A 141,453-nucleotide genomic window follows, 5' to 3' on the forward strand; every position below is an offset into this window, starting at 1 on the left:
GCACAAACTAAAAATAAAAGTGTATAGCATAAATTGGTGGGTACAGAGGGAGTTGTTAATTTAACCATGTGAAATTACCTTAGGGTTTCTGAAATTAGAAATGTTATCAAATTGGTGTGTTGGTAACACATCGAATGGTTTTAATAACAGCAACAATCGCCTCCTCGCCATTTTGTGATTTTTCTCCTTACTTTTAGTGATTAATTAACCTATAAAACAGTCACTGAGAATTCTGACTCTTGGGAAGTTGTCTATTCAATGACTAACGGGTCGAACCGATTTAATTAACGGGTCATTTCAGTGTTTCACTGTTTTGCCCCGGCTAAATTCTACTTTTCCCGTCAAGTTAGCGTCTTACTATATTACCTCACTTTCTTTATCGCACCACAATCATAAACTACTCTTGTAGTTAAAAAAGTGCAAATATATCCTTTAATTTTGCGATTTAGAATACATATATTTTTGTTAAAAAAATAGTTTATATATATCCTTATCGTTATAAAATGATGCAAATATGTCCCTGCCCTTATATAAATAGTGCAAATATACGGGATTTTTTAAAAAATTATTTAGCTTATTTTTTCATTAAAAAATGTCATGTGGCTTTAAAAAAAGTCTACTCATTTTGTTCGAGTAGACATATTTTTCTGACGCCACATGGTAATTTTTTTTTGTGGGTCGGATCTGGTTAGTTTAAAAAAATATCTCCGTAGCTTTAAAAAAAATAAGTCTACCTATTTTTTTAAACGAAACCAGACCCGACCCACCAGGAAAAAAAAAATTCATGTTACTTTAGATAAATATGTCTACTAAAAAAATGGTTAGATTTTTTTTTAAAGCCACGTGGTATTTTTGTTAATTAAAAAAATAAACTAAATGATTTTTAAAAAAAAATCCGTCAGCAAAAAGAGTATATTTGCACCAATTTGTAACGGCAGGGGTATATTTATACAACTTTTATAACAATGATATATCTGCTTTAAATTGCAAAATTGAGAGATATATTTACACCTTTTCCCTTTTTATAATGTAAAATCAATTCAATTATATATTCTGTAACAAAACAAATAATGACAGATGATGTAAGTAGGACTTCAATAAAACAAAGAAGTTATATAATATACTTAATTCGGTATCAAAAACACTATAATATACTTAATTCGATATCAAAAACACAAGTAAGATGTAATTTCAACCACTCCTTTGACATATTATTTGTGTGGGACGACGATTTAAAAACACCTCGATGTATACATGGTGAAAGATTGATCATATTAGATTGTATTGGAAAATGACTTTTTGTATTTAGTGATGTTTTGATATTAAGTAAGGTAAGTTGTTGATATGATTATATATACTTATACGATAATTTTATACTTTTGTGTTCTTTGAGAATGGATTTAGCATTTCTCAATGTCTTTTTATTTTTGTAATATGTGAACATAGTTAAATTATTTTTTCCGTTTTAGGAATTAATTTTAGGACTTTCATATAACAAAATGAAAGTTCAATGACCATTCGTGAAATAAATATTATCACAATTATAAATGTCCATTTGGCGAATTGCCTCTCCAAATGGAAGGAACAAAACGAAGTCATTCAAAAAAAAAAATTGTAACCCGAGCCCTGCTAATGGTTAAATTTCATGGGTGATACCCGAAGTGCTATATGTTAAGAATTTCTTTTAAAACTTCTTTCATATTAGTAAGGGTTCAAAATTATCTACTCCTATATTCCTTTGTCAGTAAAAAGGGGATGGTCTCAAAGATATCATGTTTAAGCACCGAATGTTGAGAAGAAAATAATATATAAAATAAATTAAGAGCGTTTGGCTGTACAAATGATAAGTTCTGGATTTGGTTCAATGTGATGCACTCTCTATTTTTCTTTGAGAAGTTTTTCAAAGTTATTCTTGACCTTTTTTCATTAACAAACCAACTTTATTCGAGAGCAAATTATTTATTGCACAAAAGTACCTAACTAAACTTATAACTATAATATATCTGAACAATACCTATATTTCGTTTTCTAATAACCAAATATTTACCAATAAAAATATACCTACTAAAATAACTATTTCATCATTATTTAATCACGTATTATAACTCTGATATTATGATCCCAATATAACTTCAACAATGGAACCTTAAATTCTTTAAAGATGTGATGGTTTTGTTACGGCTTGTTTGGATGGTTGTTACCTATTGTGATGTATTGTATTGTTTTAATTTAATGCAATAATTGTTTTAATTGTGACTTAAATTTTATTGTATCGTATCGTTATGTAACGACGGGAAGTTTTATTTTATGTAACAACCAATTTGGTGTGATTGCGTAATTACCTTTTATCCTCATTTGTCTTTACTTATTATTTAATAATCATCTTTTATCATTTACCCTATCATTTTATAATAACTCGACCCACTACTCTACTTTTCTTTATTTTAGTGTAAGTTTAACCTTCAAAATGTTGATGTATGCCATTAGGTAACGATGAGAGATAATACAATCGATCCAAATGTTATATTATCAAAATAATACATTACAATACAATATGATGAAGGAGAGGGGCTTGTACAATACGATAACAAGTTCCTGTTGTCTGGAGGAAACAATGGAGAGCCAAATCAAAACCGAATCGTATGAATTGTCTTGACCTGAGATGACAATCAAAAAGATTACGAATATTTTGGTAAGGAAACAATCATTTCATTATATTGTGTCTACGTGAAATTTATTTAGACAAAAATGCAGAGTAGCCGAAAGGCTAAAATCAAAGCGTAATCGAACACATAGCCAGGCCTAGCTAGTCTCCTCACCATTCACCAATTGTTCTCTCCACACACAAATTTATAAAAAACTATTCTCATTTCCCATCATAACCAAATTGATCCTCTTTTCCATGTTTCTCGCTTCCTTTAGATTTTTGAGAGTGACATCTCCTCATCCACTTACATTTTGTGTGTCTCTGTGTGAAAACGAATATATACTGATCATACTTGTTTGTTCCAATTGACTAGTATTTTCTTGTCCTTTTTTTTTCTTACTTTAGGGTGGGGTCCAATAGTCACTAGCCAATGCAGGAAGAAAAAGTAAGAGGGACGACCTTTGCTTAGGACCTTACACACTCTCGGGAGTCAGCAATTTTAATAAGGAGGTTCTAAAAATTTAAACTTGCAACTTCAAGTAAATAAGGGGTCATTTTTTAGGTAGCTAAAATTATTTCGAGATTATAATTTCAGGACTAATTTATCCCATCTCTTGGGATTATTTTATACCATCTAAAAAGATGGTATAAAATAATCCCAGGATAAGAAGGGATATCCCATCTTTTAAGTTGGGATGCATTTTATACCTTCTACCAAATATGGTATAAAAAAATAGTGATGGGACATCCCAGCTTATACCATGCACCAAACGACCCCTGAGGGTATAGAAAACTTAACTTAGCTTCTTCCGTCTTCAATTTATATGTGGGTAATGGGCTCTAGAAGTTTAAAAGAAAAATAAATTTTTTTGAAATTTGTGATCTAAAACAAGTCATGAATTTGTACGTGTATCTATAAATTATCTCACTAATTAAGAGTACAATAATAAAATGAAAATTCACTTGTTTTTAGATAAGAAAATATGACAATCTTTTTCGAAACATGAACTAGAAAGGGAATTATGTCACATATTGGTGTGGATGGAATATTATCTACAAGAAAATTATGCATCACAATTTTCCAACGAAGGCGATTTAATTGAATCACTTTCATTGATTATGCGTGGCTCTACCATTGCTTACATCTAAGTGATTTGGGATGGAAATACTATCAGAAACCTCCCTCCAGGTTTCGCCTCGTAACACCAGTATCCCTAATAATTTATGAAATTACAGTTACCTCTTCATTTAGATATTATAACAATCTCCTTAACACATTTATTGTGAATGTAAAAGAATTATGATGTGATTAATTTTCCCTTTATAATATAATGATTTATATAATTAAAACCTTTAAGATATAATGGTTATTTTCCTAAGTCAGAATTGAAAAATAACGGCAAGTGGGGCGCTATAATTCTATACCAAGTGTTATACGCCATTTTAAACGGGTCAAATCGGAGTATAACATATTGGTGATTCCCAAATTATTTATTTTAAGGAGTCGCCACCTAATTATTTTAATGGTGAATTAGGACACCTAAGTATTAACTAAGGCAAAGCTAAACTAAACCTTCGTTAATGGTCTGCTTAATTAATGTGATTCTAGGTAAGGGTTCTTGGTTATCCTAAAGGGAAGGGGTTAGGCATCCTTTAAGATTCGCTAACTACGATTAACCGATCAAACTTAGGTTAGTTAATTAAAACTAGGAAAATACAAATATAGCCATTTTAAATATTTAAGAACATAGCTTATAAATATTATCAAGGTTACAAAAAATGGGAAATATGGAGTACTATTTAAATTAAATAAGATAATAATTTGCATCAAAGATTTTAGTTATAAGTAAACTAGAGAAAGCGCAGGATTGTGCAACGTTTTATAAATATTTGAGGAAAATAAGTTATACCAACTAACAATTTACAAAAAATCATTATAAGATTAATATTAGTAAAATTTTAAGGTTTTACGGTATTTAAAATATGAAGAAATCGTCAGAAGTCCGAGAGGATGTTAATGTCCGCTAAAAAATGATCCAAGCCTTCATTATTTAAAATATTATGAAAGCAACATAATTTGTTTGAAAAGATGTTGTTGTTATTTAACCTTTGGCGTTTTTCTGGGAAATCATTTCGTTTAGTTATAAATTTTGTAGGTGTTAACATTAATTAAACGTTTAATTACATTTTTAAAGTTTTTAAATGATCACATTTAATCTTTCAACAACTATGATTCCCACGAATTCCGCTAGGATTCATCTAAGCTAAGAAAACAAAATAAGGTAAACTGTTAGTCAAGCAATACAAATCAAATACACAAAGGAAACTAGAGTAGAAGAGACAAATATAATTAAATGGGTCTGGCCCATTTTAGGCCTGCTGCGATCTGCTTCTGCCATATGGGCTTTGGCCCAAAATCCCTTTTACTACACGGCTGATGAAGAATTGACTCGATAAGGAATATCACGTTGGGCTTTAACTCAACACCGAATGCGGGAAGAAGACGAGCCCATCGGACTCATACGAGAGGGTCATGCATAAAATGAAAGAAAAGGGATTAGTAAAATGAGGGATTTACAAGACCTGAACTTCAAATAACAAGGAAAGCAATGGCCGAAACAAATAAAAAAAAGAATCACGTAAATAGTAAACGAGAGCAGAACTTTGACATGCCAATTTGATAGAGCGGTCTCAACACTCGAGACAAACAAGTGATTTTTGTATACATTATGTATATTTAAGTATACCTCGTGTATATATGTCCAAACAGAAAATCAAATACTTAACTCAAGTGAAGACATGTTTGATTATACTTGGTGTTTTAGAGCCTCATTTTAAGGGTACCAAGACAGATTCCAAAATAAAGAAAGGAGAAGACACAATATACTTGATATACATAGGGTTAAGAATTCAGAGATATGCCAATGCAATTTTAGGGCAATAAAACATCCTAAGTCATCTTCAGCTTAAGGCGAGGGAGACACTTAAATGCCAATCTCATTTGATACCAACAAGTTATTTCATGTGTAGAAGGGATATTTTCAGGCTCATACTATTATCAAGACAAATGGCATTGCATATAGAGCAGTCCTTCAATAAAATAAGGACATTTGATCAGATGCAGAGAAAGTATACCACATTCAAGCCCAAATGATCAGCTTTCACCACATTTAAGACAACCCAGACACATGCATTAAGTTCTCATACTAAATAGTTCCAAACTCCTTCCTAAACATGCTTATTATGCCATTCTCTGGATACTTAGTCAATGAATGAGCCTTAATTTCAGTTAACTACGATGTTACAGTCATTAAACCACTTTTAAGTAAGAGACTTGCAATCAAATGTATCCCAAGTTTGCAAATAATTCATCATGCTAATCATCCATAAAAGAATCAATTTGAAGTGATATGTGTAAACTGGACAAGACTAAATAAGATTCTTGATATCATTTAGACTCAAACTAGCATGCTTTTGCAGATTCATAAATCAATATGCAACTAAGATCCAACTAGCAAAACTAGTATAAACTCTCAGGCACTCAATAATCATTTTGAAAACAAGCAGGATCCATAGACTGGACCAATAATAGGCTAATCAGACTAAATTTATTTTATTCAAATCATAGATGACATAAACTAATCAAAACTGAGCAAAACAAGTGTTAGTAGGGTTCATGAGTTATTCTAGCCTAAACAGACCTATACCAATAAGAAAAAGAAACAAAACTAGAACCCAGGTCACCATTCTTTGAACATATAAGTCTATACATCAACTAATGTGATCCAGAATTAAACATATTGCACTTAATGGACTTAAAACATGTGAATAGAAAGCAAAGCAATGTAAAGGCATGATTAGGTAAACTGTAGGTTGAATTACACATGGCTGACCAAGATTGAACAGGTATGACACAACTAAGCAGTTTAGATTTCAACTAACTTATGACTAATCAACATTGAACATACAGAACATAGTTAAACAACTAGGCTAATTGGCATATGGCTAATCAAACGTAAAACCTAAACAAACTACTTCAGGCTAACTAATCATGGGGAAATTAAACACATTAACAGATTACTCATATAAATAATCAAATAACACATAAGTAAGTAATGTAAGCCTAAGCATATAATTAACCCAAAATTGCACACGGAACTAACAATTACAGAACTAATATAAGGCAGGATTAATCTAAGATTAAACATGGATTATGCAAACGAAAACACTACAAACAAGAACTAATCATACAACTAGACAAACGAATCACATAAACAGTATAAAACACTTAAATGACTACTAAAAATAACTAAGGAAGGAGAATTAACTTTTCCGAGTGCAGCGAACTGGGCTTGATTCTCGGATATACACTCGAAACACTACAATCTCCGAGTTTGCATGCACTCAAATTCGAAATAGTAACAGGGGCAAAAGAGAATGAAAATAATTTGGTATTCCGAATGAATATCAAGAAGTATTGAGACTGATGAAGACTAATGTTTTCTAGGGGAAGTGAGGCGGCTAAAAAAAAGAACTCCCTAATACGAAACTCGAAGCAAGCATTTGTAGGAGGGTAGAACCGCTAGGGTTTCATTGGGCGGGAGTTTGAAACAAAGATTCAAAGTCGAGTCAAAAACTCGTGCTAATCTGAACGTTTTTTTTTTGTTTCTTCACGTGATTGATTCAGACTTTGCTCAAAATGATCGATTTTCTCTGGACTTTGAAGATTTTCATGCGTCTTGGAGCCAGAGCGGGAGAACCTTTCTCTTTCAACACAGAACACATGCAGGTAATCAGATGTAGAGACAAGTTTAGTGCAAAAATGGGACAGACAAATCTGTCCGTGGCTAAAGAAGGCTAGGTGTCACGACCCAACCCCGTAGGCCATGACTGGTGCCCAACCTGGACACCCGTATACATATTCTTTAGTTACATATTCATTTCTCAACAAACTCAATATGGATCTTATAACGACCAAACCATGGTCTCAGGACTGTCGCATAATTATTCATAAAAAGGCAAGCCGACAAGGCTACTACCATAACATGATAATAACTGCAAGCCGATGAGGCTGCTACAACGATATAAAGGGGGTCAGTACGGAATATGTACTGAGCATGTAAAGCATGAAATACAGTAAAAGGATCATAACTAAAATATGGAGTACAGTAAATGTGTACAATATCCAGAATACCAAAACACTTGCCTTTGAAACATAAATCGTGCATATTCGTTATCATATATCATACTCAACCTGTTTTGAGACGTAGTAACATAATTAGATAACCATCTTGTACGTATGTATATAGAACATGTCCCGGCCCTATAATGAGGGACTCGGTAAATAGAATCATATCATCATCATGCATACATATATATATATATATATATATATATATATATATATATATATATATATATATATATATATATAACGTGTCCCGGCCCTCTAGTGAGGGGCTCGGTGGATAAATTCATCATATGCCCTCCTGGCCGCCATCACCGTGTCATCATATCATCATGTCATCATATCATCATATACATATAACGTGTCCCGACCCTCTAGTGAGGGACTCGGTGAACAATGCAGTGAAGTTGTGCACGAAAACATATCCTGGCCCGGGACTCAGTGAAAGACATATTGAGGCACGCACGAGCAGAGTAGTGAGAAACCATATGCAATTTTAAAAAAAAAAATCAAGGACTCAATAGAATAGTCAACACGAGTTACCATTTGAACATCAGGACAATAGTCGTATCAAATCCCTTTCGAATATCACTCGGAACATATCAAACATCCCTCGAATGTCATTATAAGTATATCACAAAGCCTTAAAGATCATAGTCATATTAAATACCTTTCGGGTGTCCCTGTGGATTATATCAAAATGAAACTTTGAAATCATATGTACATATCAAAGCCATAATAAATCAAATTCTGAGAATCAAGAACATTAGCCATCCTAGTGGCTCTAAGAATAGGAATTCCTTTGGAATCGTATATATATATATCGTATATTCGTTTTACAACGATCATGCCAAAAAGAAAGAAGGGTTAGCTTCACATACCTTTAGTGCTTATTCGTCTCACAATATGTATACGCTGCCCAATAATATCTCAACCTATATTAAGATGCCAACAACTACGTTTAAGTTACGGGGAGAGTCAAAACGTATTCTAACGTTAATAACTCATTTCTAGATGTTTAGGCGACGTTTGCTCTTGTATCCAAACCAAGTACATATAACCAGCCCAACATCAATAATTATATGTTCAATATCAATCCGGACAGCCCACACAATATTCCAAACAGCCCACATTCACAACATGCAATAACGATTCACATACGGCTACTACATTCTCAAGTTATTTCTAATAGTTCGTAGCCTTAACGTTTGCATGTAACAACTTATAACAGCCCATCCAACATACAATACAAAGCATAATCTTAATTATCATTAATCTTCCAAGTTCAATAACAACAACGTGTCAAAACAGCCTGCACCTTACAACACTAGATAATAGTGTACATGCGATTATGACACATCCAATTTATTCTTGTTAGTTTATAGTCATATTATTTCGTCGAAACGATTCTATAACAGCCCAACCACTATGACAACATGATGTATACTCTTAACTAAAATTAGTTTTTCCAACTTGATGAAAACAACAAGTCCAAAACAGTCCATTACCACAACATATCCAAAACAGTCCAACAACATGTCCAAAACAGTCCCTAAAAAATGTTCGGAATTCTTGCAAACATTTACGAACATACTAAGAAAACCACATATGATTCTTACACATTATTTCATGTCTTCTTTTCATATAATTTCAGTAGGTTATGACCAGCAATCCACACGACAAGTACAACATCAATTCCTACGCAACTAAGCTACATCGTCATTTTTACAATTCTTACAACAACTCACAAACGACTTTAGTTTCATCTCCAACCATTAAACACCTTCATTACATCATAAAATTCATGATAATAACAATCAAAATATCATGTAAAAACAGTTCACTAACTTCCTCACAAAACAGTCCACAAACGGTTTCAACATGCTTCAACATCACTTCACATAAAATCATAGATTCAATCATTTTCATACTATCATAACTTCACCTTTAACCTTCTAATTCTTTTCATTCTTTTTACCATGATATCTATGATAGTAACAACCATATTTATTAAAGAAAATCAGTCCATTAATTCCACCAAAACAGTCCCTACGGCCAACTAACATTCCAACACCAACTTTCATGATTTTATGCATACGATTCATGTTCATCAAGTTACAACCATACTTCAACATCAACACATATAACCTCATGGTTACTATCATGTTCCAACATCATCACACCTTATTTCATACATACAACTTATATCTACTCATCTACATCACCCTTAATGCATGGAAAAGAAAGTTAGATCTTACCTTGACAACTTGACTTCTCTACTTGGCTAGAGTTGGTGACTTGAGATGAAAATGGTTCTCGTTGCTCCAAAGACTATCTTCACGTTTTAGGGACCTTCTAAAGGGTTGAAACACCTTGGAAAATAATTTTTGGATCAAGACTCAAAGGGCTAAAAAATCAGTCCCTTGGCCGAGACTTTTTCTCTCTAGAATTAGGTTTTTCTTTCTTTGTGTTGTGTAGTAGAAATGAATTGTGATGGCTGATCTCTTGGTCATTATTTGGTTCAAATCTGATTCTTACAAGTTGGTCCCATGCTCCACTTATGGCATGAGTCATTTCATTAACTTTACACTTAAATTTTTTTCCTAATTCTTTCCCTTCACTTTCGGCTAGCCTACTTCCCTTGTCTCTCCTTTCTTCATTCTTTTCAATTGTTTACAAGACAATTGTAAGTGTGGTGAATGATTCATACATCACCCTTTGTCTATTGTAATCATGCCAAGATGGATGAGCAATATTTAATGTAAAGTGATCCATCCACCATGTGATGTTTTCCTAAAATAATGTATACTTTCATAAGGTAGTAGATGCTCAAATATTCAATTGTATGCTCCAACTTTTCTCCTCCAAACTTCAGTTTTATGGCCGAATATAACTTGTATTTTCCTTCCAATTTAATTGTCCACAATATATTGAAAATGTAGTGGATGAATCAACATTTAATTGCACATTTGTATGTCTTCCATTAGCCTTATTTTAGATGACTTTGAGTCATCCTTTTTACCTTGGACGTTTGATACTATTGTTGGCTCATTATTGTCACAAATTTTTACTTAACACCACAATTAAGTAGTTCCTAATCTCCAATAACATTTTTATACTAAGTGAAATTTATAATCGATTAGTTCTAGTTTAGAATTTAAGAATCCGAGGTTTCTATCTCACGTCGATTCCTTCGCGAATAACTCGACGTATAAAATACGGGGTCTAACACTAGGGTTTAGCCAAAAATGGAGGAAGAAGAAGGAGGGGGCGCGGCTGGATTAGAATAGAGATTAGGTTTTGGCTGAATGTGTATTGTTTTTTTTTTGTTGGGTCGGGTCATTGAAAGGGTAATGGGTTGGTCTCATACGGATTGGGCTGGTCGGGTAAAAGAACATGTGGGCCGGGTTGTTGAATATTTTGGGGGTAATTAGATGGACCGAATGGCTCGAATTTTGGGGCTCTCCATTGGCCTAAAAAAATATTTTTTCATTATATTGTTTTGGGCTTTTAAATTTAAATAAAAGACCTTCTTCAATTAACGTGTGCTAAATATATTTATTACCACTCGAATAAAATTATGCGATATCGTGATAGCCGTGCGATAATAATTTAAAGTTTAACAGTAAGTAAATACTATTGTTTAATTGCATAAAAATGAATGCGACGCGTAAGATATAAAAAAAAAGCGATCATAGCGATTGCAATAGTAATAATAATAATAATAATAGTAGTAGTGGTAATAACGGTAATAAAAAAATGATAATAGCTAATGCCTATAGTAGGAAAATGAAACGATGATATTAATAAAAACTGATAATTGTAGTAAAGTATAAATAATTATTATTTAAAGTTATCAAAAATATTAGAAGTGAAAATAAATATTTTAGAAGAAAGGCGGGACAAAATTGAGTGTAAACACCGATTACAAGGCAAAAATCGAGGGAAACAATGTGTTTCACATGGAAAAGGGTCATATAAACAAGACTTGTGAGTTCCAACTTCCAAGTGAAGGATATTAATTTCAACGTTTCCAAAACAAATTCTAGTAAAGGTTTTGTCAAAGATTAGCCTCTCATCTCTGACAAAACAGTCAAAGTTAGGCGAAATAAGACTAAGAAAACTAGAAAAGTGGTAGCAGTACGCTGCATGGAGACAGAAAATGATAAAAGTTGCCTGCTTTTGTATGCAATTCTTGAATCAAAACAACAATGTACAATTAGGGGGAACCAATTTGTCGTGTAATCATATTACTGCATGACAATGGACCAAACTTCTCTTTATCGCCATTAATCATTACATTCGTGCTTGACCCATTATATATGTCCCTATTACTCATAGATTAATAGATTAATGCTTACTCTTCTTATTTCGTATTTCTTATCCTAAAAGTGAATTTAAGAAGGACTAGGCACTTGAGTACATTTTAACTAATTTTATTTTAAAATCGTGATAATGGGATCAGCTTGCATGCTTTGACTAACTCCTACTATCTCCCACCAGCTGAGGTATCAGTTAACTCTATCCACCAATATTTGAATTGATGGAAAGAAATCACCTGACTTTTTTTTTTTCCTTTGATGGGGGAGTTGAACTTGAGATGTGATTCTTACCTCTACTTGACTTATTAATAGAATATCATTTTTATAGCACTCGCATATAGAGATGGAGCTAGAGTGCAAGGAATTCATCTAAATCCTCTTCGTTGGATATTTAGACTATATGTACAAGGTCAAAATAACTTTTATGTATATATGGTAGAATTCGATAGCTTATTCATGTGTTTATTTTTTTTATTTGAATCTCTTAATAAAAATTTCGACTCGACCACTATACTTACATGCATGTGTGGACGTCAAAAATAGATCCATATACGAGTCTATAGGACCAACCAAAAAGAATAAAAGGACATGAAAACATTGATGGACAGTGTAGTCAACTATTTTAGGTGTTAATTAAATATTAACGAATCAAGTTAAAATGATTAGTTTAGCTTTAGGCTATTTAAAGATGACTGGTTTTATGTCTTTATTATATTAGTACAATGTTGCGTGTTTGGCTGTCACGTGAGGTAACTATCTTTTTTTCCCTCACTTTTTCTAAGTTGATGCCAAGTATATCATGCAAATTTTATAAAGATGGATTTGTTCTCTTGCAAAAGCCAAAAAGCACGTCTTTTTCCCTCCTTTTTGTCATCACCAACTAGCATGCTTTGAGATTCCTCATCAATTATAATACTGAAATATAGGCAATATATTCTTGTCTATACTGCGATATTATTGTAGTCTACTACTAGCTAGTACTTTTTCTTTTTTCAGTAGTCTACTATTGGTATCTTTTTGTACTCAGATTTGCACTTCCACTTTCTTATTAGTAGAAAGATTTTGAGGTCCATACGTGGTGCTCAGTCAGGAGTCGATAAAAATATCATGTACAATTCATTTGTACTAGTTCTAAGAAAGTTAGGAAAAGTGACATTCTCTCTTTTTTATTAATGTACGTTCCTCTGGCTAAAAAATGATGTATTAATGTTATTTGGAGTGTTAAACGTTTTTATTTTATCTAGGATTTTTAAGCATTTTAAAAGATAATTTTACTATAAGAAAAGTCGATTCTACAAAGTTTTATATAACTTTTAAATGTGTACCTTTTGTTTTAAAACATTGAGATTTTGGAACAAAAAAAGCACGTTATATCTTAATTTGGAAGACGGTCAAATTTGCTCATGTACTTCCCGAAATTGAGCAACTTAACTTTGCCCTTTGTTTGACTTTTGGTCTAATAGTATATCTGTAGTTAGGAGAAAGTCTCCTATTTTGCCCTTGACCCCTGACGCATCTTCAACCCACGAGCCATTTTAAATTATAGTCAAAAGGTGAGTTGAGGTGTGAGAGGTTGGCTATGGACGGTTTCAGGAGAGGTAGAGGTAGGCCGAAAAAGTATTGAGAGAGGTTATTAGATAATGACACTGTGAAGGTATAACTTACTGAGGACATGACCTTAGATAGGAGGATACAAATTAGGGTAGAAGGGTAATAGGTAGTCGTGGGTTGCCCTACTTAGTAGGTCCATAGTAATAGTCGTAGTATTACTTGTATAGTTTATTGCCCTTCGACTTCTGTTACATTCTGTTATTTCTTGTATTGCGATTAGGGTATTCATTTGAATATCGACTGTAGTTAATGCCTTTTTTCATAATGTTATATATCATGCTTTTTACCTTATTTATCTGTGGTAGCTACTGACTTTTTTTTTTTTAGGTTGCTCTATCATGACTTTTTCGCTCTTGTTATTTTCATTTTAATACTACTCCAATCCACTTGTCAGTATCTAACCTTTTCTGTCAAGCTTTCTCTTGAGCCTATTGTCTTTCGGAAACAACATCTCTACCTTTTAAGGTAGATGTAAGGTCTGCGTACACTTTAACCTCTCCAGACCCACATTGTGGGATTTCACTGGGTATGTTGTTGTTGTTGTTAATAATAAGGGAAAATACTTGGCAATTTGCTAATGACAAAGTTAGAAATGGTTCAATTCAATAGAGTACAAAATTGAGCAATTTTGGGATAATATTGAGGCGAATTTGAGCATTTTCCCCCTAATTTAAGTGGCACCTTTGCTTTACGGACAACACATTTATTTTTTTCCATTCACTGTTTCAAATCTTTGTTAAGTTTTTGACCATCCAATTATCATTTAGTGACATGTTAAATTGCAATCAAAATGACCTCTCTTTTTTTTCTTTTTTCTTTTTAATTTTTAAATTCCAAGATTACGTAAACACAGAGACAACTAGACAAGACATGCAACAGAAATGGATCCAGCTAAGGTCACAATTCAAATTTCAACGTACAGGTGCAAAATCTTATCAAATTTAATCGTACAAGTTCAAAATCCTTTTCATCCAAATGCGTACAATCCCCCCAATAGATGAACAAATCATGTCCACCATGCAATAGTAGCGATCATATCATGTTCGATAGTCGTACTTTCTATTGATTACGTTACGAGTCCTGCTACAGGAGGTAAAACACTCACAACTAAGATGTTCTCCGTTTCAAGGCTCAAAATTAAAGCAAAAAGCATAATATATAGATAAACACTTTAATTTGGCCTTAACTAACAAATAGACACTCAATTTTGAAAATGCATATCTAAATACCTTAACTTGATCTCTAAACACCGTAACTTTGAAAATGCATATCTAGAATCCACAACTTGAGAATGCACATAGGAAAAGTGTGTTTACTGGGCCAACTTAAACCAAGTCAAGGTGTCTCGACGTGCATTTTCAAAATTGGAGTGTCTAATTGTCAGTTGAAGTCAAGTTAAAGTGTCTATCTGTGTATTATATCAAAGCAAAAAATACAAACTAGTTAGAGTATCATTGGTTTGGATATTTTGTTAACAACACTAATAAAAAAGAAGAGAAAATATTAAAATGTCATGTGATCGCGAAGTCACGGATTCGGGAAAACAACATGTTACAAAAATACAGAGACTGCCGTTTTGGTCAAGCCAATTAGATTGACGAACAAGGCGCTCCCACCTGGCACATTGAAACCAAGCCCAGCCAAAAAGCCCGAAAAAAACAAATGAAAAAAGCAGGGTCGCCCATTGTCTAGCCTTGACAGTGCAAGTATTCATAAAGGGGGGGGGGGGAGATAATATTCCCATCACACCCAGAATAAAATCCCTTTTCGCGATTCTGAGTAACACTAGTATAATATTCTCCTCTCTTATATGCGCGCGCACGTACACATTTCACTCAACCAAACATTAAAAAGCTGCCTTTTCTTTTCATTTTTGCTTTTTGTCCCTTTTTCTTTTTATTATTCTCTCGACCCTTCTCTTTCTTAGCCTCAAAGCTGGCTTCTTCAGCACTGGCCACTCTACATACATATCATTAATTCTCTCTCTTTCAATTTTAGCCACATTTCAAATTTTTCAGCATCTAATTATTCATCGCTCGTCGTCGTCGCTCTGCTTTAATATCAGGTATGTTTTAATTTCTCGCTATTCGCTATCTCCTTGAAATCTGTGCGATTTATATATATGCATATCAGCATATGTAAAGCATAGGGAAAGAGGATATGCATCCAGTTGAATTGAATGATCTGGATTTGAATTTCGCGATATCGGAAAATAGCTGAAAGCCCGGTTGGACAAGCAATTTCTGTAAAGCATAGGGAAAGAGGATATGCATCCTTTGCTATTCAAATGATGTATATCCGGAATTTTCTGTTTGCATGATTTACGGATAAAGTGATGATTAATTTGTTCTGATGATTTTTTTGATGTTACTATATATAGATATCCGTTCGACATGAAATAGAAAAGATTTGCTTCGTTTAATCTAGAAGTATTAGATAGATAATAATAATAATAATAATAATAATGAATTTTTGAGGACACAATTTCAAGGTGACGTAAAAAGTGCACTGGTAGTCCTTGTGCTTGCCCACTCAAGTTGAACTTGCCAAATGCAAATACATGAAATTGGTACACTAAACGTTTTAAAACTAATTCTTCTGTTCCACTTTACGTGGCAACAGTTAGAATTTTTTAGAGTCAAATAAGTTTTTTTTTATAGGAATTTTTTTATATGTCTTCTAAATATTTTATGAGAAACCGCCTCTCTACCTTCTCAAGATAGACCTGGGCAAGGTCTGCATATACACTACCTCCCCAGATTAGTGGCGGATTCAGAATTTTCATTCAGGGTGTTCGGAAAAAAGAAGCTAAAAATACACTATAATTTTTTGTCGAGAGTGTTCAAAAGTTAATATATGCACATAAACACAGAAAATTTATCCTATATATACACTGTAATTTTTTGCCGATGGTGTTGGGGTGAACACCCTGGCCCCCAGTAGATCCGCCCCTGCCCTAGGCCACACCTTTGGGACTACACTAGGATTTAAGTTGTTAATTATTGTGATTTAGTACTTTTTACGTAGTTTTTAAATATATAAATTTTATCTCAATTTTTTTTAAAACTTCTATGTCTGAATTCTCAATCAAATTTTAAAAGTTTTAGTTTTGAAATTCTAACTGTGCCACATAAATTGGGACAGAGGAAATAGTATTTTCAGTCTTGTTATCTTATGTAGATTGTAGATTCTTTTTAAAACAAAATTTGAATCCATAATATCTGGGTATAAAAGTTTGTCCAGTTTTATGTCAAAGAAAATGCAAAAATAAAGTTTTGTATGAGAAGGTTTCTACTTCATATAGTCCACAGATGTGGAGAATTTGAAATTATGAATTTTAAGTTTACCATCAAACTAACTATAGCTTATATTAGTTGATACTTATATATATAACGATTTTTTTAACACAAATACGAAGTTTAAGCAAAATTATTGGGTTCCCGTATCTACTATTCTAACTCCACCCATGATAGTTCGTGAAATGTCACGTCTCAGTCTCTCGTGTTCCACACCCTCCACTTTATTTTCCACTAAGACTGTTGTAAAGAGAGAAATCAAAAAAGCTTGTGGATTTTTTGTTTTTGCTCCCATTGTTTGCTTTGTGGAAAAGATTCGGTTAGTTAGGAAAATTGACGTGAACACCAACCTCGTGAAGCAAAATAATGAATCCACATTGGTTCTGGTGTTATAAATACAGCACAGCACACACTCACACTTCATATTTCCTTAGAAGTCGTAGTAGGCCTTTAAGGGTTCGTTTGGTAAGGTTTATAACAATAATACTGAATAAGGTGTATTAATAATGCTGAAATTAGTAATGGTGGGATTAGTTATGCTGACATTATTCTTTATCGACCGTTTATTTTATAGTATTAAATGGATTTTGTAAATAGCACTGAATAGCATGTATTAAAATAGAAATATTACTCGTATTGTTAATGCCATCATTTACTATGTATATGAATAACAGTGAATATGGTGTATAAGTAATATTGATATTAGTTGTACATCCTTAAATTTACAACCAAACATTGTAGTATTAAAATTCAGTACTGACATTATTCTAATACACCCTACCAAACGATCCAGTAAACTTTTCCTTGATCGACAAAGAAAATAGAAGATATGCTAAGAATATTTCATATCAAACTCATTTTGTTAAGGTTTTAACTTGTACCATTCAACTATATAATGAATTTTTGCACTATGAATCATTTTAATTTGTTATAGCATGCTATTTGAGTTATTTCTATATTAGTCCCTACGTTCCTTTTTACCAGTTCTTTATATTAAAAACAATTTTTTTATTTTACTTAGAAAATCAAGAATTTTAATATTACTTAATATGAGTAATTTGATAATTACGTAAAACCAGTCAAATATAATTTACAAAGCATACTTAATATGAGTAATTTGATAAAACAATGCCTTAATAAGTAGTAATATTTTAAGAGGAGTGTCAAATTAGTAAAGGACAAGTAAAAGTAACGGTGAGAGTATCAAATTAGATTCTTATAGAAGTATTACTTATTGACTCTTGCCTTATTGCCATTTAAATATGATGGTGTAAAGGTCATACGATTTTGTAAGTTACGCTCAATTTCGATGTTGAAAAAACTAAAGCCTCAGACTATGCTGGACCCACCTTGTACAAGTTGGTGAGACCACGCTACATTAACATGGGGTCCTAAATTCTTCTAGAAGGAAAATATATTCAAGATTCCTTCTCGGATATTTTAAAAAAGGAATTGTATAACTACAAAGTAAACCCGTCAAAGACTCGATGGGAAATAATTGCACGGTTTGACCTTCAAATGAGCTGGTCTTTAGTTTTTGGCCCTTCAAATGGTTTTTGTCTTTGATTTTTATCCTTCAAAATCATGCCTAAGTAGACATAAGTCTTTAAAAAGATGCAGGACATAACTTGTGGATATTGTAAAAACAATAATAGTTTACTCTATGTGGTCTCATAAGTGGTGTCTGAAAAAAGTAAAATGTATGCAGATGTTACCTCTACTTTTATAATGCGAAAATATAAACTTTTGTCTGGCAAAATAATTATTGCATTGAGGGCAAAAATTTGCGACAAAGTGCAAATGACCCCTCCATAAAGCGGGGAAACCCCACAAGACTGCAACCGACATTGCAAAAGAGGATTGGGAAAATTATGTGCTAGATCAATATTTAATGTTCAGATTTCCAATTTTCCTGAAGTTTTTTATCCCACTATTTTTCACAAAGATGTAACACCAACTTCACACCGCTGATTATTTACTTTATTTATTAAAAATCTTACTCCAAAATAATTCTCCCTCTGTCCCAATTTATGTACCGTGATTCGAGAGTCAAATATATATTTTTTTTTATCGCATTTTATTCGTAAGCCCTTTAAATATGTTAATTACTAATTATTGTGACTTATAGTATCACTTTTTACGTAGTTTCTAAATATGTAAATTATTTTTAAAAAACCTTAAAGACTATATGTCTGAATTCACAGTCAAAATTAAAAATTTTGACTCTTAAAATTCAAATCATATCACATAAATTGAGATAGAGATAGTATTTAGCTTTTTTCCTTCTTTTTAAATACAGTTCATGAACAAAACAGAGAATAAAAAATAAAAAAATAAATAATAAAAAAAACAATCACATGTGATATAATACTTTGACAATCACCAAGAGTTACAATCTATGATAGATTAGTTAGTACTTAGTACTATTTCTGTTTGTCCTAGAGAATTTTTTTAATTAAAAAGAAGTCTAAGTAGGTGTGTCAGATTATGACTTGTTGGAAAATACATACCAAGAACGCAAAAACGCAAAAGCATATGGAAAAGAACATAAAGATGAAGGCTTCACAATATGAACAATGAACACATGATTGGAGGCTTGAAACACGTGCGAAACGCTTTTTTAAAAATAATATTTACCCCCCTCTCTTCTACGAGATTGTTATGTAATTATATGCAAATAATTTTAATGGATATGACAAACCTATGAATTTCTGCACTAAGTAAATAGTAAAGAAATTCTGTTGAAAAGCAAGAACTTGAACTTGATCTTTTTAAAATCGGAGAAGAAAGAGTATTTTGTAGAGAGAAGAAAGATTACTGCCTTTAAATAGAATAAGTGGTAACCAAATAATGAGAGGACACATCCTTATATTTAAAAGACACCTTTCTTTTAAAAACTATTTAATTTATTTCAAACCAATTTCTAAGATGACTAATACCATATTAGTTCCTGGTTATTCCCAGGATTGTGCATTCTTGCGTAAGCACTACCTTTCAGACTTTTATAAATAACGAATCTCAAAAAATAAAAATCTGTGTGTCAGCTGCATGGCTGTAAGGCTTTATGTACCTTTTAAAGCTTACACGAGGATTCTTTTGTTCTTTCACTTTCTCTCTCGCTATGATAATAATTCTTTGCCACCCCGAATCTTTATATATATTCCCTCTTTCACCTCAAAGGTAACCGAATTTGCTCTAAAATATCCACCCATCAAATGTTAATTCTTGGTTCTGATCAGTCATTATTTTGATCAAGCTTTTCTGGGTATTGAAGTTTGGATCAAATTAGGCCAGTTTTGATTTAATTTTCACGGTTTCTTGAGGTGGGTTAGTTAGGACTGGTTACCTGTCAGAGAAATATTTGTGTGTTGTGGCTTTATAGCTGACCAAAAAGGTTAGAACTCTCAATTTTACTGTAGGTGTTTCTTGTTTATTGGAACGGATTCGGGCTTTGATTTTCTGCATGCAATGTGTTTGTTAATTTGTCTCTGATTCTTCGCTTAACATACTGTTTTGGTGTAGTTACGGTTTCTTTTTCCTATTTGACCTGTTTTGTTATTGCTTTATTGTGAGCTGAAGGTCTATTGAAAACAATCTCTCTACCTGACAAGGTAGGGGTAAGGTTTGCGTACATTTTATCCTGCCAGACCCGCTTTGCGGGATTTCACTGGGTATGTTGTTGTAGTAATGCGTTTGTTAATTGTTCTGAAGCATTGGACTTGTTCTTTCTTTTATTCTGGTTTGTCTTTATATATTTACTCTTGCTGTTGGTCACTTTGTTGGATTTTTCTTGTTTCCTTGAACTGAACTTGGGATACCAAATGAATTTGTACAACGTGGTTAATTAAAAATCTTGGAAGCAAAAATCCAAGACTCTTAGTGGTAGACCCCATGTCCATTGAGAATTAATTCTGTGGATCCCATTCTCCACATTATCTCTTTCTTAGTATAAATCCCGTTATTCAACATTTTTGAATTTTGGATTTATACGGGTCTAAATGGAGCAACATGGTTAGTGAAGTTTCATATAGCCGACCCAAAGTAGCTTGGGATTGAGGCGTAGTTGTTGTATTAGATTATTCAATAAGGATGCTGATGTCCTGTTCATACATTTAGCCTTGGCTGTGCAATTGCATTTTCACTGTTTGTACTTGAGGCTATTGTCGAATTGTATAAATTCTTTTATTATTCACGCGGGAGTTTCATCTTTTATTACCTCTTAATTTGCTTAATCAAGATGAAAGACGGTTGTTTCCAGGGACAGCAGAACTCTATTAAATTCATCCTAGGAGGTCTTGTTCTAGACAGATGCCAGGGAACAAGTATAACGGAAACCAAATGGCGACCAGCACTCGAGTGGAGAGGCTATTGAGAGAAAGAGAGCTAAGGAGAAATAGCAGAGCTTCTCATTATTCAAGCGATTCTACTGATGACAACAGGGGCAATGAGCCCTCTGACCATGATTTTCGCCAAGGAGAAGCTGATAATGCAGGAGTTTCATATGTTGAACAGTACCTAGAAGGAGCTGCACGAGCATATAATGAGGGATGGGAGCGGCCTGATGGAAAGCCCATCAGACAACGACTCTTGGTTGTGGCAAATAGGTTACCTGTCTCTGCAGTAAGGAGAGGCGAGGAATCCTGGTCTCTGGAGATAAGTGGTGGAGGTCTCGTTAGTGCTCTTCTTGGTAAGCTAGCTTCCTTTCAGTCATTTCTGTTTTTACATTTTGACTTTTATTTATTTACCTGGACACTAAATTTTGGGAGTTTCATATTCATATTGTCGAAAAGAAGGTCTAATAGTTCTGGAAATGATTTATTGAAGGTGTGAAGGAGTTTGAGGCTAGATGGATTGGTTGGGCAGGTGTGAATGTGCCAGATGAGGCTGGACAGAGGGCACTTACTAAAGCACTGGCAGAAAAGGTCTAATGCATCGCCTCTTCATGTTTTTGCCACCATATTGCAGTTTACCACACTTCTATTGCCTTTTGGAATTTAGCAATTTGGAGATTGTTTTACGTTTCTTTCCTCCAAGAAGATTGCTTTACCTATATTCTGCATTTATTTACCAATTTGATACTGTTCTCTGTAGAGGTGTATCCCTGTGTTTCTGGATGAAGAAATTGTACATCAGTATTACAACGGTTATTGTAACAACATATTGTGGCCTCTTTTCCATTATCTTGGACTTCCGCAAGAAGACCGCCTTGCGACTACCAGAAGTTTCCAGTCTCAGTTTACTGCTTATAAGCAGGCGAATCAAATGTTTGCAGATGTTGTGAATGAACATTATGAAGATGGCGATGTAGTATGGTGTCATGACTACCATCTCATGTTCCTGCCAAAATGTCTCAAGGAGTACAACAGCCAAATGAAAGTCGGTTGGTTTCTCCACACACCCTTTCCATCCTCAGAAATCCACAGGACATTGCCGTCTAGATCAGAGCTGCTCGGAGCAGTTCTTGCAGCTGATTTGGTTGGGTAAACCCCTCTGAACAACTTATTCTCCTGCATTCATCTAACAGCTAAATTGTCATATTAGTTTAAACCTTCATAATTTTGGAGCTACTGCCTGGAAATAGTTGGTGGGACCCTAGAGTATGAGATCCCTGTCTGTCTGTGCTGAGAGTGAAAGTTGAAGTACTGAAATGTGAGGACCTTGAATTCTAAGGTTGTGGGTTCTAATCTGCGGGTTTTCTTTACTAGAAATAGCATGGTAGCAGTTAAAAAAGAAATACTTAATATACTACTCCCTCCAGATCAAAAAAAGAGTCCACTTAGCTATTTGCCCACCCCTTAAGAAAATACTAACTCCTAGACAAAAATAGGTAATTTGAATAAACTACCCCTAATTAAATAGACATTGGGATTTGATCATATAACACTTAATAGGGACAAATCTGGAAAATCAAGGTTAATTCTTTCTTGATTTGATAAGTGGACACTTTTTTTTGACCCAAGAAAAAAAGGCTAAGTGGACACTTTTTTTGATCTGGAGGGAGTACTGATTAGATCTGGAGGGAGTACTGATTAGATCTCTGTGAAGTCTTGAAAGATATTCTTTGGCAACCCCTAGTGTGATTGTGCAAGACACTCCGTCAATAAAGTATAATTAAAGAGAGCTGCATATTAAAGAGATTTACATCAAACCTAAATAGCAAAGAGAGCTGATTCTACTATTTTAAATGTCCATCAGTTTACCAATCATTATTGTTGAGGACAATGGGTGTCCCTTGAATATCTGCTATATGTTACATGCAGATGTTGATGATCCTTTAGTTGAATTATAATTTGCTAGGATATTTAGATTTAGTTATATCGAAATTGAGTAGCTTTCAACTTCCAGTAACTTCTCTATCTACGTGTAAAACTTGTATCTTTATGTATTCGAATACGAGCTGCCACTTTTGGTTTAGAGTGCAGTTCCAAGAACTTTCATGCATCCAATGTCTCCTATCAAAGCCTTTTTCATTTTTGGTGAGAGGTTTTCCATGTCATTCTTTCAGTTCGTTGGATTGTAAAGTTTTAGATAAAAGTTTAAGTTGATGTGCCTCTTTCCTTTTTCTAAAATATTCCTATTACTTAATACTGAGAACTTGATAGTGTTTGGGCCATATCGGTTTATTTGAAGCACATCTTGTTAATTTAGAAGTAAACAAATATGCTAATCTCTCAGGTAAACGTTTTTGAGAAGCTGTCTGTCTGATGATCATCTGCTAAATGTAGAATGATAATCCAATTGGCTTCTTATTTTGTTATGTTGATTGAATGCTAATCATAACACAAAGTGCTCATTCATGGGGTTGCCTCTGAGAATCACACGTGTAGTAATATTTTCAAAACAAACTGTTAGCCACTAACCATAATTCCATGTATAATATGGTAGGTTCTTTCAGTTCAAATTAGGCTTTAAAGTTTCATTTGAAAGTTTAAGCTGATATGCTGATGATTCTTTTGTGGATAAATACTTAGATTCCTCTAAATGAATAATGGCAAAACTGGCTAGATTTCCTTGGTACTGTCTTTTGGTTGTATCATGCAGAATAACTGACATTCACTTCATTGTACATCTTTAAAGTTTTGGTCGGTTAAGGAAATGTTGTCCACTTTTGCTCCTGTGTGATTTTTTCTCTGTTTACCTGTATGTAATGAAGTTCCTTGGCTTTGACCTATATTTGCATAGTTTGATGATCTAAAACCATTTAGTTGTTACTCAAACTAGGGATGTTCTGAATGCTTCCCTTTTTTTTTTTTGAAAAAAAAAAAAAAAAAAGCTAGGGATGTTAAATATTTTTAAGGATTTTTATTTGATCTAATGGATCTATATGCAAAATTTACTCTGCAGTTTTCATACCTATGACTATGCTAGGCATTTTGTTAGTGCCTGTACTCGTATCCTGGGACTTGAAGGAACTCCTGAAGGAGTAGAAGATCAAGGTAGACTCACCCGCGTTGCTGCGGTATGTTAAAGTTAACTTTCGACACTTACACACCACACTTCTTCCTTAAGAACTTCCTTAATCCTCATCTAGGTGTTTCGTGTACTAGCCTTGCGAAATATCTACTTGATTTCTTTCTGAACATTTTGCATTGTTCCTGTACATACAGTTCCCCATTGGTATAGATTCAGAACGATTCATTCGAGCACTTGAAGTTCCTAAAGTTCAGGGACACATTAGAGAACTAAAAGAGAGATTTGCTGGGAGAAAGGTATTTCTCTCGTGGATCCTCTCTCCATCTGACCTAGTTTTTCTTTTCGCATGATATCATTTTCATGAAGTAAGAAATATCTTGCTCCTTTGGCCAGACTTGGTCATGACCTGGATCCATCTTGGGTAATTTTACCATCATCTTCTGAAAATTATACCTCTCCAAACTGTTGTTCAACCAAAGAATGATAAAAATAATGACTCCCTTTTGTAACAGTGTAGCTTTTATAAAATGTGGACTACATAAAATAGTATGATATAGGTGCAGGCATGCACCATTGATTCAAATCCTACAGCGACCTGTCATTGCTATATTTTCATGTTTAAATCAAACAAAAAAGTTGCCAGTTCACTACGCACCAGAAGGGGTTTCTTAAAGGCGTAATAGTAATTACTTGTTTGTGTTACTTTAGTTTATATAGTTACCATTTAGAGAGTCAGATGTTTCTTACTAAAACTTCTTCTAGTAACTAACAGTAGACATTTAAATGTTGAAATTGGACAGAAATAAAATAAAAAGAAAGAAAGAAGAAGGAGAGAAAGATTTGTTTGCATTTGCCAGGAGTAATTCTGTTCCCTTGTTTTGGTCTTCAAGCGGATGTGGCCTCTTAGAATTTCCATGCGGCTTTACTAGGATTGGAGATCTTTCCCCACTTTTCTATTTATACGAAATCCATATCTCTCTTTCATTAAAAGGCGGCAGTTTATTTGCTTCTAATTCATGAATGTTTCAGTTTTCTGAAGGTGAACTGGAATTTCCTCACCCTTAGTTGCAAAATTATCAGTCTAGTGTTCTCTCTAACCATTTATTATGTTGTTTTATGTGTACCAAACTCATATCACTTTCTTCTATTTGCCTGTAGTAAGGTCGGAGGATGACACTTATATCTGCGGCACATTTTTATGCATTGGCCATGCATTAGAGATATTTACTTGCATTGGTCCTAGAAACTTTTATATTTGCTTAGTTTTGCTAAAAGAAATTTGATTACAGGTGATGTTAGGAGTTGATCGCCTTGATATGATTAAAGGAATTCCTCAAAAGATCCTAGCATTTGAGAAGTTCCTTGAAGAAAACCCGTACTGGTGTGATAAAGTGGTTTTGCTACAAATTGCTGTGCCAACAAGAACAGATGTTCCTGAATGTATAATCTTTATCAGATTCACTTTGAGTTCTTCTTTATGCCTTTAAATTTATTTATTTTTTACTTTTCTCCTATTATCATTACTGCCTTTAGGTAACATTCCACTATACTGTTTCAGTACGGTCATCAGTTATTTTGACGGCTGAATGGAGAGGTTCCTAGGGGGAGAGGTTTCTGATTCATAAGTCTATTGGTCAAAGCCTAAAAAACCTATTTTCCTAGGGGAAGTTACCAAATATAAATGCTCTAAAAATTTGACAATCCTGTTTAATGATCTTAATGATCCCGGACTTGAGGGCCCAGTAAAAGGATTTATGCCACCTGCAACCCGTCATGTATTTATTTTCCTAGGGGAAGTTACCAAATATAAATGCTCTAAAAACTTGACAATCCTGTATGTTGAATGTTGAGCGAATCATGCCTCATCTTAATGATCCCGGACTTGAGGGCCCAGTAAAAGGATTTATGCCACCTGCAACCCGTCATGTATTTATTTTCCTAGGGGAAGTTACCAAATATAAATGCTCTAAAAACTTGACAATCCTGTATGTTGAATGTTGAGCGAATCATGCCTCATTTTATTGTCCGTGCTATAGCCTTTAAGAGTTTCGTGCTGCAGCAGAAACATCAAATATCAAATTTAAATTAGAAAGTTGTACAATGGTACGCTTTGCACTAAATGATGATCTGTAGTTACATTAAAGAACTTAGCAAGAAAACTAGTTGAGTTGGTTATCTGCTTTTTTCTTTGGTTCACTTTAGAGTAAGATCAAAGTGTGTAATGCTAGGACATTGACAAAACTTAAGACATGTACTTCTCTCAACAAAGTTGAAGCAGTTCAGTACAAATTTAGAATGCTGGATGGCTAGCACTGCGTATTTATCATCCAGTCCACTCTACTTGACAGCAACATTCATGAGAGGAACAAAGATGGGATTCAAACTAAAGCTTTCTGCATTTTGATACACCTAATATCCAGTGAATTCCAACTTGAAAGCTTTCTGCATTTGCTTCCACAAATGCTTCCATGAAAAGACAGTTTTTATCTGATGATTTGCGTTGAATTAGCTCGATTACCATTCAAAAGGGAAATTTCTTGTGAGCTTTCAACTAGGACAATGCTTCCCTTTCTAAATCTTAAAAAACTTAAATATCTTGGAACTCATGAACTAGGTTGGACCTTAAAGACTGTCAAGTTTCAATGAGATTTACTTGGTCACGCAGATGTTTGTCATACTATACGTTCATGCTTAAGAATGATATTTTACATGGTTTCACCTTATATAATATTCGCAGATCAAAAACTTACCAGTCAAGTTCATGAGATTGTTGGACGCATCAATGGCCGGTTTGGATCTTTGACTGCAGTGCCTATTCATCATCTGGTTAGTTTTTTTTGTCATATTCATTGTGCCTGAATTATACCAAGGCTGAAATATTAATAATACTGGTTTTTAAATACAGGATCGTTCTCTTGACTTTCATGCCTTATGTGCACTATATGCTGTAACTGGTAATTCCTTTCATCTTGCATTTGGTTCTGCACCCTCTAGTTGTAGTATTATTATTTTGATATATACTCGTGCATAATAGTAGCGTTGTTTCTGCTCATCTATGTTTAGTAGTGCTATTTTCTTCTGGAATTCATTTGAAGGTACTAGTACGTGTTTGTGCTCACACCTCGAATGAAGTCATTTAGATTGTCACTGGAAATTGGCATAAACTATGAGAAGAGGGTGGCAGTTGATGTTTGTCATTGGATGTCCTCCTAGTTAGCATAGTTCTCTGTTAATACATATTAGAGGAAGGGTTTTACTCCCAAAACCAAGAAAACTGAAGAATAAAGATTCTTGGACTTCTAGCTGCTGGAATACTCTTGGGTGAAAGCAAGAAGTAGATGTTCTGATTTGTATATGTGCAGAATTAAATTCTGATTACTAATAAAACTTTCTCTATCCTACTTGTTTTATTCCTGCTGGTTCAAGATTCTAAAATGGTGAAATGATATAATACTGACATGCAACAACAACAACAATATAATAATGGTAAAAATATTCCAAATATATAATCATATATTATATAATGATTATTGCAAGATTTATCATTGTCATCTTCCCAAAATACCATTCTTCTTGTTGTTGATAAGGATTGTAGTTCATGTACAATTAATTGATATTTATTGGTACCTGCAGTTGCGTCTCATCATTAGCTAGATCAATGTGGTAGCTGCATGCCAGTTCCTTCTGTATTGACATGTTGCCAATGTCTTGTTCATCAGATGTAGCGCTGGTTACCTCCTTAAGGGATGGCATGAACCTCGTCAGCTATGAATTTGTGGCCTGCCAAGAGTTGAAAAAAGGGGTCCTTATTCTCAGCGAAGTAATAATCATATATCTCCTTGCAATTCTATTTCCTCTGATGCTATAATTACTAGTTTTTCATTTCAAAAGTTGTTCTATGCTTTGTTAAGAATTTTTTGGCATAAGCCACATAGCCGGACATTTTTCGTGTTTCTTTGCTAATTGATTTTGACAAGGCTAACAGTTTACAGAAAACAAAAGCAAGATTACAGTTTCCTTAACTCCCTCTTAAAATTTTGGTTTCCTCTTTTGCAGATAGAAATCTGTAACACAGGCAATTTTTTTTTTTCCTTACTGACCAGCTGATCTCCAGCTTCTTCTAGCAACTTTGCTTTTGGTAGATTTCTTTTAGTTGACAACACAGTATGTCAACCAAATGAAAAAATAAGTCCTTTTCAATCAGTTAGGTATCTTAATAATCCATTACTGACATGTTGCTTTTTCTCTTCCTAATTGTGTAACTATTTGTATCTTATATCATACATTGTCATGGAGTAAGAAAATTTGTGAAATAAAAAAAAAACGAAGCTATTCATATCAGTCCTGTAGTTACTTTTAAGGAAATATTACTGCTGTGATGTCCAAAACCTTGAAATTGTCTCAGGGTTCATAATTCTAAAAAGTAAATTTTCTAATCTCTGATCTCATGCATTTGTAGTTTGCAGGTGCTGCACAGTCCTTAGGTGCTGGAGCAATTCTGGTGAATCCATGGAATATAACAGAGGTTGCTGCGTCGATTGGGAAAGCTTTAAATATGGCACCCGAAGACAGAGAAAAACGCCACAGGCATAACTTTCTGCATGTGACTACCCATACTGCTCAAGAATGGGCTGAAACTTTTGTGAGGTAAGAGACATTAACAGTGTAAAGTAACACGGAATTTTGCTTAATCACTGCCACCTATGAGCGAACCTCTTGAATTATTCTGTTCAGACTCCTGTTAAAAAACTTTGTGGCGGCAAAAGAGTAATAATAGTACAATACCATACAAATTATTACAATACCATACAACTTACAATACAACCCCAACTGTTTTACTTTGGACATAAACACAAGGACATGCAACAAGATTTCTTGAAGAAGGAAGATAGAAGAGAAGTCACTTCTTGCTTGAGCATAAGTTCATGGCCGAAGCTCTGATGCTTCAGTGCTCATTTGCACTTTCTTTACTCAAGTTGACCGTTTTCTATCTGTATTTACTTTGGAGTTATTGATCCGTGGACTGGAGCAGGTCAGATTATATCTCACGATTTATGTATTTGTATTCTTAGGGTCATTAATTATTAAACCATGTCTACAGACTGTTTGCTGCTAGGGATCTTACATCAGAATATGCTAACTCTCATTTAGGGTATCCCTACCTTGCAAATGGTTAAAGGCACCATCTTATGTAGTTTGCATATCTGCCTTGTCGTTTCTGTGTTTAGTTGCATGGCTTCTCTTGGTATTAAACAACACTCTTTTATCAGCTGTGTTAATCTTTCATCAGCACAAATACTGTAGGCACAATTTAAGAATTGTCATGTTTGTTAACTGAGATTATACTTGAAACTTTTAATGGGGCTTCTTTTTGATAAACTTTATATCTTGATTAGCCACTTTCCTCTTCTTCGCAGTGAACTAAATGATACTGTTATTGAAGCTCAAATGAGGATAAGAAAAGTTCCGCCTCGGCTTAACATCAGTGATGCAATTGAGCGCTATATGTTTTCCAATAATCGTCTACTAATACTGGTATAACTCTCTGCTCTTTCAAAACAAATAAGCCTGAAATTCTTGCTTATCCAGAAGCTAAAGTTGACTACTTTCCTTAATGACTCTGAGATTTATAATAATTTTTTGAGCGTTGAAAAGTTCATATATAGCAGCAAGGCTCTTTAGATGATGAATCACGTTAGTGGAAAAACTCTATGCAAATTTGAATAGCATTCCAACTTTGTGTTTGAATTTGACATGTGTACTCGAGTCCAAGTGATCTTGGTGCTGCTTTGGTTTGCATATTTGGGTGAAGGGATCTAGGACACTACCATGATATAGTAGGGGCCTTGATGATTCCGGGAAGGTGTTTTGGAGGAAACATCTCCAGTTAGTGCTAGACTTTTGTGTGAAGGGGTTATACATGTGGCGAAGAATAGAACCAGCCTCCCCCTTCCCACTGCCTTTCTGAGGGAACTTAAGCTGTCTCAACGAAAGCCTAATTTTGTGGGATAATATACTTTTTTTGAATTCAATTTTTTGTTCTTTGATCAGTATATGCAGGAACTAGCTAAGTTAATGACAATTTCTTGACTTCATTACGGTGTTCCTCAAAAACAGGGTTTTAATTCTACACTGACGGAATCTGCGGATACCCCTGGAAGAAGAGGTGGAGATCAAATCAAAGAAATGGAACTGAAATTGCATCCCGAGTTGAAAGAATCATTGATCTCGATTTGTAACGACCCAAAGACAACAGTTGTCATCGTCAGTGGAAGTGATAGAAAAGTCTTAGATGATGTATTGCATTACAGCTATTAGTATTTCAATTCCTTCAACTGTAGCGACGTTTTCCCGTGTGAAATTTTTACTTTTGCAGAACTTCAGTGAGTACAACATGTGGTTAGCAGCAGAAAATGGAATGTTTTTGCGATCTACAAACGGTGTATGGATGACGACAATGCCAGAGCATCTAAGCATGGACTGGGTTGACAGTGTAAAGGTATGAGCATGTGTGGCTAGGTTCTGTTAGTGCATCTTTCAGCTCTAACTTCTCGGGTTCTCTTGGTAATATTCAGCACGTCTTCGAGTACTTCACTGAAAGGACACCTAGATCTCACTTTGAACAACGTGAAACTTCACTTGTTTGGAATTACAAGTATGCAGGTGATCTTAGTTTCATCATCCATTTTCCTTTCAAGAATACTCAGTCATGCATTTCTTGGTTTTAGCTATTCAGAGTTTAGTGCCTTGGGTGTGTCAATTATCTTCTCCTTTTTCCTGTTTTTGTCTTTTTGATTTCTTATCTTTATTGGAGGGTTCTTCCATGTCCTTTTAGATGTTGAATTTGGAAGATTGCAAGCTAGAGACATGCTTCAGCATCTCTGGACGGGTCCAATATCAAATGCATCTGTTGATGTTGTTCAAGGACTTCGCTCCGTTGAGGTTCGAGCAGTTGGTGTTACAAAGGTGACAACATTGTTTCTTATGATAAAGTTGCTCCAAGAATTCTATTTCAAGCATTTGATTAGTTTATGTGACAAATCTTTTTCCCAATCCTCATACACTCATATATATACACATGCAGGGAGCAGCAATTGACCGTATACTGGGGGAGATTGTACACAGTAAAGCCATTGCAACACCAATTGATTACGTTTTATGCATAGGGCATTTTTTAGGGAAGGTAAACTCCTTGAAGCTTTCAAAATGTCCTCACTTCAAGTTAATATTGCTACTGCTGTGAGATTTAAACTTTATAATCCAAAGTTCCCCCTGTCTGCTTAACTAGTTCCAGATTTGATGAAGTAGTCCAGCTAATCTTTCAAAAAAATATGAACTAATTGCTCCCAACAGAAAAAGAAAAAAAAAATTGAGAAATCAAAGCGCGATAGGTTGATCATTTGCAACTGTATTCTTGTTTTCGTCTGTGCATCTTGAATTCCGATGCTGTTGTTGGAAAGATCATAATGCACATTATAATTCTTCAAACTTTGTGCATTTTATAGGTCAAACTTTAAACTGTGCCAGAGGTTTTTATGAAATACAGATGCCTCTATTCTTCTGATTTCTGTCTGCTGCCTTTGTAATATAGGATGAGGATGTATATACATTTTTTGAGCCAGAGCTTCCCTCTGACTGCATTGGTATGCCAAGAAGTAAGGTCAGTGATGCACCAAAAGTGCCCGGGGAAAGGCGATCGGTTCCAAAACTCCCTTCTAGCCGAACTAGCTCAAAGTCATCTCAGAGCAGGAACAGGCCGGTTTCAAACTCAGAGAAGAAAACTTCCAACCATAACGATGGACGACGGCCCTCACCTGAAAATGTGTCCTGGAATGTGCTGGATCTGAAGAAGGAGAATTACTTCTCTTGTGCAGTTGGCAGGACTCGTACAAATGCTCGGTATCTGCTCAGTACACCTGACGATGTCGTTGCTTTTCTAAGGGAACTAGCTGAAGCATCTATTACAAATGGGTCATCATGAAAAAAAGGATAGATATTGCTGGTTGCGTCAAGCGATGAAGGATCAGTACCAAGTTTTTGATTGAGGGAGTTTTTTTATGGATGATATTGAGCAAACGCTTATACCTTGTTTGCGTTGGATATATAGATGTTTGAATTCAAAAGTCTAAGAAGTAAAGAAAATAGCCATTCTGCTAGATTATTATAAGACTTTAGAAACATACCTACTGAGCTATTCAAATCACAAGCACTTTGGTTTGGAGTCGCTCATTAAAATGAACTTCAAAAGGAGAGTTATTTTTATTGATTAATGGTGAGAAATAATGATACAAACAGTTCGAGGTAAATCTTATCCCTCGCCTGTATCTACTGGACTAGGAATATTCTTTTGTGGGCAACTCAAGTTTCTCCTTAGTGAAGCTCTGGCAAAGGCATATATTCAAAAATAGAGTAAACTTTCCATTTTATCTTAACGGTGTGCTTTTATAGCCGCATAAATCTCATGACGTCTTTACAATCACAAGGTTTTTTTTTTTTTTTTTTGTTGAAACTGGTAACTATACAATCACAAGTTCTGAAAGTATTTCGTTCATGTAACTTCGGAGTGGAGAGCGTAACGACAAAGATTGTGATCTGTATTTTAACTTTTTTGTAGACTCGAAATAAACAAAGTCATTATTAAATTTTTTAAAATCGAGATCTGATTCACTCTAAATGTGTTGACGTATTAGCAAATGTATCTCAGCTTCATGATTCTTTCCAGTACGGAGGCTGTATTTAACAAGTGATTAAGATAATAAAGTTGAGATAAATAGTTTGTGATTAGATGTAAACGTTGATTTTCGTGTATACTTAAATTAACAAAACTAAATCGACTAATGCAAACTAAACATGCCCTTGCATTGTTTCTCCTTAGTGAAGTTCTGGCAAAATGCAAAGCTACCTCCCCATCTATATGTGAAAGAAAAACAAAACACATAAATGGAGCAAGAAACAATTCATAATTCCATTTATATTAGATCCAACAAATAAACCCTTAGCATAAAGGGTTGACAACAGATACATGGGGAACTCCTACACAAACCTTCCTCATGGCACATTAAATATTATAAACTCATAGATAGTAACTGACAAGAACAACCAAGTGTAGGAATTCTAAACACTGGTAAGAATCTAAATATTAGTAAATTCTGGCTACTAATGATGAATAATGACTAAACTAGAATACAAAGTCAAGTAGCATATTGATCCAAACCACAAGTCTGCTCTCCACATCCTAGGGCTTATTATGCAGCAGTTTTTCTATTTGGTTCAAATACATTCTTGATCAATGATTCTTTAATAGACAGCAACTCAGGGAACTCTTTTTTCAACTTCGACGCATCCATTTCATTGTTACTGCGAGGTGCAATAATTACCTTAGCCTGCTCTTCCAATGTGAAGTTGGACCATTTAAATTCTGGATTTATATATTTCTTGTACATCTCCAAAATCTCGTTATGGCTCACAACACCAGGGTTTGTGAAATTCCATATGCCCTTGAGATTACGCTTTGCCATCTCGATTGAAATTGGAAGAAGCTCATCCAAAATCGTCATGCTGTTGGGAATGTTGACCACCTTATTGTAGCGACTGATCTTGGTAATGAAATTACGGGGGTTGTTGAGGTCTGAAGATATTGGCATCCGGACTCTGAGGGTGCAAACATTTGGGTACTCTTTCAACAACTCTTCAACCTGGTGGAAGAAACGAACAAAAAATATCAATATTTGTAAAAGAATACTCAAATGCAACACAGAATCTTAAGGAGTACCTACCATGGCCTTGGTCTTTGAATAGAAAGAACCAGTGAAATTGGGCGTGTCTTCCTCTTTGAATCCAATGCCAGAACCTTCTGGATGTGCAGCATCATATTCAAATATGCAACCAGTTGCAAAATTCATCATCAGTAAACCATGCTCTTTACAAACATCTGCCAAGTTTAGAGTTCCAGCAACATTTGTACGAATTGTTTCAGTTTTATGACTCTCGCACCAATCAACGTTGGGTCTACCAGTGACACCAGCAGCGTTAAATACATGTGTGGGCTTGAAAGCGTGAATGTCTGCCAAAAGTTGTGAGCGATCCTGCAGACGTCCCTTTCCATACTCATAAGGAATTCCCTGTTTCTCACAGATTTTGCCTAGCAGACCACCGATCCACCCGGTCCTACCATAAATCAAAAACTTATAAGGTGATTTACTTGGGGCGTCGCTGATCTTGGAAGCTGGAACTACCATTCCAGTCTGCTTGGAGTTTACTGAACTCTCATTTTCAGCTCCATCTGAATTTCTCTCGACCCCACCAGGCATCATCAGCATTCTAGGATGGGGAAGCAATGCTCCAGAGACATCTCCCCACCAATCAGGATTATTGATATACCATTCCATGGTTTTTTTCAGACCTTCTTCCCACGTGGTCCTCTCTGACCAACCCAAGATCTTCAACTTCTGATCATCTAGAAAATACCTCTGGTCATTAAAGGGCCTGTTCTCCACATACTGAATGCTACTGTCTGGATCCTTGTTAAAAAGCTTGGATATATCTTTAGCAACATCAATCACACGCCTCTCTTTCTTAGTCCCGATGTTGTAAACATGACCAACATCTCCTTTGTGAAGAATGACTTCGAAAGCCTCAGCAACATCCTCACAATAGAGATAACTTCTAACATTTGAACCATCTCCATGAATAGGAAGAGGCTTCCCATTCATGGCTAAAAGTATAAACTTTGGAATTAGCTTCTCAGGAAATTGATTGGGACCATACACATTGTTCCCTCTGGTGGTTATAACAGGCAATCCATATGATCTTCCATATGCCATAACAAGCATCTCAGCCCCAGCTTTCGTGGCTGAATATGGGTTTGTGGGAAGGAGTTGCGAGGCTTCATGGTTTCCTACAACAGCATCCTCATCAGTCTCTCCGTATACCTCATCAGTGCTGACATGGATAAACCTTCTGATCTGACCAGTAACTTTGCATGCCTCTAATAGCACATGCGTGCCATAAATGTTGTTCTTGGTGAACTCAAAGCTATTACCAAAGGAGTTGTCAACATGGGTCTGAGCAGCAAAGTGCATTATCGTGTCAATGTTCTCAGTGATGAGAAGGTAGTTAACAAGATCAGCACTACCAATGTCTCCCTTAACAAACTTGAAATTAGGGGAGGATCGAGAAGGGGAAAGGTTTTTCAGGTTTGAGCAATAATCAAGCTTGTCAAGAACAACAATCTTGTAGTCAGGGTAACTCCGAACAAGGCGGTTGGCTACATGAGATGCAATAAAACCCGCCGCCCCAGTAATGAGTATATTCTTAGGGGTATACGTAGACATCTTGTCGCACTCTCTTCACCTAACTAATTTCAAATAGATATTCAGAGTTTAACAGCAACTCAAACCCTGCCCAAAAAAAATAAAAAAAAATTAACTCCATCTAATCAATAACTGTCAAACCTAAAACTTAGAAAAAAGGATAAAAGCAAAACATAAAAATGTATTCTTTATTTAGATTAATAATAAGCAGGTAACATCTGAGCACTAAAGAACAATTAAACCAATGTTGAAAAAAGCAACTATAACCCGACAAAAACCTTAACCAAGCAAGAAACAAACTCCAGGAACATCAAACAATTGACAACCCTTATTCTGAGAAACCTAATGCCATAAATCTGACCATACGAGTTGATTTTTTTTTTTTTTTGTGTGTGTGTGTGTGTTGGGGGAGGGGGAGGGGGGTAAAGCAGGAAAAAAAAATGGGAGTGATTATAAATGAATTAATAAATAATTTCGCTGGATCAGGGATGAAATAAACAAGCAAAACAAATCAATCAAACCAAGTATGTCACAAATGACAAACTAATCAAAAATTCAAACACAGATCATCAGATCCAACATGGTTCAAGGCAACATTGTCATTAGTCATCATCAACATTTAAAATGTGTGCCCACAATGTAAATGCTACATGCTTAATCATCCATAATAGATCTAGATCATAAATAAAGTATATGGACATTCAAACCCAGATCTACCCACATCTTGAATTGCAAACAAGAATTAAGATCAAATAAGATGTGCTTACAGTTTTAATTTTTCAACAAGGATCCACCCCGAAAATATAGAATGAGATTAGAGTGAGAAACGGAAGAGACTTTTATTTAGAGAGAGAGAGAAACCGTGTATGTATATCATGTTATATTTCCCTTTCCCCTCTCTGTGTATTGTATATTTATAGACGCAAATTTTCATGCAAATTTATGAAATCAAATCATCCTGTCCATATTTTTTACCAGAAATAAAGAAAAATGGAAACAGAGTGATTATTATTATTATTATTTTATTTTATGATAAGAGAGTTATAGCGGGCGGGTGACAGGGTGAATTTACGGTGTTGCCCTTGGAACGGTGGGTGAATTTACACCACGCGGATTTTGTGGGCCTCGTCATTAATAGGCAACGGTGGTTGCTAAAAAACCGTTAAATTGTTTTACTGGACAAGATATATATAGGGAGAATTGTGCTTTTAGTCCCTCGAGTATTAATGAATCTTATTTTTTGTCCTTGTGATATTTAGCTGAGTATATTTAATTTTTAGTTAGTTTACGAGGGACATGACCCTAGATAGGAATATATGGAGGTTGAGGATTAGAGTAAAAGGTTAATAGGTAGTTGAGAGTTGTCTAGTTTGTTCTTCTCAATACAACAATAACATATTCAGTGTGGTTCCACAAGTGGATATGGGGAGAGTAAGATGTACACAGACCTTACTTCTACCGTTATTATTATTATTATCCTATTTTTGTGATTCTTGTTATTATTATTATTATTTGTTGTACTTTTTTTTGTTTTGGGCTTTGGTATCGTATTTTTTGTTGTTGTTACTGTTCTTTTCTGCATTATTTGCAACATGTTTTTTCACTATGGCATTTACTTTTCAAACCTGCTTTAAAATGCTTTACTTGAGTCGGAGATCTATCTACCTTCACACGATTGGGGTAAGATATGCATATAGATCACTCTCCTCAGATCTCACTTGTAGGATTACATTGCGTATGTTGTTGTGTGATTCTGGTCCTTTTATATATAAAAAAAGTACTTTATATTCGACTATGTTTAGAACTAATTATTCTTAAAATGTGGAGTAACAATACGAATTCAGGGTCAATGGACATTACAATTAATTAAATGCTAGATATGCTCAATCATATATTACAAGGATAAAAACTAGAATTTATCAATTACTTGGAACCAAAAGGGCTATTATTTAAAAATATACTCCCTTCGGCCCAAAATAATTGAGGTTTTATAAATACAAGAAAGCATTTAGTTCTCTTTCTCAAATTTGCCCTTGGCACATTCCCATATCCCCATAATAATTATGTCAATCTAAAAAGAAAGAAAATCATAATTAAGGGTATTTTAATCAAAACCCTTCTTAATTTTTAAGAGTTAGTAAATTCTTTAATCTATGCGCAAGCTTAAGACCTCAATTATTTTGGACCGGATAGAGTAATAAAATTGAGAATAAAATGGAAATTTGACTGTGAGATTTGGGAGACAATGGAATGTGCGAATGGAATATGATAGACACGTGATTGGATGATTAGCTAGTTAATTGTGGCGTGTTTTGATTGGTTTATATGTTAATTATTAGTAGTTATTATACTATTAATAATTATACAATGACATTTAGATATTGACTGTCATATCATACTCTTTATTGGGAATTTTCATATTCCTAGCTGTACAGTCATATGATAGCTGTTTCCATTTCTGTCATGTTGTGTATCTTTAATTTAAGTGTGAAACGAATTAAAATAAGTTATTTTTGACCGACAACAGAAACGGTAGTCTGCAAGATTTTTTTTTTTATTCAAACTCAATGTTACACCAATTAGGAGTAATAAATAAATAAATAAATAAATAAATACACTTTTATTAATTAATTTTAATTATACACTTACCTAATATATTACTACTATTCATTGATTACTTAATCTGATTTGATGCAAATTTGGATGTGGGCAAGGTTTGTGGCTTTTGTAAATGCACCAACCATGGGGATTTGATCAAAGTTTTTATTATAAGAAGATTGATTAAAGTGATATTATTGGAAATTAGTTAGCTATTGGTTCTAGGGAATTGATTTTTCTTTATATAGACATAGGTATGAACTGATATGACTAATTGAGTGAAATTAAAACAAGATAATTAATGAGATTAAAATAATCAAATCTAACACACTAGTCGCTCAACTTGGCCCTTTCCTAGTAATAGCATAAAACATTTTTTTTTAACTAATTACTACTCCCTATAAAGCATTGTTCTACTTTCTACTCACTTTTTGCCCTTTTTGGCATTTTTTGGGATTTGAAGAAGTGTGTATTTTACAATGTTAGCTTGTAAATCAATTATCAACGACAATATTTAATGGGTCAGCTTATCATATATCCGTAATGTGATGCTGTTATTATTATTATTACGCAAAAATACTGTTGACTGGACTAGTTGCTCTCGGTTATCAGAAGTGTTTATAATTTTTTCAGTTTATGTTTAAATTTCGAAGAATTTTTTATTTTTACGCGTATGATATTTGAAAATAAATATAAGAAAGCTCCACTCCTCGATGCAATTTGGGTTCTAATATAGCTACCTCCCTCTATTCGGATTATACACAAAACGGAAAATGGTTCACAAATACCCTTCATCCATCTATTGGTCCAAAAATACCCCTCCATCCACCTATTTGGTCCAAAAATACCCCCAACCTATTTTTTTGGCTCAAGAATACCCCTCAAACTAACACCCTAATTTTGATGGTATTTTTTCAATTTTAAAATGCCACGTGGCTTGTTTTGATTGGACACATATAATTTTTTTTTTTTTTGCATTTCGTGAATTAATCAACGAAATATGTTTTTTTTTTTGCATTTCGTGTATTAAAAAATGAAATAGGATAAAAAAAAATTAATTTCGTTCATATAAAAACGAAATTGGAAAATATATATATATTTTGCATTTTGTTGGTATATCTACGAAATAGTAATTTTTTTTTTGTATTTCGTTTATTAAAAAACTAAATATGAAAATAATTTTTTTTGTATTTCGTTTATATAAAAAAATAGGAAAATAATTTTATTTTCATTTCGTTTATATAAAAACGAAATAGGAACACACACACACACACACACACACACACACATATATATATATATATATATATATATATATATATATATATATATATATATATATATATATATTTCATATACCAATGAAATAGGATAAATATATATATATATATATATATATATATATATATATATTTCATATACCAATGAAATAGGATAAATATATATATATATATATATATATATATATTTTGTATTTCATTTATATAAAAACGAAATAGGAAAATATATTTTTTTTTTCGTTTGAGGGGTATTCTTGAGCCAAAAAAATAGGTTGGGGGTATTTTTGGACCAAATAGGTGGATGGAGGGGTATTTTTGGACCAATAGATGGATGGAGGGTATTTGTGAGTCATTTCCCATACGTTAAGGGTATTTTTGGACCTTTTCCGTACACAAAATAAACTTTGAGTTATTCTATTTTGTGTATAATAAAATTTTCTAATAATTAAAAGATTTTTTATATGTAATAAAAATACCATGAAATTTTATATTCTATAAGAGAGCATAAACAAAATATACATTCAAATATAATCATTTATTCGGTATTTACATTAAAACAATGCTATTATGATGTGTGTCTTCCGCATACTTTGTTAATTAGTACGTACTTAATTATGATTAATTAATATGCATTTTCACCACATTTATTAGATAATCAGGGGAGGAGCTCGAATACAGGTTACGGGGTAGGCCAAGTACAACCAAGAAAGCGCAATAGCATGGAAAAAAAATAACGAGACAGCAGCGGAGAGAACGAAGAAAGCGATAAAATACGAATTAAGCGCAATAACGGAGAGTAAAAGGGAAATCAAAATCGCTTTTGGATTTTATCTCTCTAAATAGAAATCAAAATTGAATTATAGGAAAGAAAGAATAAAAACAAAAAAAGAAAAAAGGAAGAAAAAAACAAGACATCCATATTCTCTTTTCTTTTTGATAAATCTTTCCCATTGCTCTTTGACTTGGTAACTTTCTTGGTAACTCTCGTTTTTTCCTGCTGTTTTTTCAAACTCGTTCATTTTTCGTGTGGAAACGTAACAATTTTTTTTTAATTGTCTTTATAATATTCATATTGGTTTTTATCGTATTTATTTTATCCATAGATTCTCAAAATTCATAAAGAAAGACAGAATGAATAAACTCAAATTATTCGAGGAGTCAAGGATTTGCTGGGAATTCCGGATCGAAGAAGAGGCAGATCCCATAACATCTATGTTAGTTTTTGGTCTGAATACAGATAAAACGAATAGCTTTGTAGATGATCCTACCCAAAATCTTATATTTATCTTGAGAACTCCAGTGAATATGTATAACTTATTGATTAGAACTCAATAACTTTAATTTAAACTATAATCTTAAATCCATAAGTAAAAATATTGAATGCAGTTATAATTTTACCATCACTGGTGCATTGGTTTGAGGTTTTAAACTATCGTCTAATCAATCGTGTCATTTGGCTACCAAACAAGTTGCTCTTGAGAAGGACTACCAAAGTTACCATTTTTGTTGTTCAGTGGTAGTAGGTTTAAAAAAAGTTACTGTGAGTATAATGTGCTTCTAACTTTTCCACAATTTCAGCACTCTCAAAGAGGTTTTGATTTCGAGTCATGGGAATAAAAAAAATCGGTTAAGAAGCGCTTCTTTTTAGCGGCCTTATTATGCAGCGCAATTTCAAAAAGATAATTGTCATGGAGTTTCAATTTTTACAGACTTCTAGAGTTTCAGATATAGAATTGGAAACTCCATTACAATGACTAATATCCAAAGGTAGGGCCGAAAAATAGCCAGCGAACAGTATTTTTACAATTTCGAAATAATCAAGATTCCGATACGATTACCGAACATTGAGTGTGAAAAAAAGTACCCAGCCTTCTATTTTTTAAGTTTCGTTTTTGGCTTCTGAGAGGACGACGTTTATTATTTTTTATAACAACATATACGGATTACTAAGCGCAACTCTTAATACAATAGTTTAATGCCAAGATTACTGGAGTATCTAATCTTATCCGTTCCCCTGATTTTTCTCTTAGTGTCAGTTTGTTTCAAGATTTTGGAACCTTCTATAATTCTTTTAGTTAGATTGATACTTTACACTATTGTTAAATTTAAGGAAACAATATTAAGCAAACAATTAATCCAATGAATTTTACTTAATACATATATGGCAAATATTGATAGTAAAACAAGATGGTATAATATTTTTCAATATCAAAGTATCGGTGATAAGCCGTGGTAGAGTTATGTATGGTAAAGGAGTTTAATTGAATCTCTTTCGTTGAAAAATTGTACTGCATATATAGATTATAAAATTATACTATAAATATATAAGAGGAAAAAAAGTTAAATATAATAATTTTGAATCTCTTTATTAAGATTTCTGATCTGCCCCGTTTAAGTCGTGTGATAAAATATTTACCGTGCCTTTCTTAATTTGTCTAATTTTGCAAACTCTTATTCTTGCCACGAACCTTACCTAACAAAAAATCTCAAAACATCGTGCTACCTAACACCTAGCAACTTTGTTTCTACATCGTTCATCGTAACAACCACTAATAAAGCCACATCCTTTTCGAAGTGGCTTCAAGGCTTGTCATTTATGGATAATAGAGGTTTCATGTAAAAGTAAGCTATGCAGAACTAGTAATGCACAGACTGTTTATGTGATGAACAATAATGAAAAACTCGTTATATGAGTAATTTTATGTTGAAATTAATTATTTTCGTATTCCAAACAAGTATTGTAGTATTATTTTACGCGGGATATGCTGAGATTAATTCTTTCTATACCGGCCAATCAAACGACCCCTTAAAGCACGCTGAATAATGTGTTAAAGCATTTATATGAGATTTCATTTGTTTTTGCTACAAAAGATATTACTAGGGACGAATTCATCTTGTTCTATTTCAAACTAAAAAATCCTATCAAGTACCAAAAGTCATTTTCTTTTTCTATTTACTCACGTTCATATTTCACCAAAAGAATATCTAAGAAAAGAACTCCGTCAAGTGCTACCGAAAAGGCAAAGCGATTAACCAAAGGTTGTTGCGGAGGGATATGATCATCTTTCAGTCTTTAATTAGAAATTTCAAATTCGAGCTTTAGAAATAAAATATATTTTGATAGAGAGCAATTTTTAAGAAATAGATTAACTTAGTAGGCGTTTGGCCATAGAAACCAAAAAAGATTTCACCTTTTTTGGAATTTTTTAAGTTGGAGTTGGAGTTGTGTTTGGCCATAGTTTTTGCAAATAATATTTGGTTGTTGAAATGTACTTTTCCTAAAAAACATAACATATGATTTATAATCCCCAATTTCTAAAAACTAGCAAAACCACCCAAAGCAACTAATAAACATAACCAGTGCGAGAAATATAACAATTATGCTTGAGATCAACTTATAGAGTGCTCAAAACTGATGGTTTGTTTCTGTCAAAAGGCTACAACTGGGAGGTTTGCAGGTGTACACAAAAAATATAGCATCTCTAGATATGGTTTTGTTGCAAAATTCCCACCTGCTTCTTTTCTTTTAGAGGTTTTTTTAGCACATGATGTTCAATGTTGTTGGAGCGGAGAGCAACTGAGCAACATAAGTTGCCAGAACCAGTGAAAAAAGTTGTATGAACTTTTAGGGTAAAAATTGAGCAACAAAAAAACTTTTGGGGTAAAAATTGAAAACAAAAAACAAAAGTAAAGGTCCAAAATAAAAAATGAAAAAAGTGAAAAACAAGGTTTTGATTGTTTTCCAAATTCCAAATACAACTTCAAATTGTATTTGAAATTTTTATGGCCAAACACCATAAAGTGAAAAAATATTTCGAAAAAAGTGAATAATTCTTGTGGCCAAACGGGTCCTTAATACAAATTTAATTAATGGAGATCCAAAATTAGAACCAAAATAGGTAAACATGTGCAGGCACATGAAGAAAGCTGCACAGAGTATCATGTACTCCCAAACTTTTATGTTCCAACGAGAAAGCCAGGTAGTTTAACGAGTTTCGAGAACCTTTTCATTATTATTCTTGTCATGTGTTCGTGTTCTATTCTTGTGTTTCAAACAACTATGATTAAACTAAAGTTTAATCATCAGTCACTCTTTTTCCTCAAGTATAGCATGAATTGTTTTAAAAGGCACTGTCAGGACTCGTTTCGGGGCTCGCCAGTGGCAAAACGTTCTGGAGCTAACGTGCGGGGCTTAGTTCCTATGAGGCTTACGCCCTAAGCGTCTAACCGTACGCCCTAAACACGCCTAACGCCCAACGCTCAGGGCTCGCCTAACAGTTTTTACACAAATTATATTTTAAATCCTTAATTAAAATCATTCACCCTCATAATTGTTTAACAAAATAATGATACTTAATAGTTTTTCATCTATAGAAATAGAAGATTGGGTGTAACTCATATAACAAGTCGTAGTATTGGATATTTACTATTTGAGAACGTCGTGAGGGTGAATATCACTTAATTTGTTTCAAAAAAATACATAGCGGAATTGTGCATTTTCACTTGCCATTGGTCATAAGTCTTATGTATCAGAATTATCATATAATTTTATTTTTTGTTCATGAAGAAGTTATGTTTTAATTGTAATATTGATAAATTTTATTGATTATTTGCTTATAGGGAGATAAAATGAATAGTATGATAGTAATAGTGTTTTAAGAAACTGTATTTTTTTCCGTGTTTGAAAGTTAAAATATTAGAATTGTTTTGCATTTCATAATAGCTTTTATTTCATTGTATTGTTTATACTTGTAAAATTATGTTATATATAATTACAAGTTATAAGCGGTGTATAATGGATTGCTTTGATCATTTTTTTGTGAGGATCAAGCGCGCGCGCGCTCTCACACACACACACACATATCCATACATACATACATACATACATACATACATATATATATATATATATATATATATATATATATATATATATATATATATATATATATATATATATATACATATATATATATATGTATATATATTTCATTTATTTACAGTTTTCTTTTATTTTTTTTATGTAATTTTACCTATTTAAAAATATTTATTGTAATTATATTATTTTAAGAAATACTAAAAATTAAATACCCATGGGGCTTACGCCCCGTGCCTCGAGGCGTATGTAAAACGCCCCGCCTTTTAAATTAGCATCAACATGTTCTCTCGAGAAATTGGTGTTTCCTTTTTGTTTATATGTCTCCGTCTGGTCGTATGCCTTTGAAAACAGGTCCTTTCTGGAGACTTTCATATACTTGATGTGGATGTTTCAAATAGAGTGTGACCAAAATGTCATAATCTTACGTAAAATGATTATACCAAATCAATGAACTTAATTTTAGCAGTTAAGAATTAAGAGTGAAAATATATATTACTTAACCATAGTTTAGTAATAAATTAAATGTATATGTAAAACACACATATTGATGTGATATAAACACTTGATGGAAATAATTATTTACCCAATTTTACTATTTACTTTCCTACTTTCTACTAGTAACGATGTAAAAATTTACGCTCTTGATGCTGGATTTGTGCTGCTAGCATGAGGCGAAATGATGGACTAGTTGTATGAGCTTCTGATTCTTGGTCCTTTTAGGAATTCACTTGAGAGTAGAAATTTACACGTGGTGTCTCTTGTTGCACCTGATATTTAACACTTGTTCATGTATTAAAAACTTTATCTTCTTCCTCCTCCTCGTCCACCTTTGTCTCCTCCTCCTCCTTCTCCTCGTCCTCCTTATTTTTGATTTATAAAGTTTTGGAATTTAAAAGTAAGAATTTTGTGTGTTTGGAACATCCACGGAGAATGGATTTGATTTTGACCGTCATTTGCTATAGGAAAATGTGAATAAACATGAATGAAGTATAATGATTTTCATATTTAAATGTCAAATAACATTATAAGATTTTTTTCCCTCTTGAACAACATGTATGTATTGTAAGCAAGACAAAATTTGTCAACAATTTAACAAGATGGGAAAATAAAGATTATAATCTGCCATCATAACTTGTGAATAGTTAAACACCTGCAAACTCTATCTATCAGGCAAGATAGGTGAACAGTTTAACAAAAAAAGAGAACAAAGATTATATCAAAATTCCGTTATAATTTGTGAATAGTTAAACACACGCCAGTTAGGCTAATCCTACAATTGACACATTTACTGTGTGAAAAATAAATATAGGTACCGCCCAATTATCACGAGCTTTGTCCATTGAAAGACATGTGACAATCTGGTCCCTCTGGCCTTGAGAATGACAATACGACCTAAAAATGACTAATATTACCTTCTTCCATACCCCTCAATTAGATTACATCCATAATAGTACTAATTATTCATGTGTGCTTAAGGGAGAGAAAAACAGAGACAAATAGTAAAAGAAAAACGTGCACATATCAATGACAAAAAAAAAAAAAAAAAACTCTTCTGTCCCTAAGTAGGAACCACAAATTCCATCCTTTGTGGAAATGAATATCGAACAATACATGTACATGACAAAAATGTTTGAGCTGTAATATTCTTGGTTGTTTTAATGTACTAAAACGCTCACAAGACTTGTCGTTATTGTATCATGATACATTCTCGCAGTAAACTAGTTAAGATAACACATATTACTGGACAAAGGCGTAGATAATGAATAATTGTTTCCTTATTCGAACTTGCAATTGATAGGTCAAATCTTTCTATCCAAGTAATTAAGTTGAAGCTTTGAACAGAACGAGCTTGAGAAAAGGAGTAAAGTGCTAGTAAACAAGAAGGGCACGACCAAAAGAATAAATGCATTTGCTACATCAGTATCCAATTTAAATATGTGAACAATTACTAATGGATGCAAATCTGATTTGGCAATGTAACGAATATGGTTGTCTTAAATAGTAGATAGTTAGACATTGGACTAGTAGAATATATTTGCAAGATGCAAGTTTTTGCACTAGTAATTTCATGTACTTACAAAGCAATAGCATCGTTAAACACGAATTTCCACGCCATATAGACAATTATAATGCATTATACATTTTGGCACAAAAGAGTAACTTTTTAAACGTAATCAATCGATTCTTTAATACCTTAGAGGTAGGGCTGTACAAAAAAGTAAACTCACAAACCGCACCAAATCGATAAACCGAAAAAAAAAATTCAATTACTGGTTTGGTGTTGAAAAAAAAAACCGTCCATAATTGGTTTGGTTTTAGCTAAAAAAAGTCAAACCAAACCAAACCAACCCGACATTACATGCATTTAATTTTTAAAATATTTTATACATAAAAAAATTTATTTGTAATGTAATTTATAAATATTTCTTAAATTTTTTTGTAGTTTTTTGTCGCTTATCATATTATATTTCAAGCTTGAACTTAGAATTTTGAATGTCAATAAGTTTTATATCCCATGATGTTAGTAACTCAAATAAAATCCAAACCAACTCAACACTAATGCTAACAAGAGAAATTAAATTCTACCACTAGAAATGACAATAATGTTGGATATCTATCTTTAGTTTTGCATAATTGGTTTAGAGAGTGAAAAAACCTAACTTAATTTTTTTTCTTTGTCATGTAATTAATACTTATTAGCCGTACTTAATTTAACATGACTTAGTATTTTTAGATTATGGTCATTTTCTTTATGGCTTATTAATTAGCAATATTTATTTTAACCGATTTTATTATCTTTTTTCTTGAATATTTTAATACAATATCATCACTCATCTCACATTTTGTGTTATTTTCTTAAGAAACACCTTAATTATATATTGTTGTATATTACTAGGACTAAAGAAATATTTGAAGTAAAAGTTATATGTTTTGTATGAAGACTTTTTTGGAAAAAAAAACCCAAAAAATCGGAGAAAACCGAATAACCCGATAAAACCCGAGGTTGAAAAACCTAAATTTTATTGGTTTGGTTTGGTATTTAGAAAATCCAAACCAATCCGGTCCATATACACCCCTACTTAGAGGAGTTATTATAACTAATATTAGTAATACTTATCTAGATAAGTGGCACCGTATCGTTGATTAATAAAAGGAAAAGAATAACACAAAATTACAATTTTGAGTTTTGAAGATTTATTTTAGCAAAAAACAACTCAAATAAATAGAGGTTGCGAAGATTTATAAAATATTTCAGACAAACAGTACACAGGCACCTAATTAGTGTTAAAGTAAATTTAATTGAAAGAAATAAAGTTCAACAGGTGGCATGTGAAAAAAGGAAATAAAGCGACCGGTCTGCCAATTATCACAACCGTTGCACATTAAAAGACATGTGATAATTTGGTCCCTCTAGCCTTGAAAATGACATTAGGACCTAAAAATGATCAATCTTTTTTTGTTTCTTTTAATTTTTATTTTTACAGTAATTGTTATGTTTAAAATATATGTTATGAAAAGGTAGATCTTTTTGAATACTAAAATTTTTCTCACATGCCACGTACACATTGCTAAAATGATAATATGAGTATTTTCAAGCGCCAATGACTTTCTCATAATTTGTATTTTTCTAAGTAAATAACAAATTTAGTGACTTTAGGATTATAATTCGATAATTTAGTGAATTTAAATTAGAAAAATAATTTTATAATTTTAATGTTACAAGATTACGCTGAGTGATCGTGAATTTAACCCCATATCTTCGTTATTAATGTCCACACTTAAAACTACTTTTAGCACTTAATTAATGCTTATCCACAAATTATTATACAAGTGGTTCTTTAATATCTAAGCGTGAAAGTATAGTTTGATACGGTATAAAAACAGTACGGTGAAGAGTTGAGTTTTTTTCTTCTTAGAGATTTAAAGATTGAATTTTTGGGGTGTCAAAATTTGATGTTTTATTTGGCTTCGTCTCAAATTTTTGCAATTTGTAAAGATACAGCTGGAACATCATTTTCTCTGTTTAATTACTACTTTTTTTGTCATAAAAAATTTGTTTTTGTGGTTTCTTGCAAACTCTTTTCTTCTTCGTTTCTTACAAGTTGCAATTTTCCATGTTTTGATCAGTTAGTTGAGTCAATTATAAGACATTTCTAAATTTTATATAGAATCATTCGAACTCTTTTTGGTTGTTGAAAGAAAATTCATGCTAGCTAAGTGAACTGTTTTTTGCTAATAGAATTGGTGAAGTTGTAGTTTAAGATATTGTTAGGAAAAAGTTATATTGTGGGAACAGAAAATTCATTGGGAGTAATCTATGTCATTAAGGAATTTAAGCTCCCACTATTTTGCTGCATGACTTTGTGGCAGTATTCCTCTAGGATTGTACAAAGCCAACAAGACAAATTCAAGCTCTAACAACACTTGAATTTCCACAAGAACACGATGAAAATATTTTTGCATTAAGAATAATTTATCCTGAACCCCGTAAACAAAAAGAGCTGTGGTGAGAATCCATAAACTTAAAATTTCTGGATTCGCCTATGGTTCTTGAAGGTGTAAGACATGTATTTATAATACCTTAGATGTTTGACTGTTTAAACATACACAACTTTGATTTGCTGAACGGGTACTTTCCAACAGTTATCTTTTAATTTAAACTTGGCTTCTCTTCTATCTCCAATCACTAACTACACCAATAGATATTTCAAATGGTTTGATCATCCCGCTGCTAGTGAAGGACACGAGAAACTTATTGCTTGCTTGTACTATGTGCTGTTTAGCTCTAAACCTCTTAATTATTTCCCATATCCAAGGTTAAGTCTGTAAATTTCGGCCTGATTTGCTGCTGGCTTTTGCAGTACTTTTTCCATTAGTTCTTTCGAAAGTATAAGTACAAACTCTGTGTGTGTGTGTGTGTGTGTGTACAACTTAACCATATAAATAAGTTATTGGTACAATAAAGAAGTAAGTAATTTTTTTGGTGTAATTTACAAAACGAACATCACATAGAAATATCAACATTAACTTGATAGCTGTGGGCAAACAGTTGTTCCAAATGGTGTCAAACTTTTAGCCTAAAGCAATTTTAGAAACTCTATTTGAGTTAAAACATTTTTAGATTCAACACTTGATGAAGTGCTTTTCATGTTAAAAGCACTTTTTGCTCAATCGCATTGGAGTCCTGTGCCAGGCCTTGAATGAAATAGATTGTAAAGGGAAAATGAGATAATACGCTTTACTTCTCAGCTTACTCGCTATTCTTTAGCAACAATTTTCACTTTTTTTCTATATGAGGTTGCAAAATTATTCTTGAGCTTTATCGCGACTCGAGAATTAACCATCTTAGTTGCTTGTTGCAGGGAACATCTTTGCTTTTGGATTGTTTCTGTCTCCAATTTGAGTCTTAAGCTTTTCATACTTCAGTTAGTTTTACTGCACTTCCGTAATATAGAAAACAAAGTTCACCTTGGCAAATTACTTCTTTCTCCATAATCCATTACTATTTTTGTTATCTTTATTTTCAGAACTACATTCAGGAGAATAATGAGAAATCAATCAATCTAACAGTTCTCAGGGATGCCATACATATATGGGCTTTTGAACTGCTTAATCTGTGCCTGGTATGGCACCCCCCTTGTATCTCCCCACGATTTGTTAGTTACAATGGTCAATTCAGTTGGTGCTGTTTTTCAACTTGCCCACATTGTAATTTTTGTAATGTATACAGAGAAAGAGAAAAAGATTAATTATCTTCTGTTCTATTATGATTTAAAATGTTTCACGCTTGTTCATATTGGAACCTTTTAAATTGTATGCCCATCACCGTTGTTCGTAGTTCAGGATGCTGGGATGGATGCTCGCAGTCTTTGGCCTATTTGTGATTATTGTACTTGGAAGCTTGTGTATACTTGACTTGGAACTCCGACGCATCATCATTGGCTCCCTGAGTTGTGCTTCCCTCATATCAATGTTTGCCTCCCTGCTGTTTATATGCGTATGTCTGACCACTGGCATTCAGATTTTCTATGAACGTTTCTATCAAGTTCTTATTCTCTTAATGCTTTTCGGCTGATTCACTGTCTTACTCGTGTTCCAGAATCTGGTGATGAGGACCAAGAGTGTCGAATTCATGCCATTTTACCTGTCCCTCTCCACCTTCCTAATGAGTGCCTCTTTCTTTTTTTATGGAATTTTCAGTTTTGATCCATTTATATATGTGAGTTTTGCCTTACTTATATTATAGAAGGGCTTTTCTAAAAATTTAACGAGGAAAGGGAACCTGCTTCCCCTAGCATCTTATAAAAGTTGCAAATGTCTTACCTTTTTACTCTTGCCTGTCTCATAATTTGAATTTCAGGGACCAAATGGCATTGGAACACTTTTAGGAGCTGTACAATTGCTTTTATTTGCATATTACAGAAATTTTTCAAGGTGGGACTCTACTGAAGGCTTTATAGTGTCTTATTCATGAACTAGAGATTAAAGAAATTAGTGTCTTATGCGTGAAGAGAACACCGAGGAAGAAAGGTAAATGCTCGATTCCTTTATCATCCGCTTCATCCAGAAGAATCTAATGCTAATAATCTCTTTCTCTCTTTTTTAAATAAGGTTTACCCTGCAGTGCAGGATGTTGTTGTATTGATATAAAAAGAGGAGGGCTAGACCATACCTCTATATAAACATACAACTGGTGATTCAATCACCCCAAAAAGAAGGTATGCCTAATGGACATAGTCCTTCCACCCTAACAAAAGAATCTATAGAGTTAACTAACTCTAATATTAGAATTATGGTACCTAGTCCTAAGACTTGGCATTTGCCATTTATCCAGTTGAAAGGGTCCCTTAGACACCTTAGGGAGCTGATCAACTGAGTAGAAAATCTTGTCGTGGTTCATGTTAGCAGCAAGTTTGGCTAGAGAGTCTGCAATACTAATAATCTCTACTTGTGCATTTTGTGAACATATATCTATCTTTCATTCTTTCTGAAGCTGTTATATTACAAGTATACCTTTTAATTTGTACATCTCCCTTTGTTTTGTCCTAGGTGAGACTTGAGAGTAAGTTCTCACTAGATCGTGTGGAGAATGATTGGAATTGCAAGCTCACGGTGATGGATGTTTCCTAGTCATTGAGCCCCTTCAACTATACCTGGTTCCTGAATATCTGTTTTCTGCATATGATCTGCAAAGTTGGAAGATAACTTGTTGGCCCTCAGGGCATTTGTTCATCTTGTTCCCACTTTCCCTTTGGAACTCATTCTTCTGACATGGATAGTGGATGGAGCTCATATAGTTGTGATTAAGTATGCACATTCTTTGTTCTACGCTAGACATAATGCTAAAGAATTGAGGCAGATTCAGGATCTTAATGGGTTCGGAATTTTCTTGCCACAGTTCATTTGATTTTCTGGCTTCCGAACATATTATTTGTACCTATCTAGTGTGTTTTTAACACAGATATACAGTGTATGGGCTGAACATACCAGGTTCAGTTGAACCCGCTCGTTATACTATAAATCTGCTCCTGCTAAAGAAGTTGTTATACTGTTTATATACCCACTTTTTCATTAACAATAGTTCTAGTATACTAGGCGATACAGCATTAACGTCCAGAAGCCCTTTTGTCTTCCCTGCATACTCGACTTTCAGTACCAGTTGGTAATAAGATGGTCGATTGAAGCATATGTTGAGTCAAGAGAAAAGGAATAAGCTTGAGCTTTCTTAGGTTTCAAGTGTTGATAACTGAAATAGCTATGAAACTGGTGAGATCCTCAGAACTCAGCTGCAAAAAATCTGAGTTTCCGTGCATAAACTTTAGTTTGTTTGCACCCGCTGTAATCTATGATTTGACTGTTCACTTTAAGTTATTTCCAGTCCTGTGAAGGAGGGTAAAGACCTGAAGAATGATGCAGGGACAATTTCTGTGTCAAAAGATTTATTTAACTTCGTCTCTCAACTGATAGGTAATAAGTACAGTGTTCTTCATTTATACATTGTTTTGAAAGTAATCATCCTGTATTATGTGCTATAGCTATGGAAAATTGAACTATAAAGAGAGAAATTCTTCAGGATTTGGTAGTTGTTTCTCTGATGTTTGGCCTTTTAACCAATTTATGTTTTACCTGATCATAGTTGAATCCATTATCGGCTTGATGAAGTGGCGTGGCCTCTCTGATCATACAGAATAAGACCACTGAACTTTGGCAGCTCACACTTTTCACCCATAAGTATAGGCCTTTGCCACACAGGTGAATCTGAACTGCGACTCTGCCATCCAAAATCAGCTTCAACCTGATCACCACTAACGAGCAATGGAGAAAGCTTCTGTTTCTGGCTCCACCTTACTGAGCTTGTTAGATCCTCCTTCACCGAACCCAACTCTGCTCGTGGCTCCGAACAATCTACGTCGGTTGAAGTTGAATCATCGATACACGGTTCTTGATCATCTGTTCTCTTTCTTACATATCTCCTTAAAGCAGCAATAATGCAAGTTCCAATAACTAAGGAGCAGATGCAAACTACCAATAATGAAACAGCTCCATGGGTTGATATTTTCCATTTGTTTTCTAAATTCCATATTGCTTCCATGTTGTGTATCCAGTAAGTATCAGAAAATAATTGATGAAAGTTCAAGACATAATATGATGAAATATATAAGAGAATGAGTTATGTGCATATATTCAGAAGGAAAAAACTAGTCGTTGGTTTGGTTTTTTTCTATATCTAGGCGCCTTTGTGAGGTTGACAGACTCGTTAATTTGGTGCTTGAAAATTCTATTAGGTGGGGTCTTCTTCCCCGTTGAATAATTGTCATTAGCCGTTTATTACTATTGTTGATCTTTTATATTTGTTTCTGCCTATTGCCACTAGATGCAATGACATAATTGGTAACAAAATGGGAATAAATATTGCTTACCTTCTGTCACTACAGATACCAAGCAACTCAATCCACTGAATCTTGAGTAGATGAAATTTGGTATCAGGTTCAGACGAAAAGAAATCATTTACTCATGTTTGTCTTGGGATTTGAAGTGTCTAAACAAGTCTTAATTCAAGTATCAAAATAAAAAATGACGATAACTTTATGGGGCCGCTTATATATTTGGCCTTTTAAAATTTTACCATTGATTTAGGAGTGCATAAACACCGACTTCCGTTTAATCTATTATTATTGCATGACAAATATGATTAATGTCACTTATCCTTTCAATTTTAACATATGGGAAAGAGAATATATTTACAAACTGACTATGCAACTTATGATAAGGTCTATATTCGTTTGGCGTATGGAGTTTTTTTGATAATTTAGAGTTTTATCACTCATCTTTCATGAATTGGAACTCATTTCGCTAGCTTATAATTTGTAAATTTCAATTACTTCCACTCTTTTTAAAACTTGCATTCATCTTAGCTTTAGATCAGTCCTAAACGTCATCTTATGGTCGCATACTCAAATTAAGAACGGACCTAGAGCCCGTTTGGATTGACTTATAAGTTGCTTATAAGCTGTTTTCAGCTTTTTTTAGTGTTTGGCTGGCCAGTTTAAAGTCATTTTGTGCTTAAAATAAGCTCAAAAAAATAATTGAGTCCATTTGACTTAGCTTATCTAAAGCAGCTTATAAGCTGAACAGCTTATAAGCAAAAAAAAATAAGTTAGACTACCCCAACTTATTTTTTTTAGCTTATAAGCTGTTTGCAGCTTATAGGCATAAACCCATCCAAACAGGCTCCTACTTGAGCCTAATTTTCTAGGTCAAAGGTCTCTTGGCTTAAAAATTGCTGAAAGAATAAATCGTAAAACTTAATTTGTGTAGATAATGCGTGCAAAAAATCATTCTATCAAATCATTTAAAAAGAAATTACAAATTCATAATTAGTAAAATTAGATACTTGGTAATTAGATAAGTAATTAACCTTCCAAAGCATGTTGAATTGCACTTACCATTCATTGGTGGGAATAAAAAGGCAATACCCCTATCACAACAAGGCAAGTTGACACATATGACGCTTTATGCGTGTTGTCTAAACCTTTCACATTTAGGCAAGCCAAAGAGCTTTATGATGATCTTGAAGTTGGAAGTATCCAAGAACCACATAAAAAACCACTGTCAGTTTATACAGTATTGCAATGGAAAGAAGATAAAGATTTGGATTTAAAATAGGAAAACAACGCATTAGAGTTGTTGATCATTACTTGTTTAACTTGCCCGAAAATCTCAAAATTATTCAATTTCTCAAGGACCTTCATAGTCTAGGTGCTAGTTAATACTTATTAATTTACGTGTATTTAAGATCTAATCCGCAATTAATTCTAGATTAATCAGCAATTTAATATCTAGCTTTCTATCTCTGATTCCGTGTTATCCATATAAAGCTTATACACCTAGCTCACTGGAAATTAAGAGTCTTATATTCAAAATAAAGGTACATGTATGGTCTGCGTACGTCTTACTTTCTCCAGATCTCACTTGTGGGATCATACTGGGTATGATGTTATTGTATATTCAAAATGAAATTGAAAGTACCTACACTATACCTACACTGTCAGTGAATATAAGTTAAATAGCGAAAGAATTCTGACCCCGTTTGGATTGGCTTATAAGTTGGTCAAACCAGTTTATAAACCATTTTTAACTTATTTGAGTGTTTGGTAAAAATAGAAAACAACTTAAATTAAATTAAAAAGTGCTTAAAATAAGCCAAAGCTAAGAAGTTTGCTCAACCCCAACTTTAGTTATTTTTGTCTTAAAAGTCATTTTGATTTGACCAATAACTTTACCCTTTTATCCCTTATATTTTCTGTTAATTTCAATACTACCCTTACTTCTAAAAACACACTTTTATCCAAATACGTAACTAATTATTTATAAAATAACTTTCAACACTTAAAAGTATTTTAAGCACTTATATTTAAAAATAACTTTTTTTCGGCTAATCCAAACGGGCTCTATATTTACAAAACGTTTGGGGGGCAAATTATAGGCAAAATATAACCAAAAACCATACAAGTAAAAGATAAAACAAAGGGAGGGGGCTGTTTGTTCGTTTTTGAACAAAACATTCTAAAGAAGGGCTTTTGCTATTTTGTTGGTCGGCTACAGGTGACACTGCTTCTCCTGGATTTTACAACCTGTGTTTTAAGGTTGGTGTTTCAATCTTACTTACGTATAGCTAATCTGTTTATTTCATATACTTTGCTATTTTGTTCTTTTTTTTTTTTAATCCAAATTTATAAGTAACTGTTATCGTTCTAGGGTTCAGCTTAATTTCCAGTAATCTGTCCCCAGATATGTTTCTTGCTTTTGTTGATAGAAGAGCTCAATTGTTCTTGAACTGCCTCTGTTTGTTTAAATTATTCGAACCCATGTTTTTTCTTGATCAGATTGAACTATCAAGCTGCAATCTTTTTCTCTTTTTTGGTTATGAAGTTGTTATTGGGGTGCTGGAATTTCTTAGAAAATGTGATCAATTGCTTAGGGATAGAATTTTTCCCCTACTTTATTCTGTGTTGATGCTCTCTCCATCACTATAGAGTTTTATGCCCAGGGTTTGGGGTGAGGATGGAAGTCTATTGTTATTGCATGACAAATATGATTAGTTTCACTTAACAACAAGAACATACCCGGTGTAATCCAACAAGTGCGGTCTGGGGAGGATAGGATGTACGCAGACCTTACGCCTACCTTTGTGAGGCAGAGAGGCTGTTTCTAGTAGACCCTTGGCAATATGATTAATTTCACCTATTCTGGTAATTTAAGATATGTGAAAAAAGAAGATATAATTTACAAACAGACTATATAACTCATAAGGTCTGTAGTATTCAATTGCTTAGGGGTAGAGGTTTTCTGTCCCCCATTATTCTCTATTGATATGCTCTCTCTTACTATGGACTTTTATGCCCAGTGTTTGGGGTGGGGATGGGAAGTCATTAACTACCCCCCCCCCCCCCCCCCCCCCTCCTTTTTCCGTCATAGTTTTTCTTTTCTTTTTTGCTGACCGAGAAATTCGACTGGAGCCAACCCTTTGGGCCAACTGCAGCTTTCGAAACTCGGGGATAATGAGCCCACCCCTCTATCCTTCTCCACTTAAATACCAGAGTTAGTTCGCTTTGGCGCGAGCTTGAACCCGTGACCTAGGACACAAGTACCTCAACCTTTGCCAATTGAACTAACCCCTGGGGGCCTTCCGTCATAGTTTTTGCAAGTCACTGATATTATTTTTCTCGTTTTCGTTAGGCGTGAATTGGGTTTCTTCTAACAAGCATATTTGATCTCTTTATAAGGAAGACAAGATAAAACAAAGAAGATGGCTGGTCGAAATCGCGGGCCTCCACTTCCAATGAAAGGTGGTGCTCATGGTGGGCTTCCTCCGCCGGGTCATGAACCCCCGTTTCCTAGGGGTCGCGTTCCAATGCCTCATCCGGCATTGCTTGAAGAAATGAGAGAATCACAGTATGGGATGGGGTCCAGACCAATGCCTCCACACCCTGCTGTTCTTGAGGAACACCTGGCTACTCAGCATGATGAGATTCAAGGATTATTAGTTGATAACCAGCGGTTGGCTGCAACTCATGTAGCGCTGAAACAAGAAGTAGAAGCTGCTCAATACGAACTTCAGCGAACTGATCATTATGCCCGTTCTTTGCGTATGGAAACTGATGTGCAAATGAGAGAACTTTATGAGAAGTCTGCTAAGATGGAAATGGATCTCCAAGTAGTTGATGGTATGAGGGCAGAGCTTATGCGAGTGCGCTCGGATATTAAGGAGTTTACTGCTGCCAGACAAGAGCTTACTGTTGAGGTCCAAAGAATGACACAGGATTTGACCAGAATGACTGCAGATTTACAGCAGACTCCAGCAATAAAAGCTGAAATTGAAGGTCTAAAACAAGAGCTGCAGCGAGCAAGGTATTTTTGTTTCCAGAGTGATCTGCTCTTTGTGGGAATTTTTTCAAATTGATAGTTTCTCACTGTACTATTGGCTTATAGGGCTGCCATTGAGAGCGAGAAGAAGGGATATGCTGAAAACTATGAGCATGGTCAAGTTATGGAGAAAAAGTTACTAGCGATGGCTCGAGAGCTTGAAAAACTCCGAGCTGAGGTTGGTAATGCAGAAAAAAGGGCTCGAGCAGCAGCAGCTGTTGGGAATCCAGGTACTTTTACTTATCTGAGTGCAGAAAACTGTGAAATATAGACATGAAAAAGCTCTTCGAAAGATCCATCTTCCGACAAGGACAAATTTTCCTCACTGCTCTCTTCTAAAAGTTGTGTTTCTTAGCGGAATTGTATTTTTTGGATAACCGTGGTGTCTGAGCCAGTTTGCGCGCACCTCGACTAATTTCACGGGGTACCAGTTACCTCCTACCAGCATAGGTACCAGGTAACTCGTTCACCGAGGTTTGATAGATGGGAAGAAATCACCTAGTTTATTTGTCTTCACTCGGTTTGAACTTGAGATCTCATGGTTCTCGATCGACCTCATTGATCACCAAGCCACACTAGCGGAATTGTATTTGCCCTATATGCAATGCAAAATGCGACCCGGAGAGGACTTTTAAGCATGATTGAACAGTTATGTTTTTAATGCATGGAGTTGCTATATGGTTCATGCAGTCACCTTGTTGGCTGTTTAAATTATTGCTTCATATCAGGGTTTTGTAGTTATATATACATGTAGTAGATAGTAGAATTTATTAAATTTTATGGGAGGTTTAAGTCCTGTACAAGCTTCTTTGGAGTGTATTAAGATTGCTCCATATAATGCTTTTTAACTCCTTGTATATAAAAAAATAACAACAAACGGGTTTGGTAGATTTTATTGGAGGTTCAAATCCCTGACGAGCTCAGTAAATATGATTGTTTGTATAAAGGCACAGACAGACAGACACATGTGATCTTTCCCTGTTGCTGCTATAATCTTTCTCAAGTTTATTGGACAACGTGGAATGTTAGTACTGTACCAGTTTCATGAACTTCATCTTTACCTGCACAGGTGCAGGGTACAATGCAAATTATGGGAATCCGGAACCTGGTTATCCGGGGAATTATTATCCTGCTAGTTATGGAATGAATCCTATGAACCCTGCTCATCCTGTAAGTTAATTCTCTGTTGTGGTTTTGGCATTTGATGGGATTCTTTGCTCTTGTTCATTTTGGTGAAATGTGAAGCTTTTTTTCCATTTAGTATTTTATTTTCGAAGTTAAGTTGCTTTTTTATATTTTAGGTGCAGGGTGGCGCTGAAGGTTATCCTCAGTATGGACATGGACCTGGTGCTTGGGGTGGTTATGATGTGCAGCGAGCTCAAGGACCCAGATAAACTAGTTCATGTAGGCTGTCACATGGTATTGTGTTTGCTACTTTCCGGTACTTCAAAAAGGAACTTAGAATTAGATATGAAATGTTTTCCTGACATCTTTCTGAGAAATAGTCTTCGTACTGAGATTGTTGTTTAGTGGAGTGACTGTGTTGCTTCTTGTGAGAAAAAGTTTTAGCTGTCTGCTTGCCTTTTCCTTAATGTCTGTTTTATCTAATCTGGAATAGTTCTCTCTTAAGTGCTTCTTTGTTGCTCAAGCTTTTGATTGTTCTTAATGAATAAAAAAAGGTAAAGAAAAGTTGTCTTTTGTTGTGAAAGACAGTGAGGTCAGTTTATCAAGTATAAAGATTACTCTATTGACTTGGTTGGCTGCGACGCCTAAAAGTGGGCTGGCATTATGTTTTCTTCCTCATGAGAAACAGTTCTGAGAAGCTTTTAGGTAGAAAAGGAATAATCACCTAAAAAGCTTCCCAGAACTTTCTAGTGCTGCCTTTTGATATTATAGAGTACACCTTTGGTTTTATGTTAATTTTACCTAAGTTAATTCCTTCTTGTCGTCGATCCCGTAGAGTATGCAACGGCTGCTGTAAATATTTGAATGCTTGGTATAGTACGTAATTATGCATTAGGACTAAGGAGTCCTATCTTTCACTCTACTGGAGGTGGGGGTGGGCGTGTATTAAACAAGTACGGTATGTTTGAATTCAAAAGATTTACCAATTACACTTTGTCTCTCTGCAAAAGGATATCGATGTTGTCTATGTATGTATGTATCATAATTCCGGAAACAGCCTCTCTACCTCCCAAGGTAGGGGTAAGGCCTGCGTACTTTCTATCCTCCCAGACCCCACTTTGTGGGATTTCACTGGGTATGTTGTATGTATGTATCATAATCAGATGTGGTAAATTAATTTAGCTGGTAAGGTAGACACTTCTTTTAGAGCTAGGTCAGTAGCTTATTGCAGCTTCCATGTGCCTTTTATCCTTGCCATCTTATCAGTATTTTTTTTTTTTTTGCCATCTTATCTTATAAAATCTGGATGGCTCTAGACTTTAGTGGTCATTGAAGTATTTGGGGCTTGAAGTTTGCTTGCAAATTTGTCTACAAGTACTAATTCTTGTACTCTGTTGGTGTATCAAAGTTGCCTAGGTACAGAGTTCCGCGCTACCATGTTCTATGTTTTGTGTGCCGAAAATAACCTTAGATCCAAGTGCTGTATATGGTAACTTCTTAGTTTCTGTATAAACTTGCACTTGTGGATGGAGATATGAGATTTAAGATAAATCATTAACCCAATATGGAGTTTAAGTTAACAATCACAAGAAAAGAAAGATGGAGTTTCAAGTTAGCCAGGAGCTCTGTCATGTATGAAGCTTAAATTGGTGCAATCAAGGGTGAACTTTTTTAAATGGCGCTCTTACCTGTTGGTACATTTTAAATATCCTATAGGACACAGGTCCAGGACACCATGTACATCTGAACTCATGGATAGACAGCGAGAGTGCTATGGGGTGGCAGCTTCCTGCCATAACGTTCCTCCCTAGAAACCATACTGCTCAATCCAGTGTTGCACCCTATTCCCAAAAACAAGGGAGAATATTCTTTGCATGATCAACAAGGGTTAAATTTTGCCTAGACTTTTTTGTCGCAGGACTTCTTTTCATCCTTAAGTAAAGATGCTGACCTCCAACGACAAAGACACGGAAAAGCTGAAGCTAAACTGAAATGGAAAGGAAAAAATAAATGGGAAGAGGAGGATAATTGTGGGGTTGTATTTTCTGAGATAATTCAGCAGTGTTGCTATGAGATTGTTTTTCTTCCTCAAGTAGTACAAGTACTTTTTGATATTTATATTCCGTTCTATTGCTCCGTTGATTCTGTGAAACCTGGTTTGTAGTTCAAGTCACTGTTTATTTGGTCTCATGGCTTTGATGTGCTAGGCAATGTACTCTTTTTTAGGTTTCCCAAGGTGTCTTTGATTCGCATAATGAAATATGCTACTTTGTAGGACCTATGCATTGTAATTCATATTTTAATGCTCTTCTTTATTTCCAGGTTATAACCAATGTCTAAATGAGTTCATCGATGACACATGAGCAGGAGTTTTCGGGTGAGTTTTTACTTAAAATAATCCAAATGAGCACTCTTATCAGCTGACCTCTTGATTATCAAGTAATTTGGGAACAATCTACGACTTGTTTTCTCTAGCCTCTATTTTTGTGATTTCCTTTTGGATCTCTTTAGCCTTTAATATAACAACAGAAAAATTGTAATACTTAGGCCCTCTTTGCTAATACAATTTTCATTGAAGAAGTAATTGTGAGTTTTGGTTGTCTTGAACTTTACATAATGGTTTCCTCAAGGAGAAGTTGGACAGCAAATGTGGGAAAGAGATCCATGTAAGAGGGAAAGTCATTTTGCTCAACTTTTTGTACCCCTGTTCCATAAAATGATCCACTAACATGTAATATTGCTTTTACTTTACTCTTTATTACAAATGACCATAACTAAACACCATCCTGGATGACATATCCATGCCCTTCATTATCATTATGCGCCAATGACCTTTGCATTCAACCAAACACTGGAAGTTAACTTTAAGAAAACATTCTCTTTAGTATAAACTTCCCACAGAATTATCTTTAAAGAAGAACGTATCAGTTATACCAAGCAGGTCCTCCGTTGCAAATTGTAGCTCGAAAAAATTGATCGAACCGCTCAATTGTTTCATCAATATTGTATCATTCATTTTTCTTCCATTAAAACAACTAAACTTCATTTCCAAATTGGCTTGATTCAGTTGCTTGAATCCTCTTATTTCTGTTTCGTTCCATTTGAGGAATTCATTCCTATTCTTACTTGTTTGTCTTTTGAGACAAAATCAGAGATTTGTAAAACTATGGGTTCCCCAAAATCTCATACTTGTCCTTACTGACATGCAAATTCAAAATAGATTAAGAAATCCCTGGAAAACACAGGATGTAATGTTAAGCGTACTAACTCTATATTGAGTTAATGGTAGCTAATTGTATTGGTATTTTGTTTCCCATTTAGTATCTTCTTTGCTAAAATATGGATGGATTCTAATATATTGTAAATTTGTAAGTTAATTGAGGCTATATGATTTTAAATAAGTCACCTTGTTTTGATTGCGACTTGTGATTGCTCGTGTATTTAGGGATGTTGTTGTGTGTGGGGGGGGGGGGGGGGGGGGAGGAGGTTAATTGACAAATGAATTCAAGATATCGTACTTCTCCTTTGCGCTGAGAAGACCATATTTATGGGTTTTTTACACCAGGGCTTGAGACTTTGAGATAACTTGAACTGGGAATGTGCATAAGCTTAGGTACCTAATTATGGACAGAGCTGTTTGTTGTCCATATTATCTAAAGAAGTTTTATTTGTTCTACGCAACAGGCAGAATCCAGCTGCTAAAGTGGTTTACTTGTATCAGTACAGAAGATCTGGCGGCAACTGATTTATCAGTTATTTTGCAACTTGTGCTACCAAGTGTAGCAGTTAGTAGCAATGTGGATTCCACAACTATTTGTTTTATGAACAAATTGATCGGAATATTTATCTCCGTGTGAATTGTGATGCGATTTTGTGGCTCCCTTTTTCAGTTTACTCCTTATCAAAACATTCTTAGAGCCCGTTTGAATTGGCTTATAAGTTGCCTATAAGCTGTTTTCAGCTTTTTTGAGTGTTTGGATGGCCAGCTTAAAGTCATTTTGTGCTTAAAATAAGCCCAAAAAATTAATTGAGTTTGTTTGACTTAACTTATCTAAAGCAGCTTATAAGCTGAAAACAGCTTATAAGCCAAAAAAAAAAAAAAAAAAAGTTGGTTATAAGCCAAAAAAAATAAGTTGGACTACACCAACTTTTTTTTTTTTTGGCTTATAAGCTGTTTTCAGCTTATAAGCTGCTTTTTTTAAGCCCATCCAAACAGGCTCTTACTGTTTTGTTTTTTGAAATTAACATGCTGAAATATGAAGGTTAACTATATTGAAACCATCAAATTCGACATATAACACAACATGGGATGAAGGATGTTAGATATGATTATCTGTTTGCTAGGATCTTATTCCCATTTGACCTTAAAATGTAGGATAAGATTGTAATTGTAACCAATATTAAGATAATTTCTTGTAAGTACACGTAAGAGTTACAATAAGATAAAACATGGAGTATATGATAAAAGTGAGCAATTTGCAGCTACATTTTTTCCTTTAAGGAATTAGGATCTGTTTCGCTAGAGTGGAAGTCGTTTCCCATATATCTCTCTATTTGTAGTCAGTTCACATTTATTGTTTGACTTTGTATTATTCATTAGTACAGTAGTATTTCTATATTTCAGTATTGATCTTTTACAAATTTGTTAATACATGCAAAAAAACAAAAAACAAAAAAAGATTTTCAAACAATCTTAGATACCAGCTGATGACATACGCTTGGGTCCTTTGCATTTGTCTCTTAAGTCAAACAAATTTAGTCCAAAATAATTGTCAGCTTAAGAAATCGAAGAAAGGGAATAATTGTTCTCTTTTACTAATTACTCCAATAAGAGAATTTGAATATCTCAATTGATTGACTACCTGAATTTTCACTATATTTGTGAAGGGTTCGATTCTCACCTTGTAATTCCCTCACCCATTTCTCCTTCCCCTACCTCCAATTTTTTAAGGAAAAAAAAAAACCATTACTCCAATAAACGATCTCTGTAATTTTTTATTTTTTTTATCAATATTAAAAAGTTTGAAGAGACATATATGACAATAATTTAGTAAACTAACTCCTATAATTAGTGTTATTAACTAGTTTCAAAATTTCTGCCAAAATCTTAAGAGACAAAGTAAAAATGACCGAACAGAGTAGTAGAGTTTTATTAAATAAAAATACCTTTAAAATTCTCAATGTTGGACTAGGGGCCAGATCGCATCTAAATTGAAAATTTAGTACTCCTAGCTAACGAAACGACACCGTTCCATGTGCAAAAATTGGCGCAAAACTCTAAACTTTGGAGCCAACCCTTTAAAACTTGCCGCTAAATTAAAACTACAAAAGTTCAAACAAATTACAGACATCCAAAATTTGTAAAAAATTTCACTTCTTCTCTTTTCCCGGTTTTTTCTTAACCAAAATTTCCCTACTTCAATCCCCTCTGTTTCACTGTTGTTCAACACAATCTTCTCAATCTCACAGAAAAAAAAAAAAACTCAATGGGTGGCAAACTTCAGTTTTTACCACCAGCCAAAAGATTCATGTTAATGCAACAACAAGACCAAAAAGAAAATGGGTCTGTTTTAGTTTCACAACTTCCTGCTAAAAAGCGAAAATTCTCTCCAGAAAACCCATCCATTTCTAATACCACTGTTACAACTCTTTGTTTGCCAGCCAAGAAACGTGTTTGGGCTTTTCACCCATTTGACCTTAATGAAGAGTATAATCCACTCCTTTTTGATGACGATGAAATCAACAAGGACAAATTGATAACAAATGATGTTGATGATGATGATGGGATTATCTGTGCTATTTGTAATAGCACAGATGGAGATCCACTAGATCCAATTGTTTTATGTGATGGTTGTGATTTAATGGTTCATACGACTTGCTATGGACATCCTTTTACCGATGGTATGTTTAAGTTTTTGACAAATAATATTTCTTCCGTTTCAATTTGCTCGTATTACTTTTCTTTTTACCCCCCTTTGGTTATAATAATTATTCATTTTATTCTGGAATTTTTTTTCATTTTTTTCTGGAATCAGCGTTTGGCCATGAGAATTCCGAATATAACTTGAAGTTGTATTTCGGAATATAAAAAACTTGTTTTAAAAAAAAAAATCATTTTTTTTTACTTTTTGACAACTACATTTCACCAAAAATTATAATTTCAAAAACTATGGCCAAATACAACTCTAACTCCAACTTCAAAATTCAAAAAAAAAAAGATTTTTTTTTTGGTATCTATGGACAAACAGCGCCTTAAAGCCTGTTTAAAAAAAAAAGATTTTTTTTTTGGTATCTATGGACAAACAGCGCCTTAAAGCCTGTTTAAAAAAAAAATTTTTTTTTTTTTGGCAAATCTAAAATCCAAACTTTCCACGTGACATGTTTAAAACTATAAGATTAAAAAACATGCTCGTCCATTCTACATATCTTTATTTAATAACCACAAAATTCAAGAGTTTTTTTTTTTTTTTTAAATTGTACCAAGTCAAAACCATACGATCATTTTGAAATGGAGGGAGTAAGATTTAGTGACTGGCTATGAGTTTTCTTCCCCTTGAGGGTTTCTCGTGTATTTTTTAAAAAATAGTACAACTTTTAAAAATAATTACACCACTTACCCAATTTACAATATTATACAACATTATATCTGAGAAAGCATTATACATAATGTATTAATATTGTATATAAAGTGTATAATAGTGTATAAAAGGTAAACATACACAAATATGGGCTAAATTGAATGTTTATACACAAAGTATGAGCAACCTTGCGTAAATATTTCAAAACTAGACATAGAGCGTAATTTTCCCATATGTGTTCTTTCTTTTCGTTATTATTGTTTTCATTTATTGTTGTCTCATTACAGGTATTCCAGAAGGTGATTGGTTTTGTGCCCAATGCTTGGCATCTAAATCAGGCCTTAAATCATTTACTTGTTGTCTTTGCCCTGAAACTGGTGGAGCCTTAAAGCCCACTATGAATGAAGGTAAATGGGCTCATATTGTTTGTGGGCTTTTTGTACCTGAAGTATTTTTCAATGATCCAGAAGGACGTGAAGGAATTGATTTCAGTAAAGTGCCTAAGAGAAGATGGGAAAGAAAGTGTTATATTTGTAAATCAAGAAATGGATGTGCTATTGATTGTTCTGAGCCAAAATGTCCTTTGTCTTTCCATGTTACTTGTGGGTTGAAAGATGAACTTTGTATCGAGTACAAAGAAGGAAGGAAAAATGGTGGTGTTGTTGCTGGCTTTTGCAGTAGCCACACTGAACTATGGAAAAAGGTTGATTCTTTTTTCTCATTCTTTTACTTATTTTTACCCCTTTTTTTTGTGTTCGGATTTAATTTATATACATTGATTTTCTAATTTGTTGTGTCAAGTAACTTGTCTTATTTTATCTGTTACTAAGTCTTATCTTTTACTTGCAGTTGCACATATATTTTACATGTAGAGGCGGATTCAACATTTAAACATTCATATCTTTAATGTTGTATTTTTGAAGTTAGTAGTTTAGATATACTACTTGTTGCAGATATTGGGTTTAGATTAACCCGGCGCTAAAATGTTGCATTTGTCTCTGCTTATCTGACAGGTCTAATAGTATAAAAATGATTTTATCTGAACCTATAACTTTTAGCTTATATTTGGATTTATCTATGTAACATACATTGAAATTATAGCCTAATTTTGTATTTATTTGTGTTACATATGTACATGATCTCACACTCAAAATTTAACACTCGTATTTGACTGTCAGTATATAGAAGCTAAATTCTTCATTTACTTGTTGAGTACAGATTAATTGTTTAATTTTTCTGTTAAAAGGGTATTTTTGTGTGTGCAGCAACAACAAACAGGGAAGTTCAAGATTGTGCCAAGAGAAGAACTTGACAGATAGACAAACATATGAGTCAACAGAGTTTCAGATATACAAGGGCATCATCCAAAATTCGATGATATCTATGACAATCCTAGTTTTTATTACTAGTAGAGTAGTTGAAAGACAGTAGTAGTTAAATTTGTAGTACCTTTTTCTTTTTGTAGTTATCATGATTTGAAATATTCCAGTTATTGTTATTCAGTGTAAATCTTTTTTTACACAAATCTCAAATATTGTCACTTATTTATTATTCGATTTTTAAATAAGGATAATAGTCGTATAACCTTGTTTATTCTATATTTACTGATCATTGTTAGAGCCTCGCTTAGTTATTGCCTTTTTTGTAATAATAAGAATGTTTTTAGAAAAGTTTTAGCATTATAACCAATTTTTCGTCGGTTAAAAATAAAAAAAAATAAAAAGAAAACTGAAAATTAGGATGGTAACATACTGGTGGCCGGCTATGACCAGAAAAAAAAAATTACAATGTAAGTGGATATTAGTTAAACTCTTAATTAATTGGCTCATTCATACTCGAGAAATTCTGAAAAGAGACTTTTTTTAACTCTTATGAGGACTCTAATACTGAGATAGAAAGATTGATGAAAATTCTTACTCCTGTTTGGATAAACACTTAGATATCGTTCATATCCAAATCACAGTACTAAAGTTATAAATGGGGTTAGCATTTTTTATTTTAACCATCTAAATGTCATGAAAACGTTAAACAACATGGCTTCACGTTTGAGATTTTGGGTGTGTTGCCAAATAGTTTTAGTTATAGTGTTTGCTTCAACATGTAATTGTGAAGTAAAATCAGCAATTGGAGATCCAGGGATGAAAAGGGATAATCTAAGAGTTGCAATTGAAGCATGGAATCAGTGCAATGAGGTCCATGAAGAGGCTCCTAACATGGGAAGTCCTAGGGAAGCTGATTGTTTTGATGTCCAAAAATCAAAATCTAGGAGTAAGTCATTCTTAATTTCTGGTTTATTGTCTTAATCGGAAATAAAAACTTACTCGCATTCTGTGTTTACATCAAGCTATATTAATTTACTGATCATGTTACGCTATGTTCCTAGGACTATTAAAAATACCGACGTGTGCATGTCAGATCCTCTAAAAGTGTAGTGGTTACGCTATGTTCCTAGGACTATTAAAAATATCACATGATCCTCTAAAAGTGTAGTGATTTTTTTGAGGATCTGATATGGGTGCAACAATATTTTTGGAGAGTTTGAGCAACATAAATGTTACATAATAAAAGAGAGATCAAAATGTGCATTAAATAATTTTTTTGGCGGTAACAATGTATGTGAAAATACACTTGAATTTTGAGTTAGTGAAAGAAACAAGCCCAATTTAGTTTTTCCATTGATAGTATGCTGGCCAGGAACTATTTTCTATTACTCAAGAAGTGATTTAGTTTGTCATCGATCAAAATAATAACATTCTTGTGAAGTAACAGTTTGTTATTAGCATTAAGCTTAAAATTTTCTATATAATCTAATACTGATTGTGATTTACTAAATTGATTTAATTAAAAAGTTGAAATAAAAGCAAATAGGATTAACTAGGTATGCTTCATCTTTTTCTGAACAATTACTTTGTGCATCTTTATTACAAGACTTGGTATTGTTATACTATTAATCTGCCCCTAATTGCAAGTGATTATGCTTTAGTTTCTCGGTATAGTCATGAAATTTATTTAAAAAGTCAATAACAATACAAAATAATATTGTTACAGCAAAGCTGGTTCACTTGGTGAATGAGGAAGATAACAAGCTGAGCATAAATGATGCCAAAAGCTTAGGACAAGAGAACCTAAATGTGAATACATATGCAGCCTGGAAAGAACTCTTTTTAGGATACAAATGCCAAGTTCAAGATGAACCAAAACCATGGAATTTTTGGATGATCATGCTCAAGAGTGGCAACATGGACACAACAGCTGCTATTTGTCCCAAAAATGGCAAACCATCTCAGCCATTTCCGCAAGAATCGCGTTTTCCATGTTTTGGCAAAGGTTGCATGAATATGCCTAGAATATACCATGATTATACTACACTACATAGCCATAGAAAACATCCAAAGAGGAGTATATTGAAGGGAAGTTTTCATGGGACATGGGATTTGGATGCTGATATGAGCAAGGCACAGACTCAGAATGATACCTCATTTTTCAAAGTTACTTGGCATAAGGATCTTGGAAAAGGGAGCTGGAAATTTCATCATATCTTGAAGACTTCATCAAAGTACCCTTGGTTGATGCTTTACTTGAGGTCTGATGCAACTACTGGATTTTCTGGTGGATATCATTATGAAACAAGAGGCATGTCAAAAATAGTAAGAGTCTCTTCCAAATCTTTCATGTTTGATATTATTCTTGAAACTGTAGTTATTAAATATTGTTATACAATGTCTTGAAAGACCTTCATCCTTGCAAACATATCAAAAAACCAGATAATGGTATAAAAAGATTGAGATAAGCGAAAGCAATTAATTGGGATTGTCTTTTTGTCTTGTCATACATTTATATACCAGTAGAAAATACAGAGAATTTCTAGTAATACACACACATATACAAGTTGCCATATGTTCTTGAATTTTTTGTTATCGTATTCTTGTTATACTAATGTCTTGTAAAACTTAATTATTGGCTCTTGGAATCTTTGCAAACCTTGCGAAAAATAACTATATAGGCAATACCAATTAGTTGGGATTAAGTTTTAGTCATGTTAGTACATTTGCTGTATAAGTTTTAGTTTCTTAATCTTGGATATTTATATGCCATTACAAAATATAGAGAACTTCTAGTAATACGACACACATACCTACATTGAGATGATCTTAAAGGGAGCGCACGTTCAATAAGATTCATATAGCCAATCTCAACTGACCCCAACTTGTAGTATACTTGTCATACAAGCTTATATTGTGTTTGCTGATGTGGAATTAGGTCCCAAAGTCGCCAAATTTCAAAGTGAAGTTCACACTTGATATAAAAAGAGGAGGTGGTCCAAGCAGCCAATTTTATCTAATGGACATGGGTAGTTGCTGGAAGAACAATGGCCAGCCTTGTGATGGTGATGTGACAACAGACGTTACACGATACAGTGAAATGATCATTAATCCTGATACTGAAGCATGGTGCAACCCAAAGGAAAATTTGAAGTTGTGCCCACCTTACCATACTTTTGCAAATGGAACTCGAGTTCACCGGACTGATGAGGCAAGATATCCCTATGATGCTTATCATGTTTATTGCTCCCCAGGCAACGGAAAGTATCTTGAAGAACCGTTCAATTACTGTGATGAATATAGCAACCCTCAAGCTCAGGAAATAGTGCAAGTTTTGCCTCACCCTGTTTGGGGTGAATATGGATATCCAACTAAGAAAGGGGAAGGATGGATAGGTGATCCAAGAACTTGGGAACTTGATGTCGGGAGACTCTCACAATCACTTTACTTCTATCAGGTACTTGACTATATTTTGAGGCGTTTAACTTCTAGACACAGACTATAAGATTCCCTAAAAATGATAACTACAGGTATTACCTGAAAAATAAGATAGTTTACTTGCTACAGATTAAAATTTCATTAACCTCTAGATGAGTTGTAACGTTGTTTCTTGGGTGATATTGCAGGATCCAGGCACTAAACCTGTTGAGAGGCATTGGCCATCTATTGATTTGGGAACTGAGATATATGTTAGCAGCAATCAAGTTGCTGAGTGGACCGTTAGCGACTTTGATATCATTATTACTAATGAATAGTTTCACTTTTGGTTAGGAATAGAGTTTAGTATTTTAGGCTTGTTTCACTTAAAACATTATTACAACTCGAGAATATTTTGTTTATGTTTATATCACTTAGTTAGAGACATATAGCCACTTGTGTTACCAGCAAAAGCTTGATCATCTATGAAGGGATTGTCCCATGCCAGATCTAAACTGACTTTTCATGCAGTATCTATCAAGCAAATGTGTCAAGATCTGAACACTAAAATCTAACACAAATGATTAAATGTTCTATGTTCTTATTCCATTATCTTTAATCATATGATTCATATCATCCATGCATAAAGTCATATGATAAGGTTATAAGGCAGTAAAAACCCTGCCTCAGAAATGAGGAACAAAACGGTGAAATTCTGAGTTTTCATCCGCGTCATCACACCCTCACTCACCTGAAAAGAAAAAGAGCAGATCAGGGAGACAGAACATTCTGTTTTCAGCAACTGATAATTTGATCTCTAGGCGAAAAGCTTAGTTAAGAGTGAAGACTAACGAAGGAGAGTGAATTTGGTATATCAAATTAGTACCTTCTTTGAAGGATTATGGGTACTCTGTTGACCAATATGCAGATAAATGGAAAGAAATATATCTTGGCGACAATCATAAATTACAAGATCAGCCAAATTGTTGGTAGTTTTGAGTGATAATACTAGAGAACAGAAACAAGCTATATCTCAGTGAGATCCTATTTGGTTCAACCTTAACTATGCTTATGAACTATATGCTGTCTAGTATATTAGTCGAGGTACATAAACTTGCAGGGATACCACTGTCATCCAAAAGCTTTTTTCTTTTTGAATTTGCAGCAAAAGTAGTTTCAAGTACCTTGGGTCTATTGTGCAAGGCAGCGGGGAGATTGACGATGATGTCACACATCGTATTGGGGCAGGGTGGATGAAATGGAGGCTTGCTTCCGGAGTGCTATGTGACAAGAAGGTGCCACCAAAACTTAAGGGAAAGTTCTACAAAGTGGTGGTTAGACCGACTATGTTGTATGGGGCGGAGTGTTGGCCAGTTAAGATCTCTCACGTTCAAAAGATGAAAGTTGCCGAGATGAGAATGTTGAGATGGATGTGTGGCCACACCAGGAGTGACAGGATTAGGAATGAGGATATTCGGGATAAGGTAGGGGTGGCCTCGGTGGAAGACAAGATGCGAGAAGCGAGATTGAGATGGTTTGGGCATGTGAAGAGGAGAGACACAGATGCCCCAGTGCGGAGGTGTGAGAGGTTGGCCATGGATGGTTTCAGACGAGGTAGGGGTAGGCCGAAGAAGTATTGGGGAGAGGTAATTAGACACGACATGGCGCAACTACAGCTTACCGAGGACATGACCTTAGATAGGAGGGTTTGGAGGACCCAAATTAGGGTAGAAGGCTAGTAGATAGTCTCGTTATCCGTTCTTATTAGTAGTCGCATTATTGCAATATAATTTCTTGTGCTCCGATTTCTGTTATTATCTGTTATTTCCTGTGCCTTGATTATCCTGTGTTATCTGCTCCGGTTTATGCTATTATCTGTTATTTCCTATGCTTTGATTATCCTGTGTTATCTGTGTCGCTTGCATTATTTCATTTCCATATCGCTTTGAATCTCTTATCCGAATCTTTTAACCTTATCTGACTTCTTTTTATGCTTTTATTGAGCCGAGGGTCTTTCGGAAAAAGCCGTCCTACCTTGGTAGGAGTAAGGTCTGCGTACACTCTACCCTCCCCAGACCCCACGATGTGGGATTTCACTGGGTTGTTGTTGTTGTTGTAATTTGCAGCAAAAGCATTTTCTTTAGAGATCCTTAGGTCAACAATGGCCCATAACAGAGGATTCTGATTCTCCGCCATCAAAGATATATTGGTCATCGATCAGCTTAAGGTGCAACTATTTTAGTTACATGCAGAATGAGCATATAGTAATTGAATTGTTTATTTGATATCCACTCAGTCTGGATCTTTTTCCACTATTTCCCCATTTAGGTCGGTACTTAAAACCCGAGAGAATCAACTCATTTCCTTCACGATCTTTCTCTAGACGCATGAAATAGGAAGAGTGAACACGTGAAGCAAAGAACCACTTTTTTCTTCATTAATATCAATGACGCAGTACCTATATATTTACAGAGGCATAAATACTAACTCAACAGGGCAAACTAAAGCTAAAGAATGCCTATTAGAGACCCTGACTAATGCCATATTACTGGTTGTCTGTCATCTACCGCGTCAATAGATCCCTCTTCAAATCTCCCGTGCTGCTTGATTCGAGGAAAATGCACATCCCGAACTGTCATAACTACAAGGTGGATGTCCTCACTTGATTCAAAGAACCATCAAAAGATAGTCTCTGCTAAGTTAGACCATACTCTCTGTGAGCAGCAACAGCGACAGCTGCAGCACCGACTGCACCAAACTGTGTTTGCGCCTGTAGTAGTTTTGCATCCATGGCGATCTGACCTCCTATCTGTGCTACCCTTGCCTGTGTATGATAATACGGGTTAGTGTTCATATCGAAACTCATACTAGCCGTCGACTTGGCAACCGTGTACTGCCCAGGTTGCGGTTTAACTTGAGAGCGGTCCTTCTCTGCTTCTGTCCTGCACTTTTCTAGATGTGCAGAGTTACTTCTGTACAGATAATGTGGGGACATGCCGTGAGGTGGGACGACAGAGTTCTGGGAATATATTCTTCCATCAGTGATGCTCCTGTCACCATCATATGGTCTTACAACCCTTCCAGGTTTGGCTGAAAATGATAGAAATGAATATTAAAGAAGAATCCAACTAACATGCACAACCCACCATCAATAATATTTGACAAGGAAAAGCGAACGCAACAAGCATACAACACTTCCTAAGCCGGCGTTTGGCCATGAAAACCAAATCACTTTTTTTGTAATTTTGAAGTTGGAGTTGAAGATGAAGTTGTGTATGGTTATAGTTTTTGCAAAAAATATTTGGTTACTTGAATGTACTGAAAGTGAAAAAAGTGAAACCCTGGGTTTTTGCTGTTTTCCAAATTCCAAATACAACTTGGCCAACCGCTGATTTCCAAATAAAATGAAAAAAAAAGTCAAATTCTCATGGCCAAATGGGTCCCTAAGTTTCAGCATTACGTATATACTCATTGGGGCACCACTAAATATGATCGGCCCCCACCCCCGGAAAGGAGGGTTAACTTAAGAAGATGCCCTAAATTGCCTTCTCCATAGCTGAGTAGTGAGTTCCAGTTCGTCCAACGTATTACTAGTGAAATATTTGACTTCACTTTGAAGACTGTAGACAAAAAGATGCCAGCATAGACAATGTTAACCATACCTGTGGGTACTCGAGGTGGTGGCCGCAAAACCTTCTGGTCTGCGACTCTGACGCCAGCAGTTGCCTTTTCTGTAGTTTGCCTGTGATCAAACATAGGATTCTGCTGTGTTCTGGGTGGAATAGTACTGGAATTTACAGTAGATCTGCAACAAATTTAAGAACATTCGTGATGAAGCCCGAAATAAAGAGACTGAAAAGGACAGAGCAAAAGGGAAAAGAGAGAGGGGGGGGGGGGGGGGGGGGGATGCTCCTAGGCAACAGCTTTTCCCATTCATGCAGAAAGTATGCAAGTACAACTTCTTATTGTTCTAGGTTACTTCTCCAGCAAATACAAGAATAAACAGAAGCATAAATGAAAAGGACATATTCATGGACACAAAACCAACAACACAAACAACTCGTGGAATCTTACCGTGGGAGAGAGACATGCTTTCGACCAGGAGGAACTACTGGGCCACTTTTACCACTATTTTCCTCTAGATAAGCAAATTGCCTTCTGAAATTACCAATGGCACTGCATATCCAATGATTGTCACATCATCACTCAGTAATTTAGATAAGATATTATGGTACAAGAAAACAGAGACAAGATATAGTAGAGATTAGAGAAGTATATTACAAACCTAGGATAGACAAAATTTGCACCATTATTTCCAGCCATGTAGTCCTTTAGAAGTTGAGGATGATACTCTAGTATCTCCCTAAATATTAGTTCTCTGATGTCATCCTTTGTGACCCTTCGTCGCTCAAACTCGAACTCCAGCTTTGATATTGGTTGACTACAAGGTTCCCTCTCAATCTTGGCCAGTCCCTTGAAGTATGGATCAGCCAAAGCCTAAAATATAGGAGGACAAACGCACAAAATTGAAAATGAAATTAGAAAAGAAAAGCACAAGAGATGCCATTCACCGATTCATGTAATCTTAACATGACGAATATATGAGGGAGAGTTACCTCTTCAGCAGTTGGGCGATCCTTTGGATCAAATGCTAACAACCTCTGTAACAGTCGGAGGGCCAAAGGATCTGCTTTTTGAAATTTCTCAGTAAAAGGAACTGGGCTCTTTTTCCTCATGTCAGTCAAATACTTCCTTGCCTTATCATTACGAACCTGCAGTCAAGAGGGAATATTCTTCTATCAATACGCTCAGATGCGGATCTAGGATTTGAAGGTGGCGGGTGCCACACATTTTTTTTCAATGTACATCTTGTTAAGAACATGTAATTGGGTCGGGTCCATCTCTTTTTAGTTTATTCGGGTCAACTTAGTAGGCTTTTTTTTTATTTGCAAATACGAAATTACATCTCAAAAATCAAGAAACGAACATAATTAGCATAATCACACCCATTAACAACAAAAGTAAAATCAACATTTTCACCAAGGGACTTGCATCTCTTATATATATTAAAAAATGAATTTGCAAAAGTAAAATAACATCTTCAATAAGGGAATTACACCAATCAAAATAAGAAAAATAATAGAAAAACTCTTCAACAGGTAAATACACCCCATAAATAAATGTAGAATTCGATAAACTACAAGTTCTCAAAAATAAATCATAAATTTCATGTTTTTTCTAAGCATTGCTTACGAAATTTGCATCACAATTTAACTAGTAAAGTGATTTAAATTGAATTTAACAATTATACAATAGCATAAATTTTTATAATACACTCCCTCCGTCCATTTTTATTTGTCCACTTTTACTTGTAAGTTATATAGTTTGAAAAACCAAGACATAAAATTTACCATTTTATACCTATTTTATCCTTATTATTAAGTACTCCCCAATTCATTTCTCATTTTTTTGTTGCTTATTAAGAGTGTCAAAGTCAAATATAGACAAGTAAACATGGATGGAGGGAGTAATAAACAAAATAAATTATATAAAAAAAAATTGAATTTTGATCTCAATCCAAAATTCCCGTTGAGACTCAAGTTTTTCGATTTAAATACTCACATATTTGAGATTAAGAGAAATGCTTAATTTAAGGGATTTTGAAGTTTCTATTTGTGTGTTCTCGCTAGAGATCACAATAAAATAATATAAAGAGGAAAGGCAATATAAATAATAAAAAGACAAATAGAAAATTGGGAGAGCCGAAAAGGGAATTACTGGTATAAAGAAAGTAAAAAGCACAAAGAAAAAAGGGAGTCGGAAAATGTTCAAGATAGATTCAAACTTGTGTCTACCAGTCGTGGCACCTTTGTCTAATTTAAGACTGGGGGTGACAGGATCAAATATTTAACCTAATTTAAGCAAATTACAACATAAGTATATAAAAAAATTATTAATCTAGGGGCTATGCCAGCCCCACCCTTTAAGATTGATTCGCTCCTGAATACGCTGCCAGACAATGCTTAAGATGAACAAAACCCAATCAAGTGATGGTTCTTACCCCAGATATGATATCAGCTGATGGTGTCCCAAGAAGATCAGTAATCAAATCCAACTGGTGAACAACACTTTTGCCCGGAAATAATGGTTTTCCGGTCAAGACCTCCGCAAAAATACACCCGATACTCCAGATATCAATAGCAGGTGTATACTGCAGGGAATTATACACGAATTAGAAGCCAGATCAGCAAAAAAATCAGTAACACCTACTGTGAAAAATTGACCCAAGACCTAACACAATTACCTGAAGAATAGAAAAATCAACTTCCAGGAGTTCAATAGTCCTCCCTGAACAAGAATGATTTTAATCTACACATCACTATTTAATACACACTCAGAACTGAACAAAATCTTCTATTTTAACCAGAAAGCCCCTCCTTTTTGACACTATCAGTACAGGAGACATGGCAACAATAGTGAACATGACAAGTACCTTTTCACCTTTCTAAAGCATGGGGAAAGGAGACTCTGATGTCAAAAACAGCATCTAAACAACTCAATCCCAGCAAAACAGGCGTGAAAATGCTCTGTAACTATGCATTGGCTAGCAAGGAAGGGGCTAACGAAGTTATGACTTAATATGTGACCCTAAAATTTGTTTAATAGAGAAATGGGCCATAAACACAATTGTGAGTTGGTTTTCTCTTTCCCTTTTTTCTTGTATGGATACTTGAAAAGTATTTTGACATATCTTTTGATGACAAAGCATTTTGATATATAAACACCACCTAAGACGAAGTTCTAGAATGGAACTCATAGATGAACAAGTAGCTTTTATAAGGAAGCTAAAACAAGCTGCACATTATTAGCATAATTACCTTGGAGAAGAAAGACCCGCATAGCTCTGGTGCACGGTACCACCTTGTAGCAACATAATCCTGCATGACGTAACAGAAGAAGACAAAAATCAAGAAAGCTTTAGTCAAAATCAAAGATTAAATGAACGAGAGTGTCCATCTTAGTAAAGCTTTATGTGAGTTTCAACAAAACCCAAGTATATCTCATAGATAGCATATGGCATAGAGCTAACATGAAAGCATACCGTCCAAAATGTAGTGGTTGGAGTATCGTTGAATGCAACCCTTGCCAATCCAAAATCACATATTTTGAGTTTACAATTTGCATTTGCCAAAATGTTCTTTGGCTTAAGATCTCGATGGTACACATTTGCTGAAATAAACAGATACATCAGTCAAAACAGCAGGAAAAAAAAACGAACCCTCGTCCCCTGGCCTCCCCCTCTCTTTCACCCAGGGTTGAAAATAAACATCCTTGGAAAAAGTTAATGACAGAAGTCATAATACAAAGAGTCACCGAATTCATTACATTTTTTTTACCTGTGTGCATAAATTTCAATGCTCGCAGCATCTGATAGAGGAAAAAACGGTGGTGCTCATGTGTCAAGTCATCGTTAGCCTTAATGACATGGTGAAGATCAGATTCCATAAGCTCAAAAACAACATAAATATCTCTGAATTCTCGTCTTGAAGGTGGTAAGATGATTCGCTTAATTTCAACAATATCGGGATGCCTTAGAAGTCTAAGCAATTTGACTTCACGTAGAATTCGAATTGCATCAGAGATGTGCTCAAAAATATCAGTTATTTTCTTTATAGCCACTTTCTCTCCTGTATGAGTGTCAATTGCAGCACAAACTACTCCATAACTTCCCTTGCCTATAACTTCCAAAATTTTGTACCTATTAGCATCACCGTACTCAGTGAAAAACTCCACTTCTTTGGAACTCTGTACGATCATTAACGAAATATCAGATATGCATGCCACAGTAGTTTATCATAGTTTACTGACTAATAGGCAAACTAAATATATCCTAAAATCTGCACGTCGCTTGATATCTCAAAGTATATGTTCATGCAATATCAATTACATTCCTAGATCAACAGACTTAGCCCCTTTTTCAAGGAAATATAAAATAGCAGGAACATTTAAATAAGTTTGATTCTTTATCGGATCATAAAAACCCACTTTACTTTTCAACAAAGAGAAAAACAAGGATTGGTTTGTAACTTGAAAAGAGAATATGTTCCAATTTGCAAATCAGACTAGACAATCATGAAACACTATTTCAGAGACAGCTACATATTCTAAATTACATCAAATAGCATTAAAATAGTCAAACAGCTATAAAACCTCTGTATCCATTTCCTCTATTCAACCCAATATCATTTCAATACCTAAAAAAAACCCCATCTTTTAAAGCTAATTAGGGTTCCCTCAAATCTTAATATCAAGAAACAAAAAGTAGCAAATTCTCAATCAAGATCTCTCCTTTATTAAACAGAAACAAAGAATATTTCCAAATAGGAATAGAAAGAAACAAACAAACAAACCTTCTTGCGTTGCTCTTGCTGCATCTTTTCAAGACTTCAAAAACAATCTTGAAAAACCAAATAAATTCAACAACAAAAAATGATATTTTCAGGTACCCTTTTCTTCTCTAAGTCCCCTGATCTTAAACAAAAGATCAGATCAAAAAAAAAAAAAAAATCTTGATAACCCCAATAAGGAAATAAATCAAGAAACTTATTCAACCACACTTGCCCCACCTACACCAACTCCTTATAACCAAACTGCACTCCCTTGTTTTTCTTTCACAAAAATTAACGTATCCAAATATACTAACACCAAATACCAACTTACTCATCCACTTTTCAAGAAACCACTATGCTTCTTTTTATAAACTAACATACAAAAAAAAAAAAAAAAGAATTATCAGTTTAAGACTAAGAATTCTACAAAAAATTTAAAGAAAGAGGAGACACTTTTTCAGGTTTTGGAAGATGGAGAAATTTAGGAAGGCAAATGAAGAGGAAGAAGAAAGGAGAGGAAAAATGGTGAGTTTTAAGGTCTTTTTAAAGGCCAAAACATGGCTCTGGCTTTGCGTGTTTATGTGGTTGTGTTTAACCCTTCTAATTATTTTTGACTTTTCTTTGTTTTTTTTATACTCCATTTTGTATGATATTAGGGCTCGTTTGATACAAGAGATAAAAGATAAATAATCTTTGAATTATATTTGAGATGAATTTATTCCACATTTGGTTGAGATAAAATGGTGACATAACTAATCTTGGGATTAGTTATTTCGGAATTATAGTGTTATTTTATCTCTCTGGGAGGGTGGAATACCTAATCGCGGGATAACTAATCCAATGATAAATTATCGTGGGATAACTTGTTTTCAACCAAACGACCCCTTATAGTGTTACTATTCAATTTATGTGATAGTTTTCGCTTTCGAGATTCAAACTGCATCAACTTTGACTACGATGTATTTTTCACTAAATTAATATATGAAAAATTGTAATTTATAGTATATTTCATGTAGTTTTTCAAATATATAAATTTTAATTTTAAAATATTAAGTTAATCTAATCTAATTTAAAAGTTTATTCAAATTGACTCTTAAAAAGTGAAAAGTATCACATAAATTAAGACGAAGAGAGTATTAGAAAAGGATATTTGAAAAGGAGAAATAACACCAAATTTAACTTTTCTAGTTAGATAAATTTATTTTTATATAACATAATAATTTTTGTCGAGCCTTTTTTGTTTTTTTTCCTGGTAATATAATAATATATTCTTATTGTTGGTACCGCGCCTATGTTTGCATAATTGTTGTGCTTCTTTTTTACTTGAGCCGAGGATCTATCGGAAATAGACTTTCTATCTGTTAAAGTAGGGATTGTCAAAGTAGATCCTCGGAAATAGACTTTCTAACCTTCCAAACCATACTTATGGAATTATGCAGGTATGTCGTTGTTGTTGGTAACATATTCACTGTTATTGCTAAAAAATATTTGTCAATCCATGCTACTTCATCTTTCAATTCGAAAAAATTGTTTGATTACTTACAATTTGAGTGGAAAAAAATAATCTTATAAAAACATCCCGTGTTTTACCTTCTCCGTTTCCTTTTAGTAGTCTGGTATTAATTTTACATTTTTCTTAAAAAATATTCAATAAATATTTATTTTACTAAATTGGTCATATTAATTATGTTTATAGACTGTATTTGACTATTACTAATTCAGTAAGTCTGAACATAGTTATTTAATGATAAATATAAAATTAAAATACATAAATAAACATGGCTTAGATTGTTAAAATTGATTAGCGAAAAGAATAATTTATGTTCAGTATACTAGATTATTAAAAGGGAATGGAAATAATATTTATTTGTGCCCTTTTGTAGGTACGGACTAGCATGCGGGGAAGGGAAGCCAACTTGTACTTTTTTTTTGTTATAATAATATTTTTTAAACTATAGTTACGTTGTATTTATACAACAAAGGGGCTCTCTTTTGTAGTTATTTTTTCTTTTTATTTTCGAGATTGAGAGTACGTATTTCCTTTATTTTATTCATGCTATCCTATGAAAGAAGGTTTAGATAACCTTTTGCTGAATTGAATGGTCCTTAAAAGGAATTTATTAATCTCTTTGGTAATGCAGTAATGGTTCTATTATACTATAATTCATTTTTCACAATTAGCGGTTTATTAGTCAATCATATTTTGGATTTGCTTTTGCTAATTTATTGATGTAATGATATACAACGGATCTGCAAATGTAATGTGAGATCATATTTAGCTCATTATTTTCAACTTTTACTTTAATAACAATAAGGATTATAAACTATAAGATATAATTTGATTGCATAAGTAATGGAACTCCAACTTTAATTAGGTAGAAAGATTTCGACACTAGTTATAACTTATAAGGATAAAAGTTAGATTATGGTGCGATCCACAGAGATAAGGATTTTGAATATCGTATAGATTATACTAGTAAAATATATTGAAATCAAGTTTAATAATACACTTACCGAAAGTTCAATTAAATACAATCTTATTATTATTGGGTGCAGAGCATTTGTATCTTCATATTTATTTATTCATTTCCTTTTTTTACTGTCTGCATTATCCAAGTCCATATTGTACAACATTGTTGTGTTGTCACTATTACGGAAAGTCAATTGGTTCTTAATTAATGTTTTGTAACAGAGTTTAAGTTTTGTGCACTATCAGTGTACAAATGATTTTGCACTATCATTTAAAATTACCTGCTATTGGAGGTTACCCATTCATTTTTAACTATTTTTTTTCTCCTAAAATTAAGCACTACAGTTATTCTCTCCTCCAAATTCTCCTTAATAATTCAGGCCCTCCTTCCATTATTTGTTCGACTTTCTTTCCAATTCTTTATGACTTTGATCTCTTTAATATAAGTAATTAATGCATGTTAAGATTTTGATGCATATTTTTATATGGTATCTACAGATACAAATTCTTCTCCACTAAAAACAAAAGAAAAAAACATTAGTAATTTTTTTTTCCAGAGGTAAATCCTCAAAGCAAATGAAATTCCAAGGGCAATAATGGCTGAAGCAATGAAGAATTACTTCTTGCAAACAAAATTTAAAACATTAAAATATTTTTTCATTGATAGTGGCGATTTTGTTGAGAGAAAAAAAATCATGGAAACTAAAAATCTGATTTGATACTAACACGGGACACATATTTGATTTACACCAAAAAAGGAAAAAAAGAAAATTTGATTAGAGTACAATTAGGACTTTACTTATTTTTAATATTTTTCCTAAATCTTAATTATAAAGTTACCATGATTGTCCTTTAATTTACCTGATGATGTAAATAATTGTATACACTGACAGTGCACAAAATTTAAACTCTTGTAATTTAACTAAGGCAGCTGCTAACTTATTTTTGTCAAACCATGCAAGCGTTATTATTATTTATTAAGAGTAAAAGACATAGTCAATTAAATTGTAACCTTTCAACAACCATTAAAAAGTATATAATGATGAATTAGAATACCAACTTCACCACTTTTCACCTAAATTATGTTTGAAAATGATCTCTTGGTCTTTATTTTTTGTCTTTTTTCTTTGTTCATGATTAATGCCTTTAGTTCTCCTTTAGTTAGGATTTACCTTGATTTTCTTATCTAATTTGATTTTTTTAAAAGAGGCATAACATCTACAATAATTGATTTTTTCTTCTCCTTTTATAATAATACTCATAAAGTAGTCCTTTAGGGTTCGAAAGTCTTGTTTAGGGGAGAATTTCTCATTTTGATAATTTCATTTTCTTTTAGATTAAAAGTTGTTGATTTACCCCTGATTTTCTTACCTTATTTGAATTTGTTTAACAAAGAAAAAATATTTTGTCATAATTGGTTTTTTCTTCTCCTTTTATAATAACACCCACAATGTTATCCTTTAAGATTAGAAAATCTTATTTAAGGGGAGAATTTATTATTTTGATAATTTTATTTTCTTTTATATTAGTAGATCTGTTCATCTCTTCTCGTATTCTTGTATGAATACAACTCATTGCTCTCCCCCCTTTTTCTCAAAGATTCATGGTGAAATTTAGAACATTGCATTTGGAAATAGAGTTACTGTGCAAAATTCATATGTTTTATTCTTTCACCCATAATTCATGGGTGGACTTTCACATTAAGAAATTAGAGATAAGAGAAAAGTTAAATTAGAATCTAATTTTGTTATTTATCTTTAAGATAACACAAAATGTAAAAGAACAAAACTGATTTTCTCCGTACTACGTTTTTTTTTCCAGCCCCCTTATCGAACGTAGATAAGATATTCTCTTATCATACATTGACCAAGCCTATACTATCACAATTATTATGGGTTTTTTTTTTTCCTTTGAAAAAATTAACTTAACAAAACAAAAATGGATAAGTGGCGCTTCTGTCGGTGATTGAATCATTAATGACAGGCGTCACATATAAATTTCTAATGAATAATTTAGTTTATCCTTCCAATTATTTAATCTAAAAATACTTAAAACTGAAATGGCTGTAAAAATGGTTAATATGAGAAAAGGAAGTCAACATCACGTGGCTCATTAGATATGAGGTCCCTTAGGTTAGGTTGCCTTATCAAACCCTTCAAAGTGAAGAGTTGTAGGGTTGGTGATGGTTGTGGGTTGGTGTGAAGAACAATTTAATTAAATATTATTATATTTTTTGCATCAATTTAAATAGGGCAAAGAGTCAAATTTACTCTCAAAGTGGGGTGTTCACAGTTTGGTTAAAAATTGATCCAAACCGATTAAATAAACAGATATTTACTTGGGTTAGATTTGGTTTAGTTTTGAATTTTAAAAACCAATCAACAAAGTTTATACATAATTTTTATAATTATATATACACAATATATTAATTTTATAAATACTTTTAAATAATTTATATATTTTTTTAAGAATTTTTTTTATCTCTAATAGGCTAATGAACTTTATACCTTGAGCCGATTTAAAAAAAAAATCATAAATTCAAACTCATTTATTCAAAGAAACAACTATATGAGATTTACCTAGATTTATTTCTTGTATTTCTTATAAACTTTATTCACTAAATTAAAATCGTAAATCCTAAGACATTTTCTCCATAATGCAAAAAACTATAGCTACCACAATAAAAGGGTAATAACAGATTACAAGTTGAAAAAGGCTAGAAAATTCTCTCATAATTGTAGGAAAAAAAACATGAAAGACAGAAATACCGTTAATTTTCTAAAGAATCGAAAAAAACTGACCCAAATCGGACCAAATCGATTACAACCAAACCCATGTATATGTGTTATTGTTAGACCCCATATTTTATACGTCGAGTTATTCGCGAAGGAATCGACGTGAGATAGAAACCTCGGATTTTTAATTTCTAAACTAGAACTAATCGGTTATAAATTTTAATTAGTATAAAAATGATATTGGAGATTAGGAACTACTTAATTGTGGTGTTAAGTAAAAATTAGTGGCAACAATGAGCCAAAATGCACCATAACGTGCCATGTCCAAAAGATGACTCAAAGTCATCTAAAATAAGGCTATTATGCAAGACATACAAATATGCATTTAAATGTTGATTCATCCACTATACTTTCATTATATTGTGGACAACCAAATTGAAAGAAAATAAGAGGTGAGGTTCGGCCAAGGTGGCTGAAATTGGGGGAGAAAAAATTGAGGCATGCATTTGAATATTGAAGGTATCCATTATTTTATGAAGGCATGCATTATTTTATGAAGGCATACAAGTTGGATGAGTCATTGCACATTTAAATATTGACCATTCATCCTTGTATGATTGCAATGGACAAAGGTTAGTGTATGATTCATTCACTACACATGCAATTGTCTTGTAAACAATTAAAAGGAAAGGAAAAAGAAGAGACACTCGGCCAAGGCTAGCCGAAAGTAGTAGAAAGAAATAGAACTTTAGTTCAAAGTTAATTGAGTGCTCAATGTCATGAGTGGAGCATGTGTTGTGTCCAACTTGTAGGCATCTTAGTTTAATCAAATGGAAGACTAAGAGAGATCATATTCTCATTTCAACTTCACAACACAAAAATAGAAAGCCTAGAGAGGGATAGAAGAAGCCCTCGGCCAAGAGGGCTGATTTTGAGCTCTTTGAGTGTTGATCAAAAAAATAATTTCTTCAAGCATTTCAACTCTTTAGAAGGTCCCTAGAAACGTGAAGATAGTCATTGGAGCAACAAGAACCATTATCATTTCAATTCACAAACTCTAGCCAAGTTGAGAAGTCGAATTGTCAAGGTAAGATCTAACTTTCTTTTACATGTGTTAAGGGTGATGTAGATGTGTAAATATAAGTTGTATGCATGAAATGATGTGTGTTGATGTTGGAACATTATAGTAGCCATGGAGTTATATATGTTGATGTTGAAGTATGGTTGTAACTTGATGAACATGAATTGCATGCATAAAGTCATGAATGTTGGGGTTGGAATGTTAATGTGGTCGTAGGGACTGTTTTAGTGGCAATGGTGGACTGATTTTCTTTAGTAATTATGGTTTATGCTATCATAGATTGCATGGTAAAAAGAATGGAAAGGATTGGAAGGTTAAAGGTGAAGTTGTGTTAGTATGAATATAAATTGAATCCATGAAATTTTGTGTGTGATGTTGAAGCATGTTGAAACCGTGTAAGGACTGTTTTGTGTGGAAGATAATGAACTGATTTTACTTGATATTTTGATTGTTGTTGTCATGAATATTATGATGGAAATGAAGGTGTTTGATGGTTGGAGTTGGAACTAAAATCGTTTGTGGATTGTTGTAAGGATTATAGTGATGACGATGTAGCTTAGTTGCGTATGAATTGATGATGTACATGTCGTGTGGTTGCTGGTCATAATTCACTGAAATTATATGAAAAGAAGACATGAAATAATGTGTAAGAATCGTATGTGGTTTGCTTAATATGTTCGTGAACGTTTGCAAGAATTCCGAGCATCTTTATGTCGTTGGTTAGGGATTGTTTCGACACGTTGTTGTTGTTCTTATTGAGCTTGGAAGATTAATGATAATTAAGATTATGCATTGTGTTGTATGTTGGATGTGCTGTTATAAAGTTGTTACATGCAAACATTAAGGCTACGAACTATTAGGAATAACTTGAGAATGTAGTAGCCGTATGTGAATCGTTATTGAATGTTGTGAATGTGGGTTGTTTGGAATGTTGTGTGGGCTGTCCGGATTGGTATTGAATGTATAATTATTGATGTGGGATTGGTTGTATGTAGTTGGTTTGGCTACAAGAGAAAACGTCGTCTAAACATCTAGAAAGGAGTTACTAACGTTAGAATACGTTTTGAATCTCCCCGTAGCTTAACCGTAGTTGTTAGCGTCTTAATATAGGTTGAAGTATTAATATAGGTTGAAGTATTATTGGGCAGCGTATACATATTGTGTGACAAATAAGCGCTAAAGGTATGTGAAGCTAACCCTTCTTTCTTTTTGGCATGATCGTTGTGAAATGAATATACGATATATATATATATACGATTCCAAAGGATTTCCTATTCCTAGAACCACTAGGATGGCTAATGATCTTGATTCTCATAACTTACATTTTATATATATGTTTTGATATGTACATATGATTTCAAAGTTCCTTTTTGATATAATTCACAGGGACATTCGAAAGGTAAATGATATGACTATTATTGAATTTGCGAACAATGGTTCGTGTTAACTATTCTATTGAGTCCTTAAAAACGTTTTGAATTGCATATAGTTTCTCACTACTCTGCTCGTGCATACCTCAATATATCTTTCACCGAGTCCCGGGCCGGGTATGTTATCGTGCACAGTTTCACTGCATTGTTCACCGAGTCTCTCACTAGAGGGCCGGGTACGGTATATATATGATGATATGATGATATAATGATATGATGACATGTCATGGCGGCCAGGAGGGCATATGATGATCTTATTCACCGAGTCCCTCATTAAAGGGCCGGGTACGATGTATAAATATGCATACGATATATGATATTGACAAGTATGATTATGTTACAAAGGCAAGTGTTTTGGTATTCTGGATATTGTACACATTACTGTACCTCCATATTTCAGTTATGATCTTTTTACTGTATTTCACTCTTTACATGCTCGGTACATATTCCGTACTGACCCCCTTTCTTCGGGGGGCTGCGTTTCATGCCCGCAGGTACAAATACGCGTTTTGGTGAACCGCCAACTTAAGACTTCCCTTCTGCTATCTTGAAGAGTTCCGTTGTTCCGGAGCCCAGACTTTGGTATAGATCCTTTTTGATCTAAAAATATGCATATGTGGTTTAAGGGTACGACGGGGCCTTGTCCCGTCATATTTCACTGTGAAACTCTTAGAGGTCTGTGGACATATGTGTGGGTTGTGTATGGGTTCTGTTCAGCTGTGTCTATACGATGTGTTGTGGTATGATGTTCGCATATAGTGGCAGCCTTGTCGGCTTGCATATGATATTGATATGTGATGGCAACCTTGTCGGCTTGCTTTTATATGAATAATTATGCGACAAATCTGAGACCATGGTTTGGTCGTTATGAGTTCCATATGGTGTTTGTTGTGGACTGAACATGTAGCTAACGAGTATGTATACGAGTGCCCAGTTCGGGTACTTAGTCACGGCCTACGGCGTTGGGTCGTGACAATTATATTTGGTTGGGTTTGGTTTTAATAATTTTAAAAATTGACTAGATTAATTTGGTTATGGTTTTAACCCAAAACCGACCATGAACACTCCGACCTCCAAGTATGATTTATAATTTAAATTTGTCCTCCGTCAAAGTTTAGGATCAAATTTGCCCTCTCGTTTAGGATACTTGATATATTTACCCTTTAATAGATGGAAGTCCACATCACAGCAAAAAAAATAGTCACGTTGGATCCACATCATATCCACATAGGCAACTCATACCCAACCCAATAAACCCATAACGCGAGCGGTATCCCCATCCCATAAATATTCTTTCAACCCTAGTTCATTTTTTTTTCCAGAAAGAGAGGGAAATCACGTTGGTTATGTTTAGTGTCTTTGTTTTGGTGCATAGCCTCTCATTTATGCTTGTTATTTATTGCACAATATGAAGTTGAGGTATATGCAGTCAAACATAAAGTTAGTCAACTTGCTAGAATTGAACCAAAGTTGCTGGCTTTGTAATGCCTTCGTTCCTAGTCTCCGCTTGCAGCTCTTGACAAAAAAAAAAAAAATTAACATCGTGAGGAGAAGAATTTTTGGAATATTGATTTCCATTGAAGAACACTAATTGAGGACTTCAGGTTGAAATATAACGATGTCAAATTTTGGATTTCGCTGCTACTAAATTATAGTTCAGTAAAGATGTAGGGTTGAAATAATATTTATGGGATGGGGATACAGGTCAGGTTATGGGTTTATTGGGTTGATATGAGTTGCCTACGTGGATCTGATGTGCATCCAATGTGGCTATTTTTTTTTATTGTGATGTGGATGGCTATTTTTTTTTATTGTAATGTGGACTTCCATCCATTAAAGGGCAAATATATCAAGTATCCTAACGGGGAGGACAAATTTGATCCCAAACTTTGTCGGAGGACAAATTTGAACTATAAAACATACTTAGAGGGTAAATTTGACCGTTTTCCCCTTTAAATTAATGCAAAAAATATAAGAAAGACTTTAAAGGTTTAAACTTAAAGTGTGTGTTATATACCAATATATTCATTGAATTCTTGTGATCTTGATCTATCATGTGAGATGTCGAAATTGAGTTGCTCCTTTTGTCCCATTTTATGTAACACAATTACTATTGGAAGAGTCAAATAATGTTTTACAACTTTCAGAATTTTGAATCGTTAATTGTCGACCTCAAAAACTATTCAGATAATTTGACCCTCATTCTTCAAATTGTCTCATATAAAATGGAATGGAAAACTACTAAATATAGAAGTTATATATAATTTTTAGATGCACTGAGGGCTCGTTTGGTATGAGGGATAATTAATTTTGGGATTAAATTTGAGGCGAATTTATCTCAGATTTGGTTGGCATAAAATTATGGTATAATTAATCTCGAGATTTGTTATCGGGGATGTAGTGTTATTTTTATCCCTATAGGAGGATGAAATAACAATTCGAGATAAATAATCACGGGATAATTAATCATGAGATAACTAGTTCCCCAACCAAACGACCCCTAAAAGATGTACAAATTCCAAAAAGGAATTAGTAATTAATGTACGTAAATATCAATTGAGTCTTAACGTTTTTCAATACTCTGTGCAAAATTATTTGATAATATTAATATAAAGTACCTATCAAATGTATCATAAACTTTTGCGTAGTTAACAGTCTACAATTTAGATATAAAAGCTTAGAAAAGTAGTCGTAAATGATATTCTTTTGATAATATTGACTAATTTGAAATAAAAAGTAGTAAGATTTTGAAATAATTGTGACCTCTTTTGTAGGAAAGAGACTATCCAAAAGATTGGCTTTAGTTGATTGTGAAATGGGGCGCGGAGGTGGGGAGAGGGGGTGGTGACCAATTAAAAATATACTCCCTTCGTCTCATAATAAGTGTTATTTTAGTCAAAAACACTCATATTAAGAAATCAATTATGCAATGTAAATTTTAGTAAACTGCCCCTACATAATAAAAATAAATTACCTTTCCCTTTTGATTAGAGCATATATGAAAAGTAAGCCTTTTGACATTGAGATTCCAATAATACCAAATTTCTATGTGTTTTTTGTCGTGAATACATAAATTTGTCAGTTTTTGTCTAAGGGCAAAGTTGAAAAAAACTTGTCAATATATGCATTGATTTTCTAAGGTGACACTTATTATGGGACAAAAAAATTTGGCTAAGGTGACACTTATTGTGGGACGGAAGGAGTAGTGCAGAGGATGTAGTTATTCTATCTCTTAATCAGAAGTGCCGGGTTTGAGTGTTGAGTATGAAAAAATTCTTGGTAGTGAGCTCTGTCCCCCGAATGAGGCTTTATGCGGCATGAATTCAAATATAATCGGTCTCCCACGCGGATATCAGATATCGGGTGAAAAAAATGGGGGGTGGTGGGCATGGGGGATGACGTAGAGAGAGACAAGCCGCGTGTGTCTAACAACTTGCACACAAATAGCAAGCGATTCTCTGTGATCTTGTTCCCTCTTTCCCTTTCTTTTCTTCTTTGTTTTTTCTCGACTTGTCTCTGTCATCCAGTTAGCACTATTTATTACTCCTATTGAAAATTAATAAATTAAAGTCTAATGTAATATGTTGCCACTTAGGAATTATATTTAAACAAACTAGTACTCTTATCAATAATTCTTTTAAGTATGAATCAAAATTCATCTGCATCACATCTTAAAAAATAAAAGTCACAAATGTTTTAGAGTATACTACTACTCCTTGACCTTAATACTTCATCGAATTCGTTGGACGGTGCTTGACTATATATAATTTAAGATAAAATTAAAACCATTGACAGGTAAATTAAATAAGTAGTTTACAAATAGTATATCACACTCAGCGTGGCATTAAGGGCAGAATAAAATTACAATAATTTCCAAAATAGAAAAAAGGTGAATGTTTTTTGAAACTGGTTAAAAAAAAAAAGGTAATTATACTTTTAGTCCCTAAGTTATTGATGAATTTTGGTTAAAAACATTTATCCTTTAATTAATTAAAATATACAATTTTGGTCCATTTATATAAAAATATGTGATATTTTTGAACTTACCCTCAAAGATGAAATAACATAACTATACAAATTTAAAATAAAAATTGAATGGTTAGTACATGATAATTCGTTAAATTTGTGAGGATTCATAATATGACGGATCAAAAGTACACATATTAATTAATTGAAGGTTAATGTGCTCAATCATATATTATAAGGATCAAAACTAAAATTGTCAACATTTTAGGAACTAAAATGCTAATTTTCCCAAAAAAAAAAAAAAAGGAATGTGTTTTAAATAACTGAAAACAGAAAAATACAAGCAAATTAATTTGAGTACCACCTAGAAAAAGCAAGAAACTAGAACTACTTAATACTTATATATAGCCTGTTTGGCAAAACTTATTTTTCCCCCAGACAAAAGTACTTATTTTTTCAATAAATGTTTATTTGAAAAAAAAGTGAGGTGTTTGACCAAGCTTTTGGGAGAAAATAAGTGCTTTTGGGGAGTAACAGAAGCTAAAAAAAACTGTTTTTGCCCAAAAACACTTTTTAAAAGCTTGACCAAATACTAATTGCTGTTCAAAAGTACTTTTTTAAATAATTGGCTAAACACAAACTGATTTTAGCCAAAAGTGTTTTTTTGAAAAGTACTTTTAACAAAAAATACTTTTAAAATAAGTTAATTTTAGAAGCTTGGCCAAACAGGCTAATAGTCTTGCTCATACTTTTAAAATCGACTTTGGTGGTTACAACTTGCATCGGAGTATACCAACCACACAAAATACGTATAAAAAGAGAATATGCTTTGACTTGTTTTCTGTTGAGTCAATGGTGGTGGGAGTATCTTATTTTATAGTATTCCAAACAATGGCATGTATTTGGATGCTTCCCATTACCACCAGAACTTTTCCTCTATGTGGTCCGTCCTCATTTGTTTTTATCCATTTTAATCATGATCATTTTGATGTTAAGAGTTGCTTTTTCTAGGGTATTATTACAAACTAAACAACAAACAACTCCACTCCTACTTAATTATTACACAATTCGTGAGGCCGTCCATTATGCTTTATATTAAGGGAAAAGGATCAAGTTTATTGGCTAACTATGCCCTCTATTAGTCAAAGTGATCAAATATATCCTTTCGTTAGTCAAAGTGTTCGCTTATATCCTTAAATAGATGAAAATTCCCAATTCAGCCAAAATTAGCCTTTTAATTAAAAATATCCATGCTCCATATTATAACCCGCCCCGACCACAAAAAATAATTTCACCCTACCCAAATATATCCCTTTTACGTTCTAAAACATTATGGGGTGAAGTTAAATTCAGAGTAATCAGTGAAATGTGAGGTTATATGATTCTTATCTCTAAACTGTTGGTTTCTTTTAATGAAAACATAATCTTCAATAATATGTGGTAGTATTATGGAGATTTTCATCGATAATATGATTAACATTCGAGTGTAACAAAGCCTGCAAATAATGTCTACCGCACAAGTGTTAATAATTGTAAGAACGTATAATATACAATCTTTTACAAATTTACGGTGGATATGTGCTAAGTTCAAATTTTCTACTAAGGATTCTAATTTAAGAACTGAAAAAAATAAGAAAGTCAAAGCCGTGTTTAATGTTCTTGTAATCCTAATATAAACACAACTGAAAAATTAAGGTTTCATTTTCATGTCTTTGATTAAGAGGTGTGAGAAACTGGTTCTTACATAGTAGAGGAAGACGAAAGAAAGCAAAAAGAGGCGAAATGAAGAGAGACTAAGGGAAGTGGCCCATATGAGAGCTTTAATAGCAAGCCATTGATAGTCACAGCTAACCAGGGCAGAGGAATACATAGGAAAATCCGGAGATTATTACTACAATTTGATTTAACGATATCCTGGGAAAACCATAATAAGTAGTATCAAAGACATCTTCACTGCCCATTGCATTGACCATGATGCATCATATATGCAGGATGAGCTAATTATTCTTTTTAAGAAAAAAAAAAATGGAGATGTAACCATGTTTCAATAACTTTTGAAAATGCAAACAGGCACCCGTAAAAGGGATATATTGGGGTGGGGTGAAATTATTTTTTGTGGGTCGGGGCGGGTTATAATATGGGGCATGAGTATTTTTAATTAAATAGGTAATTTGGCTGAATTGAGGATTTTCATCCACTTAAGGGTATAAGTAAACACTTTGGCTAACGGAGGGGTATATTTGATTACTTTGGCTAACGGAGGACAAAGTTAGTCAATAAACTAAAGTAGAGGGGTATATTTGACCCTTTTCCCTTATATTAATAAGCTAACGAATAAGGTACGAGAAACATTTTTTTTTATTCACTATTAGGTTAAGATTTCAAGTTTTCGAAATAGCTTGCACATTTTCAAAGAATTTTGTACCTATAGACAACGATCTGGTTAACCTTCTATTTTCGCCGGAACTTAATTGATGTTGTCCCACTCCGATTAAATATTTGAATGTGAGTTTTATTCCTCAAGGTGTCAAAAAAGTGTATGGTCTTTTCTTATCAATTGATCTCTTTTCTCGTGTGACTAGAAATGTTTAGTAACAACCTCTTAATTTTCATGTCCCTTATTTTTAGTGCTTCCTAATTGCTTTCAACTTGTTTGTGTAACTTTCCCTCATTTTTAGTGATGATGATTTTCCTTTTGGATCAATTGCAAAGTTACTTTAACTCCAGCATTGTTATGTAGCCTTTGTGTTTTTTCTAGTTTTGCCACACTATAATTGCATAAAACGTGACTAAAAGATTACACTACTTTACTGTCAAAAGAACACGGCGTATTAATTACCTTCTCTTTTTCTTTTGTCGTTTCACTTAGTTGACTGCGAGGCGTTAAGACCATACATATGTAAATTAAATATCCCTTATCCATTTTATGTTACACACATTTTTCAGATGGTTATTGACTTTTTTTTTCTTTTTCAGAAAACGATATTATCTTAGCATCCTCATTCAATTCTCAATGACCTCATTTGTTGCACCGACTTGAAAAGCCATGAGGAACTCTGACTTTTACTCAATTAAAAGGATAATTGTTGTTTTAATTTTGTCTTGAATTCTAAGAACCCGAATTGCGACACGGTCAAAAGGAAATTTTGGTTGCCACTATCCAAATGCTATTTTCTATTTGAGTTGATGCTTGTTAAATTCTTGTGCTATATTATATTCTATGATTATTTTGTAATAGAGTACATGAGTGCTAATTACTAAATCACAATATTCTCTCACATAAAATAAGACAGAGGGAGTACTGCAATTAGAATTGTAGTCGTTTGCAGTGTTTTAAAAGACAGTTTCAGGACCCGTTCCGGGGCTCGATCTCTCCGAGGTGGGGCACTGACAAAACGTCCTGGGGCTCAGGTGCAGGGCTTAGTTCCTGTGAGGCTTACGCCCTAAGCGCCCGATTGTACGCCCTAAACACGTTTAACGCCCAATGCTTGGGGCTTGCCTAACAATTCTTACACAAATTATATGTCAAATTCCTTAATTAAAATCGCTGACCCTCATAATTCTTTAACAAATGAATGATACTTAACAATTTTTCATCTATAGAAATAAGAAGATCGGGTGTAACTCAAACAACAAGTCGTAGTTTTGCATATTTACTATTTGAGAACATCGTGAGGGTAAATATCTTTTAATATTTCTTTTAAAAATACATATTCGAATTGTACATTTTCACTTGTCATTGATCTTTTGTCCTATGTATCAAAATTATCATATTTTATTATTTCGCTATTTTAAAGTACTTTTATTCATGAAGGAGTTACGTTTCAATTATAATACTGATAAAGTTTATTGATTATTTGCTTGTAGGGAAATAAAATGAATAGTATCATAGTAATTTTATTTTAAGAAATTGTGATTTTTTTCATTGTTTGAAAGTTAAGATGTTATTATATATATGTGTGTGTATATATATTGTATGTATTTACAGTTTTCTTTTAAGTTTTATGTAATTTTACCTCTTTAAAAATATTTATTGTAATAATATTATTTTATGAAATAATAAAAATTAAATATTCATGGGGCTTACGTCCCGTGCCTCGAGGCTTACGCCTTATCGAGGCATATGTAAAACGCGCTGCTTTTTAAAACACCGTTTGCACAACTTTTGAAAAAAAGAACCTGGGAAGGAGAGATTTTCAATGAATTTTTCCCGCTACTTTATCAAGTCCACATAAGTGTTCAAATAATTCCAACCAACTGGTCATCCTTCCATGAGTTATTATTGTAAGTATTGGACTTTCCCCAAAGCTTTGGGACTGATATTTTGGACTTTCTTTTAACTCCAATTCTATAATTTAGCTGTCTTTCTTTTCACTGTCCATGAGAACGAACAAATAAGGCACGTTAGTGGCTTTCAATTGCGCAGTGTTTTATCAGCCAAATATCATTGCATTTGGGACTCAGCACTTCTGTAACCAAAAAAAAAAAAAAAGAACCAAACTAATTCATTAAAAAAAAAACTAAATTAGGCTTCACGTACAGAATCTGTGCCTGAAAGGACCAAACTGTAACTTTTTGAGTTTGGTCCTTTCATGCATAGATTCTGTGCGTGAAAGGGGGCATTTTTCCCCCTTTTTTTAAGCTATCAAAAATCACGTTTTTTTCATACTTTGAGCAAAGATTAGTCATATTTCAAAACCCTGAAATATCAATATTTTATATAGAACTTAATATATTTTTTTGCGTACAATAACGTCGGCTCATTACATCAAGTATACCTAAACGTTTGGATCGTCGTTTTAGGGGTTGTAAAGTGCCCCGAAGTAAGTTTTGTTTGCTTGGAAACTTGTCATCTTTAGATCTAAGTGTCATATTTTATAGGATTTTGATTTAAGCGTTTTAAAATAAAAATATTATATTAAAAAATAATTCATCCAATACGAGAGGTTCAACCAAGGTATAATATATCTCATTCAATGCTCTCACCAAGGTTTGATCCCATGTTGTTGGCATAAAAAAGAAGTGAGTAAAAAAGAAAGGCTAAACCACCAAGCCAAATTGGTGAATGTTACAAAGTAGACACTTTTTATTTTTTATATTGTTCACTAATGCTATCTAACTCGTTTTCATAAATTGAATTTCAAACCTCGAAATTGACATTCAAAACATCATTACCACGGGATTAGCATCTCGAAATAGATTTTTTATCATTAGATTTTTACTAGAGAAGAATGAAATTTTTGCACAAATTTGGGGCAAAATTCAAATTGAATGGGATAACGGGCCTTTTTTGGAAAATCGGCTCGGCCAAACCCCCTTGCGACAGTTTTCCGCGTAGATCTCGAAAAATTACCCTGAATTAAAAAAAAATCGCGTAAATCGGACATCCGAACGCAAAGCTATGACCATTTAAAGTTTCAACAATTTACAACTAGTTTTCTACCTATGCTCCGATCCTTATTTTTTATTTACGTGAGTGAAGAGGCATATGTATACTTGATGTAATGAGCCGATATTATTGTACGCTAAAAAAATATTAAGTTCTATATAAAATATTTATATTCCAACGTTTTGAAACGTGACTAATCTGCGGTCGAAGTGTGAAAAAAAACTTAAAGATAACAAGTTTCCAAACTTACTTCGAGACACTTTACAACCCCTAAAGCGACGATCTAAACATATATGTATATTTGATGTAATGAGCCGACATTATTTTACGCTAAAAAAATATTTAATTCTATAGAAAATATTTGTATTCCGATATTTTGAAACGTGACTAATCTTCGGTCAAAGTACGGAAAAAAGCTTAATTTTGAGTTTGATTTCCAAAGAACAAAGATGATAAGTTTCCAAGCAAACAAAACTTACTTCGGGGCACTTTACAACCCCTAAAACGACTATCCAAACATTTAAGTGTACTTGATGTAATGAGCCGACGTTATTGTACGCAAAAAAATATATTAAGTTCTGTATAAAATATTGATATTTCAAGGTTTTGAAACATGACTAATCTTTGCTCAAAGTACGAAAAAAATGTGATTTTTGATAGTTTAAAAAAAAGAAAAAAAAAATACCCCCTTTCATGCACAGAATCTGTGCATGAAAGGACCAAACTCAAAAAATTACAGTTTGGTCCTTTCATACACAGATTCTCTGCGTGAAACCTAGTTTGATTCTTTTTTTTTTTTAATGGATTAGTTTGGTTCCAATTTTTTTGTTTTTTTATTACAAAAGTATCGGGCTCTTTCATTTGTCCTCTTATATGGAATGACATGACAGGCCACAACAGAAACAACCGCTTATAATCTATCACTCTTTTCTGCAATCGAGTGGCTTTGGTATGTTTCAAGTGCTTTAAAATATCTCACTGTTATTGAAAAAAGATAGGATCTAATTTTTTTTAGGTTTGGTATGAAATATCATCCATTAAGTTTTGGTAACAAAAAGTGTACTTTTAGTGTGTGGATATAGATAGTTTGGATTCAAAACATCTGTACCTAGTGCTGTAAAGGTGGATCCACCTTTGAGTTAGAGCCGCCGGGTACGTGACGTAGTAGATACCTAGAGGCTAGAGTGATGGATTATCACTTGAATATGTATAGATATTTTAGGATTGATTGTGTAATCTTTTTATTTTAGGCTTGATTCTGCGATCTTTGTAAATCTGGAAGCTTGATTGATTCTAGTGATCTTTGTAAAATAGGAAACTTATTTTAAGTTCTTGATTGTAGGGTAAATAGCTAGAAGTTAGCTCTTTCCATTTATCATGTAACTTAGCAGTAGCTATATATTGATGTACATATTCTTCTCTGAGAACATAACAGAATACAAATAAAAGAATTATTCTGCTCAAGATTTGAACTGAATATACTTCATCGGACTAAAATTTTCAACATTTTAGGGACTAAGGAGCCGTTTGGACATAGTTTGAAATCTGATATCTTAAGTTGTATTTTCTCTTATAGGCATAAAAACTCACAAGTTGTGAAAACTATCAAAACATTCCTAATTCTTATATAATATTACCAAATGAGCAAGTCATAGTTCATACCAAAATTAATACGCTACTAGAAGGTCTTTCTAAAAAATGCAACATCAATTGATCAAACTTTAGTTCAATAAAAACGAAAATTTAACATGAATAGTAATGTAACTACTCTTTAATATAATCCTCTCACATGATAGACATAAATAAAGGTTGGTGGAAGTTAACGAGGTTGGTAAATAATTGGTGGGAGTAATTGTTAAAAATATTTACTAAGTTATGAGTCCTTTTTTATAAAATATAAACTTATGAGTCAAATTTTATAATTAATTTTTTTGAAACCATGGTTTCAAATCCCAAATCATACCTATTTGGATGATTTGGAGTTTTAAATCATGGTTTGAAATCATGATATGAAATGCATGTCTAAACAATGATTTTATCTCATGATTTCAAACTATAATTTCAAACTGCATGTCCAAACGCCTACCCATAGTGATGGATTGTCGTTTCACTTAGTTGACTGCGGGGCGTTAAGACCATAGATATGTAAATTAAATAATATCCCTTATCCATTTTATGTTACACACATTTTTTAGATGGTTAAAACATGACTATTTTTTTCTTCAGAAAATGATATTATCTTATCATTCTCATTCAATTCTCAACGACATAATTTGTTGCACCAACTTGAAAAGCCATGAGGAACTCCTACTTTTACTCCACTAAAAAGGATAATTGTTGTTTTAATTTTGTCTTGAATTTTATGAACCCGAATTGCAACACGGTCAAAAGGAAATTTTGAGGTCGCCACTATCCAAATGCTATTTTCTATTTGAGTTGAGCTCGTTAAATGCTTGTGCTATATTATATTCTTTGTTTATTTTGTAATAGAGTACATGAGTGCTAATTACTAAATCACAATATTCTCTCACATAAAATAAGACGGAGGGAGTACTGCAATTAGAATTGTAGTCGTTTGCACAACACTTTATAAACAAAAGAACCTGAGAAGGAGATATTTTCAATGAAATTTTCCCGTTACTTTGATTATCAAGTCCACATGTGTTCATATAATTCCAACTAAATTGTCATCCTTCCATGGGTTATTATATTAAGTATTGGACTTTCCCCAAAGCTTTGGGACTGATACTTTGGACTTTCTTTTAACTCCAATTCTATTATTTAGCTGTCCTCCTTTTCATCGTCCATGAGAACAAACAAATACCAACTAATAAAGCACGTTAGTGGCTGTCAATGGCAAAGTGTTTTATTATCCAAATATCATTGCATTTTGTCCTTTTAATTGATGGAATGACATGACAGGCCAAAACAGAACCAACCACTTGTAATCCATCACTCTTTTCCTGCAATTGAGTGGCTTTGGTATGTTTCATGTGCTTTAAAATATCTCACTGTTATTGAAAAAGGAAAGGATCTATATTTTTTAGGTTAGGCATGAAATATCATCCATTAAGTTTTGGTAACAAAAAGTGTACTTTAGTGTGTGGATATAGATAGTTTGGATTCAAAATATCTGTACCTAGTGTTGTAAACGTGGATCCACCTTTGAGCTTTGAGTTAAGGCCGCAGGGTACAGGACGTAGCTACGTAGAGTGATGGATTATTTGTTGAGCTAAAACGGTCCAAAGATACTCTTAACATGATGTGATATTGTTCACTTTGGGAAACGGTCCAAAGATACTCTTAACATGATGTGATATTGTTCACTTTGGGCCAAGCACGCACGGTTTTCCCCGAAAGGCCTCACATCATTAAGAGTATCCAACTCCTTATAAGTAGAGCTCATTAGCTACCAATGTGGTTCTTTGTTCGCACACCTAACAATCTCTCCCTCGAACTAAGTTCTACATGGCTCATTATCATACCACGATCTCCCCCTCGAACTAAGTTCCACATGACTCACCCTCGAACTAAGTTCCACATGGCTCATTATCATACCACGATCTCCCCCTCGAACTAAGTTCCACATGGCTCATTATCATACCACGGGTCAGAGATTCAACATGTCTGTGTGCCACCCACACTGTCAGAGTATTTACGGTCACCGAATCCCAAAGGTTGTGAATGCGTCTTCAAAGCTACGGGTAAAGGTCGTAAACCGGCCCATAGACGGGCAAAGGCACTAAGCCGGGCTCCACGCCACACTCCGCCATCTTCATACTCGTCCCGCCAAACAATTGGCTCTGATATCAGTTGTTGGGCTAAACGGCCCAAAGATACTCTTAACATGATGTGATATTGTTCGCTTTGGGCCAAACCCGCACGGTTTTCCCCAAAAGGCCTCACATCATTAAGAGTATCCAACACCTTATAAGTAACTCATTTTTCTTTCCAGCTACCAATGTGGTACTTTGTTTGCACACCCAACATTATCAACTGCATTTACTTCATCGAAAAATTATATTGTTTATATAAAAAATTATATTGTATATAGAAGTTAAAAATCACTTAGTACTTTACAAATATATTAAATCTTGAACACCTTTAGTGAAATTCCTAATTTCACCACTGTATATATTTTATTTGCCCGGTGTTTACACCAAGCCGATAGATATATGACATTGCACGTTGAGGGGTTGGGGTGGGGTTAAGTATTTACTATATTCACGTCTGTCATCTGATAAAAATATATTGGCACTTGGTATATCAAATCAATAAATGCAAGATATGTGTGTTGGATACATACATTTACCACTCAATAATCTGTTTGAATTAGAAGTGCTTTACTGTTGTCTGTGAAAGTTACTTTTTTTTCATCACTTATTTTAGAGAGTTAAGATATTTGGTTGGGTTTCTTAAATAAAACAAGAGGGAGAAGTGATTCGAAGTAGTAACAAAAGCAATTTTCTATTGCAAAGAGGAATCAGAAATTTATAGCTTCTGGCCGGAGGTAAAAGCACAAAATTATTTTTTAGAACTAAAGGCTACTCTCACCACAAAACTATATGCTTTTCACCTTAATGCAAGCCCATTTAATGCAATTCATAATTGGCTAAAAAAAAAAAAATGAAAAGAAAAGAGCCCTTTTACCTCTCATAACAAATATTTGAATCATTTTACTTAATGTTACCTATTGCAAGTGAATCTTTACATTTATTTAATTTGTCACTCAAAAATCATTTTTGACAAAATTGACCAAACATAAGCTATTTATCTAACACGAACAAGCATCTCAAATACTTTTGCCAAATACAACTGCTACCCTTCTAAACTACTTATTTTGAAACTACATTTGATAAAAGGTCATTTCAAAATAAGCATATCTAAAAGCTTTGCAAATACTAAGGATCTGCTGCTAAAATGGGGTATACCAGTATCTGTTGTGTTATGTGCTCCCAAGCACCTGAGACTGCTGATCACCTATACTTTGAATGCCCATATATTCAAACTTTGTGGAGGTAAATGCTCAACAGGCAGAAATATCACAGGAGGATACAGCAATGGGGGGATGAATGGAGATGGGTGAAACAAAATGCAACAGGCAAGGGAGCTAGAGGGGTAATCTTGAAGGCAAGCTTTGCTGCTGTGCTTCATCAAGCTAAACTTGGGCTTTGCATCAGAGTAAAGGGTTATAGGCTAAGTTACACGAACTCGGGTGCGGGCATCCAATACAGGTAGGGATTCGAGTGTCACATTCGGCAAAATTTAAATTTTAAGATTCGGGGGTGCGTATCCAGTTATGGATACGGGTGCGGGGATTCGACTGTAAATATGAAAAAAATATAAAAGGCATATTAATCCGTATATTATATAAGAAAGAAACATTTATAAACAACAGAATTAGGTGTCTTTCAATTTTGTGTCACAAGGAGCATATAATGGAAAACAAAGGGGATAAAAATAGCACATATGAAAAATAAAAGGGTCATTTTTGTACGTTAATACAATTAAGACTTTTAAAAGTCTTAATTCAGCTTGTACACGACTACATGTCTCCTCCAGCTGTAAGCAGTCGTCTTCTTCATATTCCGCAAATTTCTTTTTCAAGCTTTTACAGAGCAAAGTTTTCAAGCCTCTAGGTCGTCTCTTTCACAGTCTTTCATTCTTACCTCAAGATAGAAAGAGAAAGCCATTCAAGGCCTAAAACAAACCCTCCATCTATATCACTGCTTCTCTCTGCCATCCGAACTCAACACAATCTTGTATTCTTGGTTTATCGGAAACATGAAGCATCAAACATGAGATAAAAGTACTATAATATTGAAGGTATGTCATTTTCCTTATCTTAAATCTGTTTTATTTTTAAATTTGAGAAATCAAAATCTCAAAATTTTCCCCCAAATTTGTCGACGGACCCCGGTCAAAGTATTCGTATGTAATTGACTGTATCCCGGACGTTTGCCGTCCTCGCACCCGCACCCGACCGTATCACGTGTTATACCCCCTTTTAACCGGGTTAGAGCGGAGTACAACATATTGGTGATTCCTAAATTGCTTGTTTTAAGGAGTCGCCACCTAATTAATTTAACGGTGAATTAGGACACCTAGATATTAACTAAGGTAAATCTAGCTAAAACCTCCGTTAATAGTTTGCTTAATCAGTATGATTCTAGGTAAGGGTTCTATATTATCCTAAAGGGAAGGGGTTAGGCATCCTTTAGAATCCGTTAACTACGGTTGTCCGGCCAAACTTAGGTTAATTAATTAAGATGAAAATTCATATAAAAAAAAGGGACTTTGGATGTCATTTTAAATAAAACTCATAAATATAACTAAGGCTTTAAATCAAATGCAATTTAACAATAAAACTTATAAAAAGATGGTTTGCATAAAAGAGGATTTTAGATGCTATTTAAACAAGGCTTAAAATGTTGCTAAGACTTTATATGAAATATAATAAATGCATTTTAAGATAAAACTTGTAGGAAATATAACAATTTTTGCCTGTAAATAATAGCTTTCAAGAAAGAGATTTAGCAATTTTGAACTTTCTGTGAATGTAGCAATGTAGAAAATCTAAGCTTATAAATAGAATTGAATTTGCTTATTAATTATGCTTAGTTAAAAAAATATGCATGATTGATTCAAACTTGAAGAGTTATCTATAAAATATAGTTGAATTTATACTTGCATATTAGTGACGTTTTTGAAACATCTATAATGAAAACATGATTCCCTTTACTTAAAATATATAGTCATGCCATTTTGCAAATTAATTATCCCAAATAAAATGAAGCATGAAAAGAATAGTATTAACTTATGAAATTAATTGTTAGTATTCCTTAAACTAACTACCCATCACTAAAACTAACCTCCTAATTTATTAGGATTTATCTAAACTAAGAAAACAAAACAAACAAAGAGTTAGTTGCATAATACAAATTAAATGCATAAATAAATAAAGGGGGAAATAATTCAGATGGATTCAACCCATTTTTTTGTAAGAAAGGGGCTGCTGCAGTCGGACATGGGCTCAGCCCATTTTGAGGGATGACTGATCTGCTACTGTTGGGCTGGCCCAGCAGTGTTCTTTTTTTTTAATTTATGATTCTGGGCTGCTGTTGCTGTTCCTGTGTATCGGGCTTTGGCCCAGAATATTGATTTCTATTTTTTTGCTGTAGACAGGGATGGACCGAGAGAGAAGGCTGCTTCGTTGGGCCTTGGCCCAACATCGGCGAATACGGAAGACAAGTCCCTCGGACTCGCGTATGAGGTTCATGCACAAAAGATATGAGAGAAAAAGATTAGTATACGATGAATGAGGCTTAAACATGTAAAAATGTGAATTCAAACAATTTGATGGATTATGTATGTACTATGTATATTAAGTATATCTTGTATATACGTGACTCAGCCACCATATACTTATTATAATATAACGGAGCAATGACCGAATATAACTGAATCGAGCTGTATAACCTTTCATTGGGTATTAGACTTATATAGAGTTCGATCATATGCAGTGACTAATATATGCGCAGTATTCAGAATATATCGGATAGGCCTAAGAGGTATACACTGATATATGATCTCGGTATACATTTGATATATACTAAGATTCATATACTACATATATACCTTGAAGTATATCATACCACCAACAGAAAACCAATGTTACAAATCAATTCTTTCCATAGATATGCATGTGACGACAATTAAGTTCGAGAAAGGGATGTCACAGATTCGAGCTTTCGAAGATTTAGGCATGAATGGGTGAGCAAAACCAATTTAGAGGGGGAGGGGGGCGGAAACAAGTGATAGCAGCAGCTATAAGCAAACAAAGGGAGAGGTGCGCAGTTTCTGAAGACAAACACAGGCAAAAATCATCAGCTACGGTCACAGACCCAAACGAATCAACAGAGGTCAAATGAGTACAACAGGATGATAGCTAATTTTCAACATCTCAAGACTGGTCAGAGGCAGACATGTTCAATTATTCTGGCATGATAATAGGACCAACATCAAGTTCTAGATAGATTCAAAATGATATTGGAGGTGCGCAGGTAAATTCAAGACTTACACTTGCTGTAAATCAAAGGAAAGAGCAAAGGACAGGCAATCAATTACATTTTGAAAGACAGGCCTTAAGTAGTCCATGTAACCAGATCTGTTAAAAACTACTCTTTCTTTTAAGGTTCAGCAGACTAAACAACAAAGCCGTAGTGGTGAACCTACCAAAGCAGCGACAGTTTAGACTGAAACTTAAAGAGATTTGGAATTATTTACTACGATTCTTAGAAGCATGCGAGCAACAGCTAACTGGAACAGAGAGGATACCCAGATGTCTTAATATGTTTCAAATAGGTAATCCAACAAACAAGCATTTGGCATTCCATTCAACATGTTAGCTAGATGCAGCGATATCAACATTCATACAAGTTTAAATGAACATCCCTAAGGATGTATACTCATATGATTCAACAATGCTCCGAAGCAAATTTAGACAGATTCAACTCCACAGGGAATGATCACATAGCACACAATTAGCATGTTTTATCCATAAGGAAACTCAAATGTACTTTCGGAATTTAGCAGAGATCCAACATACATCTGAAGATACTGAAAACGGAATCTAAGATGTTTATCATCCTTGTTAACGTATCCTAAGTCTGCTGAACAACAAATGATACCAACAAATCAACTGCCAGTCTAGAAACTAAACCAACATTAAACATGAGTATCTAAACAATTTAACTACTTAAAACGAAACCAGACTAACTAAAACAGGAATATGTATAATGCTGCCAAGCCAAGCTAATGCTGAAAATAAGCCACTGAAATAACAATCAATAATGGATACATGAAACACCTACTTAGCTACCCGACTGGAATTATTGACTAAAGAAAAGTGGTTTTCATACTCAAGCAAACTAAACCAAATTATCATATATAAGCACACTTAAACGTATAACAGGTTAACAAAGAAGAACATGCAAAGCGACTTATATATCAAACTAGAATAACTCAAACTGACATACTTGAATCATGGAACAATAACTAAAATACACAGAGCAAAGAAAAATGCAACAGAGATGGAAAAAAAAAAGAAATGGAGCATTACCTCCTTCGGGTGCAGCGAAATGGGACTCGAGCTTCCGATATACCTCGAAACACTTCGAAATTCGAAATCGTGGGTGCTCAAGTTTGAACGAACACTCGAAGCAAGAACAGAACCAGATTTGATATTCTTGTGCCGATATCGAGAAAATTAAAAATCGATGTTTTAAAAGAAGAACTGGAACAATCAAAGACTCGTATTTTTAAGGGAAATTTTGATGATTTGAGGACTTTGTTTCTTGGGGAATTTCCTGAATCCGAAAATCTTTCTTTTCAGGGGGTCTCCTGGGTTCCAAAATATCGTATGTTGAAGGGAAAAGGGTGGGGGTTTTCCTGAATTCAAAAAATCCTCTTTAACATGGATGATGAAACCAATATTTATAGACTAATTTTTGTTTGAATTTGAGAGGAGCGGGGACAAGAAGGAGTGGAGTGGCAGAGGAGCGTGGGGGACAAAGTGAGTGGAAATGGCAGCGGTATGGGAGAGGCGCGGGAGGTGTCAGAGGAACAAGGATGAGTGGGTGTAACGTGGTGAAGTTGAGTGGAGCGGAGGAAGTGGGATGTCAGAAACATAGTGGAGCGGCAGTGAGGAGTGGAGAGAGAATCAATGGTGTGGCAGTGGGGGTGGTGTCAGAGAGATGTGGCGGCTAGGTTTTAGGATGAAGGGGAGGAAGGGAACGATGGGGAGATGGTGGTGTGGTGGAGGCGATGATGGAGGGGATGGTGGAGACGGCGATGGGTGGCGGGTGAAGAAGAGGAAAGGGGAAGAGGGAGGCGGAGATGGGTGGAGAGGAAAGTGAAATGGGAAACCCTGAAAAGGGTTTCCCTTATTTGGATGCAAAATGGATCGGACCCGGTCCATTTGCGGACCGGGTCAATTTTTAGATTGGGTATTAAAAGAATGGACTAGTGAATTAAAATATGGACTAGTCTAAAAATTAAGATAAGCGATATGGGCTAATCAAAAAAATATTAGGAGTTAATCGGACTTTGATTTGGGGTCCGGTGAGTCAAAAATACGGTCCGAGTGTAAAAAAAAATAGTTTGGCTTCTAAATTTAAATAAAAGACCTGTTTAAACAATTTGTGTTAAATACTGCTCAATACAAAATATGCAATCATCAATGCTCGGATAAAAAAAAAAAAAAAATGGCGTTGTAATAGCCGTGCAATAATATTTCAAAAATTCGCACTGAAACAAAATGCTATTATTTAATTATGAAAAGATAGATGCGATGTGTGTGCGTAAGCTGGTAAAATGTCAAAATGATAAAAAATTATGAATTATAATAATAGTAATAAATAATAATAATAATAATAATAATAATAATAATAATAATAATTGTAATAGAATAATAAAGTGCCGGTATTGATAAGAGGCTAATAATTTAGTAAACATAATATATATATTTTTATTTTTTTCAAAAAATATTAGAAGCTTAAAAATAGGTATTTTGGCAGAGAGACGGGACAAAACTGGGTGTCAACAACTTGTCCCTCTTTGCCCGGTAATGATGAAAAGAGTTGTCGGGCAAAGACGTTGACTCAATAGCCTATTTTGTCCCGGCTAAAGGAAATCTGAGAGGATTATGACCGAACTCCGGTCTCTGAGTTGCCTACATATCTCGGGCTGCACGAGAATCAGGTCAAGTGTAGTTCTGGAACAATTACGACACCTGAACCCGATTAGCGCGAATCTTGCAAAATATTGTCCCAGTGCTGAATTATGATAACACTGGGTATTATGATAGAAACTTGAGAATTCTGAAAATTGAATTGTTGGAACGCAAGAGAATACTTGTAATTAGAGACGAGTGTTCGAGGTAGATCTTTGACCCGTGTCGGGAAGTCTGATTATCCTTCGCAACAACTTGCCCCAGTTCGCTGCAGAAGAAATAGTTCCACGATTTGATGTGTGATGCCAACTTCGATATTTGTTCAAAGCCACCAGCTAAAAACAATTGTTAGCAATAAAGAAATATAGGTGTAAATAAGACAGAGTTGGAGAAGTTACACTTGCAACCCCTGTTTCGAAAGTTGAGTCCACATTCGGAGGTGGGTGCCCGAATTGAAATATAAAATACCCGCATTCGGAGGTCGGTGCCTGAACTTGAATATAAAATACCTGCATTCGGAGGTGGGCGCTTGAACTGAAATATAAAATACCCGCATTCGGAGGTGGGTGCCTGAACTGAAATATAAGATACCCGCATTCGGAGGTGGGTGCCTGAACTTGAAATATAAGATACCCGCATTCGGAGGTGGGCGCCTGAACTTGAAATATAAGATACCCGCATTCGGAGGTGGGCGCCTGAACTGAAATATAAGATACCCGCATTCGGAGGTGGGTGCCTGAACTGAAATATAAGATACCCGCATTCGGAGGTGGGTGCCTGAACTGAACATTGAAATACCCGCATTCTAAGGTGGGCGCCAAAATTGAAAATTGACATACCCGCATTCTAAGGTGGGTGCCTAATTTGAACATTGAAATACCCGTATTCTAAGGTGGGTGCCTGAATTGAACATTGGAATACCCGCATTCTAAGGTGGGTGCCTGAATTGAACATTGAAATACCCGCATTCTAAGGTGGGTGCCTGGATTGAAATTGACATACCCGCATTCTAAGGTGGGTGCCTTGATTGAAATTGACATACCCGCATTCTAAGGTGGGCGCCTAGATTGAAATTGACATACCCGCATTCTAAGGTGGGCGCCTAATTTGAACATTGAAATACCCGCATTCTAAGGTGGGTGCCTGTATTGAACATTGGAATACCCGCATTCTAAGGTGGGTGCCTGAATTGAAAATTGACATACCCGCATTCTAAGGTGGGTGCCTAAATTAAATTTTGAAATACCCGCATTCTAAGGTGGGTGCCTAAATTAAAAATCGAAATACCCGCATTCTAAGGTGGGTGCCTATATCATGTCCACTTCCCATGGTGCAAAAAATGTAAATCCACATCCACTTTCAGGGTGCAGAAAAAATAAATCCAAGTTCACTTTCACAGTTCAAAATATAAATCTACGTCCACATTTCACGGTACAAAATATAAATCCACGTCGACTTTGACGTCCGTATTATACGGTACAACAGTAAATTTACATCTACTTTCACGTCTGCATTATACGGCGCAAAAATAAATTCACTTTTACTTTCAAAAACATAAATCTGTATCCACTTTCTACAATTATATGTATATTTTTTTTTTGTAATATAATTCTATTTCCACTTCCATGCTCGCATCCACAATGTAAATGTAAATCCACGTCCACTTTAGAAATAGTATTGTAAAAAGATGTCCACATCTTAATCCATGTCCCGTTGTGACGGAAGTTAAATATATTAACCCCCACAATTTGATATACGATGCAATATTTCGATCTTGTTATCTTATTAACATACTTCATTCTAAAAGAATTTGATAATGATTTGAACATGTATGAAATGATGTCGAAATTGAGGAATTGTAACCGATAACAGGTGATCAAGGTCAGTGTTCATGATTATATGTATTCGATCCATCGATGAATGTCACGAGCTAAAACAATTGTTAGTGATAAGAATAAATAGTTGGGTCTGAAAGAATTATACTTACAGCCCTTGGTTGAGAAGATGAACTTGTGTCCACTGTTGCAATTGAAATTTCGTGATGAGTGGAACGACGCCCACCGTTCGGCATAAGCTACCTTTGCATCCACGCTGAAGAGTATTTGCATTTTGAAGAAAGTTAACTTTTTGATCACGCCCATAATTTAATACATGCACCGTGTTCATGTTAATTGGACCTGTCTCAACAAAGAAAAATTGTGAGTTTAAAAGAAAATTGGTTGACTTGTGCATGTCGGGGAACTTGGCCCTTGAATTGACTTTTGTCTCGGTCGCGTCCGCGTTCTTCGATGTCTCACCACATATCTTGCTTTGCCGGGGAGTTTCAGTTATAAAAAAAAATGTATTTTGAAAATAAAAGTAATGAGATTTAGATGACTTTGAAAGGAAATACTTAGTGGCTCTAATATGTAACATGATTAAGAAGACTCGATTTTTGAATTTACTCACATTTTAGAAATATGGATGGACTTTTGTTTAAGACCACTTTTATGCTACTTCTAAAAATTTGTCCTAGTTTCAGTCTCAGAGATGCTTGATTCTGGACAATTGAAAAATAAGAATTTATAATGAAAGTTTTCGAAAGTGATTTGACCGACTTCGAAATTTGTCCCAGTTTCAAGTCCTGGAAACGCTTGGTTCTAAACGATCGAAAAGTGAGAAAATTGTAATGAAAATTTTTTGAAAGTGATTTGACCGATTTCAAAAATTTGTCCCAGTTTCAAGATACTAAGACACATGAATTTAAGCGGTGGGAAGACCAAGTCTTGTATAAAAATCCTTATGTATTTTATAGGAACCAAAATGTTTGGACAAAATGAAGATAAAAATTTTAAGATAGAAGGGCCGAACCCGCCTCGGGTTGCCTACGTATCCCAAAGGAATCAGGCCAGACGTAGTTCGTGATGAACATAAAGATTTTTGAGTTTGTTTTGTTTTTTTTAATAAAGGGGTCGAACCCTATGTGGGTTGCCTACGTATCCAAAAGGAAATCAGGCCATGCGTAGTTCCACTCATACAACAAAACACTGAAATATTTTGAAAAAGTGGCCGAACCCGATGTGGGCTGCCTACGTATCCAACAGGAAGTCAGGCCAAACGTAGTTCCAACCACAAAACAAAGACGTTGAAATAATTTGAAAAGAGTGGCCGAACCCGATGTGGGCTGCCTACGTATCCAACAGGAAGTCAGGCCAAACGTAGTTCGTTCAAACAAAATGACAGAATCTTAATTTAAAAAAGGCCGTAACAAAACATAGAGGCAACATGACAAAAGGAACTAAATGTTCTAGTTGATACCTCCGGCCTACTACAAAAGGAAATTTAAACTGAAAATACTGAAACTCCCGACGAACCGGGGCTAAGATAGAAGTTCAATTTTGCAACTCAGGTCCTGGCTCAGCAGCCTATAAAGTCAATATTTCAGCAAAGTCTTTGATTATCGCAGCATGATCATTTTCATCTTCCACGAACAGGTTCTTGACTCCCTCCACGATATCATCATAGGCAACTTCAACAATCAGATCTGAAGGTTTTGAGAAAGTTTGATCAATGGTAGGAATAGGTTTTGGCAATGCAATCTCCTTCCTTTTATTCTTTCGTGCTTTCTTCACTTCTTCCTCAGTTGGCTCATATCCCAAACCGAATGTAAATTGTTGCGTAGGGAGAACGACTGGCTCAACCCGCCCATTTAGTGTTTTCCCTAGCCCAAATCCAGGTTGGTACCCATTTCTCACCATTTCTTTTGCAACCATAATTGCGGCACATGATCTTTTGAACTCTTGAGTTTGACATACTTCACTCTCCTTAGTGACATTCACAACCTCCCAAGCGTGGTAAGCTGCTCCGTCGAACCCTCCTTCTGCCTCGACGAATGGGGTGGATTGCTCTAGATAGAAAGACGTGTCTCCTTCTCCGTGTATACATATTTGTTGCTGATCCCACTCGAATTTGACAGTTTGGTGCAAAGTAGATGGTACGGCCCCAGCCAGATGAATCCACGGCCTACCTAACAGCATATTGTATGACGTGGAAATATCAAGTACTTGAAAGTCCATAATGAATTCAACAGGGCCAATCAACACTTTCAACTCTATTTCCCCAATAGGACGCCTTGGAGCCCCATCAAATGCTCGAATATTCATATCACTGGTCTTGAGCTCGCTAACATTATATCCGATCTTCTTCAGACTTGTTAATGGACAGATGTTGAGTCCAGAACCCCCATCAACTAATACCTTAGCCACAAACATGTTACGACACTTGACAGTTATATGGAGTGCTTTGTTATGCATGCATCCTTCCGGCGGCAATTCTTCATTATCGAAGCTGATTCGATGACTGTCAAGCACGCGCTCAATCATCCCAGCTAACGCCTCACTAGTTGTTTCGCTTGGAACATATGCTTCATTCAAAATCCTCAACAGTGCATTCCTGTGCATATCTGAACTCAAAAGCAAAGAGAGAATAGGAATTTGAGCATTGGTCTTTTTCAACTGATCCACAACTGAGTACTCACTAGCCTTGATCTTCCTCAAAAATTCTTCTGCTTCGGTTTCAGTCACGACCCTTTTGGGAGGTACATTGGCTTCCTTAACTTGCCCCAATCTAACTAGCTCTTCTGGAGAATAGCATCTTCCAGACCTTGTCATTCCTGACGTCTTAACCTTGTCAGTGATCGTGTCCTTTCCTCGACATTCCATCACAGTTTGTTGATAATTCCATGGTACGGCTTTTGTATCGAGCACTGGTAACTGATTTGGTGCTTGAACTACTTCCACAGGCGTTGATGAAGCTCCTAATATCTCGACAGGCACACAACCCCTTATCACTACAGCCGGAGAAGCAACGGCTACAAAATCATGATCCTCCACACGATCCACAGGCACTATAAATTCGGCTGGGTCGTCAACATTTTCATCTATTCCAATCATATTTATCGTGGCCCCATCATGGGTCGGGAGTGGATTGTTAACCACATTTGGTGTTGGTGGTTTGACCGTGATCTGTTTTGCTTCAATAAGATCCTCAACTTTATGCTTCAATGCGTAACAACGATTAGTGGAATGGCCTTTTACCCCCGAATGATATGCACATGTTTTAGTGGGATCAAAGCTTCTGGGTAATGGATCTGGAATTCTACCTTCCACGGGATATACTAAGCCTGAAGCTTGCAGTCTTTCGAAAACAACGCTCAGTGGTTCTCCCAATGGTGTGAAATTGCGGAACGGTTTATTTGGGCGAGGTGCGGATGCATTGTTTGGATGATGAGTTTGTGATGGTGGAGCTGGATATGTTGGTGGTCGTGGAGCTCGATATGCTGGTTGTGTGTTGTAAACGGGGTAGGATATTTGTGGTGATTGAGGTTGGTAAGATGACAAAGTTTGGTCGTATGGATATGGAGAATATTGGAAATATTGTGAGTGAGGAGCGTTAGGCTGGTATCGTGGTGGTTGTTGATGGCGGTACGAGGTGTTTCCCAAAGCCATTACCGAGGCTGCTTCCTTTTCTTTTTTCTTTCCGTTTCCGAGAGTACCTGTTTGTATAGCCCTACTAGTAGACTGCAAAGCCGCAAGACTCGTTATTCTCCCTGTCTTAATGCCATCTTCGATCATGTCCCCAGCTTTGATCACTTCTGCAAAAGTTTTTCCACTCATTGTCACCAAACGTTCATAGTATTCCGGTTCTAGTGCTTGAATGAAGAAAGTAACCATTTCTGTCTCCTCCATGGGTGGGTGTACCCTAGATGCTTCTTCTCTCCACCGTATAGCATATTCTCGAAATGATTCGATCGACTTTTTCTGCAACTTTGTAATTGAGATTCTGTCAGGAGCGATCTCAACATGAAACTTGTAGTGATCCACAAAAGCATTTGCCAAATCATCCCAAGTACGCCATTTGGTTGTATCTTGCTTAGAATACCACTCCAAGGCTTTTCCACTCAAACTCTGATTGAATAGTTTGACTCTTATCCCTTCATTCTTCCCCACACCAATCAACTTTTCACAATAGACCTTCAAATGGAAGAAAGGGTTCCCCGACCCATCAAACTTCTCAAATTTTGGAATCTTGTAACCTGGTGGCAATTCTACCTCAGGAAATGCACATAATTCTTCATATCTCACGCTTTGGTTACTACCAAGTCCACGCAAACTTCTCATGGCATCTTCCAAACTTTTGAGCTTTCTATTTATCATTTCATCGTTAACTGACCGTGCCTCATTTTCAACTTCGACATAATGATCAACATCTGTGCGACATTGTCCTTGAATCTGTGTCATGGGTGGAGCTGTCGTATAAGTATACACTGGCGGAACTTGATGTGTGTCATGTGCTGGCGGTATGAATTGAGCTTTTGAAGAGGTGGTTGTAAATAAAAAGGGAGCATTTTGAGTGAGGTGTTCGGAACGAACTGGCTGAGAAGTGGTGAAATAATTTGCTTGGTTAAATTCGTCCAAATTTGGGAATGGAGGTGGCATAGGCAAAGTCTGACGAACCCCATGAGATGGAGTCATATGTGGTGGCGTTTGAGAAAATGACCGGTTGTGAAGTACCATGTGACTTAATTCAGCAACTCGTCGCTCCAAACGAGCAATGATCTCCAAATGTGTTTCTGGTTGATTAGAAGATGTGGGATCACTCGTGATCGGCAAACTAAGAGATGGCTCAGATGAAGTGGTTGCATTGATCATACTTTGATCCATTTTAGAACGAGTCTTTTTAGTTAACCAGATGATTAGTGATGAGTCAGAGTCTGATTTCTTGGCTCTAGACCGTGTGAAATATGGATGCTCCGCCAGTTCCCCTTTAGCACAAGTCAACCTTTTATTTTGAAAATAAATTTTAAAAAGAAAAAAGATAAAACAAGAAAAAGAAAAAAGAAAATGAGTCAGTATACGGTAAGGACATATTATTGCATATAAACACATTATTGCACATAATACATCGCGTTTTATAATGCAAGGGACCTCTTTATGCCAGAGGTAGGCCTAACGAATATTTGAAGGACAAACATGTCTTTTATGTATTATTCCACAACTCCTCCTAAAAGTAATTTGCAAGAATAAAAATTATTACATGCCAATAATACATCTCAAAATCAATCTAAGATATCTAATACTTCAACTTCACTAATTTCCTTTGGTTGTCTTCAACCTCCGGCATTAATTAATGCTCCACGGCAACCTGCAACAAAATGTCAGTTTCCTTGAAATATTTATCTATAGAGTATTAGGTCCACATATTCCACATATTTGTCCTTCAAATAATGCACATAGATAGTGAGTAGTGTCACTTAGAGTCATAGACTCATTTGGACATTTGGTAAGGTTGACTAATGAACTTAATACACCAAGGGTATTAAGCTTCCTAGGTTTAAAATGATGCATGTCCTTACAAGGTTTTGGTTTTCGCTCTACCTGGGTAGACTAAGAATGGTTTTCCTATGACACAAGGCTCCCCCAAGCGGACAACTTGGAAGTGGAAAGTCCGTGGCCGTCGACTGCACCGCCGATCGACTAAATCCACAAGACTAATCCAACTAAAGGGAAATTTAGTAGTGCACGGGCGCAAACTGCGAAGCCGTTTTAAGTGTGTGAATATGTGTGAGTTTTCCAGGAGTGGAAGAAATATGAGCGGAATGCCAATTTAAGGAAAGCAGTAATATACATATTACATAGAAAATGCACATAAGCAATGGAACAATAAAAAAAACTTAAAAGCACAGAAAGCAACAATATAGGCAAGATAAAGCAGAACAAACAAAGCATCCAACAAATTATTTAATAACCTAAGTTGTTATGGTTAAAAGCCTACCGATCCCCAGCGGAGTCGCCAAGCTGTTATACCCCCTTTTAACCGGGTTAGAGCGGAGTACAACATATTGGTGATTCCTAAATTGCTTGTTTTAAGGAGTCGCCACCTAATTAATTTAACGGTGAATTAGGACACCTAGATATTAACTAAGGTAAATCTAGCTAAAACCTCCGTTAATAGTCTGCTTAATCAGTATGATTCTAGGTAAGGGTTCTATATTATCCTAAAGGGAAGGGGTTAGGCATCCTTTAGAATCCGTTAACTACGGTTGTCCGGCCAAACTTAGGTTAATTAATTAAGATGAAAATTCATATAAAAAAAAGGGACTTTGGATGTCATTTTAAATAAAACTCATAAATATACCTAAGGCTTTAAATCAAATGCAATTTAACAATAAAACTTATAAAAAGATGGTTTGCATAAAAGAGGATTTTAGATGCTATTTAAACAAGGCTTAAAATGTTGCTAAGACTTTATATGAAATATAATAAATGCATTTTAAGATAAAACTTGTAGGAAATATAACAATTTTTGCCTGTAAATAATAGCTTTCAAGAAAGAGATTTAGCAATTTTGAACTTTCTGTGAATGTAGCAATGTAGAAAATCTAAGCTTATAAATAGAATTGAATTTGCTTATTAATTATGCTTAGTTAAAAAAATATGCATGATTGATTCAAACTTGAAGAGTTATCTATAAAATATAGTTGAATTTATACTTGCATATTAGTGACGTTTTTGAAACATCTATAATGAAAACATGATTCCCTTTACTTAAAATATATAGTCATGCCATTTTGCAAATTAATTATCCCAAATAAAATGAAGCATGAAAAGAATAGTATTAACTTATGAAATTAATTGTTAGTATTCCTTAAACTAACTACCCATCACTAAAACTAACCTCCTAATTTATTAGGATTTATCTAAACTAAGAAAACAAAACAAACAAAGAGTTAGTTGCATAATACAAATTAAATGCATAAATAAATAAAGGGGGAAATAATTCAGATGGATTCAGCCCATTTTTTTGTAAGAAAGGGGCTGCTGCAGTCGGACATGGGCTCAGCCCATTTTGAGGGATGACTGATCTGCTACTGTTGGGCCGGCCCAGCAGTGTTCTTTTTTTTTAATTTATGATTCTGGGCTGCTGTTGCTGTTCCTGTGTATCGGGCTTTGGCCCAGAATATTGATTTCTATTTTTTTGCTGTAGACAGGGATGGACCGAGAGAGAAGGCTGCTTCGTTGGGCCTTGGCCCAACATCGGCGAATACGGAAGACAAGTCCCTCGGACTCGCGTATGAGGTTCATGCACAAAAGATATGAGAGAAAAAGATTAGTATACGATGAATGAGGCTTAAACATGTAAAAATGTGAATTCAAACAATTTGATGGATTATGTATGTACTATGTATATTAAGTATATCTTGTATATACGTGACTCAGCCACCATATACTTATTATAATATAACGGAGCAATGACCGAATATAACTGAATCGAGCTGTATAACCTTTCATTGGGTATTAGACTTATATAGAGTTCGATCATATGCAGTGACTAATATATGCGCAGTATTCAGAATATATCGGATAGGCCTAAGAGGTATACACTGATATATGATCTCGGTATACATTTGATATATACTAAGATTCATATACTACATATATACCTTGAAGTATATCATACCACCAACAGAAAACCAATGTTACAAATCAATTCTTTCCATAGATATGCATGTGACGACAATTAAGTTCGAGAAAGGGATGTCACAGATTCGAGCTTTCGAAGATTTAGGCATGAATGGGTGAGCAAAACCAATTTAGAGGGGGAGGGGGGCGGAAACAAGTGATAGCAGCAGCTATAAGCAAACAAAGGGAGAGGTGCGCAGTTTCTGAAGACAAACACAGGCAAAAATCATCAGCTACGGTCACAGACCCAAACGAATCAACAGAGGTCAAATGAGTACAACAGGATGATAGCTAATTTTCAACATCTCAAGACTGGTCAGAGGCAGACATGTTCAATTATTCTGGCATGATAATAGGACCAACATCAAGTTCTAGATAGATTCAAAATGATATTGGAGGTGCGCAGGTAAATTCAAGACTTACACTTGCTGTAAATCAAAGGAAAGAGCAAAGGACAGGCAATCAATTACATTTTGAAAGACAGGCCTTAAGTAGTCCATGTAACCAGATCTGTTAAAAACTACTCTTTCTTTTAAGGTTCAGCAGACTAAACAACAAAGCCGTAGTGGTGAACCTACCAAAGCAGCGACAGTTTAGACTGAAACTTAAAGAGATTTGGAATTATTTACTACGATTCTTAGAAGCATGCGAGCAACAGCTAACTGGAACAGAGAGGATACCCAGATGTCTTAATATGTTTCAAATAGGTAATCCAACAAACAAGCATTTGGCATTCCATTCAACATGTTAGCTAGATGCAGCGATATCAACATTCATACAAGTTTAAATGAACATCCCTAAGGATGTATACTCATATGATTCAACAATGCTCCGAAGCAAATTTAGACAGATTCAACTCCACAGGGAATGATCACATAGCACACAATTAGCATGTTTTATCCATAAGGAAACTCAAATGTACTTTCGGAATTTAGCAGAGATCCAACATACATCTGAAGATACTGAAAACGGAATCTAAGATGTTTATCATCCTTGTTAACGTATCCTAAGTCTGCTGAACAACAAATGATACCAACAAATCAACTGCCAGTCTAGAAACTAAACCAACATTAAACATGAGTATCTAAACAATTTAACTACTTAAAACGAAACCAGACTAACTAAAACAGGAATATGTATAATGCTGCCAAGCCAAGCTAATGCTGAAAATAAGCCACTGAAATAACAATCAATAATGGATACATGAAACACCTACTTAGCTACCCGACTGGAATTATTGACTAAAGAAAAGTGGTTTTCATACTCAAGCAAACTAAACCAAATTATCATATATAAGCACACTTAAACGTATAACAGGTTAACAAAGAAGAACATGCAAAGCGACTTATATATCAAACTAGAATAACTCAAACTGACATACTTGAATCATGGAACAATAACTAAAATACACAGAGCAAAGAAAAATGCAACAGAGATGGAAAAAAAAAGAAATGGAGCATTACCTCCTTCGGGTGCAGCGAAATGGGACTCGAGCTTCCGATATACCTCGAAACACTTCGAAATTCGAAATCGTGGGTGCTCAAGTTTGAACGAACACTCGAAGCAAGAACAGAACCAGATTTGATATTCTTGTGCCGATATCGAGAAAATTAAAAATCGATGTTTTAAAAGAAGAACTGGAACAATCAAAGACTCGTATTTTTAAGGGAAATTTTGATGATTTGAGGACTTTGTTTCTTGGGGAATTTCCTGAATCCGAAAATCTTTCTTTTCAGGGGGTCTCCTGGGTTCCAAAATATCGTATGTTGAAGGGAAAAGGGTGGGGGTTTTCCTGAATTCAAAAAATCCTCTTTAACATGGATGATGAAACCAATATTTATAGACTAATTTTTGTTTGAATTTGAGAGGAGCGGGGACAAGAAGGAGTGGAGTGGCAGAGGAGCGTGGGGGACAAAGTGAGTGGAAATGGCAGCGGTATGGGAGAGGCGCGGGAGGTGTCAGAGGAACAAGGATGAGTGGGTGTAACGTGGTGAAGTTGAGTGGAGCGGAGGAAGTGGGATGTCAGAAACATAGTGGAGCGGCAGTGAGGAGTGGAGAGAGAATCAATGGTGTGGCAGTGGGGGTGGTGTCAGAGAGATGTGGCGGCTAGGTTTTAGGATGAAGGGGAGGAAGGGAACGATGGGGAGATGGTGGTGTGGTGGAGGCGATGATGGAGGGGATGGTGGAGACGGCGATGGGTGGCGGGTGAAGAAGAGGAAAGGGGAAGAGGGAGGCGGAGATGGGTGGAGAGGAAAGTGAAATGGGAAACCCTGAAAAGGGTTTCCCTTATTTGGATGCAAAATGGATCGGACCCGGTCCATTTGCGGACCAGGTCAATTTTTAGATTGGGTATTAAAAGAATGGACTAGTGAATTAAAATATGGACTAGTCTAAAAATTAAGATAAGCGATATGGGCTAATCAAAAAAAATATTAGGAGTTAATCGGACTTTGATTTGGGGTCCGGTGAGTCAAAAATACGGTCCGAGTGTAAAAAAAAATAGTTTGGCTTCTAAATTTAAATAAAAGACCTGTTTAAACAATTTGTGTTAAATACTGCTCAATACAAAATATGCAATCATCAATGCTCGGATAAAAAAAAAAAAAAAAAAATGGCGTTGTAATAGCCGTGCAATAATATTTCAAAAATTCGCACTGAAACAAAATGCTATTATTTAATTATGCAAAGATAGATGCGATGTGTGTGCGTAAGCTGGTAAAATGTCAAAATGATAAAAAATTATGAATTATAATAATAGTAATAAATAATAATAATAATAATAATAATAATAATAATAATTGTAATAGAATAATAAAGTGCCGGTATTGATAAGAGGCTAATAATTTAGTAAACATAATATATATATTTTTATTTTTTTCAAAAAATATTAGAAGCTTAAAAATAGGTATTTTGGCAGAGAGACGGGACAAAACTGGGTGTCAACATCACGGACGGGAACAACACCCAAAATGGCGAGTCCGTGTAACTTAGGTTATAGGAGATTGGAGGAATGTGTTAGATCATATTAGCTTTTAGATGACTAGAAGAGAGTTTTTGTTTGTTTACTGTTGGGTTTCTTAGTATTAGAGGCTGATAGTATTTTTTCTGAGAAGGGTGGATTAGTTTATCCCCCTTGGTTTTGTAGTGAGTTCACTTGATAATTAATAGAATTCCTTTAATTGCCAAATAAATGAACCTTTGCAAATATTTGGGCAAAACTGGTCTAAAATATAAATTTGATGAAGTAATAGTAGACTCCATTACTGGCATCAAGTAGATGCATAAATTACAAAAGCTAGGTAAGAAAGAAATACTGTTAGCTTGCTTTACATCAGAAACTATGACAAAACCATAGAGCTAACAAAGGCCAAAATATTAGTATCAGGGGAATCTACCGGCGAGGCACTGTGCCAGACTAAAGATCTAGCCTTAAGGAATTGCATTGGAGTTGATGAACTTAAATAGTTTGTATACTTCTTTATTGTACGGCATATTGTGACCAAGCTTCTTTTGAGATGGCCCAAGGGAGTATATTGCAGTGCACTAAAGAAGATATTCTCCAAAGTATAGTTGGTGGATATAATATTGCCTCAAGCTAAATGGCAAGTTCACTTGCACCTAATCAAACAATATCAGACAATGTAGTTACAGAATTAACTTGAAGCCTAAGACCAATAGCTTGACATCTAATATGCATGCTTCTATTTGTGATCACCAAGAATCTTACAACTGAAAGTCCAAGATGAGCAAACCAACAAACTAGGAAAATTAAATGTCAAAATAAGAAGAAAGCACAAGAATAGCAAAACCAGTAAGTAAATCAGTCAGGAACAAGATGAAGCTCATTTCAATCCTGAATAGCAGTCAAATTTGTCAAAGCTGGAATTTTTCCAGCACTAATCGGTAACGGAAGCTGAAGTTTAAAATAATGTGCCCTTTGCTGGTTAGTTTCCTGGCAAACAGGAAACAGCTATGCTAACCAGCTGCCTGGAGTTATTCATTGGCTGAGAATTGAGATGCCAGAAGCACAAGTGAAACAAATCATGGAAAAAGATACTACACCAGAAGTTCTTTTAAAAAAGCTAGAGTTATCAGGGATGTATCTTCAATCCCAAAATTAACAAGCGGAAGGCATCAGCAGCAAAATATGCAGATTAGTGCTCCTTCCTGAAGTTAACCAGTGCTCCATTGCAGTCCTGAATTATATCAGATGCACAAGTATGGTGGTTTAAGAAAAGAGAAGTTGGAAAACATTTACCACAGAAAAGAGAAAATGGCTAAAAGAATGAATGGGAAACGATGATAGTAATTCACTCACCTCTTCATGAAAACCAATAGTCCAGAACTTCAACTCATCAACCTGAGAACCTTCATGTCAAGAAACAAACATCCTGTTACTAATGAGAAGCATTACTTTTGTGATATCCGGAAATGAGGATTTGATTGAACCACATACAAAAGAGGCATGCATGAGGGAAGAGGGACCTTCAAATTTCATCACTGCCGCAGTTTTAAAAAAAGTTCCTTTTAGTTTTTTGTTCATCTTTCTTCTAAAGTCTAATTTTCTGTTTCAACTTGTTTAGGCAACCAATGCATATGCCTACATTGTGAATACAACATTATCTTGTCAGATAGTTATCAACTGGAACTTCATCCAAGTTATTTTAGATACTCTTGTGTTCTCTCTTGTTCACTTACTCCCCAGCAGACTTCCATTTTTAACCGTGTTATCATTTTTTTCTCCTACGATTAGGGCAAAGCACCAAGTAATATAATCCAAACATTTAGAAGACTACCTCTTATTTTTATGTACAAGGAGATGATGAAGGAATACCAAACTCTTCAAGCTGACTGAAGAAGAGTGAAAACTGCTTTCTTCTCGGGCATGCTTGGGATAGCTCCCTTCACTTGTACACATAGAGAAGCTGCTGCGGCTGTAAGTGCAGAAGCCTTTGTCAGTTAGGTAACTAAACAGGGCAGCCCTGTGCATAAAGCATCCCGCCTTCACGCAGGGTGCGGGAAGGGCCGCACCTTTTTGTCAGATAGGTAACTGATAAACAAAAATTGGGAGAAAGCACCAGCATGCTTACCAGCAAATCTCAAACATTCCTCTTTGGATTTCCCCTCCACCAGGGCCACTGCAAAAGCAGCTGTAAAAGTGTCACCAGCTCCTGTTGTATCAATGACTTTTGCAGCTTTTATAATGGGTTGCCGCAACGGTTCCTCTCCTTTTGTGAAAAGAGCGGATCCATTGGCCCCAAGCTTAACAAGGACTTGGTTAACTCCCTGGGAAATAAACGAGCATAGAAGCATCATCACACAAAATCAAGATTGATATAATCACAAATTTACAACAACAATAGAGCAAGTAACTATAACACCTCAAAAGGAATGTTAGATTTAGGCTCCAAAAATTTAAGTTGGAAAGTTATTTTGGGTCACCCGATAAAGTCTAAATCAAGTGAACTGCTGCAAGACTAAGGATGCAAACTTTAGGAAATAAGAATAAAACAGGTATGTAAAAACAGACCAGTTCATAGCACTTCTCCACCGCCTTGCTGATTTGTTCAAAACTTGCTGTTGGCATTTTTGTTATGCGAGCCAGCTCAGTTTCGTTTGGGCTGAAAATGTCAACACAACGAAGAAGTTCTAGAGGGACTGGAGAATCCATGCCACCAGCATCTAGAATAACTGGAATATGTGCATTCCTGGCAGCCTGAAGACATCAAGACGTTTAAAGAAGCTTATCAGCCAAAGACACTGGACATCATCATGAAATAGGCGGGCACACGCAACACACACACACAGACACACACAAAAGAAAAAGAACACACACACACACACACTCTTCCTCCATTTGAATATGATGATGTTTGACAGATATGGAGTTCAAGATAGTAATTGCCTTGAGTATTATAATACTAGTAGTGGAAGGATATTACAGTTACTTTTGAAAAGTTAGTTTGACAAAGAAAAAACCACATTAGAGAGTAGAATTTGAATAGCTAGATGAACTTGAACGCTTGAAAGTTGTAGTTCCCTATAAAATAATACATCACTGGAATAATCTTTTGGAATGTCCCAAAATGAAAAGATTTTCATACAAAATGAATGAAAGTAAATCTTCTCCTATTTTATCTAAAAGAAGGATATTTCCCTTCTCACAATTTTTTATAATGGAGAAATCCCGAGGGCCAGCAGTACACGGTTCGAAACTCAATGGATAATGGCCTACCCTTCTCCACTTAAATACCAGAATTTTGTGTGTGGCAGGGCATGTGTGATACTCACAATTACAATTGGGTAAGCTAATTCTCTAACAGTGTCCCCTTAATCATCCAAAGAAACATTAGAAAAGATATCCATTAATTTGGTTGTTTTCTTTTCTTTTTAGTTATCCAAGGAGAATTATCAAGAAAAAGGTAAGTGGGTGAATACACATTATTATTTATTATGATCTACTCCCTCTCCATTTTTCTTGTCATATTCTTTTTTTTTTCATGCCCCTTGAGATAACATTAACTAAAAGAGTAATTTGACTAAATTTTCCTTATTTATTGTTTGATCTCAATTTAAATAGTACTACTCATTTACAGCACATTAATCTCTCGGTAAAGGTGGAACCTAAAAGTTAATTATATCTTAGTTTTCTAAGATGACAACTGCTTGCTTTGGACCATCTATTTTTAGTAAGCACGACAAGTAAAATGGACTAGAGGGGAGGGAGTACTTTCCTCAAAAGGAGAACCTCAATTTCAGCAAAAGCATAGACTAAGATAACTTAAGAGAAATAGTGAAATATAAATTCGACCCTTAGTTTCACAATCCACACACGAATTGAATTTTGCCTAAATGAATGAAAAGCTCAAACCTTTGCAACTTGAATGTTAACAAAATCTGGAATTTCCCTTTGAAGCAATACAATCCCTGCACTTTTCACAATCTCCAAATCCTCATCAGACAAATTTTCAGGCCAACAAGACATATTAGCACCACCAACAATAATAATAGAATTTTGTCCATCAGATTGAAGCATCACAACAGCATGCCCAGTGGGAGCATTAGTAACAATACTAAGATGATCCAAACACACCCCACAATTCTCTAATGCTTCAGTAATCAATTTCCCATGTGCATCTTCACCAACTTGACCAATAAAAAAAGTTGGATAAGCAAGTTTTCCACCACAAACAGCTTGATTAGCCCCTTTTCCACCAGCCAATGTTTGACCTGTTTTTGCTGAAATTGTTTCACCTTCTTTTGGTAACCTATCAATCTCAACATATATATCTGCATTGGCTGATCCAACTACTACTAATGGAGGTTTTGTTTCTTTCAAGATTGGTTGATTTGGGTTTTCTGAAGCAAAACAAGATATGGGTTTCACTTTTCTTGATAAAGAGTTGCTGTTTTTGCCATTAAATTGGAGTGGGTTGTTATAAAGATTGTAACTTTCTGGTTTTTTGAGGTTGTTTTGGCATGTTGGGTGCCAATGTTTTGATTGTAAAGGTGTTGTTAGACTCCTCATGTTTTCCTTTTGTTCTTGTTCTTCGCTATTTTGCTCTTGTCTTTGTGTCATTCTTGTTTTGTGTTATTGATGGAGATGCCACATGTGACAAAACAATATTTTATTGTGAACTCTGATAAGTTCACGCTTGTTAAGATGCGTGGATGACACTGTCTCTATTTATGGGCTAATTGTTACACGTCAGATCGGGGTAAGTACACACATAGCCTCTTTTAAGAACATTGCTTAAGACTTATCCATTTTATTTTTTAAGTATTTAAGCTGTATCCAATCTGTAATATTTGGATAAAATACTCCTTAAATGGAAGTGAACGTGAATCCATATCTCATACCCATATATCCAAATGGAAAAAAGAAGAAGATTCAGTCATTCGAGTCTGAAGATGAAGTTTCAACTTTAGAAACTTCAACTTAAAACATATTGGACTTCAGATATTAAGCTTAACTTCAAATATTTATGTTCAAAGTTTGAATTTTGTAATTCCAACTTCAGATTACATGTTGTGATCTCCTTTAGGATATGTATGCTCCAGATCTTTGATGATGGAGGACAGAAAAGTATATACTAATATTTGCTTAAAACAAAAACGGCTGTAATCGCAGAGAAAATAGTGGCCAAAGAACGTCACTGCCCGTGAAAATAAAATAATTACCCGCTCATACCTCTTACTTTCATGCCCCCGAAACTATTTACGATACCAATATGATATATAAATATACTGAGATGGTATCATATTCATTTATTCGAATCACACTTTTCAAAAAAATTCTATGATACCATCATTTTATATACATATATTATGATGGTATCGTGGAGGACTGGTTTCGTCGTTCAATGAGGAACTCCTAAGTTCTCTGTGATACTATCGTGGTACATAAATATATTGAGCCTCCATGATTTTATTATGATATATAAATATACTGCGATAGTATCATAGAGAAAGTGTTTTGGGTGAAGGGACACTCAGGTAAATATTTTTGACCGGCTGGGTGAGAAGAGAAATTGAAATTAATTTAAAAGGGGGCATGAGCGATTAAATATTTTACATTTTAAGGATATGGATAGAGATATAGCCTTATGTCGGCCCAGTTGTGTAACAAAAAGCTTGCGGCCCAATCCATCTGATACTAGCCCGTAACTTTTTTTTGCGCGGATTGCCCTTTATTTGGGGTGCTCTTTAATTTTTGCCCTTCAAATTGGCGGTTTTTAAATTTTACCCCTCGCCTAACACTCTAAGGTTGTGAATTCAAATCTCAACTCGGTTAAAAAAAAAATCGCGAGATAAAATTTAATTCTGCCTCAAGCAAAATTTTACAAATCTGCCCAGCAAAATTCTGCACGGATAAAAATTCTATCTGTGCAAGCTAAATTCTGCCCTTCAAAGACCACCATTTTGAGGGCTAAAAATTAAAGACCACCCCAGCGAAGGGCAATCCTGCAAATTGCCCAGCAAGCAACAACGCAAAGGCCATTGGAATATTTTCAGTTAACGTGGCTAGAGATAAGCCTCTATTTTGGCCAACTGACGGGCACCACTAGTCAAAATAAGGAATATTCAGCTAAGCTCGAGTTCACGATCAAAAGCTGGTCATAACCAGTTAGATTTTAGATAGACAAATAGTGTACTAGATATAAAAATAAATATGTTCTATCAATAAGGTGATTATACATTTAGCATGATACCAAAGCAAAGCCACGAGCAGGGGGTGAAACCGTGAAAGGATCATCTAACGGTTAGACCGATCAAACGAGTGAGTCTTTTAATTAAATTGAGCGGTCGAGTAGAGCTGTATTTGTCAAGATAAAGTTGAACCTGAATCAACAAAAATTGGTGTTGCGACGGCGAAGCGAAAATCACTCTGTGCCACATGATGCGTGGAGCAAAATTCGCGACAGAAGCAAGTAAAGATATAAATTATGATTTCATCAACTACTTCAGCTCTATTCAAATTTCATCTCACCGACTTAACCCCAAAAATATAATTAAGTCGATGTGTTATTAATATGAATAAATGTGTTCTCTTAATAATTTAAATGAAGTGATCACACAATTATACAAATTATGCTACATGTGGGTAGAAATCAAGATTTTCAGCCCATTTTTCAAATTCGGTGTTTCCACACTAAAAGCATATATACTCACACGACAAACACTTACATCCTTTCACACATTTGTTTTAATTTTATGCGCTAAATTTTATGATTTTCGCTTGATATTTTGCATTTTTTGCACGAAAATTTTTATGATTTTCGCGTGATACTTTTTCATTTTTAGGGCGAAATTTTACGATTTTCATGCGAAAAAATCACGCAAGTACAAAAAATGGGGCAAAATTCATAAAAGTTCGCTCAAAAAATGCAAAATATTGTGAGAAAATCATAAAATTCCGCGTGAAACATTGAAAAAAGACCACAAGAAAAATCATGCAAAAATCATTAAATTTGGCGCAAAGTACAGAAAAGTGGCGCGAAAATCATAAAATTCACGCAAAAAATAGAAAAAAAATCACAAGGAAATTTCGTGGAAAGTACAGAGGAATTGCTCTAAAATCATAAAAATTTGCACAAAAAATGGAAAAATACCGCTCAAAGTACAGAAAAATCGTGCAAAAATCATATTAATTTGCGCAAAAAATGTAACTACTTGGGGCATTATTTCTTGCATCCTCTTTTCACATACTCCCTTCGTTTTAGTTTGTTTATCTTACTTTTCTTTTTAGTCCGTTTAAAAAAGAACACCTCTTTTCTTTATTGTCAACTCTATGTAGGCGTTTGGCCATAGAAAATAAATATTTTTCACTTTATTTGAATTTTTTAAAGTTGAAGTTGTGTTTGGTTATAGTTTTTGCGAAAAAATATTTGGTTGCCTGTACTACAAGTGAAAAGGGTGAAAGCAGGGCTTTAGATGTTTTCCAAATTCTAAGTTGTATGTAATATTTTCATAGCTAGCCAAGCGAGAAAAAAAATCCGAAAAAAGTGATAATCTCATAACCAAGGGGTTCTTTATTTCCAACTTTCCATATGACATGTTTAAGACCACAAGATTATAAGGTATTTTAATACATTCTACATATTTTTAATTTAAGAACGCACAATTCAAAATTATTCAAAACGGGTCTCATGAGAAATTTTTACTTTTTTTCACTTTATTTAAAAATTACCGTTTGACCATGAAAATTCCAAATATAACTTGAAGTTGTATTTGAAATTGGAAAACAATTAGAACCCTATTTTCACTTTCAATACATTTAAACAATCAAATATTCTTTGCAAAAGCTATAACCGAACACAACCCATAAATACTGCAAATTAAATTAAAAATACTTGATTTCTATAGCCACATGGCTACTTAAAATCAACAGCTTTAACGGCTTAAGATGATGACACAATCATCTTTCCATGGACTTGCGGAGCATGAGAACATCCCCTCTATGAGTACTAGAAAATGCCAGCAATTTCATATTCAAGAATCAGTTGTGTCATAATGTCCATGGCTTCTCAGACCATACCAAGTTCCTTCAGTTCAGCTGTAAACTTTTCATCAAGATCCCATTTGGGATTTAATAGCAAACCATTATCTTGCATTAATTTTGGTGCACTAAACAGAATTACTGTCTCAATTCGTGCGATGGGGTCCTCTGCTTCTTCTTCGAAATCTGATAGTGCTCAAGGTCTCTCTCAAAACTATTTACATTAGAGAATAGAGAATCATTGTTTAATTTTGATCATATATATTGCTACTTCGTGTGGAATATTTAGTGAAAGGACTCTACTTTGCTATTTTCTTCTTCTTGTGATGAATATTGTTAGGCACTTTGTTCTTCGTATGTTTAACTTTTTTTTTTTATTTTGAATCCCCTACTCCGCCAATATCTAATTATTTCTATTTGTATTGGGAGGTATATATGGAACGGATATTGGGGTGAAAAAATGATTTGACATGGTTGCAAAAGTAAGAATAAGAAGAATTTTAAAGGTTCAGTCTTTAGTTCTTTTTTCCTGAGCTTGTTATTTCTTTTACATTCTGATGTTAACCTTTTACAAAATTTGCCCCACTTCATTTGGAATTGGCAGAAAATAACCGATACTCGTGCTGGTGGGAAGTAGCAGTTACTCAGGGAATAGTCAAGAATTGCTATAAAAAGATTTTGGCAATTGAAACTTTTGATCAAGAAATAGCAGTTGGAATGGCATATTAACATGAAAATTTTCAATATGTATGTTGAGTCCTATATCTTTGGGGATGTGTATTATATGTGGTATTGGTAAATCTTCACCTTATCAGCTGGCTTTTGAGGGTGAATTAAGCCCAGGGTCCCTTTTCTTATCAATGTAAAACTTGAATTTACTAATATAACATTAAGGGACTGCCTAGACTGATTGGTTTTTGTGATGCAGTCTCAATAAAGTTTGGCATAAAGTAAATAAAACTTATTTGTCTATTCATCTTTTGGGATGTTCTTGAAATAGTTAAAGCATGGAGCTTTCGAAAATGAGAATTATCTTACCATGAGTCCATGACCATTAAAAATGAACGTCATTATGCAGGGGCCAGTAAAACAGATTATAGCTCTATAAGCGATGAGGAGTGGAGGAAGCAGCTAACGAATGAACAATTTTACATCACACGACAAAAGGGCACAGAACGGGCATTCACTGGGTATGATATTTTTCCATTCATCTCTTCTTTCATGCTGAAGTGGATATTTTGTTTGCTTGTTAGTAGACATCAATAACATCAGTAGTTGAATATTGATTGGGAAGTGCTATAGTGTTGCTGATTGATCAAACCTTAGCATTTACATTTTTGGAGGAAGTGATTGATTAATCTGGAAATTGGGTTCTGGAGGATAAAGGTTGCTGACTTGGGGTATGTAGATGTGATTTTACCCCAGGATTTTTTTCCCCTTTTGAGGGTTTCCATTTATAAACGCAACGATTTAGAGGGAACAGTAGACTTCTCAACACCAATAAAGAGAAAGAAGGAGAAGGATTTAGAGGGAATGTATATATCTGGTCCTGAGATATTTACAATTCCTACAACAATCGTGGCATCCAGTTTCAACTCCGGGCGACAACCTTCGCAAAGCCTTTTTAGATCTTTTACAAAAATAGATCTGTCTGCTCATTTATGTAAGCCTGCGTTTGGACCCATCCGACTCTAGAACTTTCAGCTTTTTTGTTTTCTTGCAATATGCTGTGTTGAAAACGGGACCAGTAAATCATATTTAATTTTTCATTCTTTTTGCCCTTGCTTGTTGTTTTACTCACTTTGGGGAGAGGAAGACAAACGGAAAGAGTCAGCATATTGTGTTATTTATTTCTCTGATCTTGCTTAGAGCAAGAACTAGGATCTAGATGGTCTCTTCTAGTCTATGCTAAATTTGAGGATATTTCCCAAAATTGATTTCAACCGTGATTTCAGAATTCAACTCTAAATGCCCAAATCCCAATGATCATTAACACAGGCATGATGTGGTTAACTGGAGCGTCTACACACTAGGCGTACAAACAAGTTTCTAAATTTATCAAATTCTAGTCCATATTTCATTAAAGGATATGCCATGATTGCCTTGCCTTTTCTTGAGCCGAGGGTCTATCGGAAACAACCTCTCTACCTCCCAAGGTAGGGGTAAGATCCGCGTACACTCTACCCTCCCCAGACCCCACTTTGTGGGAATATACTTAGTTTGTTGTTGTTGTTGATATACCATGATTGCATCACTTATGGAGTAGATGTAATTGCAATGCTTCTTAGTGCCCTTGAAATGTTTCTTCGCTGCCTGTTTTACTGATCTCTTCGTTGTTCTCGTTTTCAGGGAGTACTGGAACACTAAGACCCCTGGAACATATCACTGCATCTGCTGCGACACTCCTTTATTTGAGTTAGTATTCTCCTTGTATTTGATTTATTAGTCGCTTGTCTTTTAGAAACCAATTCTTAATACTTCTGTTACCATGTCAAAAACCTGAAATTCAATATTGCTTGTCACAGATCTTCTACCAAATTTGATAGTGGGACCGGCTGGCCATCTTACTACCAGCCCGTAGACAACAATGTGAAGTCAAATTTGGACTTGTCTATCATTTTCATGCCTCGTCAAGAAGTTGTATGTGCAGCTTGTGATGCTCATCTTGGGCATGTATTTGATGATGGCCCTCCGCCTACTGGAAAGCGTTACTGCATCAATAGGTACATTAGTTTACTTCCTTTAATGTGGTCTATGCTCATTTTCAATTGCTCTGGACTTTTTCATTAGTGTTTATATGGGATTTAAAACTTAGCTTATACATGCAGCGCTGCCCTGAAATTGAAGCCAAAGTAGAAACGTGCTGCTGCATAGAATACCAAAGGGTATCAGTTACATTAGAAAGTGAAGATATCAAGCTGCAGAATTATTCATATGCAGGAATATTGTTGCTTCTAATGTTTAAAGCTTGAGGGCTTCTTCTGTGTGATATGTTACATTTTTACTGATATGTTCACATATACATAATGTATAAGTGGGTCAAATGTACACATTTTCAGCATACTCTACGTAAAGGTCTTACATGTTCATAGGTTTTCTTGGCTCGTGTTTACTGTTGCATTCAATTTGGATTGAGTCATGCAGTCTTCTGATGCTTGATATATATGGGGAAAGTTTAACTTATTGTTGTTCGCGATGTATTGATGGATGAATGAATCATCTGCTTTTTGTCGGGTCTGCTCTCCTTTCTCTTCGTGTGCATTTGAGCTTTCGATATTCTATAGCCCATTGTTGATGTGGCCTTAATATGGTTTGTAAATAGAGTTTAACTTATGCGCAATAACACTGTAAATTACTCTATCAGGTTACCTGAAAGGTATGGTAGGAATTTGTATATAGTTTTTCTGGGCTATGAACAATGTTGTTGATGTCATGTGTGTTTGATTTTGAATCAAGTTTTCCTCCATTACAATTTGGGTTACTTATTGGTACCCATACCTTCTTGTATGTGAAGAAGTATCTTTTGCCTGTTGGTTGTGCATGGTGATGTTATTTATGTTTGTGCAACTTGTGTGCTTTGCTTGCTAGAGTTGTGGCATAACATCAAGAGAATTAAGCAACTTAATTGACCACACTACCACTTATAGCCCATGACCTGAGGCTGCAAGCTTACACCAGACAATTGGACATAGAAGAAAGGAGCATGGGATTGGCTACAGGTGAAACCGCGTGCTATGGTTGATTAACATTAGCTGTTATACTAACATCCACAAATTAAGATAAAAGGAAAGTGAAGTATATATTACAAGTAGAAATGGTTCAACTAGACCCTTTACAAAATTATAGACAAGATGATCTTTTAATAAAGCTAGAGCATACCAATATATGAAGAATGTGGATTTCACAATAGCCAAAATGAAATCTCGACATGCATTTTCAAATCATATGAGCCAAGAATAAAGCAAAGTAAAAATTTATCCATACCTAATACTTAAGCCAAATCAAAGTACTTTATCATAGTTAAGATAAAAATTGCAACTATACTAGTTAGCTATTGTGTAGCAATAAGAATGCATATTAAGACATACGTATATCATAAATTTATTAGTTTGGTGTAGATATCCGACGCCGGTAAGTCTTTACCATTATGACAAAGAGTGTCTTCATAAACCATCTTTTATAAATAGACTGGGGAAAATTTTAAATGTAATTCTACATCCATATGTATCATATAAACAAATCAAATAAGATTAAAAAGTGACTCCACGTCCATTTTTTTTTTTAAATTTTCAAGTTCCAATATTCTATGTAGGCAAAGATTTTCAAAATGTAAATAGTACTAGCATAATTTCGCAAACCTAAAAAAAAAGCAAGACAAATAGCAAAAAGCCAAAAAAGCAATCTTCTATTGCTAATGGGAGGAAATCGTTTTGAAAAAACGAAGACTTGCCCACTTAAATCACAATCCTTTTCACACTTTTCCACTTAGAAACCAAATAATCCTTCTTAAATCCTACGTGTCACATGCTTATTTGTATAACTGTTAAATTTAAGCAAGTCTGCGATACAGAGGATTGTAGCCAAATACTTCAATTTGGCTGGGGGGGAACTGTAAAAGACTGGAACCTGAACTACCTATGACAACACTAACCAACCGTTAATTTAACAGCCGTCAAGAAAAACCAACACAATCATTACCTTAAAACTGCTTTAAGAAATAGTTACAAAAGATTAAAGCTTGTTTCTAGTTGGGATTTTGAACTTGTGGGTATTTTTTTTTTCAAGAAAAGGTGAAAAGAGGTTCTATGTGTGTTCAAGATTATAACTTTTTAAGAGATCTTCAAGTGGAATTCAAAGATTAAAGATTGTTTTTCTTTTTGGGATTTTGAACTTGTGGGGGTATTTATTTTTTTTTCAAGAAAAAGTGAAAAGGGGTTCTATGGGTGTTCAAGATTATAGTTTTTTGAGAGATGTTCAAGTGGAATTTAAAGATTGTGAAGTTACAAATAGGTTCTCTTTGTGTTTCTGGTTTTACTTGAATGATGCCTCAAGTTTACCGTCTACAATCCTTCACCAGGTTTTTCCTTCTTCTTTGCTCACTGAAAACTCTTTCACAGTTGTTTTTCAGTTCTTTTTGGGTAGTTTTGTGTATTTGCTGCTTTATTTTCTCTAGATTACCTCATTACTAGTTTGTTTTGAATGCCAAAGTCTCTGTTTTTTGGATTAGGGAGGAAAAGGTTTTTTTTTTTGTGTGTGTGTGTGGTGGTTGTGGGGTTTTTTTTTGGGTGGGGGGGGGGGGTGTGTACTCCTTTGGTTTCCCCTTCTTATGGCGGTTACATTCTTTTTTATGATTTAGGTTTCACTTTTGTGGAAAAATTTTTACTTTATACGTTGTTCATGGTTTAGAAATTGGCACGTTGCAAATTGTTTCTTCAGGCTAATATGAACTTTATATGTTTTTCTTATTTATTGTGATTGCTGCTACCCTCCTAAGTTCAGTTGTTTGGTAGGTTTGCAACTTAGCAAAAAGTCTTTTTTGTGTTGTGTGCAGGATTACCCTATTACTGTCTTTATCTTTTAAGTTTATATACTATTTCATCGTTACTTCCTGTGCTTGCATTAGCTCTTGATTTCTGGTAATTGAACCCCGTGATCACATATAGCTGTCTACAAATCATGCTTTCCTACTAAAAGATAGATATTTTCCGAGTTGCAACTACTCCACGATGGAGACATAAACCTAGCCATATGCTTTTGAGCCTTATGATCATTCTTATGTTCTGCAAGATATAATTGTTCCTTTGCACCATTTTCTTTTGATATGGTTAATGATGCTTGTCGATTATGCAGGAGCATCCAGATGTCACATCCCATGCTCCTTTCCTGTTACTTGATGAGACGAAGAAAATTTTACTTTTCCCTTTACTAAGTTCAAGCCATTCAAATGTTACTTCCTGGAGAGAACTTGCATATGCAATTTCCGAATGTGAATTTCCTATAAAGAAATGGGTTCATGTTGGATGTGAGGTAAATAGCTCGGACTTTTCCTGGTTCCTCCAAATTACATTCTTAGCACTTGATGGATGTTTTGCAATTTATCTACTGTAACATTGTCACATAACTAATTTCTCACTTCACAATGGCCATTGTTACCTTCTACAGTTAAATTGTTTGCACGTTGTCGCTATATTAGATATATTGATTTTGTCATTAAGTTTTCTCTGGAAAAGCAACACTTATGGTGGAGCATTTCAGGTAACGCAAGATCTTTTGCACCTTTACTTTGATGGGAAGATTGTAGGCGAGAAGTCTTTGACTTCGTCACTGAATAATGATACGGGATCAGACAATTCTAGAATATCTCTGACTTGCATTAATGGAAAGGATTCTCAGTTGGATGGTTACGTGCACAGTGCAGAGCTCTTTCCCATAGTATCAACTATTAAAAATCACTATGTTAAGGTAAACATCATTTTCATTAATTTTACGAAGATTGTGTCTACTCATGTATTTACTAGTTTCTGCTAATGCTTTTTGCACCTATCAGGACCCGCCAGTACAACTATCTATTGATAGTTCAAGCGCCTATGAAATTGAAGAAGACACTGATGGTGTTTGGAGCATTGTTGGTGGAAAGGTAATAAACACTGCTTTGAATTTCTTCAGGAGAAATATCCAGGATACTGGAAACAGACAAAATCTTGACAAATTATTTTGAAGTAAATCTGCCTCCACTTCAAACTTCTAGTTCTGTACATCTGCTTTACTCCTCAAATTTGTCATTTCTCTTCTATTTAAAGTTGATTTTTAATTGATGGAATCAAAGCTAGGTGGTGAAAGCCTGCTAGATGACATCATATCCACACTGCTTCAAGTCCTTGATAGACGTCCGAATGTCATTGACAACCGTTGAAGATTCAAGATCAGCATTGGTGAACTTTGATATCTTATCACCAATAAAGGCATACTTTAGAATTTTTTGTAACGCTAGATCTTCTCTTTTCTCCTCATTTGTTCCGCAAAAGGTGAAAAATGCGGGTTTTGCGGAATTTTTGCAAATGTTTTCCGTAGATTTGTTTATTGTCCAATCAGCAGAGTCCTTCAGAAATGGCAGCAGCAGACTAGTTTGAACTATGAAATATTTGCAAAAGTTCCACAAAATCCATTTTGACCTTTAGCGGAACATGTGGAGGAGAAACAAGAAGAACTAGCATTGCAAAACTGCTAAGTATGCCTTTAATCGGCAACAACATATTAAAGTTAACAATTGCTGAACTTAAAAGTTAAATCTTCAATGGCTGTCAATGACAGCCTGACATCTCTAAAGGACTTGGAGGATTTGGACCTGTATTACCATGCAATATGTCCGAGGGTCTCTCGGAAACAGCCATCCTACCTTGGTAGGAGTAAGGTCTGCGTACATTATACCCTCCCCAGACCCCAAGATGTGGGATTTCACTGGGCTGTTGTTGTTGTTGTTGTTGTTGTTGTTACCATGCAATATGTCATATAACTTAAGCATTATATTGAGACCGACTTTTGTAATTCAAGAGCTGTGCATAATGACGTGTATAATTGTTAATGAAGCTCATTATCTGATCATCCATTTGCGTAATGTTGTTTCATTTCTATTTAGTGACGGACTATTCTGCCTAATTAATAGTTCTCCTAGAAATGGGCATTTCTGCCTATTTGATTAGGCATTTCTTCTTATATGGGGAAATATGTGGAATTTATTAAAGTGAGGCTAGTCCAGCACACTATCCTTTAAAGGTAATTAGTTGTGCTGGTTGAAGCAGTGGTGAGAAAGCAACCGAGTTAGAGAGAGAGAGAGAGAGAGAGAGAGAGAGTGAACAACAATATTTCGAGATGAACATGGTGAAAAGCTGTCATTTGTACATTTGATGCTCTCATAAAGGTTTAAATAGCAAGAGGGAGTTTGCTGAGGTATTCATGTGTTTATGTTACTTGATACGAGTTATTTTCTTAACTCCTTTGCCTATATGTTTGAAGCAGGCCTCCTGTCGGAGGAATTTCTCTTTAGATGTAACACTGATGGATAACTTTAGCCGCCCCATGGCCGAAGAAGCAGAGGTTTGTTTCCTTTTTCTCTATATATTAAAAAAACAAATGAAGTCCTTAAGTTAGCTGCAGCTGTTCTTATGCATATATATTATGCTTTCAAAGGTTGTTGCTTTGCTTGTGTATTCCGATAATGAAGCACCGGTTGAGAAGCCAGTTGATGCCGAGGCACCCCTTCTTACAAGTTATGATGGAATTGAATACGCTTCTTCTGATAGACCAAGCAAAGTAATTAGTGGACGTGCTTCCTTTAAGCTCAAGATATCTCAGGTACCATACTGGATAGTCGTATCTCTACTTTTAATAATATCTCAGGTACCCGTACGATACTGGATAGTTGTATCTGTTCTTGCTTTGGAGAAGGTATATTTATTCAGGAAATGCATTGTCTCCACTTGCAAAGAAGATCTGTGATTAACGAGGCAAATACAATAGTTGTCAGTGCTTGTTTCCTCTACCATTGAGTTATTTTACCTGATCATAGCTGTTGCAGATTTTATATTGCATTGTGCCAACTGTGCCTCCTGAGTTGAAATGATGAATATTCAATGGGATGAGCACATCAATATGGATATATTATGTGTCATAAAAATCATCCTAGTGTATAATCTGTGAACTTGACTACTTGAGCACCGTTTTATGTAGCTGGTCATGTGTAAAGATTATTACAACATTGAGTAGAGTGTAATGTTGATAGTTCACTTCTACATGGAAATTGATGATAATTATGCTTTGAGATGAATTAAAATACTAATGCAATCTGATTACTTCAATAATTCTTCTTTCTATAAAAAACATTTAGAAAATTGATTTTTGTCTCAATTGCAGCTTTCATCCAAGTGTGATAACAGGCTGTTCCGCATTAGGTTTGAAATTCCACAAATGGGTAAATATCCTTTCCTTGAGGTATTCTCCAGACCAATTCGGTGTATTTCTCGGAATCGTAGCACTCGGGCAAGCTCTCTAATGTTGAGGAAATCATCTTTGGGGATCCATTTGCTCAATGGATCTCAATCTCCTGTGTTGGAGGATGGATCTTCTGACCTTCCCTGTATTGTACGAGAAGCAAAACAAAGTCCATCATCGAAGCGGGTCAAATTAGGACAAGAGAAACTATGTGCAAATTTTAAGGATGATATTGTGCTGAAGCAAGCTAATGGGGGATCAAGATCTCACTCCTGGACCTCTGAGGTATTTTTAAACATCTGCCTCGTCCTTCTATTTTTTAGCAAGTCGTGATAGATATGGTAGTGAAACTATCACATAACTAATTGTCATTGTTTCCTATACCAATTTGTTTGTCCTGTTAATCTTGTCTTATTGAAAACTTCTTGTAGCCGACCTTATTATTATCATCACTCTCACTAAACATGCATTAAAAATAGGATAACGGTGCATATCAAAATTCTTTGGAGGCAAGACCAGTAAGCCATGGCGGACCAGGAAATTTCTCCTCTGATTCAGAAAACAGTGAAACCACGGACTCGGTTATCGATGACTTGCCAAGTAACAGAGGTCCAATCTCTGATCTGGTTGTTTTTAAATACTGCCTTGGTGACCTGAGCGAGAGGCGTCTTCTTCTCAAGGAAATGGCAATGACTGCTAAAGAAGAAGAACTTGCAACCTTTGCCGAGAGAGTTTCTTTATTCTCTGGATGTTCACACCACAGGTATATTTTCTTTATATTGTTGCCTATTGAGGTGACTTTGAGTGGTATGCTAACACTATCTAGTTCTTAGTGCCCCTTTTTGACATTTGTTCCTTTCTTTTAGAGTTAAAGCTGTTATTTCCTCATATCACTGTGGACAGTTAGCCTCTTGTTTATTAAAATTCTGAGAAAACCAAGTCGTAGAAAAATGACTAGCACAAAGGCTGAGCTGTTTTCCCAAGTTTTTTTCTCATTCGTTCATGAGGTTTAGAATAAATGTTTTAGACAACTAATATAAAGAAAAAGTTATTTCTGAAAAGCAACAAGATTTCTCTTTGACATCACTAATAGGATCAACTATCAATGTAGGAAGGAAGGATTGCTTATTTCTTGGCCGGGGTAAAAACGTGTCACTTGCAATATGCATATAGGGAAAATTTAAACTATTGATATTAATACATTTTTTTGGAGTTTATGAATCAGGGTTAGATTGACATCTAGTTCATAGGATATGAACAAAATATACCTCTCTGTCTTTCTATTTTCATTTCATTGTCGTCATCACTACTTAGTGACCTTGTGTGCTGTTGTCTCTACCAATTTGTGCAAACTTTTGCAGTACAATTTGTATTAATATCATTACCTTTTTAGGCATCAAATATCAATTTCAAAGAGGCTGATAACAGAGGGAATCAGATGTTGGAACTTAATATCCAATGAAAACCAACATGTCCTTTGGGAGAATTTGGTGTCTGGGCTTCAAGAGCATTTCCTGAAGATGACATTTGGCTGTACCAGATCTCTAACTTATCAGGTTTTTTTTTCCCTCTCTAAACTGGTAGATAGTCTGAAAAACTACTTCAAAGAGGGCTATTCATTCCCTCAGTTTTTGAAAATTACCACAATTCTCTGAGGTTCCAGATCCACTTATCACCAATTTCAGAAAGCCACGTTACACTTCCAGAGATGGATTTTGCTACACATTGGAGGGATTGACAAGTAGCAAGAGAAGCTTTTTACCAGCTATTTTCCCTTTTTTTTCTTTTTTTAACTTCAATGTCAGTCGTGTTTTGGTAGATTTGGTGGATTTTTTTTTGCAGACGACTAGATTAAGGAAAAGTGAAACAAATACCCTTTTTGCCAGAGAATAATGATTTGTCATATAAACTTTGCGAACTCTAATTTTTCTATTCAAAAGTCATTTTTCGTTGGCATGTGGTAATTTTGGGCAGCATAAAGGCCAGTATTGCATACTAAGGGTGCGGCAAATGAAGTGAGTGCAGACCTGGGAGACTAGGGCTGTTGACGAAAGACATTAGGTTAGGTGGGCAAGAGTTACCCGGTGCCTATGCTGGTGGGAGGTAGCAGGTACCCGGTGAAGTAGTCGAGTTGTGTGCAAGCTGGCCTAGACACACCACCATTAGAAAAGAAAGTGAAGGGCAATTATTGCTGTTTACATCAGTAGTTGGTCAATAATTCTTGTCAATGCTACACTGCATCTGGTGGACTGGACTGTCTGGAGAGAAAGGAATAGTAGAAGCTTTGTATAGAGTCTCTTGTCAAAGGGAGATGACCGTTCAGTAAGTTAGGGGGACACAAGGGGATGGGACTTTTTGGGATTTGAGGTTCAGGAGGGATTTTCAGGATTGGGAGGTGGATGAGTTTCAGAGATTGCTAGACGTACTTCATAAGCAATGTGAGCCAGTTGATAGACCCGATGCTTTGTGCTGGGAGGTGGGGAGCAACAAATTGTTTTCTGTCAAGCCTTTCTACGAAAAGATGTTGATTAGGTCGGAAGACAGTTTTCCTTTTGATACGGCGTGGATTCCTATGGTGCCGAGGAAGGTGTGCTTCTTCACTTGGTTAGCTGCTAGACGGGTGATTTTGACGGCAGAGAATCTTAGGAAATGGAAGGTTGTCTGCATCAGTTGGTGTTTCCTTTGTAAGGAGACAGGTGAGGACGTAGATCACATTGTGTTGCATTGCAAATTTGCAATCTAGTGACAAGGTTATGGTGGGATATCTTTAGATGATTCGGCATTTCATGGGTGATGCCGAGATCCGTGAAGGAGTTGATGTTCAGTTGGAAGACTGGAGCTAGGAGAAGGAGGCAAAAGGCTTGGAATATTACTCCTCTTGCTTTAATGTGGGTCATTTGGAGAGAGAGAGAAATAGGAGAGCTTTTTTAGGGGTGGAGATGAGCTTTGCTCAATTGAGGAGAACCTTCGGTCCCTTGTTTTCTTTTGGTGCACCGATGTAGTTCCTAGTTGTATAGAGGATTGGGTATCTTTTGGAGAGAACCATATTTTGTAGGTTTCTCCTTTTTTGGGTATACATCTTTTATATGGCCATCTCGGCCTTGTTATTATTAATGAAATACTTTACTTGATCAAAAAAAATTTGGTGTAAAGAGAAAAGTATAGAGGAAACAGAACTTGTAGATTTGTTAGGATCTCTGTAAGTATTCTTCTCTCTGTTTTCTTTTTTTCTTTTTCTTTTGAAGGTCCCAACATTACCAGTTTCACAAAAAGAACTCTTGTCAATGCTACAAGGATAATTTAGTCCATGTATAATTTTTAGAGTAATCAGGTTGTATTGATAATATGATCCCTCCTACTCCCTCTTTCTCAAATTTATAGCCCTGATCCATTTATTGAGGGTAAATTCAGCCAAGTTTCAGTAGTAAATGGGGTTTGCATTACTTCTTCTTTGACATAGAACAAAAAATCATCCAAAATTTTTACAACTTGACAAAGATGTTTATAGTAACAATCTTAGTTTTTATTCGTCAGCATTGTGCATATTACGACTCCGAAAATTATTTGCTTCTCTTGCTGATGAATTTGTCCAACTTCCAGGATTTCAACCTCCTGAGGAGAGTCTCTAGTAGTCAAGATCTAGTATCTCAAGACAACTTTGAAAAGTTGTGGTGTTGGCTATACCCAGTAGCTTTTACATTGTCACAGCAATGTATTACTTCATTGTGGGGTTCGACATCACCCATGTGGATCGAAGGGTTCATTACCAAGGAAGAAGCAGAATCTTCACTTAGAAGTCTGGGAGGAGCTCTTCAAGAACCAGGTACTTTTATACTGCGGTTTCCTACGTCAAGGAGCTGGCCCCACCCTGACGCTGGTAACTTGGTCGTCACTTATGTTGGAAGCAACTATACCATTCACCACAGACTTTTGTCCCTCGACTTCATTTACAGGTAATGTTCTGTCTTCTTCTTCTTGTTATCTTTCTTACGACTCCCTCTGGCCCAATTTATGTGACACCGTTGACTAGGCACAAAGTTTAAGAAAGAAAGGAATACTTGAAATTTGTGGTATAAAACAAACCGTAGACATATGGGTGGCTATAAATCATTTCATTAAGGGTAGAAGGGAAATTGTAAGTTATATTGTTTTTAATTATAGAAAGTGACAATTTTTTGGGATAGACTAAAAAGGAAAGTGTGCCACATATATTGGGACGGCGGAAGATACTAATCTTTTGTTGCTTTGGATCTCTTCCATACATGCGAGACATACGAATTCGATCTCAGCATCACTAAGAGAGTCCTTTTCTATTGTCCATTGTAGTTCCGGGGCCAAGGGAACGACGATAAAGACAATTCAAGACATGCTTCTTGAACAGCCTGAGCTCAGGCGACTCGGAAGGCAAGACTTCTTACCCTTTTGATTATCCACGGATCCAGTCAATTCTTTTATTCTTCTTTAAGTGATTGTTAGAAGTCTTGAAATTGCAGGATTGTGAGAAGCCAGTAGGTCACTCAAGATTTATACTTGTATAGCCATGTCCGAGAGATGAATGAACTTGTTACTAGCGGCTAGGACAAAAGGGGGTGTTCCAGGAGAAGGAGAAATTAAGAGGGGAAACAATGGGGTTTTATCTTTTGTATATATGAATATCTAAGCAATTTGTTAAATGTAAATGCTGTGATAAGTTTTTGTAAACTGTGACAGTTACTGCAATCTTCCTCCTGCTCGCCCAGAAATTGAAGAACTCTCAATAGAGAGCACATTTCTTCCCCTTATAGAGTCTACCTGATGCGAATTCAGATTTGTTGGCCCAGAGGGTTTCAGATACCGAATGCCTAAAGTAGAAAAAAACAATATTATAAATGAGTTGCAAATTAGTGGTAGTACAAGTTTTGCCGCTGCATTTATTTAAACTAAATTTCTTCAAATCCTGGCATTTTCACTTGTTTTTTTGTTTGTGCGACAACCACCGACTAAAAAATAAAAATAAAAAAATAATCAAATGCATACTTAATTTAACAGTTTACACTCCCAAAAGTCAAAAAGATCTGCCTTTTTAATGTTTCTTGCTTTTCACAAGATTCATGCTGCAGTTTGGAGCTGTGTGGATTTAGAAGAGAATACGTGTTTGACAGCCCAGTCTTTTTCCAAGAAAAGCAATCCTATAGCATTCCCAACTTCCACATAAATGGCACCAGCTGGTGACATATAAATGGATACAACCAAATTTCATGTGTTTTAATGGTTGCTGTCCATGAGTCACTTTTCAGCCGCCCTTTGGTGTATTGATAAGAACATAACACTTCGATGTGGGATGAGGCGCATGTCGCGGCTTTCGAACTGTCCATCAGAAAAAAATCTACCCCTCTATTCTAATTTATGTAAATCTATTTTTTTATTAGTCCATATTACAAAAATGATCTCTTCCTATATTTGGAAACACTTTATCTTTATATAAGAATTTATAGTCACACAAAATATATGTGACTCATTTAGGAACACAAGTTTAAAAGTCTTCATTTTTTTCTTAAATTTCGTGCTCAATCAAATGGATTCGCATAAATTGAAACGGAGAGAGTAGTATTTAAGTGGAGAAGGGCTGGCTTACGTAAATGTCCACTTTTTTGTGCAAATATAGCCATTAGGAAATTATCCTATCGGACAATGTTAAACTCGAATATAATGTTTGCTCATTACATTGCTTAGCATTATAGCAAATTATTAGACTGTTGTCTAACGTTTGCAAAACTTACAAGATTTTAGACTGCAGTCAATGTTTTCTCCAGATTTTCAGTTTGTTCAAAAGGGATCTTTAGGTCGTCGTTAAAAGTTCCATAAATTGTCAGTGAAAG

At 34.8% G+C, this 141,453-nt stretch overlaps 12 protein-coding genes and 1 long non-coding RNA gene across 22 annotated transcripts in view; 8 read left to right on the forward strand and 5 right to left on the reverse strand.

Annotated features, from left to right (window-relative positions):
- LOC132617702 (NADH kinase) overlaps window positions 1-330 on the reverse strand; it is a 4,455-nt gene extending 4,125 nt beyond the window's left edge. The window contains exon 1 of one of the 2 annotated variants that reach the window (XM_060332771.1): window positions 79-330. In XM_060332771.1, the coding sequence (XP_060188754.1) occupies window positions 79-171 (93 nt within the window). In that variant the 5' untranslated portion in view covers window positions 172-330. The remainder of the gene's footprint in view (window positions 1-78) is intronic. The other variant, XM_060332772.1, reaches the window with a different exon arrangement.
- Window positions 331-15,572: 15,242 nt separating this feature from the next.
- On the forward strand, window positions 15,573-32,783 carry LOC132620389 (alpha,alpha-trehalose-phosphate synthase [UDP-forming] 1). 2 transcript variants are annotated; one of them, XM_060335049.1, is made up of 18 exons: window positions 15,573-15,833; window positions 21,323-21,751; window positions 21,889-21,986; window positions 22,156-22,544; window positions 24,409-24,523; window positions 24,672-24,773; window positions 25,767-25,917; window positions 27,215-27,303; window positions 27,383-27,431; window positions 28,197-28,297; window positions 28,937-29,124; window positions 29,895-30,012; window positions 30,595-30,774; window positions 30,854-30,976; window positions 31,053-31,140; window positions 31,313-31,443; window positions 31,562-31,660; window positions 32,069-32,783. In XM_060335049.1, exons 2-18 carry the CDS (start codon window positions 21,373-21,375, stop codon window positions 32,456-32,458), a joined length of 2,790 nt encoding a protein of 929 aa, XP_060191032.1. In that variant the 5' UTR covers window positions 15,573-15,833; window positions 21,323-21,372; the 3' UTR covers window positions 32,459-32,783. The 2 variants fall into 2 exon arrangements, with proteins under 2 accessions (XP_060191032.1, XP_060191033.1); XM_060335050.1 differs by lacking the exon at window positions 15,573-15,833 and adding an exon at window positions 20,000-20,458.
- Window positions 32,784-33,420: 637 nt separating this feature from the next.
- On the reverse strand, window positions 33,421-36,714 carry LOC132620390 (trifunctional UDP-glucose 4,6-dehydratase/UDP-4-keto-6-deoxy-D-glucose 3,5-epimerase/UDP-4-keto-L-rhamnose-reductase RHM1). Its single transcript, XM_060335051.1, has 3 exons — window positions 36,557-36,714; window positions 34,254-35,876; window positions 33,421-34,172 (listed from the first exon to the last, which is right to left on the reverse strand). The coding sequence occupies exons 2-3, from the start codon at window positions 35,808-35,810 to the stop codon at window positions 33,723-33,725; spliced, it is 2,007 nt and encodes a 668-aa protein (XP_060191034.1). The 5' UTR covers window positions 35,811-35,876; window positions 36,557-36,714; the 3' UTR covers window positions 33,421-33,722.
- An 11,526-nt stretch (window positions 36,715-48,240) lies between these two features.
- Window positions 48,241-53,191, forward strand: LOC132618207 (bidirectional sugar transporter SWEET2). The gene is given in 9 exon segments (XM_060333270.1): window positions 48,241-48,555; window positions 49,904-49,946; window positions 50,075-50,289; window positions 50,384-50,544; window positions 50,647-50,766; window positions 50,908-51,077; window positions 51,172-51,265; window positions 51,597-52,514; window positions 52,684-53,191. Coding segments are annotated over 6 exon segments (708 nt in total). The 5' UTR covers window positions 48,241-48,500; the 3' UTR covers window positions 51,022-51,077; window positions 51,172-51,265; window positions 51,597-52,514; window positions 52,684-53,191.
- On the reverse strand, window positions 52,693-53,139 carry LOC132619389 (uncharacterized). The gene has a single exon (XM_060334310.1). It carries the CDS (start codon window positions 53,137-53,139, stop codon window positions 52,693-52,695), a length of 447 nt encoding a protein of 148 aa, XP_060190293.1.
- Window positions 53,192-55,535: 2,344 nt separating the features above from the next.
- LOC132617111 (protein FLX-like 1) lies at window positions 55,536-62,467 on the forward strand. 7 transcript variants are annotated; one of them, XM_060332016.1, is made up of 7 exons: window positions 55,536-55,693; window positions 56,834-57,458; window positions 57,540-57,703; window positions 58,543-58,643; window positions 58,775-58,914; window positions 60,921-60,975; window positions 62,280-62,467. In XM_060332016.1, the coding sequence occupies exons 2-5, from the start codon at window positions 56,857-56,859 to the stop codon at window positions 58,865-58,867; spliced, it is 960 nt and encodes a 319-aa protein (XP_060187999.1). In that variant the 5' UTR covers window positions 55,536-55,693; window positions 56,834-56,856; the 3' UTR covers window positions 58,868-58,914; window positions 60,921-60,975; window positions 62,280-62,467. The 7 variants fall into 7 exon arrangements, with proteins under 7 accessions (XP_060187999.1, XP_060187998.1, XP_060187995.1 ...); XM_060332015.1 differs by having other exon boundaries at window positions 62,283-62,467; XM_060332012.1 differs by having other exon boundaries at window positions 58,775-58,892.
- A 1,377-nt stretch (window positions 62,468-63,844) lies between these two features.
- Window positions 63,845-66,795, forward strand: LOC132618849 (uncharacterized). The gene is made up of 3 exons (XM_060333850.1): window positions 63,845-64,499; window positions 65,464-65,879; window positions 66,442-66,795. The coding sequence occupies exons 1-3, from the start codon at window positions 64,085-64,087 to the stop codon at window positions 66,493-66,495; spliced, it is 885 nt and encodes a 294-aa protein (XP_060189833.1). The 5' UTR covers window positions 63,845-64,084; the 3' UTR covers window positions 66,496-66,795.
- A 144-nt stretch (window positions 66,796-66,939) lies between these two features.
- LOC132618850 (uncharacterized) lies at window positions 66,940-70,529 on the forward strand. Its single transcript, XM_060333851.1, has 4 exons — window positions 66,940-67,444; window positions 68,225-68,823; window positions 69,437-69,955; window positions 70,125-70,529. The coding sequence occupies exons 1-4, from the start codon at window positions 67,192-67,194 to the stop codon at window positions 70,251-70,253; spliced, it is 1,500 nt and encodes a 499-aa protein (XP_060189834.1). The 5' UTR covers window positions 66,940-67,191; the 3' UTR covers window positions 70,254-70,529.
- Window positions 70,530-72,325: 1,796 nt separating this feature from the next.
- On the reverse strand, window positions 72,326-78,835 carry LOC132620445 (mitogen-activated protein kinase 19-like). Its single transcript, XM_060335119.1, has 10 exons — window positions 78,327-78,835; window positions 77,313-77,721; window positions 77,018-77,145; window positions 76,794-76,853; window positions 75,977-76,126; window positions 74,532-74,687; window positions 74,201-74,412; window positions 73,990-74,091; window positions 73,578-73,720; window positions 72,326-73,005 (listed from the first exon to the last, which is right to left on the reverse strand). Exons 1-10 carry the CDS (start codon window positions 78,348-78,350, stop codon window positions 72,611-72,613), a joined length of 1,779 nt encoding a protein of 592 aa, XP_060191102.1. The 5' UTR covers window positions 78,351-78,835; the 3' UTR covers window positions 72,326-72,610.
- Window positions 78,568-80,460, forward strand: LOC132620446 (uncharacterized). The gene is made up of 2 exons (XR_009574914.1): window positions 78,568-78,830; window positions 80,189-80,460. It is a non-coding gene; the product is annotated as an uncharacterized LOC132620446 (long non-coding RNA).
- A 38,960-nt stretch (window positions 80,461-119,420) lies between these two features.
- LOC132616788 (ribokinase) lies at window positions 119,421-123,262 on the reverse strand. 2 transcript variants are annotated; one of them, XM_060331444.1, is made up of 6 exons: window positions 122,480-123,262; window positions 121,139-121,324; window positions 120,699-120,894; window positions 120,443-120,542; window positions 119,927-119,976; window positions 119,421-119,804 (listed from the first exon to the last, which is right to left on the reverse strand). In XM_060331444.1, the coding sequence occupies exons 1-4, from the start codon at window positions 123,185-123,187 to the stop codon at window positions 120,451-120,453; spliced, it is 1,182 nt and encodes a 393-aa protein (XP_060187427.1). In that variant the 5' UTR covers window positions 123,188-123,262; the 3' UTR covers window positions 119,421-119,804; window positions 119,927-119,976; window positions 120,443-120,450. The 2 variants fall into 2 exon arrangements, with proteins under 2 accessions (XP_060187427.1, XP_060187426.1); XM_060331443.1 differs by having other exon boundaries at window positions 120,405-120,542; window positions 122,480-123,261.
- Window positions 123,263-126,567: 3,305 nt separating this feature from the next.
- On the forward strand, window positions 126,568-129,798 carry LOC132620435 (peptide methionine sulfoxide reductase B1, chloroplastic). The gene is made up of 5 exons (XM_060335109.1): window positions 126,568-126,808; window positions 127,686-127,797; window positions 128,957-129,022; window positions 129,133-129,330; window positions 129,436-129,798. Exons 1-5 carry the CDS (start codon window positions 126,583-126,585, stop codon window positions 129,461-129,463), a joined length of 630 nt encoding a protein of 209 aa, XP_060191092.1. The 5' UTR covers window positions 126,568-126,582; the 3' UTR covers window positions 129,464-129,798.
- Window positions 129,799-131,204: 1,406 nt separating this feature from the next.
- Window positions 131,205-140,376, forward strand: LOC132620434 (SH2 domain-containing protein A-like). Its single transcript, XM_060335108.1, has 12 exons — window positions 131,205-131,684; window positions 132,458-132,634; window positions 132,863-133,069; window positions 133,155-133,244; window positions 134,624-134,701; window positions 134,795-134,959; window positions 135,518-135,880; window positions 136,075-136,358; window positions 136,989-137,151; window positions 139,196-139,548; window positions 139,922-139,999; window positions 140,089-140,376. Exons 1-12 carry the CDS (start codon window positions 131,547-131,549, stop codon window positions 140,105-140,107), a joined length of 2,115 nt encoding a protein of 704 aa, XP_060191091.1. The 5' UTR covers window positions 131,205-131,546; the 3' UTR covers window positions 140,108-140,376.
- The last annotated feature ends 1,077 nt before the right edge of the window (window positions 140,377-141,453 follow it).

The sequence above is a fragment of the Lycium barbarum genome, chromosome 11 (genome assembly GCF_019175385.1).
Source record: "Lycium barbarum isolate Lr01 chromosome 11, ASM1917538v2, whole genome shotgun sequence".
Classification (NCBI taxonomy): domain Eukaryota; kingdom Viridiplantae; phylum Streptophyta; class Magnoliopsida; order Solanales; family Solanaceae; genus Lycium; species Lycium barbarum.

Bases quoted from the DNA above. Each gene is read 5' to 3' on its own strand.
- LOC132616788 (XM_060331444.1), bottom strand. From the start codon at position 123,187: ATGACACAAAGACAAGAGCAAAATAGCGAAGAACAAGAACAAAAGGAA. The intron at 120,895-121,138 runs GTCTGTTTTTAC...TTTATTTCCCAG, and splicing joins TGGAGAAGTGCTATGAACTG to GGAGTTAACCAAGTCCTTGT. The intron at 120,543-120,698 runs GTAAGCATGCTG...CTGCACTTACAG, and splicing joins GGAATGTTTGAGATTTGCTG to CCGCAGCAGCTTCTCTATGT.
- LOC132620445 (XM_060335119.1), bottom strand. From the start codon at position 78,350: ATGCAGCAAGAGCAACGCAAGAAG. The intron at 74,413-74,531 runs GTAACTCTCCCT...CCTATATTTTAG, and splicing joins ATCGCCCAACTGCTGAAGAG to GCTTTGGCTGATCCATACTT. The intron at 73,006-73,577 runs GTATGGTTAACA...TATCATTTTCAG, and splicing joins ACCACCTCGAGTACCCACAG to CCAAACCTGGAAGGGTTGTA.
- LOC132618850 (XM_060333851.1), top strand. From the start codon at position 67,192: ATGAAAACGTTAAACAACATGGCTTCACGTTTGAGATTTTGGGTGTGT. The intron at 67,445-68,224 runs GTAAGTCATTCT...ATATTGTTACAG, and splicing joins CCAAAAATCAAAATCTAGGA to CAAAGCTGGTTCACTTGGTG. The intron at 69,956-70,124 runs GTACTTGACTAT...GTGATATTGCAG, and splicing joins AATCACTTTACTTCTATCAG to GATCCAGGCACTAAACCTGT.
- LOC132619389 (XM_060334310.1), bottom strand. From the start codon at position 53,139: ATGGAAGCAATATGGAATTTAGAAAACAAATGGAAAATATCAACCCAT.
- LOC132620389 (XM_060335049.1), top strand. From the start codon at position 21,373: ATGCCAGGGAACAAGTATAACGGAAACCAAATGGCGACCAGCACTCGA. The intron at 29,125-29,894 runs GTAAGAGACATT...TCTTCTTCGCAG, and splicing joins TGGGCTGAAACTTTTGTGAG to TGAACTAAATGATACTGTTA. The intron at 30,977-31,052 runs GTATGAGCATGT...GGTAATATTCAG, and splicing joins ACTGGGTTGACAGTGTAAAG to CACGTCTTCGAGTACTTCAC.
- LOC132617111 (XM_060332016.1), top strand. From the start codon at position 56,857: ATGGCTGGTCGAAATCGCGGGCCTCCACTTCCAATGAAAGGTGGTGCT. The intron at 57,459-57,539 runs GTATTTTTGTTT...ATTGGCTTATAG, and splicing joins CAAGAGCTGCAGCGAGCAAG to GGCTGCCATTGAGAGCGAGA. The intron at 57,704-58,542 runs GTACTTTTACTT...TTACCTGCACAG, and splicing joins AGCAGCTGTTGGGAATCCAG to GTGCAGGGTACAATGCAAAT.
- LOC132620434 (XM_060335108.1), top strand. From the start codon at position 131,547: ATGGGTGTTCAAGATTATAGTTTTTTGAGAGATGTTCAAGTGGAATTT. The intron at 135,881-136,074 runs GTATTTTTAAAC...CATTAAAAATAG, and splicing joins CTCACTCCTGGACCTCTGAG to GATAACGGTGCATATCAAAA. The intron at 136,359-136,988 runs GTATATTTTCTT...TTACCTTTTTAG, and splicing joins TCTGGATGTTCACACCACAG to GCATCAAATATCAATTTCAA.
- LOC132620435 (XM_060335109.1), top strand. From the start codon at position 126,583: ATGCCAGCAATTTCATATTCAAGAATCAGTTGTGTCATAATGTCCATG. The intron at 129,023-129,132 runs GTTAGTATTCTC...TGCTTGTCACAG, and splicing joins TGCGACACTCCTTTATTTGA to ATCTTCTACCAAATTTGATA. The intron at 129,331-129,435 runs GTACATTAGTTT...TTATACATGCAG, and splicing joins AAGCGTTACTGCATCAATAG to CGCTGCCCTGAAATTGAAGC.
- LOC132620390 (XM_060335051.1), bottom strand. From the start codon at position 35,810: ATGTCTACGTATACCCCTAAGAATATACTCATTACTGGGGCGGCGGGT. The intron at 34,173-34,253 runs GTAGGTACTCCT...TTCTTCCACCAG, and splicing joins ATTCAAAGACCAAGGCCATG to GTTGAAGAGTTGTTGAAAGA.
- LOC132618849 (XM_060333850.1), top strand. From the start codon at position 64,085: ATGGGTGGCAAACTTCAGTTTTTACCACCAGCCAAAAGATTCATGTTA. The intron at 64,500-65,463 runs GTATGTTTAAGT...GTCTCATTACAG, and splicing joins TGGACATCCTTTTACCGATG to GTATTCCAGAAGGTGATTGG. The intron at 65,880-66,441 runs GTTGATTCTTTT...TTGTGTGTGCAG, and splicing joins ACACTGAACTATGGAAAAAG to CAACAACAAACAGGGAAGTT.